We start from the raw sequence: 144179 nt of genomic DNA, 5'->3' as shown, positions 1-144179 counted from the left end.
GCATCTCCATTCCGTGATACTAGTGATGACGTGTTTGTTTTGGAGTCCGACGCACCCATTCGATCTCGGGCCATGGGATCGACGGGTATCTCGGCGCTGGTCACGAAGGCTGCAGCTGCCTCATACTTCGCTGCCGTACGAGAGAATTGAATTTGTGGCCGCTATGATTAGCCTTCTTTTGCTCTGTGTTTGCACACCGATGTTTGTCATTAGTCTGCTTAGCATTCCCGTGATCTTTGCTGCATGCCGTATCTGGGCCCAGAAAATAAACCCGCAATCAAGTTGAATACCGATGAATTTCACCGATTTTTGAGTCACTAGCGACGTTTCGGCTAAATACATGCTGACCTCGGGTGGCATGTGACCTCGTGTCATCAGGATGACTTAGATCTTATGTTTGGCGTACTTGAGGATCATAGCCATATTTACGTCCTTATCATAACTTGGTTCAGCTTCCTCCTGGCATCCTCAGTGTCCCGGGTTGCATGACCGCCGCTATATCGAACGCGTATCCCACTAGATATACCTATATCTTCCGGCATTTCTATGCTCAAGATCTCATCGTAGCTCAGATTCTAGAAATCGAGGCCTATTTTACAAAGAAAAAATTATTTTTATTTTTGCAATGACAAAAATAAAAAAAATTACTTCCCCTGATGTAACACAGGCCACTCGCGTAACTGATTGGGCTGCTGAGGTGCGTCTGAAAAAAAAAAACTTCGGTCGATTATTCATCAGGAGATATGTCGCTATGGTGGGTAGCAGATTTACAAAAACAAAAAACAAAATAACATTTCTAAATATTTTATCTGTTTATTTGAAAAAACAAAAAAAAAGATTTTCTTTCACGTTCTCGCTCTTAAAAAAATAGAAAAATTCATTATAAAATTAGAGTTCTGCTACCCGCGAGAGCCACAAGTCTACTCAATAACATATTAAAAATTCAAATCAATCGGTTCAATACATTTTGAGAAATTACCAACGTCAACTCGGAAAAAATATTATAGTTTCGCGAAAAACACGGTTAACGCGTTTGTACCTGGGCGTCGTCCTCCAAACCGTACTCTAGAGGAATTTAACATGAAAAAAAATCCATTTTTTTTCGAAATTCTAGACCAGAAAGGTGCCGTAAGATTAACGTGAGCTGGCCTGATTTAAAAGTATGTTGATAAATTTTTTAAACGTTTTTATGTAGGCCTTTTAAGCATTAATTCTTCTATCAGTTAATTTTATCAAAACATATTTTTAAAAACTGAATTTATTTAAAAAAAAAATCGCTTTTTGAGATATTTTCAAATTGGTCGAGCATTTGTTATATGGATAAAATACACAAGAGCGCCAGGAAAAATAAATTGCCAAAAATCAACAAAATTTTTCAGACGCTTCAACGTCCATTTTTTATACCAAAATTTAATGGGCAATAAAATTGCATACCAAATATTCCACTAAAAATTCTGAAAAAATTTGGTTTTTAATACAATAACTTTGTTTAATTTGTTTTTAATATTACTTCTTGAATTTAAATGAGCTATATAACTGCATATCCGAAAATTTTCTAAAAATTCTGAAACAAATTATGAGTTTTTAATACAATTTTTTTATTTTATTTAAAAAGTTGGAGTAATATGGTTCTCGCAGAAGAATGGAATGTATGAATTTTTGTAAAATAGTTCCAAAAATTACATAATAAAATAATAAATTGTCTAAATTTGTGAATAAGTCTTAGCATTAAGTTATTTAATGCAGTGCATAATTTTTTTTTTATTGTTCACTCCATTCGGGAGCATAGGGCCTCGACAAGACTCAATCTTGCGTTGGTTTCGTTAATCTTTTTTGATTTCTGACAGGGTAGGTGATTAGCCTGCCGCTATAGTGCATAATAGACTAAATATAATAAATTTTAAAATTTATTTCATAATTTTGTTTTGTAATTTTATAACCTCTTTTTTTTTTTGACGAGCTACTCTAATGTATATATTTCAGGGAAATTTAAAATTACAAAAATATCAACGAATATTAAAAAAAACCATATAACGTTCCCTTCATAAGTTAAGTTAATTGCAATAAAATTATATTTCCCGCCGTAATGATAGTATTGGACTTAGTATGTAATGTGTGTAAGTGTGTGTGCGCTGTGAAAGGGTGCATATTGCAATTAATTTTCCATAATCCTTTGATATCCTAACAATGACAAGTACAAGCGAATGCACCCAACTGTATGGATTCCCATGTTTAAGATCAACTAATTTGTCGAATATTTTATGAAAATTATAGTGAAGGTAAAACACAATCACACATTTATATATACATATATGAATATTTCTGGTATGAATGAACTACAGCACTGGAATTGCACAAAATATGCCAACTGTTTATGCCTACATACATACGTACATGCATACACACATACACACGTGCATTACACATTCATATTTTCTATCGAATGGTCAACGAAAACCGGAATTACTATTTCAAAGCAACTCAATAATCTAGGCAAAATATGAACTTCTTTGATGCCACATAATCAAGCCACTCACACAATTCCAACCCCTGCTTACTTTCTTATGCAATACTCTTCCCTTTGAATGCTTAGCAGTTTAATAAGTATGACACGCATCGCTTAGCACACTCACTGAGCTCATTAACAATCCAAGCTTGACAACAGACGACCAAGGCGCTCAAGTTGAAGATATGTGCGTGCGTGTATTGGGGCATAAGCAGCAAGTCTACATACGCATGTATGTGTAAATCAGCGTAACTTGCATGTATTTGCCGTATGCAAAGCCCAAAGTGACAGTTGAATTATGTGCTGCACGCAAAGTATCTCTTTGATGCATTTGTTGTGTGTGTAGTCATCATTAGAATTCACTTGAAAATTCAAATTATTGCTCACATGCGTCAACAGACCATTTTCAAAGGGCAGTAAATCCAGAGCAAAGGCGTAGCATAACCGAATCAATTATTAGAGCTTCAATAAATATACTTTACGTATGCATTTGATTATAAAATAATTCGAAAATTATCATCGCAGTCAAAGTTGATGTTTCAAATATTATTTGGAGTTAACTGCGTCAGGTGTAGTGGCCTAGTGTGTTTTTGTTTTATGCTAAAGGTCAAGAGTTCGGCTTCCTAAATTGAGCTAATGTTTCTACTTTTTGTGATTTTATTGTAACTGCATGGGACGAAATCCATACTCTTATTTAAAGCAATCAATGAAGCCAACGAGTCCAGGGTGATTGATCATATTTTCAACTTTATTACTGAGGTCATTTCAGTTAAAAGCTAACTACTCAAAATATAAGAGTTTGTATCCTGAACCGGCACTATTTTTTAAACTTCGATCTTCAAGCTCTGAAAATCAATTCTTCATCTTTATTTGCATGTTCGTTTTCGAACCTAAGCGATCATACAAAATTGTATAACAAATGGACTAAAAAGTCTCGTTCCTATCATAAGGCACTAGTCTTATTGCATTCACCTCTTCTTCTTAACCTTAAAAATACGGCTGTTAAAATTTCATGATATTTTATTTATTAGTTAGTGAGTTTTTGTGCTAAGAGTGACGCTACTTTTGTTATTTTCCAAACTGTGGATCACAAAGAATTTTGTGTTTCAATTTTACACTGCTTCTTCATGGGAAAAAATACCGCTCAAACGAAGCAAAGGCTTGAAAAGAGTTATGTGCACCCCGCAACAGCAGAAACAACATTCAAACGATGATTTGGTGACTTCAGACGTGATCTTGAAGACACCGCTGATACGCAAATGAGGCGGTGACAGCAGAAAACATAAAAAAAAACCACAAAATCGTTTTGAATGATTGAAAAGTGAAGTTTAATGAGTTAGCTGGCATCGTAAAGATATCAAAAGAAGAAAGAAAAGAAAGCATGAGCATTTGATTATGAGAAAGTTCTGCTCAAAGTGGGTGCTGCATTTGATCACTGTAGATCAAAAACAAGTCAATCACAAGTCGAAATTACATGAATTGAACTTCGAAATACTCCCACATCCACCAGATTCGCCAGATTTGGCGCCCAGCGACTACTGGCTGTTCGCAGGCATAAGAAAAATGCGCGCCGGCAAGAAATTTTTCTCGAATGAAGAGGTTGTCGCTGAGACTGAAACCCATATTGAGGCAAAAGATAAATCGTTCTACAAAAGTGGTATTGAAATGTTTGAGCGGTACTGGAATGATTACGTTGTTGCTGACAGAAGTTACGTTGATGAATAAAGCTAATTTTAAACAAAAAAAGTGCGTGTAGCGTTGTACGCATAACAGAAGTGAAACTTTCAAGGCAGACAAAGAAGAGGGAGAGAGAATGAGAGAGAGAAAGAATATATATCTAAATAAATTTACATCATTTGCAGAGAATACAAATAGACAAAATTTACAAAACACGGGGAAGGCTCGACCGGTGTAGGTAAATGCCGGACACAAACCATAGCAACAACGCGCACTACTCCGAGCGCTTATCACCCGCACATAAGCAACGATTCTAGACCGCAGCAACGGCACAAATTACCGCAAGGCAAAACCAATAAATCCAACTCCGGAATGGATACCACTTTATAGTACGCACAAACACTAGCCAGGAAACGGAAATAAGCGCCAAAAAGTAGGCACCAAAAAAAACGGCAAAAAATGGGACCAAAAAACGCCCCAAACAGTAGGCACCAAGGAAATATAACGCCATAAAGTAGGCATCAAATGTATATTTCCTACAAGTTTGCACCAACAAACAAGCGCCAAAAGGTAGGCAGTGTTATTTCTCACTAGAAATTAGCAACCACAAGGAAAAACTCAGGAAAAATAGCCTAAAGTGTATCTAAGATATATATGTATAAGGTATAGCTCACTCTCTCTCTACGTTATATCGTTTTTCTCTCTCGCGGAAGGAAAATGCTCAAAACGTTGCATGGCCTTGAGATTTTACTCTTCGTTCCCACTCGTACACCGACGCCTAAGAAGTTTCACTTCAAAAAAAGAACGTGATTTCTTTGTTAGGCCTGGGACTTTTCAGGCCATGTGTTATATATTATATCCTTAAAAGTCTATTTGTTATGTATAAATGTGTGTTGTTAAAAAATATTGGTTGTAATTTGAAACCCAAATGCTTCTCTATCTATATTGCCGATTCCGGTTCAGTGCCTAATATTTCGCAGCTACGATAGCTGTTTCCTCCCAATCCCACGTCTTCCTTCCACTCTCCTTTTCAGCACAAGTTGTATTAATACCACTTTTTGTTTCGTAGAATACGCCCTAGATAACATTTCGTTTCACTGTCATAAATAGTTGAATATTTCGCTTCATTTGGTGAAGCACTTCACCGTTGTAAACTTGGTCAGTCCATGGAATTTTAAGCATACATCTGTATATCCACATTTCAAAGGTTTTTATCCCGTAAATATCTGCTGTTTTATGGGTCACTGACTTCATTGCATGCAAGAGTACTGACCGTACACAGCATTTGACGAAGCGAATTTTTAATTAATTTCATGGCTGCAGAATTTTTTTTATAGTTGCGGAATAATGACTTTCCCATTTCTATTCTTGTTTTAATTTCGCCGGTGCTGTCCCACTGCTCATTAATCTAACATGCAAGGCATCTGAATTCGAAGACTCTTCCCACGGCTTCTCCTTGCTTTGATAAAGTTAAACTTTTATGAGTATTTTTTCGGCGTACATCCATGAATTTAATTTTGGTGACATTGATCTTCAGGCGGTATTTATTGCTGTATTTGCCAATTCTATCGAAGAGGTTTTATAAATCTTCCATATTGTCTGCAAAAAGTGTCGGATCAGCAGCATATCCGATGTTATTATTAATCCCACCCTCCACTTTTATGTGCGGTACTTTAGTGTGCGGTGCAAGGTGCTTCTTGAAAAATCGCTTCTGAGTAATTATTAAAAAGCAAATACTAAATATTCATCATCGTCATCATTTGGCGCTGCAGCTTTCTACTAGTTTTGGCCTGCTGCACAAAATATCTCCTTTTGTCCCGATCCCTGGTTGATTCCTTCCAGTTGTTGAGCTTGAATTTCTTCATGTCTTCCTCTTGTTCATCAATTCATCTTAATCTTGGCCTGCCTCTTGCTCTCGTTGCAAATGTTTTAGCGCCAATTATTTTTTGTTGAGTTCTTGAAGAATCCATTCTCATGGTATGGCCTAACCTTCTTAGCCTTTGAGCTTTGATGAGCCGCCCAAAGTTGTCCCCTCTTAGAAAATGGTCCAGTTCAGCGTTCCATCTCTTAGGCCACTCACCGTTGCCTTTGACTGCAGCGAAGATTAGCCTCAACATTTTTCTCTCGAATACTTGGATTTGATTTTTGTCTTTTTCACTTATTGCCTAAGACTCCGATCAGTAGCAAAGAATTGGTCGGACTATAAATTTTTGATTTATAAATTTTGTAAGGTCTGTTCATTTAAAAAGTTGAATAAGTGAGTAAAAGTTTAATAATTAAGTAAATATTAAGTCCTTTCAATATTTCAATGTTTACCATAACTTCTGAAAATGAATAAAAAATAAAATACAAATATTTCTTCTCTAATAACTTTGTTTAATCTTTCTTCGAGTCAATTCCATCAGGAAACAAATACAATTCTATGCCAAGCTAAGCTGATTATAGACTGAAACGCCATTCAACATGAATGCTCGCAATTTACTATCTCTAGCGACAATTTTTTCTCAGGTAATTTGTGGATGCTGCGCCAAAAAAATTGGCCTTCTTTAGCCGCAAACCAATCATCGAGCCATTTTTGGCTTCTTCGTGAGAATTGAAGCGCTGCTCGGAAAGTGCATAGCCCATCAATGCAAACAAATGATAATCGGAAGGCGTCAAGTCTGGTAAGTAAGCCGTATACACCAGCGGTTCCCAATCGTACGTCCCCACCAATTCCCGTGTCGCTCTTGTTCGATGTGGCGGTGCATTGTCATCAAGAAAAAATACTTTTTGACGCCGATCGGCATATTCTGGGCGTTTTCGTTGTATAGCGCTATTTAAATCGGCTAATTTTCGTTGGTAGCGTGCACCGTCAACTGTTTCACCTGGTTTTAATAGCTCGTACCAAATCATACCACGCTGATCCCAGAAACACACAGCATTGCCTTGAGGCCGAAGCGATTAGGTTTGGCCGTTATTTTTGGCCTGTGGCCAGGCGGACCATACGATCGTTTACGCTCGGGATTGGAGAAATACACTCACTCTTCATCACCCGTAATAATTCGATGCAAAAAAGACTTCCTTTTGAACCGGGAGAGCAGCATTTCATGTGGTTTCACGATGTCCGCAAATCGTAGTTTGAACGCACGAAATTCGACATTTTTCAGAGCGACGAAAATGCATTGCTGTATGAAACGTTACAAGCAATGAACTGAATATTGTTGAGAGAAGACAGACGAAAAAAACAAGGCTTTTGGGAAGGTTTAAAAATACTCCTAGCGACATCTATGAACTAATAGCTGAAAGTATGCCCCACACACTTCTTCCTCACAGGAATAAATTGAGTGCAATAGACGATACCTCAAGAAAAAAATTATAAAAAATTAAAAAAAAAAATTGTATCATAAAAAAAATCATCAAAATTGCTTCGACTTAACTTTCTCCTTTAAGTTTGGTAGCTAGTACCCTTACAGCTGACGCGGGCATCTTTTGGTTGTGGACTAGGTAAAGAGAGTTCAATCCGTATTACCTTCCTTTTCTGTCCGAATGTGCTGCCCTGACGGTTGTTTTGCATTTGCTTCCCATCGACTTTTACGTTATTTCCATCGCTGCTCAAAATGCAATCAGGTTAAAGGAGATTGGCCTCTAGAGGTAAACTCTGAAGGGACATCATTGAATTTTTGACAGTTAACGCCGTATTTCTGTGAGCTTCGGACTGATCTCTCTATACGCAAACTGAACTGGATTTTGAAGGTCGTTCTAGGACAATTTTTCCAAGTATGAAGGATTGGAACGAGGGCCACATCTGGACCGAAACTGGCACCGCTCTCTTCACTGACGGCTCCTAGATGGGATCGGGAGTCGGAACAGGGATTTTCTCTAAATCAGTGAATTTGTATATTTCCTTAAAATTTCCGAATTCTTTTAGTGCTTAGAAAACGTAAGAGCATCTCCCTCGCTCTTTTCCGTTAGTCAAGTCGCGATTAAGGCTCTGACGATGCCTGGGTGCAGATCCAAACTAGTGAACTTCTAAAATCTCAGATTTTTATTCAGTTGAACGACACCACAAATTGCAGGAAAAGTTCGGCCCAAACACGCGGTTGCAAGCCTCACACCGTAGCACTATTTTAATATTACTTTAACATTATTACTAATTTACCATCTCCAGCATCTCCTATTCTTATATGAACATTACACCTTCCGTATTGCAGGTTAAATACTGCCGGCATTGAGGCAATCCAGCAATAATAACAATCACTGTCAATATTTGTAGCAAAGGGCAAATGTTGATTTGATATAAAAAGTTAACTAATTGCAGAAATGCCGAAAGAGGAAGGAAATATACAAAAGGCTACAATTAGTTTTGTGTATATTTTAAGCTGACCTTCAGTAGGATATGTCGGCATTGTAATGTGTGCTGCAGACATCCGAGTAGCATGCAAATGTGTAAGCTGATTAAAGGAAACCACATAGCGCTTCGTAGGAGGACATATAAGAATTCTACTACAAAATCATAAATTATATTTTTAATGAGCCAGTAATTAAATGCAGGATTCAATGGCAGTTGAACACAATTAACAGCTTACAAAATTTCGTTGCCATTTATGCCTGAACGGAAATTCTGCATATTCTCGGATGATATTTTATGTTTCTATTTCAAGACTATAAATGGCTCGTACTTGGACGAAGGAAAAACAATTAAATTAAATTTTTGGCAAAGTTTTGCACAAAATGTTACTCTTTTTGCTATTATTACACAATCTCAAAAACAGTTTACACCACTTATTACCTGGTAAAATGAGTTGGAGTGCAAAGAGCCTTAGATCAAGTAAATCTCACGACTTCTATGAAGCAGTGCATACAAGTTTAATAAGATCAAGATAAGATCCTGATTCAAACGACGTTGGAAATATTTAAAACGATTTACAAAAATATTTAGGAGTATTTAAAACAATTTACTAAAGTTTGGAGAAAAGGTGTTTACGATTTTCACTAGGCCGAGCTGATCTATGATAATGTGCTCAAATTTCCAAGGCTTCACCATATTCCCTAAATATTCTTAATAAAAATTGCTTTCTTCAAAATGATTTTTAACTGGCGAAGTATGCAGAGAAGTATAAAAAAGAGAAAAGTGTTTGAAAAATATTAAAAAACAAAAGTATAAAAAAAAGAAGTACAAAAAGGAAGTTCTAGGGAAAAATTATTTGATACTTTTCGTGCAAAATCGGTTTGCGCAAAAAAAATTATTAAAGAAGCTCTACTTCTTTATCAATGTGAAATTTCAAGTTGCTAAAGAAAGAGTATTTGATTAAAAAATTGCTTTCAAATTTTTTTTAGTTATGGGTCAATAAACTTTTTTTCAAAAAATGTATGTTAGAAACTAATTTTAAGCTATAGATAAGTTTAGTTTTAAGTTGGGTTCGGTTAGGTTATATATATATTAGGCCGGGTCGATTTGTGGGGAGGTAAAAAAATCGCCCATTGCTCTGTGAAAATCATATTCTAGGGATCAAAATATGAAACTTTGCCGAAGGAACCATACCTCTAAAACGAATTCTGATGTCCCCCAATTTGGGTCGAACTTTTTACTTTCTTTTCTCATGTAAAGGCCAAAAATGGTGATATTTTGAAATGATTGTATGGGGAACCCCCCAGGGGATTTCCAGGGGGTGTGCCACTGGCATGGGTGGATCGGCCTTCCAAAGTTAGTGAGGGTCGATCATACATTTGGACTCGATTGGAGCACTCTAAATGGGTCAAAGAGGGATTTTTCGTTCGACCCAAACGGGGGACATCAGAATTCGTTTTAGAGGTATGGTTCCTTCGGCAAAGTTTCTTATTTTGATTCCTAGAATACGATTTTCACAGAGCAATGAGCGATTTTTAAATCGACCCGCCCTAATATATATGTATATAATTGGCGCGTACACCCTTTTTGGATGTTTGGCCGAGCTCCTATAAGTGGTGTGCGTATTGATGTTGTTCCACAAATGGAGGGACCTACAGTTTCAAGCCGACTCCGAACGGCAGATATTTTTTATGAGGAGCTTTCTTCATGGCAGAAATACACTCGGAGGTTTGCCATTGCCTACCGAGGGGAGACCGTTATTAGAAAAATATTTATCTTAATTTTGGTGTTTCACCGAGATTCGAACCTACGTTCTCTCTGCAAATTCCGAATGTTAGTCACGCACCAACCCATTCGGCTACGGCGGCCGGCTTCGGTTAGGTTAGGTAAGGAAAAATAGTTGCCCATGGAGTGGGCACATTGGGGCGAAGAAATTGAATTCATCCTTTGTGACACCATTGTGAAGAAAGTAAGGTGGAGTAAGACCGATAGAATGAAAGGAGAAGGAGGAGACGAGTGGGAGGAAGGATGAGTTTTAGTATACATGAATTATGAACGATAAGTGTGTTGCGGTTGTGTTAACCTGCTGTGTTATGATGCTGATGATGAAGTTCATCAGATTTTTAATATCAAGGGCTGCTATATCAGCTGGCATAGCAAAGAAGTAAGATAAGCTATACACTTTTATATATGTTTAACATTTATTCAGGTCTAACATTAAGGCTAAAATGAGGAAACTGGTTGAAAAGTAATGAGAAAAGTATAAACGAGAAGGACTTCTTAAAGAAAAAATTGTTTTTAACTGTTTTGAAGTAAAAAAAGATTTTCAAAAGAATGTAATAAAAAATTCTTCTACTTTTTCTACTCTTTACTTCTGCTTAAAAAAATTTCTGAATTAGAAAAAGGCATAATAAACAATTCTACTGAAATTTTGTTTATTGATTCTAAACTTTAATTTTTTAGATAAACATTTATTTAGGTTTAAGATCACAGCTAAAATGAAGAAACTGGTTGAAAACTAATAATAAAATTAAATTAATATTTAAAGAAAAAAATTATTTTTAAATTTCTTGATTGAAGGATGAATATTTTTGAAAAAAAATGAAAGGACAGAAATTCTTCTACTTTATTATAAATTTGGAGTCTAAGGACCAATTATTTTTTTTTTTTAAATTTTTCAAAAATAAAAAAGTCAAAATAATTATTTTTTGCGAGAGTACTTATTATTTTGAAATGAATGGCTGTTTAACAAAAAAAAAAATAGTTTTAATGGTGTTTTTTTTTTTGAAGAATACATTTCTTTGAAAAAAATATAGAAAAGAAATTCCTCTATTCATTTTCAATATCAAATTGTAAATTTATTGGAAAAATTGTTCTAAAACTGATTCACGAACCGCAAAGGTTATAATAATTTTTGTTCTGAAAATTATTTTATATTCTGAAATGAAAAAATTAATGAAAAAAAAATATTTTTAATTTTTTTGTGAAGAAAAAGGATTTTCAAAATAAAAAATTCATGCTGAATGAACGCTTGCTTAAAACTAAAGTACTTCCCTTCACAATGGAAAGTATCAGAGATAATAATGATTCCTAAGCCCGGAAAAGATGCTAATGAATTGAGCTCGAACAGACCTATTTCATTGTTACCCATAATGGGAAAGCTTTTTGAAAAATTGTTTTTCACAAGACTAAAACATATTATATTATTAAAGGAACTTATCCCCTCACATCAGTTTGGTTTTCGTGAAAATCACTCAACCATAGATTAAGTTCATCGGATTGCATATGTTATAGAAGAAGCGTTAGAGAAGAAGAAAATCTGCGCAACCATATTCTTAGATGTCGCACAGGCGTTTGATAAAGTTTGGCATGAAGGATTAATTTACAAATTAAAGACCTTGCTTCCACCACAATATACCAAGACGATGGAGTCATATATTAAAAATCGTTACTACAGAGTTAAAATCGGTCAAGGATATTCGTCAATGAAAAAAATTTGTGCCGGAGTACCGCAAGGGAGTGTACTTGGTCCAACTTTGTACTTGTTGTATACAGCGGATATACCCATACCAGCAAACTGCACACTAGCTACATTTGCAGATGATACCTGTATTTTAGCAACTGGTGAAGACGAAACAGAATCAACCGCGAAACTGCAATTGTCGGTAAATCCAACAAATGGAGAATTAAACTTAATGTAAGCAAATCAACACAGATACATTTTACAAATAAAAACGTTAACTATACACCTCTAGAAATTTCCGGATAATTAGTACCATATGCAAACACTGCAAAATATTTGGGAATGACACTTGACACAGAGCTGAAATGGAAAGAACACATAAAAATAAAAGCAAAAGAGTTAAATATAAAATACCAAAAAATTAAACGGATTATTGGAAAACATTCCAAACTTTCAACAACAACAAACTGCTTATTTATAACCAGATGTTAAAGCCGGTTTGGACATATGGCATCCAACTTTGGGGGTGTGCAATCAAAAATCATATCGATGTAGTTCAACGCATACAAAATAAAATTTTAAGAAATATTGTTAATGCACCCTGGTATGTGAGAAATAATAATAATAAAAATAAATAACGCAATAACCATCATGGCAGCGAAACATGCAACAAGGCTGCTAAATCACCTCAACTCCGAAGCTTCTATTTTAAATGATGAAGAGCTATACACAAGACGTCTAAAAAGGAAAAAACCACATGATTTAGTAGTTAACAACATATAGTTTGAATTTCTAAATTTATCGTTAAAAAAATATTAGTTGTTAGTTTTTGAGACTAGGTGTAATGCTATGAAATGTAAATGAATAATTATTAAATACGTTTCAATAAAAAAAAAAATTCTTCCACTTTTCCTGTGAAGAAAAAAAATTTTGAAAATAGGTATAAAATTTGTACTGAAATTGTTTCACTTTTTCAACGTTTAATTTCAAGTTTAAGATAAGAAATGTTTCCAAAATGATTTTTTTTTCCTCTGAAAATTGTTTATTCGTTCTTAATGAATGGCTGTTTACGCACATATTATTGTTTTCAAATTTTTTACTGAAGAGCAAAGATTTTCGAAAAAAGAAAGAAAGCAAAGAAATTCTTTCAGTTTTTCAACGTCAAATTTCAAGTTTTTGAAAAGAAATGTTTTTGAACTTGTTCTAAAGTAATAAAAGTCAAAACGATTTTTTTTCTCAAAATTATTCATTATTTTTAAATAAAAAAAGAAATGCAGCAAAAAATTAAAAAAAAAACATTAAATATAGACAATTTTCTATTTTTTCAACGTTGAATTTCAAGTTTATGAAAAGTTTTCAAACTTTTCCAAAAACAAAAAAATTTCCACTATTTTTGTTTTAGAAAATTAAAGGGTGGTTAAATTTTAAGGGCCGGTGTTGATTTTGAATAAAATACAATTTTTTTAGGAAATTATGATAATTTCTCTTTATTATGATAATACTGGTATGCCTTAATTATGTATAAAACAAAATATTGGCCAAATGGCCGCCGCAGCCTCGGCGGCACACCTCCATCCGATGGTCCAAATTTTCGATAACGCTGAGGCATAATTGATGTTCTATGCCGTTAATGTGCCGAATTATCTCATGCTTTAGCTCTTGAATTGTTACTGGCTTATCGACGTACATCTTTTCTTTCAAATAACCCCAAAGAAAGAAATCCAACGGTGTCAAATCACATGATATTGGCGGCCAATTGACATCGCCGTGACGTGAGATTATTCGGCCATCAAACTGTTCGCGCAAAAGAGCCATTGTTTCGTTAGCTGTGTGACAAGTGGCACCGTCCTGTTGAAACCACATATTGTCCACATCCATATCTTCCAATTCGGGCCATAAAAAGTTCGTTATCATCTCACAGTAACTGCCTGACCGGCCTCATTTAGAAAAAAATACGGCTCAATGATGCCGCCGGCCCATAAACCGCACCAAACAGTCACTCTTAGTGGGTGCATTGGTTTTTCGGCAATCACTCTTGGATTATCATTCGCCCAAATGCGGCAATTCTGCTTATTGACGAATCCACTGAGGTGAAAATGTGCCTCATCACTGAAGATTCTTCGAAAATTTTCATAATAAGCCTGAATAACTTGAACGCGTTGCTCGATTGTGTATGATTCCGTGGCTCGAATTGAGTTAGTCTGAAATTAAAAAATGTCAAATGAAATGCAGAAAAAACTTGACGTTTAGGTGTGGTTCATATTCCACATCGGCTCTTGAAATTTAACCAACCTTTATTTATTAACTTGAATTTACTTTTTTAAAACAACTAATTTGTAATTTTTTAAATCGTATTAGCCACACCTCGTACAAATAAAAACAAAAAAAAAAAAACATAAACATTTTCATAAAATTAACACATACGGAAAAATTTTAAGTTGGCTCAAAATATTATATTTAAAGTTTTTGATATATTTTCCCGCATTCTATTAAATAAAGTTCCAAAATATGTAGGTATGTAATGAAGTAACTCTGCACAGCAAGCTCCGACTTGCATAAGATTTTTTTTTATTTTAACGCAAATCTGTTCTGAAAGGTTTTTTGACATACATTGCTTGAACTTACAAAACTGGTGTGGCTGTAAGGCAAAATATGTTAACAAATCACAAACTTAATGTTCAAACTGCAACAAATCAAAAACGAGTTAAGCGATTGGAGCAATTTTTTTTGCTATAAGAAGCTGAAATATTTTTTATCGCTCCGCATTAATAAAGTTTATGAATTAATTCGTATTACTATTAAAAATTTTCAAAAGAAAAGAAACATTTTTGCAATAAATTTCTGGTTGGGTGCATGTTTGCTGTGTATTAAACAGGGTTGGGTTGCATAGTGCACTAAATAAGTAGTGCAATAAATTGTAAAATAGTAGAAACACTGAAAAACTGCAGATTTAGTGTTATTGAAATATTTACCTTTAAATACAACTGCACAATGCCCAACCCTGCTAGTAAACTCCACTGAGCGAGACTAAGCGAAAAAGCAAAAAAAATGATAAAAAATGTATTTCCTTCGTTTTTTAAGGATATCTGATGATTTCTTATTGAGTTGCTCACTCGTATATATGTAAATAATTTGCCTTAGCGGTTGAGCAATGCCAGCCTAGTGTTTGTTTGTGCCGTAAATGTAAACATAAAAATCCATTTCCACAATAATTTCCTTTGAAAATAATTTCCTTGTGCTTTTTTTTAAGATTTTGGCGTATCACTCTTCTGCAGCAAGAAAAAGAATCAGTTTTCATCAGCCAGTATAAATATTTGTACTTTATAGCAAAAGCGTACAATTCTTCGTCAATAAAAAAGTAGTTCAAGTATGCGAAAAATAAAACGTGACAATATACATACATAAATAAAATTCAATCCGAAGTAAAAAAGGCATCAGTGGGCATATAAAATTGAAATTAAATTTTATAAAAATCTGCTGGCAATCAATACCCCGTGAAATATGTGCGTGTGCGTTTGTGTATGAGCTGTAACATCAACATCTTCTGTAATACGGCAAAAAGAATTTACTCACAAGTTGCATCAGATCACAAAAGCCGGAGAAGCAGGTTAGTTGTATGCGGGTGTTGCTGTAGCAAAAAAATAAAAAAGACAATTTAAAAATATTTGCATGTTCACACATACATACATACCCATGTGTAGGCACATACATATTTGTGTGCTTGTGCACATGAGAAACATGAGTTCGAAGTGAAAAACCTTTATTTGGCAGCGCTTGCCTTTGCATGTCAATAAAAGTGGTTTGTAAATGCGCACCCATAAAAATTTTACGTTGTGGTTGTGGCGCGCATCTCTGTGTGTGAAATTTCAATTTAATGCTCGTTTATTGAACTTATTGAATGCCTTGCTTAGAAGAGATTTCCACATTACAGTTTATGTGGTGGAGTAACAAAAACGGAAGAAAACTCGTTGACAAGCTGCTAAGAAATATAATATGTAAATGTGCCACCTGCCACCTGCCACATGCCAATCAACTTACATTTAGCTCACACCACTCACAACCATTTTCCCTTCCGCAAAACAAATACATACACACACACAAATACAAAAACACATACACTTAACCCGTTTTCGAAAATCGCATCTTGCAAAGGAAGCGCGCGTTTTTTGGATTGAAGAAGATTGGAAAAGCTATTTCGTTTATGTTGGAAAGGAACTTTTTAGAGTTGGAATTTACGAAACACCTACAGCAAATACAAGAAAACACTTTACGTTAAAGTTTTTTCTTTTCGAATTCCACCTCAAAAATTTAAACGAATTGTGTGCGGCTTGTTGGCAGATTTCAAGTGTTGACACATGAAGCAGTTTCAGATGCCCGGATATACAAGGTGGCGCAAAAGTAATGACTCTATCGAAAGATTTAAATTTTTTGCAAGTCGCACATTCAAAGTATTTTTTTTTGTTTTTTTTTTTTTAAGTTATATAAAGACGAAATAGTGATTAATTTTGCGCCGCCTCATTTATGTATTAGATTAGATTAGATTTGTGGGGGGTTGGACAAGTCCAAGCACTCAGTCAGTAGACCATTGTACTACACCCGGAAAGATATCAGTAGAAAGAATAGAGGAAAGATAGAAGGTGGATGGTAAAAACGGATAGATTAGTTTGAGGTCACTCTTCCACAAATCTCTTGGATTCATTGATGAATTTTAAGAGATCCGGAAGAGGAAGAGTATGAACTTTGTCCATACTCAGTGTATCGTAACTCAATATCCTAAGTCTGATTCTGGCAAATGCAGGACCGCTACAGAGAAAATACTCTGCAGTGACGTCATCCTCAAGACAGGATAGACATATCGGGCTATCGACGACCCTCATAGCAGCCATATGCTGACCACAGGCGTTGTGTCCTGTGATTACACGCACCAGTACTCTCAAGTCCTTTCTCCTGAGTTTTAGGAGAAAGGTCGCTAGATATTTTTCTGTTTGGATCTTTCACAAAGCACTTGCCGTAGCCATCTGTCCTGTAGTGTAGGAGTACTTAATTTCTTCATGCATCCAGATCCCCTACTGTCACTGGTTTTTAATCCATTGGTGTAGAAAGTGTGCTCAAATCCCATTAATAGGTTCTCTGGACTTAAACTTCGATCTCTATTTCGGATCAAAACATCATACTTCCTACCGAAGCTAACGACAGGCACCCGATTTCCCACAGGCATCGAGAACAGTGTGTACCGCTCCGACAACTGGTGGTATATCTGACAGTGCTTACTTCATTTCCCCAGACTCCGTTTAACTTGAGCCTGTACGCCACCTTCATTGCTTCCTTTCGAATTTGAAGATCTAGAGGTTGCAAGTTCAGAATGGCATTAAGGGGATCACCAGATGTTGTGCTCATGGCACCTTTGATACCCAAGCACACACTTCTCTGTAGCCTGTTTAGAGGTTTTACTCTGGAATTAACCATTGTGGCTTTCCAGTATACTACAGAGGCGTATGTAATAATGGGTATAATCAGTGTGATGTACAGCCAGTGTACTATCGCCGGTCTTAGACCCCATGTCTTGCCAGAAGGTTATCTTACACTGCCAGAAGACTTTTAGTGTTCGAGAGAGCTTCTGCTCGACGTGCTTCTTCCAGGTAAGTTTACTATCTAGGATTACTCGTAGATATTTAACCTCAGAAGACCGTTGCAGTGTTACCCCTTTCAATGTGGGTAGTAACAGGCCTTCCATATTGCGATTCCTAGTTGTTGGAGCCAAGTTGCAATTCAACCATGTATAGTTTGTAAAAGTACGAAAAAATATCAACCTTGTTTTAACTTTTTTACTTCTTCACTACTGTGACTCAAGGCACTCCAATAAAGTTCTTTATACGAAACGGTCGTGATAGTATTTTTCCATTGCGTTTTTCCACAGAGAATTCTAACAAAGGTTATGGGCCCAGCACGCTTCCACTTGCACTAAGGTATTGTACTTTTTGTAGGATTCACCGAAAGACCATGCAATTCGCACTAATACTAAATCTTATTTAGAGCTACCTGCATTTTATTGCTGATCGTCCTGAGATTAATACGCATACATTGTCTGCGTAGACTTGGATGTGTCCAATTTCCTGCAGATCATTAAGAAGAGAGTCCACCACGAAGCACCAGAGAAGGGGAGAGAGTACACCGCCTTGTGGGCAACCCTTCTTAACCTCAACCCTGACTCCTTCATCGCTTTTTCTATCCATGGTAAGCAGTCTTTTGGATAGTATAGAATGGATCCATCTGACAATGATTTCTTCTACTCCATGACTTCTGATAGAAGAGCACATAGAGTCAAAGGTAGCATTGTCGAAAGCTCCTTCAATGTCCACAAACACGCCAAGTGTGTACTCTCTTGTTTCCAGCCCTTTTTCGATTATGCTAACTCTGCTCTGCACGAGTGAGCCGATTCGCAAGATATCCCACTTTGATAAGCATGTTGTCTGACGTTGAGAGGGTTTCGACTTAGAACCCTTGTCCTAATGTGCTTATCCACCTTACGTTCCAGACCCTTAAGCGATGTCAGGCTTATAGGTCTGAATCTTTTTGGTAAAGCGTAGCTGTCCTTGCCTGGCTTTGGGACAAATACAGCTTTCACCAAACGCCGCCTCATTTATGTATGCACTTGATACAGACAAACTCTGGTGGTTTGACCAAAAATCACCACACCTTTGCGAACTTTTTAGTGCTCCAAGATCCACCCTTTTCTTAGGGGACTTTTATTTTACGGCTTGCTAACGTAATCAAACTCATTTTAGTACAAGTTGGCTGAAAAGTATTGAGAAGGTCAACTGTTAACTAAATTTATACGCCACACTAATTTATCTGTCGCCATACGAATTTAGGCTGGTACTAACTTCCCAGCGGTGAAATGTTGCTAGCAACATGCATTTGGCTTACCGTCACATGTTGCTAGCAACATGAATTTGGCTTACCGTGACAGGTTGCTAGCAACAAGCATTTGGCTCACCGTGAAATGTTGCTAGCAACATGCATTTAGCTTACCGTGAAATGTTGCTAGCAACAGTAGTTGTCAAACGAGAATAAGCGTGAAGTTTAGGAGCACCGCCACAGAAACAATTAGCAAATTTTGGCAAGTAAAGCGTTTTTAAACAAATTAACACACATATATGTGAACACAAAAACAAATATGAAGAAAAATATTCTCTATTTACTTACATAATTGACAGTTCGATACAAAAATGTTTATGCTTTCAAATCAATGGTGTAGTTCTAAGTTCACGATTCACGTGAAATGGCTGTTAATATACAAGTATCTAGGTATGTGATCCTTTAACTCCTATTTGGAGCATAGGACATCAACCAATCCTCTTCGTCAACGAATACGGTTTTGTGGTAAAGAGCTTTGTTCGTTCACCCACAATCCTAGAGACTTCATACCAGCTACTGGTGAGCGCCGTCAGGTGGTAAATGGCCTGCCAATTCCTCTACCTGTTTGTTGAAATGGATTTTGGCGCAGCGTTTGTTTGGCTACATTGTCGTAATTTTTCCTTAGCGTATGACCAATTCATTACTATTTCCTTTTTTTGATTTCTGATGCAACGTCAACTTGGTTAGCTTGCGCCAACAACTCGACGCTGGTTATAGTCCGTCGCCAACACATGCGCAAAATCTGACGAAGGCAGCGAGTTATGAACGTTTGCAGGCGCTTCGTGACCTTCGCAGTTACTGGCTGTCAAAATCCATATAAATTGCGTTGCCGTGAAATATGCATGAAATTTCGTATGTACCTCACGGCAATGTACTACTCAGTTCATGCCGTGAAAACACCGCGCCAAATGACGCCAGCAACATTTTTCTCCACCTCTTTAACATAAAATGCACATGTCATTTAAAATTGAACGAAAATTGACAGTTCGTTGGTGAGTGACGGAGGTGTCTGAGTTCAAATGCGTTACTCCGTTAGTCATGACATATTTAAGAGAAACGTCTTCGTGTAAGTAAATATTTGTGTTCATATTCTAAGCCTTTGCGTTCAGCCTTTTACAGCTAGAGAGAGATTCGTTGTAACAGGAAATTAAATTTAAAAGTGTGCCTGCGGTATCTTAATTGCTGTATTTGATCTGTTTTGCTATATGGTGCTAAGTCTTGGAAATTGAAAATTACATCTAAGAATAAATTGGAGGCTTTTGAAATGTGGCGCTATCGAATAATGTTAAAACTATCTAGGACACAAAGGAGTAGTAACGCAGAAGTTTTATGTAAACTTAAACAAGATCCAAAACGCGCATGTTCTCAAACAAAACAGCAACAAGTCAGACTTGAGAGACCGAAGGAGTTGCTACGCTTGGCCGAAAGCGGTCAATTTCCGAACGTTGTGTTTTCTGACGAGAAAATTTTTCAAATTGAGCAATTCGTAAACTCCCAACATAATAGGAATTATTTGACCGACCGTTCATACGAGAATTTGAGTCGTCGACTGGCCACCAGAAGGGCCGCTGTAACCGCAGATGGACGCTCTCCAATCGTTTTCATCGAGCCTGGCGTCAAGGTAAATGCGAAATATTATCGGGAAAGTATTCTAGAGGTTGCTTTGAAGCCGTGGGCAGACAAATATTTCGGTGGCAGACCATAGACATTTCAACAGAACTCGACACTGTCTCACGAAGCTCGAACGAATCAATAATGGGTAAAAACAACGTTCAGAACTTCATAACGTCCAGACAACGGCTTTCAAATTCAGCAGATGCGAATCCGATGAATTATTCTCTTTGGGCCATTTTGGAGAGCAAGGTCCGAAATAAAAGTTTCACCAGACTCGAGGCGCTGAAAAAATCCATTGTCTGCGAATGGGCCAAAATACCTGCAAGACACCTTCGGGCAGCTTGCGTTTCGTTTCTTGACCGTCTCGAGGCCATAGTCAAGGCAAAAGGTGGTCATATAGAGCAAACGTAAATTGATGCTTAATTTTGTATTATTTTCACACTTTTTACTTTTTTACAAACTAAATATATGGCCTTTTTAATTGGTTACACTTCGAGTGTCGGACCCTGTTAGCAGTACCCTTTGAACGCACCTAGTGTAGTTTCCAAATAAAACATAGTAAGCAAATCCTGCACAAAATAAATAATTTACTTCACGTGGATAACACAAAAATGTATATTCCCAATTTGACGCAAGTGCAAAGTATTCTGAAAAAAGTTGAAAAAATCACGACAAATATTAGTATGGAATTTGGGATTTGAAAATGCTAACTTTTACAACTCAACTACAGACCCAGACGTAGAGCCGATGAACTAGCGAGACTCGGCACTAAATTGACTGATGAGTACATAGATAATGACAAAGGCATACCCTTACAAACATGTAAGCTACTCATCCTTGAAGAAATTGTAAAGAAAGCAAAAGAAAGATGGCGCAATGAAGCTACCTGCAAAATCGCCCGTCAACTGTGGCCGACTCTAAATGCTAAACGCACAGAATCTCTGCTGAGCTAAAATAAACCCAGTCTTATCACATTGATCCCAGTCATAACGAGGCACTACCTAATTGGTAGACACGCCCAAAGGATGGGTGTGCAAGCACATGACTTTTGTAGAAGTTTTCTAGATGAGGTCGAGGAAGAGACAATCTCGCTCCTACTGTGCCACTGTCCTGCTCTATCCAGACTCAGGTTTACTATTCTGGGTGAACAATTTTTTGATGAGTTGGAAGATCTCAGCTCTACAGAAATCAGATATATTTTAAAATTTTTGAGAAGCACACAATGGTTTTCGGAGAGATAGGAACACGCCCTCCACGCGGCATCACAATGGGCTATGAGCCTGAGTGTGTCCCACAGGACAACCGCTTCAACCTAATCTAACCTAACCTCACAGACCCAGACACTGGATGGCGAAATCCTGAGTAACATGCGGGCTGACGAAATATACAATAACTTGGTTTTGAACAAAATACGAAAATTAACCACCACCAAATAATGCATACAGAAAAAGGCTCAAACTATTACTTAAAGCCCAGTTAAACGCACTTAATCCGTTTAAAGCTATAAATACATTCGCCATACCCATTTTATCAAATTGAGTCGGAGTAATTAAATGGGCAGCTACGGATCTCGAGAAACTCCATAGATTTACAAGAACAACCCTAACAAAACATAACTACCGGCATCCGGATTCGTGCGCAGAGCGGATCACCATCAAACGGAAGGTGGAAGCAGACTTATAAAAATCACAATCAGCAAGCATAACTACACAAAACAATAGCCATAAAAATATAAATAATTAAAATTATTATAAAAATTAATGGAAATAAAAAAATAATAAATCATAATTTTAAATTCTTTCTATTCGATACTGAAACTTTTGGTTTTTCTTTAAGATCTATGTTGAAAATTGCGGTAACCTCTTCAGTAGTAGAACACTTTTCGCTCGATTCTCGATTCTTCTCAAGCACGCCTTTGCTATGAATGCAACTTAGACGTATAAGTTAACAAATAACACTTAATATATATATTATAATCAACCATCGCTAACGCGTGCTTCATAAGTTAAGAAACAGCCCTCGCAATTGCGACATTACATAAGTTGTATCAGCGCGCTATAGCTGCAATGGTCAGCGACGGTAACCGGACACTTTTGTTTTGCTGCAAGAGTTTCCGTTATCACCAAAGATTTTGCTGAGTCGGCTTGCCGACCATGACATTGTGGCGTGATGCGAGTTTTAGCTTAGCTTAAGTGAAATATTCTATGTATTAAGAAATTAGTTTGGAATACAGCGCTCTTCCAATAAGTCGCTTAAATAAATATCCACTCCGGCACTTGGCCGTTAAATAATTTGTTTTATTGTCTGAGCCCGAAGCAAGCAATAAGAGGCACAGTTCGCCTCTCAACCTAATCTTCACCCTCAACAGGACTGGAGAATATTAATTTATAAATCCCGTTCGTCGATTTCAAACAAGCCTTTGATAATATCCCCCGTGACACAATCCCAGAAGCGCTCTCCAACATGGGTATCAGCGTCAAACTTATTCAGGTGATCATGGCAACACTAACTAACACCACTGCAAAAGTAGTTGTACAACAAGCAGTGTCAAAGCCCTTCGAAATCTCCAGTGACGTAAAACAAGGCGACGCGCTTTCCACATCTTTATTTAATCTCCTTCTTCACTATGCGATAAAAAACGAAGTGAAGTTTGGAAACCTTTTTGTCGCTCAGGAATAACAATCGCGTACGCGGATGATATCGCAATAGTGGCAAGGAACAAAAGGTATCTCATTGAAACCTTCTGTAGTATTGAATTTCGTGCAAAATCAGTAGGCCTTAGAATAAATGAAGGCAAAACTAAATCTCTGAAGGTCTCCCGCAGCGAAGAAAGACAAAGTCCTGAAAACATCCAAATCGGGACATTAACCTTTGAAGGTGTTCAACACTTCAAATATTTGGGAGTGTTAATAAAAAATGACAACAGTAGTTACGACACAATACAAGACAGAATAATGGCAGCAAACAGAGCATATTACGCCCACACAAAATTGCTGAAGTCCAAACTGCTCACACGTGAATGTAAACTCTGCCTTTACGAGTCAATAATAACAGGTGGCGCTAAAGTAATCCTCCTATCAGAAAATGCTATAAATTTTGCGATTGGCCCCTAATGTCAGTTTTGTTTTGACATTTGTGTAGTAAACACATGCGAAATACACGTTAATAAACAATGTTACGCTACACTGCTCCAGAACGCGGAATATTGCTGACTATTTATTTGACCAATAATCGGTCGGTGACTTTGGCACAACGTGAACTTCGTCGCAGATTTCCTCGCCGTCCAACGCCTACTGGTAAAACACTGCGACGTTTAGCCGCTCGCCTCGAAGAGACTGGCACAACACGAGATGCTGACCCCGGAGTAGCCGTTCTGCAGAGAATATTGCTGCTGTAGCCGAGGATGTCATGGAAGCGCCGTCGACATCGACCAGACGACGTGCCACGCAAATGGGTATCAATCGACGGTCTTCACAGCGAGTTTTGGTACAAGATTTGAAAATGTTTCGGTACAAAGTCCAGAAGGTGCATCAGCTGTTAGCTGCTGACCGCCAATCGCGTCTAACATACGCTCAAGCCATCCTTAATCACCACCAAGAGGAAGATGATTTTTCATAAAAAATAATCATGAGTGACGAGGACCATTTCCATCTTAGCGGGTACGTAAATAATCAAAATTTACGCTTCTGGGGCACTGAGAATCTGCGTGTAACCCACGAAGAGCCATTACACCCGCTCAAAGTCACTGTATGGTGTGCTGTTTTCGCTGGAGGAGTCATCGGATCTTTTTTCTTCGAAGACGTCGCAGGCCAAACGGTTACTGTGAATGGTGAGCGCTACAGAGCAATGATCAACGAGTTTTTTTTGCCGCAACTTGATGAATTGGAATTGGAAAACATGTGGTTCCAACAGGACGGTGCAACGGCACACACTGCACGTGCCACAACCGATATGCTGAAGGATGCATTTCCCGGGCGCCTAATCTCCCGTTTTGGCGATTTGCACTGGCCAGCAAGATCGCCTGATTTGACCGCTCCAGACTTCTTTTTGTGGGGCTTTTTGAAGTCGCGGGTTTATGTCAACAAGCCTCAGACTCTTGCAGCTCTTAAAGACAATATCCGTCAAGAATGTGAGGACCTATCGCCGGAAGTTTTGGCCAAAGTGATGGAAAATGCCATAAAAAGGGCTCAAATGGCAATCAACTGTGGCGGCGGCCATTTACATGACATCATATTCTAGACATTGACAAGCAAAGACGAAAGTAGCTTAAGAGTTTTCGAACGAAAAGTACTCCGAAGGGTGTTTGGCCCCATTCGCTGCAACGATGGAACGTACCGAATACGCTACAACGATGAGTTGCTAAACTTATGCCAGGGAGAAGACGTCGTGAAATACATTAAATCCCAAAGGCTTCTATGGTTAGGGCACACTGTGCGCATGGAAAACAGCCGCCCCCAAAAATCTTTTTTATCAACGAATTGTTCAATGACCCGAGCCCGAGGACGTCCAAGGTTAACCTGGCTTGACCAAGCCATAGCCGACCTGAAAAAGCTACGAGTTAGGAGCTGGAGATCTGTTGCTATGAACCGTGCAGATTGAAAGAGGATTGTGGATGAAGCTAAAGTTCACCCTGAGCTATAATCACTGCTTGATGATGATGATGATATATTTGTTGTTTGTTTGTATGTACAAGTAAATAAAAATAATTTAATTTCTTCAGGCTTTTCTGTAGAAAAAAATTTTAAATTAAAAAATTAACAATTTCTGATGCTTAAGAGTGATTTAGACTCTTGAGAAATTAACTAATTAAATAAATAAAAAAAATAAAAATAAAAACCAAATACATTTCCCTCCTGTTCAAATTTATTAACAAACTTTTTATACCACCCAATATCGAACTTTGCTTCAAAACTGTTAATTAAAATCTGCCCTAAGCTCCGCTTCTGCACATTCAAGGGTGAATGCAAAAATAAAATACAAAAAAGCAAGCAATAGAGAAAAGAAATATTTTACTTCTCAGCTCAGTGCGACGCTTTGTTTGCCGGATCATCTAAAAAATATGCACACAAAGCGTGTTGCACGTACATATGTATGCTTGCCACCAACAAGTGCTGAATAGTTGATTATGTAAATATGTAATCATTGGGTGTGTGTGAATGCATGTGAAAAGTGAAGTGCAGCGAAGTGAAGTATTGCACGCTGCTTTGCGCTTTTAATGAACTTGATGAGATTTGTTCTTTCTTTCACTTTGAATACTAACACATACAAGCACCGCAAGTGTATCAATGTTATATTATATGCATACATACACATATGTACTTCACTTGTGTCCATGTAGTTACACGTACATATTTACGCGCGATAAGAGTCGCGTTTTTTGCTTCCGAAGCATATTTAAAGTTTCTTCTGAACAACTTCTTTGTACTTTCCACTCAACCAGCCTGAAAATCACTACTTACTCATATTCACTTTTTTCAATAAACACGTCGTTGTTGTTGCTGATGTTGCTGTTGTGCTGTTGACAGCTGAAGGTTGCCTGTTACGAGTTGCCGCAATTATGAGGCAACAGCATGCGAAAACTGTTTGTTGTGTACATATTTGTGTGAGCGTGTAAATGTGTGCATGCACACATTTATAACCGTTGAGTATGCAGAACACATACATAAGCATATTTGCATTTGCACTTATGCAGATGCGGGAATGAATTCAAGAAAGTATCAACGTCGGCAAAGAAATCCACGAAGGATGCTAAAAAATGTCACGTAACTTCAACATGAGGTTTTTGTTGCTTCACTTATGCTGCGATTTTTATTGCACTTCAGCGTTCAAGATATTGCAACTCTTGCTGTTCATCTTTTGTCACTTCCTTTCTTGCTTGTTGGCTCTTTTTTTTCTGTACTTTTGCTGCATCATTCCACGCGTTCAGTGCTTTTTATGGCGAAAAACTCATTGCTTGCTGACTGTTGTTGCGGTGATGTGGAAACTGCAAGGCTTTCATTATTATTATCACTTTTTCGCAACACATTACATTACTACCGGAGTGTATGCCTGCGCTCGTGTGTCACACACATACCAACAACACAGCAACGGTATGCATCATAGATTGGATGCATATGTGCGCTTCGGCGTTGCATATTTTTCGGCGTAATTCATATTGTCACTTTGCTTGGAGTTGCCTTATATGCAGCGTAAATATGCACATACCTGTATGCGTTTGTGCCTGGAGGCCAGCGTAGTGGGAGCAGAGATGGGCTATTATTTCTGGAAAAAAAATTCATATCGCCTTGAAAAAATGTTCACGTTGCAGTATTGCATTGATTAAAGTATTGAATGCAATAAGAAATTGGAGCGATTCCATGTGAACGAGACAGGTATTTTGGGTTTTGCCTTAATACTTATCATTTTTTTTATTTATAGGCGTGAGTATAAATAGAATTAAACTGAAAAAGTTATGAAAATATACAAATTTTCAGACTCATTCAATGTTGAAAATTGTAGTATGAAGTATTTTAAAGTGGAATATCCTTCGTTTTTTTAACATTTTTGCAAAAAGAATCTATTAAAAGTGGTGTTGGTAAATCAGCTTATTTTTTTTTTTTCGGTGAGTAGCTTGTGTCTCTTTTATTATTTAATTCCTGTGCGTAGTTTGTAGATGATTGATTTTTGTATTCTTTAATTTTATGGCTGAGATCTTTCGCTGCTTTGTTCAAAGCTGCTTTATCAACAGGTGATCTTGTTTGATGCCACCTACGCCGCATTTTTCGCTTCTTTAGCACCATTTCTTTTATATCTTTTATGTATTTGTGGCCAGCGGAAATTTTCATTAAAGGAGGTGTGCTCGACCAAGCAGAGTGTTGTATTTCACTCGTCAGTTTTAAAACTTCGTCATCTATCTTTGTTGTTGATTCCATTGGAAACGTATTGTCTCCAGATTCTTCTAAAATTTTGCGGAAATAGTCTCAGTCGATAAATTGACTATTTAGTTTGAGAACTAGATCGCGTATCACTACCGTTTCGCTGAGAGTTAGATTGATTGGCGAGTAATCTGAATTCATGTCTAGCCCATTTTCAATATCAAGATATGCACTGGAGACTTTTCTGGTGATAAAGAAATCGATAAGTTCCGGATTTTTTTGTGGATCAGATGGCCAATACGTTGGCATCCATGAGGATGCAGTGTTACAGTTTGTTTTTTCAAGCTCTTTGAAGAGCTCCCTTCCTTTAGTGGTTGTTAGCCTAGATTCCCAATGGATATGTTTAGCATTATAATCGCCGCCCATAATGAATTTTGTTTTATGACGCTCAATAAGATGGACATATTGATCGTATTTGATTTGGTGCCTTGGAGGACTATAAACAGCTGTCAATGCTCCAGCATTAATTGTGATGGTGGTGGCTTGGAATTCATGGGTGCTGAATTTTTCTTGTTCGTAGTGTTTAATATTGCTTCAAATAATTACGGCACTTCCGCCTCATGCACCGTTGCTTGGGTGAATAGTGTGGTAAGTTTCAAAGTTTTTGATTTTGAAACAAGTTTGATTAGTGAAATGCGTCTCAAACAATATGATAGCAATAACATATTTCAATTTAAAAAAATTGTTTTTTCTGAAATTCTCAACGTTGAGTAAATCTAAAAATTATCAAATTTTGTTCAACTTTTTTTTCAGTTTACTTCTTTTCATAGTCAAGCCTGCAAGTGAAGCAAGCTTTGGAAGAATTTACTGCAACAGGCCAAAAATTTGAATTGAAATGTTTTTCAAAAATGATTAAAGAAGAAAATTTTACGAAAAATATTTAAGAAATATATAAAATTTGTTTATAAAAAATTATTTTTAAATAAATTTTACACAAACAAAAAATATGTTAAAAGTAACCTAGCGGCATTTTAGTCAAAAGAAAAATTTTCCAAAATTATCAACTTTGAATAAATTAATCAAAATTATAAATTTTTTTTTTCAAAATTTTTTCGGGCTTACTTGTTTTTATACTCGAGCCTGCAAATGAACCAATTTTTGGCACAATTGACTGCAAACAGGCCTAATATACGAGTTCGTATGTGTTTAATGTCACTTAATCAGAAAAATAAAAAAGAATTTGAATGAGAAAGCTTTGCAAAAATTTAAAAAAAAGAACATTTTTCGCAAAAATGTTTAAGAATTTTTTTTATAAAACAATTTTTTTTTTTGTTTTTTATAAATTTTGTACCAAAAAAATATGTTGTCAAACGATATTTCAACATAAAAAATTCCAAAATTTTCAACATTGAATAAATCTTAAAATTATCAAATTTTTTTCAATTTATTTCTTCTTATACTCAAGCCTGCAAATTAACCACTTTTTGACTGCAATATCGAAAATATGTGTATCACTTTATATAACGCAAAGGCTATTGACCCCTAGTGAGCCTGTGTGTGTGTATGCCTATGGCTGATTCGTGCACTCAGCTAAGAAATAATTCACAAAGCAATGTTGAAAAGAGATGAAATTTTCTCTCTTTTAAAACAGCAAACCTAATAACAATAATAAAACCATTATTTCCAGCATGTCATCGCTATAACAAATGCACTGCTATGATCTGATCTCAGATACAAAAGTTACACACACAAGTACGCCACAATCATGCACTCGCCGATAGCTGCAGCTGCAAATAGTTACGTTTCTATGTATGGGTATGTGCTTGAATGTCGCCAGCTGAAACTTCTTCTGCATTTCCGCTCACGCTGACGCACATACTCGCATTTCAAACAACTGCACTTTGTGAAATGTTTTACAGAAATATGTAAATGAATGTGCAACATCAGCGACGCAGTCGTTGAACGAGTGAAAAATGCATGTACTTGCGGTCATAACAAGTACTTGTGGGTATTTCACATACACGCGAAGAAGCAGCGCATCTTCAAGGTCTACCATCGCTACGCAACACTCGTCTCACTCAATGCTCCACACTTCCTCGCCGTTTACGCAACTTCCAGCAACTGGAAATTGTGCTGACAACTCCACTTAGGCGAGCACACAGTTGTACCGCATTCCAGCACTGCATACACACACACAAGTGCATATTTATATGTGTTTGCATTCACTTTGCATTTTGACTTTATGGACTTTATGCTGCATCTTCGTTAACTTCATTTTGCTTCACTTGCGCACCTGTGCCCCACCCACGGCTTGAATTAATAGCAGTGCTGGCAGTTTAAGTACATACATACAGGCATTTCCGTAAGTAGCAACAGAGACTATATGTAGTGGAAAAATAATAACAACACCAACAGGCAGCAGCAGCTTCCTTTCATCTGCCTGCCAGCGGCGTGGCGTGTAATCATTATGAAACATAAATGAACGCTGCATGCAGCAGCACGTGTAAAATTGCAGCAGCTGGTTGGCGTGCCAGCAGTCAGCATCGTGTGTCTAGTCGCCAAGTGATAGCGCAGCAGCCTTTTGTGCAGCTCCACATAAGCACACACGAATTTATGTCTTACTTTGTATCAACTCAAACGGCAACATTGCCCGCCTGCACCGTCTCAAGTGCAGTGTTGTTTTCTGTTTTCCCCCCTCTTTTTTTGTGGAAGTAAGTAAAATTTTATTGCACCGCCATATATTTGCGATATTACTCAAACAGCAGCAAATGGGTATGTTGCATGCACAAATATGTTGCATGGTGCAATCTTTTTGCATATTTCATAAAATTAACAATAGGTAAAGAACAGTTAAGTAATTTTAGTTCGCAGGTAACGGCGCCTTTTTTTATACCCAATGCACTTATTTGTTGTTTTTTTTTGTAGAGCAACATTGCGCAGGTTCAGTATACACGTGGGCCTATCAGAATATACAAACGGAATTTACTGAGTGAGGTTAAGGCGCTTTAAAAGATAGGCTATAAACTACCGTGGTACACCAAACGTTTAAAGTACCTAAAGAATTTGAAAAAAACATTTTGCAATTTGTATAAAAAATCTGGTGACTCCACGCAACTTCTTAAATTGCGATACTTTCTAAAAGAGTTTAACAGTTGAAACAAATATCTGTACCGAAATCATTGGATTGGGGAATAAGTTCATATCGTTTTATATTTTCTTGTATTTTGCAACGATTTGCTGGGGGTTTGGCTGAGAGTAAGTATTGATTCTATGCAACTCTTTCTACCCTACAAAACTATGTAAATTGTATTTTTGTATTATTTAACTTTTTATTAGTTTTGGGGCTTAGAAATGTAGTACCCGGGAGGCAAAAATCAACATATTCGCCACTTGCTCTTTTTTGCTTTTCATCGGGGTCAAAAAGCTGCCGAAGCTGCCCGAGACGTTTGTGACGTGTATGGAGAAGTTGTCATAGGCGAGTCCACAGCACGGATATGGTTTGCAAAGTTCAAATATGGCGACTTTGACGTTGATGATACGTCCCGCAGCGGAAGGCTTTCTGAATTCGATGAAGAATGGCTCAACTCACTTATGAAGGCGAACGGTCGCCAAACCAGTCGTGAATTGGCGGGAAAAATGAACTGCGATCGATAAACGATTCCCATTCACCTTCATTCAATGAGATTTAAGGAAAAATTGGGAGCCTGGGTGCCTCACGATCTCAACGAGAAAAAGCAAAGCGAGTTGCCTTCAAAGCAGCATTTCATCCGCCATCGAGCAACACGCGATCATGAACAGTGCTTTTTGTACCGAATCATCATGGGAGATATACATCAATATGAAGCAAAGAAAGGAGTGGTTGGCTCCAGGAGATACGACAAAGCCGAGAGACCAGCCGGGCCTTCATCTAAAGAAGATCATGATATATGTTTGATGGGGCTGGGGGTCATGGTGCACTGGGAAATGCTAAAAAAGATTGCCAAGGGCAACAAGGAGCTCTACATAGCCCAGCTACACCGTGTAAATGAGGCTAATCAGCTGAAAAGACCTGATCGACATGGTCAAACCATACTCCTTCACGACAATGCCATGCTCCATGTTGAAAAAGTCGTCAAAGCCGCACTTCAAGAGCTCGAATAGGAGATTTTTCAGTATCCGCCGTATTCTCCGGACCTTGCACCGACCGATTACCATCTTTTCCGCTCACTGCCAAACCATATGAAGGGGGTTACCTTCGATAACAAAGAGGTCCTTAAAAACTGACTCAACAACTTCTTGGACACCAGACTCAGCGATTTTTGGCAGGTGGGAAGAGGTTGTATTGATATATTATAATTTTTTTTTGTTTAAATAAAAATCTTTGGTAAAAACGCTACGATCTTATTTTTCAACCCAATATATTTTAAGCTTCAAAGCCAATAATCTACCGAATCTGAAATATTTCCGGCGTTTCATTGACTTCAGAAAGTTTTGCTTTGCTCAATTCCAAATAATATTTTCCACAGTAGTCATTCCTCGAATTCTACCTCTAACTTAGCACACCTTTTTCCCGAGTTTTTCTGCGCCAATTTTGTCAACTACCTGGATTGCAATTTAGAGGGTTCTGTTTCCACTAGTTAATCTGCGCTAAGCTTTGGGCCTTTAACCATTTCAGCTGAGGATGCAATTAAAGGTATTGGTGATATTAGCCCGTCGTCTCAAACCGAGTACTGAAATGATAGAAGTGACGAGCTGTAAAGCCAGCAGCACTGTTAAGAATATTTTTAAAACGTACTTGAGAATTTGTTCGTCTTTTTATTTAATTTCAATACTTTTTATAAAAATATAGTTCATTCTCTCATAAATAAATACATAAATCTAAGTTTCAAACTTTGTAAAAACTCATAAAATTGTATCAAATTGTCATCAAAATTTCACACTTTTTAATCATATTTTTTTAGAAAAATGTCGGGCATGCAATTCCGCTGCTAATGTTTTCTAAGAAGAAATCTAAGCGATCCTGCAGGCGTGCAAAATGCTTAGGGAACGCGGGAGCGAGGGAGATATTACCATTTTCTCCAATAGTCAAGCCGCGACTGAGGCTCTGATGATGCCATGATATAGAGAGAGATTACAGCTCTTCGGTGTTCAGGTAACATTTCTCTCATCTGGGTTCTTGAACATAAGAACATAGAGGGAAATGAAATTGCTGATTCGCTTACCAGGAGTTCAGTCCCCGAATCGGCCTCAGAGACCTCCTACCCGGTCATCGGCATCCCCCTGACAGTTGTTAAAGGGGAACTGCACAAATTATTTCTCAGGAAAACGCAGAAAATATGGAGCTCCATTTCTTCATGTGCTATTTCGAAAACCCTTTGTCCCCAATACCATATACGAAGGACTCAAAGAGCCCTTTGGACTCCTCGCCATTTAATTTCCGAACTCGTAGCTGTGTTTACCGCTCACTAGACAATCAGCACATATGCGGAAAAGCTAGGGTTACCATTTAACCCCCATTGCAGAAGCTATGGGGACCTTTCAGAGAAGAAGACGATTGAGCACTTTCTCTGTAAATGTCCGGGCTTGGCAGCTAGACGATTAAGGCCACTGTATGCTCCTTTCTTCGACAGCCTGGGGCAATGCGCCAACCTAAGTCCCATCAATCTTCTCCATCTGGCTAGCTGTAGATATCGGTCGGTTGGAGGTCTGAAAATGGTAATAGGACTATGTTTAAGTTCGTGCGGTTTTACAACAGATGGCGTAACTTGATTATTATTCCATCGATCCACATTTCCAAACATTCATTGGAGAGCTACTGTCGTAAGGCACAAACGTCAGTATAAGTTTTTTATTTGAAGCGTAAACAACAATATTTTTACCACACTTGAAAATGTCGAATTTCGTGCCAAATAATGTGTTTTTGCGGGGAATTCTTCTTCATTATTTTAATATGAAGAAAAAAGCAGCCGAAAGTCATCGTATCTTGGTGGAAGTTTATGGTGAGCATGCTCTAGCTGAGCGAACGTGCCAGAAGTGGTTTGCACGCTTTAAAAGTGGGGATTTTGGCTTGGAAGACGAAGAACGCGAGGGTGCGCCGCCAAAGTTCATGGATACCGAATTGGAGGAATTGCTCGATCAAGATCCGGCTCAAACGCAAGAAGAGGTTGCAAAAACTTTGGGAGTTGATCAATCTACCATTTCCAAACGTTTAAAAGCCATGGGAATGATCCGAAAGGTAGGCCATTGGGTGCCGTATGAATTGAAGCCAAGAGACGTTGAACGCCGTTTTATGGCATGCGAACAACTGCTTCAACGGCACAAAAGAAAGGGTTTTTTGCATCGAATTGTGACTGGCGATGAAAAGTGGGTCCATTGCGACAATCCAAAACGTCGGGCAACGTATGGATACCCTGGCCATGCTTCAACATCGACGTCGGCGCAGAATATTCATGGCCTGAAGGTTATGCTGTGTATCTGGTGGGACCAGCTGGGTGTTGTGTATTATGAGCTACTGAAACCGAATGAAACGATTACGGGGGATGTCTACCGACGACAATTGATGCGTTTGAGCCGAGCACTGCGAGAAAAACGGCCGCAATACGCCGATAGACACGACAAAGTTATTTTGCAACATGACAATGCTCGGCCACATGTTGCACAAGTGGTCAAAACATACTTAGAAACGCTCAAATGGGATGTCCTACCCCACCCGCCGTATAGTCCAGACCTTGCGCCATCCGATTACTATCTCTTCCGATCGATGCAACATGGCCTGGCTGACCAGCACTTCCGTAATTACGATGAAGTCAAAAAATGGATCGATTCGTGGATTGCGGCAAAACCGACCGAACTTTTCACAAAGGGAATCCGTGAATTGCCAGAAAGCTGGGAAAAAGTAGTAGTAAGCGATGGACAATACTTTGAATATTAAATTTGTAACCATTTTAAATAAAGTTTCAATAAAGTTTCAAATTTCGAAAAAAAACCGCACGAACTTAAACATAGTCCATTATCAAAACGGCGCTTCAGTGCTACTTGAGGAGTGCCAGACTGGCACTTCCGCCATTGCATCTACCTACATACATAATTTCATAGCACATCCCATTTTAGAACCTATGAAATTTTGAAATTTTAAAAGTCCAAGTTTAGAGTGAGTAAAAAATTGTGCTGATATTTATAAAAAAAATTTGTTTTGCTTCAAGCTGCAAATTCATCAGGTGGTTACTATCTAGGCCTGCTATATCAGCATACATAACAAAGAAGTGGGAACCAAGATGCTTTAATCCCAGCCCCGCGAGATCAGGACAGCTAATGATAAGGTGCTGAGATGATTCCGCCTCATCTACATCTCATATACAACCAAAGCAAAAAGGACTAGTAGCAATGCCGAACCTCACAACATGCATACCTAGCTGATATTGTCGCATAAGAAAACGTTAAACTTAAAATCTGCATCGAGCGGCTTCCATCCACCCATAGTCAGAGGAAAATCACAACCTTACAAGTTTGTTTACTTGCGCGGCGCTCGTCGAGTTAACTCAAAGCTCAACTTTCTAATATCAAACCACAGATAGTTAAAGAGATCTCTCATTTCACGCGGAAACTACTTCAAAGGTTCTCTGCCCAGTTAACTCATCCATCCAGCAATTTCATGAAATGTCCCTGTGCACAGTTATTCAGATGAGTATATTATTAAAGAATTCCTATGCGATCTAAAGATAAGCCAAACTTTTACCGACCAGTTACACACCATCACCGAGCTCATGACCTTAAATGCTACTTGGCTATCGAAGTAGATATTTACTTCCCTTGAAGGGGTCACAAAATCAGCTGCTGCCTTCATTGCGGCTACCTTCGCCTGGAACACTCTGCAGTGGTCCGGTAGCTTGAATTTTAGATATATGGAAATCTCCTCGCAGAGTACTACTCCTGCTTCTCTTCCATAAAGTTACTAACGCCCATTGCCTTAGTTGCTGTGTTACTGTTGCAGTAGACACTTACTTCTCTTACAGTAATTACAAAAGTATACAGCCGATCAACCGCTTCTTTGATGGCTACCTCCTCTTTGATAGATTCGGTAACCTGAAAGTAATATCTTGGGGAGCTCCTCGCAGAATACTGCTCCAGCTTCAATCCATCCCTGAACCGATTCCCCGGACCCTATCTCCAAATGCTGGACCTCACCCGCCCTTCCCTTGACGAAATGTGAGTGGAGAATGTTCCGCGCGAGCCAAGCGGGGTGTGTATTTGTCTATAACCAGTGCAATGAACACAACTTTCTGAGGATACTAACAAATACCTGCTTACGCCTTTTGTAAGCTACGAACAGCTTTTTTAAAAAAACCATTTGGAGCGGGAAAAAGGTATTTCGTCAATTTGTGTGACAGCAAAAAATTCCTATTTACCAAATTTCGACAATCGTAAATATTTAACAGTTAATTTTTATTATATACGAGTACTAGCAAACCCGGCCCCCTTCGCTGGGCACACTAAAATAGAATAGATATGGTTTAGAACAGAAAATATATGGTTTTCATATTATTTATTTCTTTATTCTTTATTCAAGCGCTTTGGCATAAACAATATTTTTTGTTTTTCTATTTGTTTTTGAGTAAATATAAAATATAAATTGAAAATCAGGAAAAAAGAAGATTGTTTTTAAATTTCAAATCAACGCATATGAATAAACAATCGTCTTTTTTCCTGATCATCCATGAATTTTTCGTTTCAATTTATATGTTTTATTAAGCATTGGAGCTTTTTTAACCATTATCCATTTATATTTTTCAAAAAAAAAAAAAAAACGAAAAAAATTGTTTTTTCCACGAACACATAATTTCATTCGGATTTCACTTACTTCACATTAAATTCTAAAATTTCGTAAGAAATTATTCACTGTTCCAAAATCCACTCCAAAAAAATTCACAAACAATTTTTACATGTTGCACTTACGTTTTTTCCTTATGGCATCCAAATCAGAAAGAAATATTGACACATTGTAACTCACACTGTCAATTTGACAGTTCAGTTCCGCCCCAAGCGTTAAAAAAGTAAGCGACATTATGGCTGGCTCAAAAGAACGCTGTACCCGTTGCCAGTGCTCCGAATTACAACCAAACTTTACGAAACCCATTTTCAATACTTACTTAACAGTGTGCGTAAGTTTGGTTTAATTCGGTGCAAAGACACGGCGGGTCCACGTTTTGGCATATATTTCGAGACCCTAGTCATCAATAGGTATGAAAATTACCCCGTATTAAAGCACTTATCAACAGCTTTCATTTGATACCCATATTGTACATACACAACCAAAGGTTACCCGGGTCAACGTTTTGACCTATATCCCGAGACCCCAGTCACGTAGCGGCATGAAAAATACTTTGTACTAAAGTAGTCACCAACAGCTTTCATTTGATACCCATATTGTACATACACATCCGAAGGTTACCCGGGTCCACGTTTTGACCTATATCTCGAGCCCTATCCACCAATAGGTATCCAAACTATACGGAAACCATCTTCAATACCTTCTTAACAATGTGGGTAAGTTTGGTTTAATTCGGTGCAGACATAGCCGGTTAGCGAACACACACAAAAAGTTGACTTTATTTTATATATAAGATTTTTTTCAGTTTGCGTCCGAAAAATCCAAATATCTTGTGGAACCCTATTTTTTTCCAAAATAAAATGTAATCTATGTTACTCGTGGATAATGTAGTTTTCGAATGGTGAAAGAATTTTTAAAATCGTTCCAGTAGTTTTTGAGCCTATTCGTTACAAACAAACAAACAAACAAACAAAGTTTTCCTCTTTATAATATTAGTATAGATAACGTCCCTAGTCATTTGCGTATTGGGCATAAAACAAACACAATTTTCTATCTGCGGTATTTGTCAGGCAACACCACTCCGAAAGGAGAGAAATACTCGTACTCGAACGAGCACAGCGAAAGAGGAAGTAAGCACACAAAAAATGAATGAAAGAAATTATTTGCTGAAAATGAAAAGCGTGGAAAATTAAATGAAGAAATGAAGAATGTATTCATTAAATTCTTTTGAAATTCATTTGGGAAATATTGCTTTGCTCGCTGCAGCCCAGCCTGCACTATTCACAATATTCCATATCCATATTTCGCTTTTGGCCAAACTAGAATGCGCCGATGCTCCACCAATACTTAAGAAAAAATTTAACTACCATTTTTTTTTTTTTAATATATTTCTATTATTTTTCCCGTCATAAACTTTTTGCATGTGCAGCTGTCAATTTTATTTTTTCACCAAAAGCGATTTTATCGAATGTCCTCTCCACATAGATTTCCACTGCGATTGTTAATCAGCGTCCGTTTTTTTGTGTCTTTATTTTTACTTTATTTTTTTCTTTTTGCGCTTGTGATTTGATATCGAATGAATTAATGCAATTCGCCTGCAGCATTTCGTCACAATCAAGCGCTTCACTCTGTTGTTGTGGTTAGCCGCCGCTCTGCATTATTATCCTTGAATGATTTCTCTTTTACACATCAGTTTTAATTTTTTATTTCGCGTTTACTTTTTCAATTAAAATAGATTTCCAATTATCGCTCGCCGATAATCAGCAATTTTCTTTGCGATTAGGCAATAATTTCTATCTGTGTGTTCGTAAATGCTGATAAAATTTCATCGGAAAAATGGTAATCAGGTGAGAGAGAAAAGAATAAATAACGTCCCTGGTATTTTCTGCTGTTTCTGATGATAATTCCATTGTAGTCGCACGCAATTTAATTTAAATTGTGAATTAAAACAATTTTGTGTTTTTTTATTAAATGAAAAAAGAAGATGAAGAAGCAGGCACTGCTGTAGAAGAAGTCGGTATGCGCTAAATGCCAGCGGTCGTCAGATCTTTACCGTGAAGCCTTGTCTTGCGAATTCAGTACCTTTTGCTTTGCTTTATATAAAGGGTGGTTAAATTTCAAGGGCCGATGTTGAATGTGAACCACACCTAAACGTCAACGACACCGTTGGACTTCTTTCTATGGGGTTATTTGAAAGAAAAGGTGTACGTCGATAAGCCAGCAACAATTCAAGAGCAAAGGATGAGATAATTCGGCACATTAACGGCATAGAACCTCAATTATGCCTCAGCGTCATCGAAAATTTGGACCATCGAATGGAGGTGTGCCGCCGAGGATGCGGCAGCCATTTGGATATTTTGCCGATATTTTGTTTCATACGTAATTGAGCCATACTAATATTATCATAATAAAGAGAAATGACAATAATTTCTTAAAAAAGTTGTATTTTAATCAAAATCAACACCAGCCATTGAAACTTAACCATCCTCTACATAAATCAGTGTAGGCATAGCTTTCATTAGTAAACCATTTATTTTTCTGATTTCTCTGATTGAAAGTTAAGCGCAACAATGGAGCAAGACAAGGCGCCAGCTCATTTCGCATTATTCGTCAAAACGTTTTCAGCCGAGTACCGCGCCCCGGTTGTAAATCATGCGCATTGCTGGATCTTGCGCTGTGCAACTTCTATCAACTTTCTAAGATGGCATCTGTCTTAAAATGAATGAAGTTAGGATTAAATGGAATAAAAGCTCAGTTCGTTGGAATTATGAAAGATAAAATGGTCTGCATCCCGCGCAAGCCAACTGAAGATGATTTTCGGAACTGTCTTGACCAAAGAAATATTGGTATGAAGCTTTGCTAGGAAAAAGGAGGGGTGTTTTTGCAGACGATAAAAGATACACCAAACTCTTTTTTACACGACTAGAAATATGTGGTAAATTTTAGGATATAGTCGACCATATAAATAAATCGAAAATGAAAAAACTGTAAACATTTTCCCAAACAACCATGCAAAAGAAGTAATATTGAAATTCATAGTACATTTGTGAAATTATTGCACTAATATCTACATATATTATTTTTATTTTGATTCAATTGATTTTTATTAAAAAAAAAAATTAAAATTAGTCAACAATGAAAATTCAATCCCTAAGTGCAGAACATTTAAAAATTCAAATTGGAATTAAAAAAAAATCAATTTTGCAACTATTCATCGCTGCTGGACCAAAAATGCTATCATCAGTAACATATGTCCACTAGTCAAGACAACAATGCAATGCATTACGAGGGGCTGCAACGCATCTATGCATAAAATAGATAAGAACAAAAAAGAAATGCTGTATACGTATGTGCATTAGGCCGGGTCGATTTGTGGGGAGTCAAAAAAATCGCCCATTGCTCTGTGAAAGTCATATTCTAGGGATCAAAATAAGAAACTTTGCCGAAGGAATCATACCTCTAAAACGAATTCTGTTGTCCCCCAATTTGGGTCGAACTTTTTAGTTTCTTTTCTCATATAAAGGCCAAAAATGGTGATATTTTGAAATGATTGTATGGGGAACCCCCCAGGGGAGTTCCAAGGTGTGTGCCACTGGCATGGGTGGATCGGCCGTCCAAAGTTAGTGTGGGTCGGTCATACATTTGGACTCGATTGGACCACTCTAAATGGGTCAAAGTGCGATTTTTCGTTCGACCCAAATTGGGGGACATTAGAATTCGTTTTAGAGGTATAGTTCCTTCGGCAAAGTTTCTTATTTTGGTCCCTAGAATACGATTTTCACAGAGCAATGAGCGATTTTTAAATCGACCCGCCCTAATGTGCATCCATAAGCGTAGAAAGAATACTAGAGCTAGAAGATTGGGCCCGGCAATAACGGAATCCGAAGAATACAAAAAGAGCAAAAAAGAATTGAGGAAAGCTATAAACCAAAGCAAAAAAGACAAATGGGAAGAACTACAATAACCCATGGGGGTCGAGCTACAAAATCGTTATGAAAAAGCTAGGAGCCAAATCGCCTGCTGCTGATATAGAAACCGAAGTGGTAAGCAAAATAGCCGACACACTCTTCCCAACACACTGTGCTGAGAGGGAAGAACTCGAGTGTGAAGCAACGGAACCTGTCCCATTCACAGAAGAAGAACTTATGGGATATATTGAAACTAAGTATTAGCAATCGAACGCCCTTTTTTGCTGCTAAACATGTACAACGCATGCCTAAATTAAGGAATTTTTCCAGAAATATGGAAAAAACAAAAACTAGTACTAATCAGTAAGGGAAAGGGAGACCCAACATTAGCGTCCGTTTATAGACCGTTATGTATGTTGGATAGCGCAGGAGAACTCTTTGAGAAGCTGATAAAGCATAGGCTTAGCGAAGCTTTAGAGAACAGCGGCCTCTCTGACAAGCAACATGGGTCTAGAAGTGGCAGATCTACCTTAGGAGCCATCCAAGGTGTAATAGCTAGCGTAGAACTTGCCCAGGCAGGTAATCGATACTCCAAGCGCTTAGTATTACTAGCCACACTGGATATTAGAAATGCTTTCAACAGTTTAAGTTGGGACGACGTGATTGAAGCCTTAAAGGTAAAATTCAAGATTCCGAATAATCTATTGAAGATTATTCGTAGCTATCTAAGCAATCGCGTGCTATTATACGAAACGCGAGAAGGGTGTAAGACTAAACAAATAACTGCAGGTCTGGCCCAAGGATTAATACTCGGACCTTAACTTTGGAATATAAGCTACAATGAAATCCTTCGAACAGAGATGAATGAGGATGTGCATTTAGTGGTATATGCAGATGACATTGGAGCTGTAATAATCGCCCGAAATACTGAGGAAGCCAAAAGGAAGTTAAATCAGGCGATGATCCGAAATGGCTAGAAGACCATGGATTAAAGCTGGCCACAAAGAAAACAGAGCTAATCTTTCTAACGAACAGACGTATCCTATTAGAAGTAGACATACAAGTACTCGATGCCACTTTATCGACTAAAAGGTGGTCAAGTACCTAGAAGTGCATTTAGACACAAGGCGCCCAGTAAGCACATAAACCATGCTGCCACATGAGCTGCCAAGGTAAGCGGCATGTTAAGTAAGCTCATGGCAAACCTTGAGGTCCAACGCAGAACAAGCGAAAACTTTTAATGGACACGGCAACCTTTCATTCTCTTATACGGATGCGAAATATGGACAGTTTCGCTAAGGGTGCAATGCCGGCGGAAAACTCTGCAATCTGTGCAACGCTCCGGCGCCCTCAGAGTGGCTTCATCATATAGAACAGTATCTGAAGCAGCGGTGTTAGTTATCAGCGGAACCATCTCTATAGATATTCTAGCACAGAAGCGCAAACGGAGATGGGAGGCAAAAAACACAGGAATTGGAGTACCACGCTTCTCCGATATTAGAGTTCAAACGCTCACACTTTGGAAGACAAGATGGAACCGTGAACGATAGGTGGTAGATGGACAGCGAGACGAATACCCGATCTTAAAAAGTGGGTAGAAAGAAATCACGGTGAGGTTAACTATTACCTCACACAGTTTATGTCCGGACATGAGTCCTTTCGCAAGTATTTGTGGCGAATGGGAAAAGTGAGCCAACCAAACTGCATATATGGAGATACTGAGCACACCTTCTTTAAATGCGAGAGGTGGAACGTATAGAGAACAGGTCTGCAACAAGCCTGAAGAAATTATCGAGAAAATGATGATAGACGATGAAAAATGGAATGCCGTCGCAAATTTTATGGAGGATATTATCCAAAAAAAGAAGCGCGAAATGGAGAGTTATGCTGAAGACCATTGAGCATAGGTTTCTCAAAATAGACGGACCCTGGACGCAGGGTGAGTAAGTAAGTGTCCTTCTTAGGACGCCGTCTTGGCCTTCTACCTCGAGCAATGCGGAAGCAGTCCCGGGGAGGAGGGAAAAATCCAAGAGAAGAGGAAAAAAAACTAAGCATTGAGACTAACTTCAGATATATATTTGAGTGCGTAAAGAAACACACAGATGTAGCTCCATGCACTTGTCATGCCGAAAAAGGAATGGGAACGCAGTAAAGAAAGAAGATAAGCCATTAATGAAGAGTAGACAAAGAAAGAAACAAATATGAAGATCCATACTGGCCCAGCGATGCAATGCTTAAACGGTGGTACCGCAGGGCACACTAAAGCCATAGAGGTTAGGTTTAGTACAGAGTTAGGGTTTAGTACGTAGGATAAAAAACAACTTGTCATGCCAAAGTATGCTTATACTTAACTTTCAAATTCATATTACGCGAAAGTTTCTATTCAAAATGCCGTAGAAGCTGGATTTATGTAAATCTGTCGCCAATCTGTTTGGACAACTCAGTACAAGTGAAATTCTGAAGGTGTTTGAGGATAAACGAATCTCCCGTGCGACTATTTTTCTCGTTTTGAAAGATTGCTGGAATGGAAAAGAACTGAAAAGTAAGGTTATACCGGATCGCCCACCAAAAGTAAGTGCCACAACACCGAAAAAATTGCTGTCAAGTGCTAAAAATAAGGTTGGTCAATTAACACGCAAATTAGGACGAAAATTTGGCATTTCCAAGTCTGACGTACACAAGATTTTGAAGAAAAACAATGCAATTTATCGTAAACGTAAGCGAGTACCAAAATATACAGTGAAACAACTCGAGAAAATACCAATTTGCTGCCGTACTCTTCGTCGTGAACACTTTGCGAATGAAAAATTCATAATTTTGGATGATGAATCGTACTTCACATTTTCTCATCAGGTTTTTACACTGACAGCATCGAAACAACGCCAAACGATATTAAATATGTCAGCAACTCAAAATTTGAGTTGAAGGTGCTAGCGTGGGTGGCCATTTCTTCGAAGGATGCTTCAGAACCGTTGATTCGCAAAAGCAACGCCAAAGCGATCAATGCTGACGTATATATCGGTCATTGCTTGCCAAAACTGAAGAAATTCGTCGACAAATATCACAATAGTGACGTAATCATGTTTTGGCCAGACCTTGCAAGCTGTCATTATGCAAAAAAAAAACATTGGATTGGTTAACTGAGCAAAAAATACCAGCTATGCCAAAAAAGGACAATCCTCCAAACGTGCCACAGGCACGTCCAATACAAAATTTCTGGGCAGCTCTCAAACGGATGGTATACGAAAAGGGCTGAGAGGCACGAAACGAGCAACAGTTGATCAATCGAATCGAGCGAAAGTTGAAAGAAATCGATATACTAATTATAAGCACCGTTCAAAACTTAAATCGAGACATTCGCTCTACTCTACGAAAAACCGAAGACATTGGTCCAATGAGTGTAATCTAAACGTTTTTTCCATATGTAACCAATCGGCTGTAGTACCAAATACAAATAATTTTTAATTCAATTGTTTGTTTTCAAATGGCGTATGCCAAAATTTAGTCTCAATGTTTAGCGCAGATACTTATGTTAGATCCCAAATGTCAGATTCTACAGGCAATATGAAGTGTTACCTATTCAAGACACTATAACTTTTTTGTGTAAAATTAGTTTTTATTGATTTCAAAGACGAAATTGTTCAAAACCTATTACAATTTTAACATATAATACATATATTCACTTTAGCTCGATATGACCACCTTTTGCCTTGACTATAGCCTTTAAACGGTCAAAAAATGAGTTGCATGCTGCACGAATGTGATCTTGAGGTATTTTGGCCCATTCTCGTATAATCGCTTTTTTCAGCACATCCATACTGGCATATTTTTTAGTCCTCACCTTGCTCTCTAAAATGGACCAGATGGAACAGTCCATCGGATTTGCGTCTGGCGAATTCGAAAGCTATTGTGTGGACGCAATGAAGTGTGGAACATGATTTTTTAACCATTTTTGGTTCACACGAGCTTTATGAGACGGTGTCGAGTCCTGTTGGAACGTCCATGGTCTACGACCGAAATGTTTGCGTATCCACGGCTTTAAAGCAGTTCCTAAAACATTTCCCCGATAATAAGTCGCATTCACTTTGACACCATTATCTACTTGCGATGGGAAATTGCTTTGAGTGGCCATACGTAGGCTCAAATTCTCGCATGCGCGTTTGGTCAAGTAAACACGATCGTTTTGAGTGTTATGAACTGCTTAATTGGGAAATTTCTTTCATCAGAAAACACAATGTTGGGAAGTTCGCCACGTTCGTGCAAGCGCAACAACTCCTTTTCTCTTTCGCACCGAACTTTTTTGTGCTGGGGTGAAAGATCGTGCGCTTTTTGAAACTTGTAAGCCTTGACCTTGAGCTCATTTTTCAATATGCGTCGAATGCTGCCTTGCGATATTTTCAGTTCTTTGGCCATTTTTCTTCCACTTCGCCGTGGATTTCGTTCAAGTCGAGCCTTCACTTTTCGTTCACCCTGTAGGTTAGATAGGTATGTCCAGCCCATCTGACGGGTTTTATTAAAATTATTAATGGCTTCTGCTGATTTTTCATTGTTGTAACAAAGTCTATTATTTGCGACTGTTTTTTACTTTATCGAGCTTTTTTATACAAGGTGGCGCAAAATTAATCACCCTATCGGAAAATTTATAATTTTTGAAAATAGCTTTCTGCGTCAGTCACATTTGACACTTGTACGCTAGACTGCTGTATACAAACAGACAAGCAATGGAGTGCGTAAAAATCAAATAAAGATTTCCTTTACCCAAAATTGCTATTTTTTACAATAAAAAATTATTCGAAAACTTAATTAATTAATTAATTTTGCGCCACCTTGTACACAGTTATCATCATCAACGAATTTCAGGCCTAGAACTCAGCATATGAATAATCAAATAACCAGCGTATTAGCTTTGTAAAGGCTGGTTAAATTTTAAGGGCCGATATTGACTGTAAACCACACCTAATCGTGAAGTTTTTTTTAGATTTCATTTGACATTGCGTCTATTCACTAAAGACGGTCGATTTTTGTTAAATGGCTCATTCAGGTTTGATAGCTGATAGGAATAATAATCAGCAGTTATCGTCTGGTTTGGTTCCAGAAGTTCATAATAAACAATACCGGCCATATCCCACCAAATAGACAGGAGAATCTTCTTGGGGTGAAGGCCATCTCTAGCGGTCGGTTCTGGTATTTCATCTTTATCTAACCATTGGCGCTTGCGAACAGGATTATTGTAAAAGTCCCATTTTTCATCACCAGTAACGATACGGTTCAAAAAACTTTCATTTTCAAGCCGTTGCAACAGCTGAGAACACACATTCACTCTCTGCTGAAGATTGGTGACGGAGAGTCTATGCGGAACCCATTTTCCCAGCTTTGAAACCTTTCCCAACTGAACCAGCTGCCTGTGAACTGTTCCATACGATGAATCTAACCTCTGAGCTATCATATCGACTGTGAAATTTGGCTCAGCTTCCACGAGTTCGCGCAAGGCGTCGGAGTTAAAGACTTCAGGACGACCAGTGCGCGGGGCATCCTCCACGACGCAGTTACCACTTCGGAATTTTGAAAACCACTTTTGCGCAGTGCTTACATTCACGGTATCCTCTCCGTCAAAAGTGTTTATTTCTGCAGCAGCAGTTGTTGCATTTTTACCACTTTTATAAAAAACATACAAGATATGCCTCTTATACGGGTTCGAAGATTCCATTTTATTTTTTAACAAAATGTGCTTCTATCCGCGATTAAAATCACTTGTTGAATGCAGAATACATCAAAGAAAATATAAATAGTTCAGTTATATTCCGCGAATAATTTTTTGTATGCAAAAATCGTACAAAAGTGAAAATATGGGTAAAATACGCACGAACTTATGGACTGACCTATATGTTACGTTAGTAGGACACCCGCTTCCCATTCCACTATTGGTCACTCAATTATTTACCTATTGAGAATATAAGCCTTCGATTACTGTAAACTAGAAAGCCATACTCGTTTTCGTGTTCAACACTAAATGTCTGAGGTGTAAAATAATTAAATTATGCACGAAGCATAAATCGAAAAAACGGAAGTATTTTATTATTTAAACTTCTTAGCTTACATAAACACTTACATGCATACGCGCGTATAAGCATACATGCATAAATCCACACATATGCACTTGCCTACAAACTTGCACTTAAATATTAAACGTCAAGTCAAGAAGACCGAGCCAACAAACAGGAAGTTAAAAACTTGGCAATAAAGCTTTCGGGGCAAACATAAAAACAGCTGAAACTATATGAGTGTAGACATAAAAAACCCCACACAAGCATACTAATATTTGATTTCAACGCGGCCAGCGGCTATTCATCTGCTCCACATATTCATACATGCACACACACACATATGTACATATGTGCATAGTCAACGCTGGAAACGGAGACCATCGCTTGACGGCATTAAAGTAATGTCTTCTTTATTGCATGAAATTTATCACTGGATAATAATGTTGCCCCACACACTTATATACTTCGCTGCGGGCAACTCTGGAGACGTCTACACATACACACTTGTATGTATGCATATGTATGTGTATCGTATGTGCGCTCCTTAACTCCACCTACATGAAACATCTATCTTAATATGATGTAAATCTCAAGCAAACAAATAGCCACGTTCCCACACATACACAGACACATAAATTAACATAAACATATATAAGTATCAGTTTGTATGTATGTGCATATGCGCATAAATATACGGTCACCTAAGCACAAACAGTAACCTCCAAATGGCTTGACTTGACTTGGCTTGCCTTTGCTTGGCTTGGCATGGCTGGGCTTGACTACAATTGCGCTCTAATAGCGCAAACGGATTAAGTTACTTAGTGCAGCCAACTAAAGGCGATATGATTTACATACATTTATATTGCGCTGCCACTCTGGCGCTGGGTAGAACGAACTAAAGAGCGCACCGAAGTTGCTGCCCAGCTTCACTTGCCGTGTACGATTTCGAAGCGTTGCGGTTGTGGTGAGCGAAGCTTCAGGCTAAAAGGTGAGCTCCATAACACCACTACTAGTAAATTGAGTGTGTATACGTTTGGGTGAGTGTGTGTGTGTGTGTGTGTTAGCTTGGGGCCCCAGCAAAGTGCACATTTGGGTAGCTGGTGGCAATGGATGCCAGCTTTGCAGCAAATTAAATTATTCTCTCTTACCTGGCTCTGACCTTTTGCACAGCCTTCTTTTCTCTATTTTTTAAGCTTCTTGCGCTTAAATTCAACTTTTTTTCTTTTCCTTCTGTTTTTGCATTCCTTTACGGTATACCTATGTATGTATGTAGGTAGATTCGTCGTAAACTTAATTGTTTCGTTCAATAAATTCCATGCCCTGCACCGTTGGATATAAATAAATAAGTGAAAAGGGTAAAAAAAAAAATGGAATTGGCGGTGCTCCATTGTAAAAAATATAAAATATAAGAAAAAAATTCAGCAAAAAAGCGAAAGCTCTACATAGCAGCCAAACCGTGCTTGAATTCCAAAGTCAGTGAAGCGTTCGAGATTTATAAAGCAATCGAAAATGAAGTAAAAAAAATCGCTGGAATGCTTACTGGCCCAAGAAATGGTGAATGCCAATTTCGCCGCTGAGAATTTTTTCGGTGCAAAATTTATGAATAAATATAAACGTAGTAAAATGCTGTTAGTTATGTATATTAACCCATTAATGCTCACACATAAAACGAGTTAAGAAAGGTGACTGAAATTTTCACCAAATATTTGTGTTGATGTTAAACGGCTCATTTCCATTTTTCAAAAAATTATCTCAAAAGATGTAGACGTGACAAAGCGTATGATATAAGCGTATTCGGAGAGCTAAATACTTCTATGAAAATAAAATTACAATATATACATAGGTTTTGAATTCAAATCAACATTTTATTTATAAATTGACATATTATACATCCACACATTTTTAAATTTCTTAGTTATTTGATGAGTCAGTTACATGATGTTTGTAAAAACAGTTATCTGGGTTGGTTGGTTGGTTAGAGTGGTGATTCATCCAGAATCCAACTAGCGCTTCCGCACCATTTTGTTGCCACATCCTCGTTACCAAATTGTTTAACAGTTATTTGCAGCAGGACTATATCCAGTCTGTGCGGTTTAGGAACCTTATTAGGTTGTTGACGTCTAAGCCAGACAGCTGCTCGAGACTCTCGAACAGCGGTTTGCCCAGGGTTGACATTCTGTCCTTCCATAGGGCAGGGCATTCACAGAGAAAATGGAAGATTGTTTCTTTTTTTCTCCGGTTGTTTACAACTATGACAGTATGTGTTGTGAGGGATGCCCATTTTGGCGGCTTGTTCTCCGATAGACCAGAAGCCAGTTATGACTGCCGTAAGTCTACAGGTGTCCCGTCGTTTCATGTTTATTAATGTCGACGATTGCTTGAGGTTGTAGATGGGCCATAACGTTCTGCTGATTTTGCATTTCGTCTGGTCTCTCCATCTACACTCTGCAATTCGAAGGTATTTTAGGGAAATTGCATTCTTGACCGCACCTAGTGGGGTGAGTACTGGTACTGCAAGAGCGCTATTCATGGCAGATCCCCCTCTTGCCAGTTCATCAGCTTTTTCGTTACCTTCTACGTTCCGGTGTCCCGGGACCCAAATTAAGGTTACTCTATGGTTTTCACTCAAGTTGGTGAGGCTATTCCTACTTTGCTCCACCACTTTAGAGGTTGTTATAGTCGCATCCAGCGCCTGGATTGCAGCTTGGCTATCCGAAAGAATAGCGATATTGCCCTTGAAAGAGAAATCTGCGATTAGTAACCTACAGGCTTCCCCAATTGCTAGTACTTCCGCTTGGAAGACGCTACTGGTATTAGAGAGACGTACAGATTTTTCAATTCCAAGTCTGTGAGAATATATACCAGCTCCGACACCACAATCCATTTTACTGCCATCTGTATAGACTGTGGTATCGAAGGTGTTTAGAGAGAATCCCTTGTTCCATTCTTTTTTAGATGGAAATAGTGTGGCAAAATTCCTATTGAACGTTACCATCGGGACGATGTAGTCAGTCCTCACCGAGGTTAACTGAGTTTGTCGCAATAATAGACCAGCGTGACCATAAGTTTTTTCTTTCCAGCGACCCGCTTCATTTAACCTAAATGCACTCATGGTTGCCGTCTTCTTTATATGTAGGTCTATTGGAATAACGTGTGTCAGTGCATTAAGAGCCTCTCTAGGACATGATCTGATTGCACCGACCGTTATTGCACAGGCTGATCTTTGTATTCTGCCGAGTAATTTGGTATTGTACTCTCTCTCCAGAGCTTTCCACCAAACTACCGAGCCATACGTTAAAATTGGCCGTATAACCGCCTTATACAGCCATAATGTATGCTTAGGTTGAAGACCCCATCTTCTTCCAAGCATACGTTTGCAGGCATATAAAGCAATTTCTGCTTTCCTTACCCGTTCTTCGACGTTTAACTTCCAGCTAAGTTTGGAGTCCAGAATTACTCCTAAGTACTTTGCACTGGTTGATAGTGACAGAGTTTGTCCGTTGATGTTTGGTAGGGTGAAAGTTGGTACCTTGTATCTGGTGGTGAAAAGCATAAGTTCTGTTTTACGCGGGTTTAAACTTAGCCCACATCCTGTGGCCCAAGAGTTAAGCTGAGTTATCTGGGTGCAATCCTAAATATTATTTCATGCATATAAATTTTGTACACTTGTCACAAAATTTTCATCGGCGCTGAGTTCTTGAATAATTTACGTAGTGCTTGACTCCATCGTATCTAGTTTCGCCTTCTCGTTTCCTCTTTCGTCCTGAAACTGGATGAAGTTCTATTGGTTTTGAAAGAATGCTTCTTGTAAGACGGCGAGAAGAGTTACTTTTGGATAAGCTTTTCGAAATAACATTAGACAAAATTTGAAAATGGGCCAATACCATTTCCTTGATCTAATCCGAGTTCGGTAAGCTGCCGTTTGCTGATCGAAGAGATCGACTCCACCATTCCGCAATTATACTCCTTGATGATTACTGGTTGCTTTACGTCTTGTCTACGTTTTTGTTGCTGACCATATCTTTTGCATAGTCCTGTTATGGTCGTTATGTTATCGTTTTTTCAGTTTGTTGCAATAGTGACGTTATAATTATCATTCCACTATTGAACCTGCCACTAAATGATTGTACACATCACTTTCTGTCTTCCAGTACAACCGAGAAGCTGGTACCTAAAAATGCAACTTATAAATTTATCAGCTAATCAAGTGAAATTATGGTTGAGAATAGTCACTTTGTTGTACCCACTTAGTATAAGGATGCCTAGATAAGTGTACAATTCCTCAAGATTTAGGGTGAACGCTTCATCTCCTTTGTTTACAGCGTATTTTATAGTCTGTGCTTGTATATATTTCATAAAATCATTATCAAAATTTAGTTTAAAAAGTTGTAGTGGACTTAAATCGTTATTCAAAATATCTGCCATAACATCCGGAGTGTGAACGCGTATTGCTGTGTTTGTGCCTTATCTTGTTTTTAGTTCTATTTTGGACCACTTTCGACGAATTGTGGGTTTTCCTTTGAGTGCAAGTCACTGACCGCGAGGTTTTGAATTGCTCACATCATTAAATACTGTACATTACCCACTTCTGAATTGGCCATTTTTTATCTCGCATGGCCTTTTTAGAACCCCACGGCCTAAGTCGCCCAGTGTACTTTCATCGTCCTCATCTGCATCATCGCAATCGGATAACTCTCGTTCTTCAGGTGGAAGTAAAGTCACATCGATTGAATTGGCATTTCTGATGTCGTCTATAATGTCTGCATTATCGTCCTCATTCAGATCATCGTGCCATCCAATTATCTCCTCAGTTGTTACTTGTCTATAAAAAGGTATTGTGTATGAATGCCCGTAAAGCCAAACTGGGATAGCGTTCACGTATGATAAAACATTCGCAATGATTTACAAGAAGGTAAAACATATTTCGGGGCAAATTTTTCACTGCATTTTATATGTATTCGATGCCTCATGGTTTCACCTTTGAGTAAATGCGCGTTTTTATGTATACCTTCTACTCAAATATGAACGAGACGTTATCAATAAAACGGTCCGCGGATGACATATGACAAAAATAAATTTTTTGTTTTTTGGTAGGACTGTTATAAGCTTACATGGCAAATTTCAGCGTGATATGTCACATAGTTTGTTTTCTGTGCTACTGTAAACAAGTCAAGCTCAAGTGTGTTCTTCGAATTTAACGATGGAAATTCAAGTTGAACAAAGAATTTGTTTGAAATTTTGTTATTCCAACAAAATTTCGGCTTCAGACGCCTTAAAAATGTTGCAGACAACCTATGGGGACTCTGCTCTATCGCGTGCACGTATTTTCCAGTGGTACAAATCGTTCAAAGAGGGCCGTACATCAACCCAAAAAACCACGCCAAAGTCGCTCAAAAACTAAGGTTATGCTGTTTTTTTCGATTACGAAGGTGTGATGCACTCGGAGTTCCTTCCGCAAGGCCGATCGGTTAACGCTGAATATTATTTAGACGTTTTAAAGCGTTTGCGCGAGAACATTCGTCTTAAAAGGAAGGAATTGTGGAACAACAAGTCATGGTTCTTGCATCACGATAATGCACCAGCTCATACATCACGTCTTGTTCGCGATTATTTGAATAAAAATAATGTTAATATCGTTCCGCAAGCACCGTATTCGCCTGATATGGCTCCATGTGACTTTTTCCTGTTTCCCAAGCTCAAGTTGCCGCTCCGTGGAAAACATTTTGATACAATTGAAGTCATAAAAGAGAATTCGAAGAACACACTCGAGCTTGACTTGTTTACAGTAGCACAGAAAACAAACTATGTGACATATCACGCTGAAATTTGCCATGGAAGCTTATAACAGTCCTACCAAAAAACAAAAAATTTATGTTTGCCACATGTCATCCGCGGACCGTTTTATTGATTATGTCTCGTTCATATTTGAGCAGAAGATATAATACTGTTGCTACGTTTTTCTTAAGATATAAAACTCTCCTGCTTGACATTATTTACTTTTTCGAAAAACACAACATGTATTGGCGTGAAAAATGTCAACAAAAGAGCTTTAAATGACAACTAAAAAGCTTCTTTTTTTTCAAATTACTCTTTTATCTCACTCGCCCTGTAAATATAAAAAGCTTATATGTAATAGTGGATTTTTGGTGAATTTTTGAAAAAAGCTCTTTTTGCGTATAATATATCATACTTTGTCATTAATGGGTTAAGAAGCGACTGGTTTTAAATGGAAGAGACTAAGGCCGATGGGAGAAGCATAGCCGTGGCTAAGTGAGTTTGTGATTGACTGCCATTCGCTTCGTTCTGGGTCCAATACCCACAATGGATTAGTGTGATTATCACCACCTGGCAGCTGCCGTAGCCGAATAGACTAGTGCGTGACTTCCATTCGGGAGTTTGTAGGTTCGAGTCTCCGTGCGTGAAACAGCAAAATGATAGAAAACTTTTTTTCTAATAGCTGTTTGGCCGCATAAGCAGAAAAAAACCACTCCTCTCAAAAATACATATCAAACACCGACTTGTCTTTGCAAAAGCCCACAAAGACAAATCTATTCAGTTTTGAATAAACGTACTTTGGACCGACGAAACCCAAATAAATAGGATGGGACCAGATGGGAAAACTATTGTACGTCGTCCGAAAAATTAAGCGTTAAATCTTAGGTTCACAAAAAAGACGATTAAACACGGCGGCGGAAGCATCATGGTTTGGGGAGCTTTTTCCTGGCATTGTGTTGGGCCAATTATTCGTGTGTTTGAGTTTATGCCATTAAATTGGGCATTTATGCAGGACAATAATCCAAAGCATACTGCAAAGACAGTGAAGCAATGGCTCAGAAGAGAAAAAATGGATGTACTGGATTGGCCGGCGTAGAGCCCTGATCTCAATACAATAGAAAATTTGTGGAATGACGTTAAGGGCAAAATCGCTAACAAAAATTTTAATGATTAGTGGGCCGCAGTTGAGGAGGCTTGGTACTCGATTTCAAAGGAAAGATGCCACAAGCTTGTAGAAAGCCTGAAGCGACGGCTTGAAGAAGTAATCAAAAACGGTGGATATATTACAAAATACTAATCTAGTAAACCAATATTATTACTTAACTATCTGATTTGTTTACTATTTTTGCTTTTATTTGGAATTTTTTAGGATGTGCTATTTATGTGTCCAAGACGTTTCGTGAGTTATCAACGTTCTCATAAATTAAATCAGAACTGAAATTCTTGTTGACTATTTTTTTGTTTTAAACTAGAAGCAAATTAGTTTTTATTTTTTATGTTGCTTTTTCCCAATAAAAAATAATTATTTAAAAATGTATTCAACTCCTTGCTTTCAAAGTCTAAATGTGCTATTTATATGGCCATGGATGTATGTAAATAAAAATATTAAATATATTTTATCGCCTAGAAAAACTCTTCTCTTTTCTCACAACTCACTTATGGCTTCTCCAAACTCTCCGCCCGCTCAAAAAATTACTCTCAGTAGATTTGCATATTTATTATTTTTAGCATAAGATCTATAAACTCACTTGAAGGTGTTGAACACTTTAACTACTCTAGTATGTGTGTGTGTGTGTGGGAAGCATTTGAAAATTGCCAAAGTCACGGTTATGAGCGCAAATTCGACAGCGCAGAGTTTACCACCTCAATCAGTGCAATTTTCAATAAGGAAATGGGGAAATTAGTTGGTATCCTAACGTCTGGAAGTTGTGCGTAGAAAAGTTTTTGCAATTCATTGTGGGCACAACATGTTCCCGACACGCGATTCAATAAGTTCGAAATTTCAGCAAAGTTAAGTGAAAATGAAGAAATTCGACACGCACACACACCTGCGACTATATGGATTTAGTTATGTGCGTGTGTAGAGTGGAGGAAAACAACAAATATACTTGAGCTTATAATGAGTGAAGTATCGTGGAAAAATAATTCAAATAATTCAAATAATTCGCATTAACTAATTAAAACTTCTAATTAGAGTGAAAGAGTGAAAAGTTTTCTTTTTTTGAAACCTGTGGTTTCCAGCTGTGGATTTAAAATGCAGGCAGGCTTTTATTCTATTGATAAGTTGTGGGATTTTGGTGCAGATTTACACATTTTTTGTTTTTTGGTATGCTTCATTTCAATTAGAAGTCTTTCATTTCAATACTGATCAATGTATTTATTACACTGTGCAACAAAATTATAATTTTTTTTTGCATCTTTGACTTTTCATTTTTTTTTTTTTTTTGAATTTTTAATGCTTACATTTGAATTTTTTGATGTTTAGTCACATTTATATTTTTTGCTAGGGACGACCACACTATGAGTGCCAACGGTTGGAAAGCACTTTTTAGCAGTTCGAAAGCTAAAATGTCTGACTACTGGTCATTTAACTTTGTGTGTTTCTTCTCATTCTATGGCATTTAATTTTAAAATATTCGCGTAAGAGCTCCTCTCTGGGTATTTAGAACATTTTTTTTTCACTCTTCAAGAATTTCCTACATTCCTGCCACCAAGACGCAATTTTGTATAAAAATCTATTCGCGAGTACATAAATGTCGGCGCATATGCACACACATGCATCCACTCTCTCTCTCTACGAATCAGTTGCAACGGCAGCTGCTTTTATTGCACTTAACGTCAAAGTTTTGAAATATGAGCGCAAATTCCAAATTAAGATGAATGCACTAAATTTGTGCAACAAATGCAAGCACACATAAACTTTCAACACATCTTCATGTTGATTACCGAGATAGTAATAAGCAAAAGGAAAATCCTGAATATTCGACTCGTTTCTTTATACTCTAAGTAATTATAACAGAAGTGCAGTGAGTAGTGCATTCAATGTGCGACAGAGAGTAAAAGGAACTATGTAAAAATTGGAAGAAACACTTTTTTTTAGCTGATCCGGTTACTATTAAACGAAACCGCGCAAGTTTTTCTTATCAGAAAACAAAATATCGTGAACAAAAAATTTTAACAGACACTTGAGCCAAGGTAGGTAATTGAAATTGTTGAAGTACCACTCCGGCACTCCCCAAGTAGCACTAAAGCGCCGTTTTGGTACCATTATGAGACGTCCAACAGGCAGATATCTACAGCCAGCCAGAACTGTTGATATACAGGGTTTGATAGAAAAGTAATGAGCCTTATTTTTTTTAAGCAGTTTTATTAAACCTTTTGGCTCATACAACTAATATACTTCAAAATAGGACCCTTGAGCGTCAATGCACCGCTGGTAGGGGTCCTTCCACTGCAGGAAACATTTTTTAAACTCATCCGCCGGAATCGCGTTCAATTCGGCTGTCACAGTTTTTTGGATCGCCTCGACGGAGTCCAAACGCCTCCCCTTCAGCTTTCTTTTCAAGCGCGGAAACAAGAAGAAGTCCAGAGGGGACAGGTCTGGGATGTAGGGAGGGTGGGGAAGCACCGGAACCCCCATCTTGGCCAATGCAGAGATGCAGAGGAAGGCGGTGTGCACCGGCGTATTGTCGTGATGAAGGGTCCATTGGGCGACGCGGTTTTTCAGCCGAAGGAGCACTTCATTGTAAAATGCCGCGTTTACAGTGCTTCCTGGAGGTACAAACTCCTTGTGGATGATGCCTCGAGAGTCGAAAAAGATGAGTCAGCCTGGTTTTGACCTTTGATCGCTGTTCGCCTTCGACGTCCTCCCAGCCTTTCTTGAACGACTTGTGCCACCGTTTTACCTGGGCACTGGACACAGATTGGTCCCCGTAAGCCTCCTTGAGTAGCCCAATGGTTTCGGTACTCGTTTTTTTTAGCTTTACGCAAAATTTGATCGAGTAACGTTGCTCCAACGATCGCTGCATTTTCGCCACTGCAAAATCCTAACACACTTTTTAAACAGCTTTCACGCGCGGAGCGATGTTGACTGCACCGCTGTTGCCAGCGCGAACTGGGGCCAGTTTCTAGTGGAAGGGGAAGGTCCAACGATCATTTTCCCCTGCAAGCCGATTCCGTTGATCGCTTGGCAGACGCTCCGCACGGGAAGGCTCATTATTTTTCAATCAAACCCTGTAATGGAGAAAATTGAGTTGGCGGATAGGGAGATCTGTTCGAAGTTCGGAGAAATACTATATTAACTGCCCAAGACTGCAAGCATGTCCCTTGAGAGCCTGCTTTTGAAGGACAATCTCCTTTAACCAGATTGCACGATATTCAAGATGAAAAAAACGTACAAGTCGGTGGGAAATAAGTGGAAAACGACAGCAGCACTTGGGCAGGTTCCACATGCTCCGGTGATTCATGTTCTTTAAGACATCAAGTCCTTTGCACCCTCCCAAGTGTAGTGATATTATAACGCTTCCGAAGAGCTTTCTACCAAACCAGGCAGCCATACGTTAAAATTAGCAAAACCGCTGCGTTGTACATCGACAGCACGATCTGTGGCTAGAGTCCCCATTTTTTAACGAACATGGATTTGCAGGAGTAGAAAACTAGATTGCCTTTCTAAACCCGATTTTCAAAGTGTAACTTCGAATGGAATTTGGTACACTCCAAGGTGCTTAGTTTCCGACAAAAGCACGGTTATTTAATTTGGGAATCCCAAAGTGTGGAGGTTTATATTTTCTAGTAAATAGCACCAGCTCTGCACCATAACCGAGGGAAATAGTCCCGATACCAATACGACCAAGGTATCAGCGTATGCTACTACCCAATAAAGTATGCTTTTCCTACGCAATACTCATCAGATGATATGTCCTTCTCCTTGTTAGAAGAAGCCTTTCGAAAAACTTCTAGGCCACTAAAAAATTGTTCATCGGCAAAATCATTTTTACGAAGAACTTAAAGATCCACGATGGTGAATGGGGCGCAAAGCTCAAAATTAAAAAGTAAATTTTAGTACAAAAAAAAAAGGAATTGCTACCAGCCCATATATTTTTTCGCAATTTTATAGGTGTATCGTAATTTTCGCCTTCATAGCCATATAGTTGGTGCGTGAGTACCGTTCGGTAGTATCCGTGTTGGAAAAGCTGGGCATGAGACACCAAATGATACAATAGGTTTTTTCTAATAGTGGTGCTTCATCGGATGGCAAAGGCAAGCTTCCGATTGTATTTCTGCCATGAAAAAACTCCTCGTAAAAACCCGTCTGCCATACGAAGGCAGCATTAAACTCTAGGTCCTTCCATTTGTGGAAAAACACGTCAAGGAGCACACGACTAATGGGGAAAGCAGTACAGCCACGCGCCCAACTACAAAACGTGTAAGCGCCACTTATATCAGCTGTTGTTTAGCTGCATGAAAACTATCGATATCGTTGACTATGGTTTGACAGCTGAGAATGGCAAACTGTGTAGATATTTCTGTTCAGCAAGATTTGGCTAGTCATCATGAATCCTTTTATGTCGGAACAACATTTTCAACAAGTGGAGCACTGGCGGCATCATCGATCCGTATTCTTTTCGAAATGAGGAAGGAGCTGCCGTTGAGGTGAATGGCGAGCGCTATTGAGCCATGCACACTGAATTTTTGTTTCCAAGAATTAATCAGCTAAATATCGACAACATTTGTTTCAAAAAAGACGGCGCAACTTTCCATACAATCGATTTATTGCAATATCTAAGCCACCATTGACGCTATATGGCCAGATTTATTAGAAAAAGTAGTCGAAAATTGTACTGATCGAATGAACCAGCGCGCATAGCCAATATCCAAAAATAAATTCCATGAAATTATCTACCAAATTATAATAAAAAATTTTCATTAAAATAATATTCCGGTTTGTATTATCATTTTAAGTTCTTAAGCTCTTTAAAAAAGCTCTTTCTTAGTTTTTTTTTTAAGGAGGCTTAGATGAAAATGACAGAAACATCTCAAAAGTGCAGCCCCACCAATGATGGTACACTCCCTCTAATAATGTAGCAATCCTCCCACCTCTCGGCTAAATTCTACTCTGGGACCACAAAAGTATAACATCTGAGTAGGGCCGCGTTTATGTCCGAAAACACAACAGGTTCCTCCCCTGCAGGCATATGAAGGCTATACGTCGTCCATAGTCGCATTTACTCGCTCTATGTTCATTGGTGGTTCCTAAGAAAATAAGTCATTGGAAAAGTAGCAATAGAGTTATATTAACCCACTAACGTCTTGTCTTCTGTGCGAATGCTGGTGCTGCAGCTTTAACTGTTGCTGCATCGTCTTGCATTCCCAATCAATATGGCGAAGTCGCATCATGATTACAGCGGCGAACTTTTGGGCTGCCTCCCACTTACTGCTGCCTCCCACATATCTCGTAGAAGGGCGCTGGAGGATAGTTGATGACCTAGGGCTTGTTCGATAATAGCTCGTTGCCCTCTGAAGCGGTCGCTATAAAAAATCACGTGTTCTGCGCTCTCGTCAGTATTCGGGCAGTTTGAATCGAAAGGGCTGTCTGCAAGCTTAAAACGGTGAAGTTATTGCCGAAAGGAACCATGCGACCTTTTAGGGGTTTTATGCATGTTTGGTTCCGATTACTACGCCCACTATGGGTATGACTACATGAAATAATGGAAAAATTATTTTTTAAGGGTGTCCCTAAGACACTTTCAAGTAATCATTTCATTTTAGATCAACTGTTTTGGAAGGCTATTTTTTTAATTCCATTCACTCTTCTTTTATCCGGCAGCAAACCTAATCCAAAAGATAACAGCTTAGCTGCAATTTTTCTAATAAATTTCTGAAGAATTTCTAAAGAATCTACAATTTGTCTAAGGTTTTGACCATTGGTAATTATTTATATATTATACATTTACAATTACTAAATCCTGCTTAATGCAATAAAAACAAATAACTTTTAAATAGGTTCAGTTTTCGAAGGAATACGCAGCGAAAGGTCAAGTGATTTAAATATTTTGGGCATTGTCGTAAATATTTCAGAAAATCGGTTTAGTTGTAGACTAAAAATAATAATTAATAATTTTGAGATTTATTCCAAGTTAAAACTTTGGCACAGAGTTTTAAAAGGAAAACATTTTAGGGTTTTTTGTTTTTAAAATTTTTATTGGTTTTGAATTTTTTGGAGTAAAATATACACAAAAAAAAAATTAATTTTGAGTATAATAAAAAGTAAAGTGAAAAAATTAAAAAAAAATCTATAACTTTTAGAATTATTCTAAGTAGAAAGATTTAGTATAGAGATTTTAAAGGAAAATATCTTCGGTTTTTTTAATTTTTTCTTTTAATTTTTATTGGTTTTTTATTTTTTTAGGATAAAATATACCTTTTGAAAAATAATATATTAAAAAAATATATATTTCTTTAATTATATAAAGCAGAGTTTTTAAAAGGAAAATATCTTTGCAACTTTTTAATATTTTCAAAAATTTATTTTATTTTAATTTTTAGGGTAAAATATACAATAGTTTTTCAAAAAATTATTTTTGAAAAAATTGACTTTGAAAAAAAGTATCCAAAATAGTTATATAAAAAAATTTGCTTAGCGCAAAATAATATGCAGCACAGTTCTTTAAAGAAAATATCTAACTTAAAAAAATTTGTTTTCTTCAAAATTATAATAAGCAGAAGCTTTTAAACGAAAATATCTTACATTTTTTAACATTTTTCTTGATTTTAAATTTTTTAAGATAAAATATTGTTTTTAAAAAAATTATTTTTAAAAAATAATATATTAAAAAAAAATTTGTCTTCAAAATTATATACAGCAGAGTTGTTAAAAAGAATATATCTTCCACTCTTTTTAACATTTTTATTGGTTTTCAATTTTTTAAGGTAAAATATATTTTTTGAAAAACTACTTTTGAAAAATAATAAATTAATGAAATATAGTTTAGAAAGATATATTTAAAAGAATTATTTTTGAAAGCAATTATTTTTGAAAAAAAAAAATATCTTCCATTCTTTTTAACATTTTTATTGGTTTTCAATTTTTTAAGGTAAAATATACTCTTTGAAAAATAATAAATTAATGAAATATAGTTTAGAAAGCTATTTAAAAAAAAAATTGAAAAAATTTATATAAAAAATTTTTTTAGTTCAAAATTATATACAACTGACGTTTTTAAAGGAAAATATCTTAAATTTGTATTAGTTTTCGATATTCTAGGATAAAATATACTTTTTGAAAAACTTATTTCTGAAAAATTATAATAAGCAGAGTTTTTTAAAGGAAAATGTTTTCGATTCTTATAGACCTAATAGGGTATTTGTACTTTCTGTTATAAAAACCAGATCAGCGTTCATCTGGCTATCCCCATTAGTCTACGTTCCATTTTTACTTTTACCCAGATGAATTAGTAAAGACTATGAATGGCTAAGATGTTAACCTGAAGGTCTACTCTAAAAGCATTGAAGATATTAATCAAACAAGGACTAAGTTTCTTAGAACAGCTGAAGTGTTTCTTAAAATATTTAACTATCCGATCTTTAAAGTATTTGTAAAACGCTTGCAACTAACTGGCTGATTTATTTGCCTTCTTAATGGGCTTGCATTGCATTGCATAGTAATTTTATGTGCACCCACACACTGCACTAATAATAAAAATGCCCAGAAGCGAATATGTATTTAACATATTTTCTGTCTTTCTTCCCTACACCATTCGCCGCACAAGCGATTCCCAAACGTGTGTGCCACTCTCAACTAAAAACAAATATAAGCTTTTAATTTTTCATGGAAAACCAGGAATGAAGCAAACGCTAAGTAAACCTTCCACTCCAGCTTCTAGGAATATTTGAACATCTTAGTTGCACTGAGAAGGATGCGAAATTAAAAGAGAATTTCAACTTGACAGTGGCTTGTAAATAGCTGATGGCAGCATGTAGATAATTTTTTGTAAGTAAATACAAATTGATGTGCATGTATGTGTAATCGTGTATGTGTGTATGTAAATAGAATAAATGGATGTGCAGTCCATGTATGTGCGCGTATGTGTGACACAACTGCGCTTTGGCAAAGATCCAACTATGCAGCATAAATGAACATCTGCTCATGCAACAAGGCAGCGCTGCATGATGTCCAATTAAAGTTGTTGACTTTAACTGACGAAATTTGGCATTTTCAGAAACATTTTTTGTCAACCTTTTAAATTAGCTTTATTCTGTTTTTGGGCAGCAAATATTTAATTTATGAAGGAAAATTTACCATGTAAAGGTATGCGACTTAGGGACTTGGCGTGGCTTGACTTTATACCAGGTTCACCGCTCTCTAGAATTTGAAACCTAAGAAAGGAGGCACAGAAATGTGTTTTAAAAGCGGCAGCTAATAGCAATTATCAGAGTGTGTTTTCAAAAGGAAGGATAGACATTTGTGATCCTTCATTTATGAGATGACACCAAGGTGTCCCACGCAAACTGGAGAAAAACTTGGCTACATAATTAACTAAGGTTGTTAAGCCAAATGGGTGGGAATTGAATAATATGTAATTTTTGGGTTAGAACAAACAGTCAAACTTCAACTCAGCACGAACAAAAAAGGACCCCCTAAGAAGAAAAAGTGAGGGCTGGCGGACAGTTACCTAGATGGGCAACAAAAGGAAGCTAATGGATAAGTAAGCCGAGTCAAACAAAAGGAACAAGCCGCGAACACAACACATAAAGCAAGAAGCTGCTGTGATAAAGCTCGCAGAAGGCCATAGTTATGCAGATGTGCTGAAGGCCTTGCGCGCAAAGATTACGATTGATGAGTCAGTCAAAGTAAGGTCCAACAGGAACACGGGGGCTGTACTGTTGGAGCTTGGTAGAGGAAAAAAGCTTACGTCAGAGTTCGTGCATCAGCTGAAAAACAATGTACAGCACATTGCGGAGTTAAAGCCAAGCGCCACGACAGAGATACGAGATCTCGACGCCTTGACGGTCAAGGCGAAGGTGGAAGCTGCAGTTCGGAAGCCGCTTACTAACCCAGAGAAACATATACATACAAGGATTACGATGCCAAACGCGCGCGAACAAGTACGCGTTTTCTTCATGCTATCTGAAGAGGGTGGCGTAAAGCTCTCCAAGATCGGTGATATAAAAATCGGTTGAATCCGAGCCAAGATTCGACTCAAAATGCTATCGCTGCCTTAGTATAGAACACACGCAAACCACCGGTCTGTACGTGCATCAGATGTGAGAAAACAGGGCACAAAATTATATACTGTAAAGCAGTTCCCAATTGTATTCACTGCATAGACGCGAAACGCGACCACACCGACCACCTGCCAGAGTCAACGGGATGCTCTCTAGCTAAGAAGGGATGAGAGTACTGGAGGCAAACATGCATAGAAGTTGCACAGCAGATGCTCTGCTCAAACAGATATCTGTACGGGCGGATCGCCAAGCGAACCTTGTTCGAGAACGAAATAGGAGCGGCAGCTCTCTGCTTACCAAGTAGCTGTGCACTCACCGTCACAAAGCACGGAGATGGCCGTTGCTACGTTGTTCGAAATAAACGCTTTACAATACTGAGCTACTATCTTACCCCCTGCGACAGTATTGAACAGCTTAGAACGAAGCTGGACCTTATTGAGCATAAGGTTCGTGAAATAGGTGGCCTCTTCTTCGTAGTCGGAGACTTCAACGCCAAAGTGGTACGTCCTTACTAAGAACACACGGGGAAGGCAGATCCTAGATAGGGCTGCCAGACTGCAGATTGCAGTGGCAAACACAGATAACGGGATATGTGCACACCACGTCGGATATGCACTACGAACGAGGATGACCAGACAATTTTCATAAAGGCTTCTGGTCACAGTATCACAGATAAAACAGAAGGTCAGACTACGTTATTCCTCAAGTAAACTTTGAGCTTTGGCTGGCAGAAAGGTCCAGAATCCACATATCATTCATACAATTTTTTTCAGATCGATCCAAAATGACGGAAGGAGTAAGAACGGCTGTTTTCTGCCCGTAGTTTGATCTTGAAAAGAACCTCCCACAGTGTTGCCAAAATAATGCTACGGACTTGCAACACGAATGCAACCAACTTTATTTTATGACTCCCAAGGAAGGAATGTAAAACATTGGTACATCGGTGAGTACTGACGGAACATTGTCTCGCTCCATAGCATGTAACTTATGCAAAGAAGAAAGGGGTATGTTAGAGCGCATCCTTTGCCACTGTCCTGCTCTAAGCAGAACTCGGTACAACTGGCTGGTATCGGTACACTTTTCGTTTCCGAAGGATTTTGCTGACAAAAGTTTAAACTCTTTATTAAAACTCACTAAGACAGGAATCACGAACTATGTTTAACAAGACTGCAACAACACTGGTAACACTACGGACCCTTATGGTCTATGTGAGATCTATTCAGGTCAGCCAGATATACCTAACCTCACCTAAAACGACCTATAGGTACGAGTTTTTGAAACATCTCGACACCAGCGGCCCTAACGGACCTAATTACAGCGAGAATATTTCTTCTCATGTAACCAATTTCTGTTCGGAATATTAGCCTAACCAAACCATGAATGAAATTTTTAAAATTATAACGATTCCGTTGCCACGTAGTGGCTCCAAGCAAGCTTACGAGATTTAGCTATGAAATATTGAGATTGGATCTTCTCTAAAAGCATACTAGCAGTGAGCAGCTGTTTAGCGTGGAGTCTTGTCGTCGTTGGAGTGCTCTGACTATAACTTTGTAAACAAATCAATTAAAACTACAACAAATCATCAAATCTTTCGTCTGAAAAATGCTAAGTGAGAGCAAGATAATGCGATGCCTCTCATTTTTAGTCAAGTACAGCACCCCGATGTTAGACCATTCGCATTATCCACTGGATCTTGCGCTGTGTTACTTCTATTTTTTTTCCAAGGTAAACTCTACATACAAGGGAATACCACTTTATTTTCAGCTTTTTTTTTTTAATTTGCACATTTACTTCTGGAATTAGTCAAATTTCGCGACCACTGTACCAACTCTTTTATTAATTACCCATTAGTAAAATTAATTTTACAGCCTCACTGCTGCTATTTTTGCTAAAATCCCATATTTATGTATATAATAAACTGCTTAATAGGTGAAATATGCTTAATGGAATTAAAATCATATAATTTTGTCTCACTACTGCACTTTTGCTAATTTTAATATCGCGCCATTAAAATGAATACAACTCAGTTTATTGAGATGCCTAGCAACTAATTTATTCCAATGTGAGTGTTTCCCATATGTAGCATATTTTGGTGAGCTGCAACTATTTCAGGAGTGTATTCGCTATGGATTCCGAATGCCGCTAACAAAGTTCATGTAATTAAAAAATAAAAAAAAAACAGTCTGACAAAAAATACTGCAGACGCCAAGCGTTGGCAAACCCAGCACAGAACAGACACCAACTGAACTGAAAGTAAAGAGCAATGGCTAAAAGTGGCTTAAACCGCGAAATGCTAACCACGGTGTACAATTTCATATACATGCATACATATGTACATATATACACATATAAGTATGTACATATACGTAATATCCCTGCAGTCAAAGCTGCTAGTTCTGAACTAGTTACCTTACTACCAGTACGCTGATGGAGAGCGTTTTCTATATTTTTTAATGCTAGCAACTCATATAATATATTCAACATGGCGATGCACTGCGAAATGTCAATAGTCGGGCCACGCATCAGCAATATGTAATTTAATAAAATAGTTCATAAAAGGAGGGATCAATTCGGGCGAAGTATATAACTAAAATCACCAGATTTTCCAGTTTCCAATTTTGGGTGGGTTAAAAGATCAAACACGAATTGGTGAATGAAATTTTCAAAAATAATATTTTAAATTGTATTAGTGGTCTTCAAATACTTAGTCTTCGTATTTTTTTTTTTTTTTGGTAAACTCAAGACAGGTTTAACGGTGAAATACATATTTGCTGAGTTTTTGATCTCAATTATAAGTGGCCTTAAGAAACCATTGGTCGACAAAGTAATTTAAAAAAGGTTTAATTAACCACAATTTCTTTTTTTTTTTTTTTTTTTTTTTTGAACTCTCAGCACACTTATAGTGTATGTACTCTATCATCATAAGAAATAAAGATTTTAAATTCTCTATTATGTATCGATCTCGGATGGCCCCAATTACTGTATCATGTCCCGACTTAAGCGATATTTTAGGACGTATTCCATATCATACTAGTCCTGCACATACTGAAAATGAAATGTTTTTCTACACATTTTACGCTTCCTCCACTTTTACTCAAAATTTCTAGAGCTAGCAACCCAGTGTCTTGCTAAGAGAGCTGATTTGTTAAGAAGGATCGAGAAAGCTTCTTACGGATCAAACCTTTTTTTATTGAATCATGACCTTTTTCTTCTCACTTTAGTCGGATAAATAACTCCTAAAAAAATAGTCTCTAACTCCTGTAACTCGATCTTAACTCTAAGCCTAGTCTCCTGCTCTTCTGCGCCCCTCGGCAGGCAATGGCAAACCTCCGAGTGTATTTCTGCCATGAAAAAGCTCCTCATAAAAATATCTGCCGTTCGGAGTAGGCTTCAATCAAGAATTTGACAAACTTAGTCGAAAACATATTCAACATCATTTATAGATGTTAGCTATACCTTCTGCTCAAATATGAACGAGACTGATTTAATAAAACACAAACGGTTAATTATTGCTCAATTTTTATTTTATCTCCTTCAAAGTCATCACCATTCGAGGCGATACACATATGCCAACGTTTTTTCCAATCATCATAGCATTTCTGGAAGGCCGATTTCGGTATGGATTTCAGTTCCTTCTTCGAATTCTCTTTTATGGCTTCAATTGTCTCAAAATGTTTTCCACGGAGCGGCAACTTGAGCCTGGGAAACAGGAAAAAGTCACATGGAGCCATATCAGGCTAATACGGTGCTTGCGGAACGATATTAACATTATTTTTATTCAAATACTCCCGAACAAGACGTGATGTGTGAGCTGGTGCATTATCGTGATGCAAGAACCATGACTTGTTGTCCCACAATTCCTTCCTTTTAAGGCGAATGTTTTCGCGCAAACGCTTTAAAACGTCTAAATAATATTCAGCGTTAACCGATCGGTCTTGCGGAAGGAACTCCGAGTGCACCACACCTTCGTAATCGAAAAAAACAGTCAGCATAACCTAATTTTTGAGCGACTTTGGCGTGGTTTTTTGGGTTGATGTACGGCCCTCTTTGAACGATTTGTACCACTGGAAAATACGTGCACGCGATAGAGCAGAGTCCCCATAGGTTGTCTGCAACATTTTTAAGGCGTCTGAAGGCGTGAATAACAAAAATTCAAACAAATTCTTTGTTCAACTTGAATTTCCATCGTTAAATTCGAAAAACAAACTCGAGCTTGACTTGTTTACAGTAGCACAGAAAACAAACTATGTGACATACCACGCTGAAATTTGCCATGTAAGCTTATAACAGTCCTATCATCCAACAAAAAATTTATTTTTGCCATATGTCATCCGCGGACCGTTTTTTCAAAGTGGAATTACTCGCTGTTATCTAAAATAGATGGCGGAGGCACAAATTTTCAAAAGTTTGAAGAACAGATTCTAAGAAGAATATTTGGACCTATACGACTTGAAGATGATACCTATCGAATTCGGTACGACTTATCAGAGGTTCAAATATAATCAGGTACATCAAAGCGCAAAGTATTCGATGGTACGGTCACATTCCACAGCTAAGCAACGATACAACGTGGAGTCAAAAATAAAAAAAAAACAGGCGACTTAAAAAGGTTTTGATGGCGCCATCTTTTAAATAAGTTAGTTAGTTGGAAATTATATCCCTAGCTGACTTCCAGTGAAAGCTTGGTGTTTGTTGTTTTTATGATTCCAAGGGAATTGTCCACAAGGAATTTGAAGAGTTTTGAAAGGTCTGTTGCATCGCATTTGTTGAATTCGCCCTGAATGTCGCGAAGGAGGAAGCTGGCACTTATTGCATGATAATGCACCATCTCCTCAATCCACTCTTGTGACTAATTTTTTGACTAGAAAGCGCATTGTAACCATCAATCACTCACCGTATTCACCTGATGTGGCTTCCTCTGACTTCTACCTATTCGGAAAATTTCTATGGCAATTTAGCTATTTGGCTATAAAAGAAAAGTGTTTTGCGTCCGTAGAGCCCATTGAAATGGCCTGTCCCGACATCCTGAAGGACATTCCGGTCAATGACCTGAAACACTCTTTCGAAAAGCTTTTATATCGCACAAAACAGTGTATCGAGGCCAGAGGGGACTATTTTGAATAAATAAACTCGAAGTTATCAGAACAAAGCTCTTGTCATTTCTATTTTAGCTCAGTCTTGTTTTGTTTTTTTTGTACTTAACCTTGTAGGGCTATAAAAAAGATCTTCGAAACAAATTCACAAGACGGATGCAGAAGAAGAGGCCGAACAAGAACACGATGGACAGATGGCATTAAAGACGACTTTGGAGCTTATGCACATAGCTGATATCAAATGAAAGGCTGATGATCGAGTAACCTGGAGGCGAATTGTAACGAAAGCAATATTCACCGCGGACTGTGATGCTATGATGATGATTAAATTAAAAAGAAATTATTGATATGGGAGCATGATTCTCTCACTGCTCTCAGTTTACGTCATTTACATAACTTAAGAAACCAAAGTGAACAGCTCACCAAATTTCTTAAGTCTGGAATAATTATTGACAAATGTTTCCCATTTTGCAGGTTTCTCTGAACTTTGCTAAGTGGCGTTTGAGTCTGAGTAAATACACTTTTGTTATGATTTTATTACTAAAAATTAAATATTCCAAACTTTTATTTATTCTGAAGCCAAGTGAAAGTAGGTTGGGTTAGGCTTGCTAAATTGCTTAAACCATTTTAGAAGGTAACTACTTCCTCCAGCGAGACAATTTGCAAATTTCCCAAGCCTTCAAAGAAATAATATCCAAGATATTCGGCACGGCTGCTTTGAAGTGTGGGACATTCACAGAAGAGGTGTTGTATAGACTCAATTTCTTCTTCATCTCCACAGCTCCAGCAGAAGTCATTGTGAGGTATAGCCATTCTACTGTCTAGGGTGCCAATAGTGTTGTGACCTGTTATAACACCTCTGAGGGTGCTGGCAGTTGATCTGTTGGTATTTTGTCCTTTTCGGATTCAGTTGTGGCCAAAGTGCTTTGAAGACCCTGTAGTTAGTAGTTAGATACCAAGTTCTACTGGTTTCCGCAATTACGTTCAATAAATCATAGTGTATAGTTCATTTAGAGAAAGTCTTATGTCCTCTACCACTCACTGAAGGTTAAGCTCAGAGCCTTTACTTGCACACTCATCCGCCTCTTTCATTTCAATCCACTCCAGAGTGGCCGGGGACCCAACTACATTGGGACCCAATAAAATTATCTCTCTCTCTCTCTCTCTCTCTTTCTCTCTCTCTTGGCTTCACAGTCTGTAACGGACCATAGCTTCATCAACAATCCTCCTCTAATTCAATCTTTCATCATCAAGCCATCCCTTTCTTGGTCGACCTCTCTTTCTTCCCCCAATTTGACGCAAAGTAAACTTCCTTTTTTGGATTCCTTCATTGGGCATTCTAATGATGTGGGCAATCCACCTAATCCGCTGCGTTTTAATGAAACATATTGTATAACATTTTCACCACCAATAAGGTACTCAATTTCGTTGTTGTAACGGGTGCGATACGTGCCCTCTTTTAAGCCGAATAGGACCGTAGATTTTTCTCGTTACGGTTCTTCCAAATCGCCAGAGCTGGTTTATATCACTGAAATAACTGACAAATAAACATAATAGAAGATTTTTTTCCCTTGCATTTTTGGTGGCTTATTTCGCCACTGGACCAATTTTAATCACTTTCGGACTAGTATGAACTAGTTCATAATGGGAAATAAAAGCCTGTAATTCGCGTATAAATTTATTCGACTAATCGTCATTTCGTGCAACCTTAAAAGAGCAAGCTTTATTTTTTCATTTTGCAACTAGTCCATTTCTAGTCACTTTGGAACCAGTACAACTTCTTCGACCAAACACCAGTTCATGCATCAAAAAAAGTTTACTAAGTAGTTTGGCTGTTCACTACATACATATTTATGCTTCTCGTGTATGTGTGCGTGCGTGTGTGCGCGCTTATGCATAATAAAGAGAAGTTGCATAAGCAGGCGTACGTGTTAATGAAATAAGTCCGGTATACTAATACATAAAACAATTTGTTACGGAAATTGAAATAATTAACTTTTCGGTGTCTGCGCACATACACCGACGGCTACCGGCCGCACACTTCAACCGTAAATCCCGCTGTTTATCCTTTCGGCCTATCAGTCGGTCACAACAGCCAGCGTGCACTAACAACAGCAAAATCACCACAAACAACCGAACGGCGAAACAATTGGAATGCTGGCAATGCATTTAAAAAGTTGCAAGTGAACAGCCTCAGGCTGGGAGGAATTGAATATGCGACTAAAATATGGGCGTCACCAGCAAAACAGTAGGCGGCGGCAGAGAATGGTGCGCAACTAGGAAAGTGTAACTATTTATGCATTTAGAGCGGCGGTAGCAGGATGTGGTGGTGCTAGTGCTTACAAGTTTGGCTAATTCAATTAAATTTGTGTACAAATATGCCACCAACAAGCGCTCACATGTACGCATACATACAAACATATTTAGTTGCAAATTTGTGTTTAAGCATTTGAGTGTTCGAGAAATGGTACCCATTTTCGCATACATCCAGTGCAAATTATAGCACCTCACTTTAGTTGTTGTAATTGTTGTATTGCTAATGTTTTTCGTCGGCGTACGCACACAAATAATGCTTGGGAATGTAGTTATTTTCGACTTTAGGCGTGTGCTACCGCTGGTGGCGTCTGATACCTGCTGGGTCCCGGTTGTTGGTTACGTTGCAATTGAGCTGTGGCATGCACGCTCGCTGTGTGCCAATTTTCAGCGGTGTTTGGCTGTTGCATGTGGTGAGCTGCATTCAACATCATATTGGCATTGTGGTGTAGCTTTAATTAATGCCATAGCGCTTACTGCGTGCTCAGCGCATACACACATACAAAGTGCATAGTAAGTATATAAAAAAATTAAAAGCCGAGCTGCATTACCAGGTGAGAAATAGTGGAAACTACTCAAAAACTTTAAAAAAAAAATGTATTATTTAAAAAAGAAAATATTTAGTCTTTTTTGGAAACTACTAAAAAATTATTAAAAACAAAAAATTCATTTTAAAAAGGAAAAGAAAATATTTAGTTATTTTTTTATAATATAAGCCACTCAAAAACTATTTAAAAAAACATCTTATTTAAAAAAGGAAAAGAAAATTTACAGCTCTTTTTTCAAGTGGAAAGCACTAAAAAATAAATAAATAAAAAAAAATTTATTCAAAAAAAACACAGTGAATATTTAGTTTTTATTGTATAGCGGAAACTACTAAAACTTATTTAAAAAAAAAGTATTAATTTAAAAAAGAAAAGAAAATATTCAGCTATTTTTATAGTGCAACCTACTAAAAATTTCTTTAAAGAAAATTTAATTTTTTTATTTGATTTTTTTATAGTGGGAGCTACTAAAAAATTATTTAAAAAAAAAAAATATTTCAAACAAAAAGAAAATATTCACCTATTTTTGATAGTGAAACTACTACAAAATTATTTAAAAAAATGTATTTATTTAAAAAGGAAAATAAATTCAAAAAAATGAATTTATTTAAAAAAAATACATATTTTAATTATTTTTTTATAGTGGAAACTATTAAAACTTATTTCAAAAAATGTATTTATTTAAAAAAGAAAAAAAAAATTTAGCTACTTTTAAAGGGGAACCTACTAAAAATTACTTTAAAGAAAATTTATTGTAATTTTTTTTTTTTTAAGAAAAGAAAATATTCAGATTTTTTATAGTGGGACCAACTAAAAAATTATTTAAAAAAACAAAATTATTTAAAAAAAAAGAAAATATTCAGCTATTTTTTTATAGTGAAACTACTAAAACATTATTTAACATTTTTATTTATTCAATTAGAAGAGAAAATATTTAGTTCTTTTTTAATAGTAGAAGCTACTCTAAATTTATTTAAAAAAAATTTATATTTTAAAAAAGGAAAAGAAAATTTGTTGCTCTTTTTTTCAAGTGGAAAGCACTAAAAAATAAATAAATAAAAAAAAATATTTATTCAAAAAAGAAAAGTGAATATTTTGCTTTTTTATAGTGGAAACTACTAAAAATTTTTTTAAAAGAATTTGTTTAAAAAAAAGAAAATATTCAGCTATTTTTTATAGTGAAACTACCACAAAATTATTTAAAAAAATGTATTTATTTAAAAAGGAAAATAAATTAAAAAAAATGAATTTATTTAAAACAAAAAATAAATTTTTTAGCTATTTTTTTATAGTGGAAACTACTAAAATTTATTTAAAAAAAATGTGTTTATTTAAAAGAAAAAAATATTTAGCTATTTTTAAAGGAAACCTACTAAAGAAAATATTCAACTATTTTTTATAGTCAAACTACTAAAAAATTATTTACAAAAAATGTATTTATTTAAAAAGAAAAATAAATTTGTTACCTATTTTTTTATAGTGGAAACTACTAAAAATTATTTTAAAAAAATTTATTCATTTAAAAAAGAAAGAAAAATATTCAGCTATTTTTATAGTGGAACCTACTAAAAATTTCTTTAAAGAAAATTTAATTTTTTTTAACGAAACGAAAATATTTTGATTTTTTTTATAGTGGAAGCTACTAAAAAATTATTAAAAAAAAAATTTATTAAAAAAAAGAAATAAATAATAGCTATTTTTTATAGTCCAACTAAATACTAAAAAATTATTTAAAAAAAATTTAATTATTTGAAAAAGAAACTAAATTTTTTAGCTATTTTTTATATGTGGTGGAAACTACTAAAAAATTATTTATCATTTTTTATTAATTCAAAAAGTAAGGAAAATATTTAGCTAGACCCACCCCAATGTTTAATACAATTTTAAAAATTAATATTAAAATATTGGTAATTTTCAAAGCGTTGATGTTAATGTAAATATTTGCTTGGGAAAAAAAAATATTATTTTTTGGTTTATGGTTTATGATTTAAAAATGGTTTTGGTCGATCTTCAGCTCTTGGGCGATGCTATGACTACTAACAAGACGATGAAATTCGATTAGTTCTGTAGTTTTATCGACATTTTCGACTACGGTTCTGCCTTTAACATCAAAAATGCCTTATCGGAATTGACGAAACCAAAATTGCACGTCATTAACTGCTACAGTTTCGGCACCATTAACACGATCCCCCACTTAGGCGGCCTGGCTTGCATTTTCGCTTTTATCAAAGACAGTAAAACAGTAAAGAACAGTAAAATGTACCGAATTTCCTCTTTTTTGACTTCCATTGTTAACATCCTGTAACTCACAATTGAATGCAACAAACAAAAAACAGCAAACGGTTTTTTTAGTGGAAAATGTCACCTTGACAACGAGCATAAACTTTAAACTGTTGGATCAATACCTTACGAGATATCGATCACTGCACTCATCTACCGGGAAAATAATGAATTTTGGTTTTCCCCAAAAATATCGAATTGAAAAAAGAAACAACAGTAAAAAAATGTGTATAAGATGCTTGGGCATAGGATAAGAACAATGTCACCATATTCTATTAGATCAACCGATAATTTGTTAACTTTCACTTTCCACCACATTTTGTAAAAATAATTCAAAATTGTTTGACCTATTCGCTATTTTTCTGTGTGTTTTACTCCGACATAATCGAATTACCGGCTGGAGTCCCTCAGGGATCACTACTTGGCCCCTTGTATAAACTCACTGTGTCATACTGATTTTCCAAGATTTGAAAATTGCCAATACACTATGTATGCTAACGACATTGGTATGCTGACGATATTGGTATTTTTTCTTCACATTAGTACTGCAATAACGACAAGAAAGGGAGCTGGAGAGATTTCTGTTCTTCTATCGAATCTACCAGAGATTCTGCGAGACTTAGCCGTATTTTGTCCAAAGATCACTCAATGGCGTCTTGGGTCTCTAGAACTTCTTTTAAATACTCATTTTCCGGGATGTAGCGCCCATGACAGCGGCTTTTAGAAATTCACATTAGATGTTTGCTGGAGAGTTCTAGTATATCAACTGCACAACATGCTTACCTCAAATTCAAATCGACGGAGACAGCGTTTCACTAGGTAATCCGAACAATAGAGGCGTCTCTAGTAAGCAAACAGTATATCATGGCAGCTTTTCTAGACATAGAAGGCGCATTTAATAACGTTAGCACTGATGCTATCCAAAGGCCGTTAATAGACTTACGGGTGGAAAATTGTATCAGCAATTGGATCATCTCTATGCTAGAAACCAGGATCATCAAAGCTAACATGTGTAATATCAACACAACTAAGAGAGTCCATAGGGGCACTCCACAGGGGGGAGTATTATCTCCACTTCCTTGGTTATGTGTGATTAGCAAAGTCTTAACAAAACTTAATAGAGATGGGGTAAAAGCGGTGGCGTACGCTGATGATGTGTCCTAATACGATCAGTAGGATCATTCAAAGGGCATTAGGCGAGCTTAATTCTTGGACAACAGGCTGTGACCTAAGTTTAAACCCGCGTAAAACAGAACTCATGCTCTTTACCACCAGATATAAGGTACTATCTTTACCCTACCAAATATTAACAGACAAACCCTCCCACTTTCACCCAGAGCAAAGTACTTAGGGGTAATTTTGGACTCCAACTTTAACGCCGCAAAATAGGTAAGGAAAACTGAAATTGCTTTGTATGCATGTTACCGTATGCTTGGAAGAAGATGGGGTCTTCAACCCAAGTATACATTGTGGTTGTATAAGGCGGCTATACGACCTATTTTATCGCATGGTTCGGTAGTTTGGTGGAAAGCTCTAGGGAAAGATTACAATACCAAATTAATCAGCAGAATACAAAGATCAGCCTATGCAATAATGGTCGATGCAATAAGATTATGTCCTAGGGAGGCTCTCAACGCACTGACATACGTTATTCCAATAGACCTACATATTAAGAAGACGGCAACCATGAGTGCATTTAAGTTAAACGAAGCGGGTCACTGGAAAGAAAAAACTTATGGTCATGCCAGTCTACTATTGCGAAAAACTCAGCTAACCTCGGTGAAGGCTGACTACATCATGCCGACGGTAACATTCAATAGGAATTTTGCCACTCTCTTTCCATTTAAGGAAGAATGGAATAAGGGATTCTCACTAAACAACTTCGACACTACAGTCTATACAGATGGCAGTAAAATGGGCTGCGGTGTTGGAGCTGGAATATATTCTCATAGACTTAAAATTGAAAAATCTGTGCGTCTCCCTAATACGAGCAGTGTCTTCCAGGCGGAAGTACTTGCAATTGGGGAAGCTTGTAGGTTACTAATCGCAGATTTCTCTTTTACGGGCAATATCGCTATTCTTTCGGATAGCCAAGCTGCAATCCATGCGCTGGACGCGGCTATAACAACCTCTAAAGTGGTGGAGCAAAGTAGGAATAGCCCCACCACCGTGAGTGAAAACCATAAAGTAACCTTAATTTGGGTCCCGGGATACCGGAACATAGAAGATATCGAAAAAGTAGATGAACTGGTAAGAAGGGGATCTGCCATGAATAGCGTTCTTGCACAGTACCAGTATTCACACCATTACGTGCAGTCCAGAATGCAATTTCCCTAGAATACCTTTGAATTGCAGATTGTAGATGGAGAGACCAGACGAAATGCAAAATCAGCAGAACGTTATGGCCCACCTAAAACCTCAAGGAATCGTCAATATTGTTAAACATGAAACGACGGGATGCCTGGAGACTAACGCAGTCATAACTGGCTTTTGGTCTCTCGGAGAACAAGCAGCCAAAATGGGCATTCCTCACAACTCATACTGTCACAGTTGTAAACAACCGGAGAAAAAGGAGACAATCTTCCATTTCCTCTGTGAATGCCCTGCCCTATGGAGGGACAGAATGTTAACCCTGGGCCGACCGCTGTTCGAGAATCTCGAACAACTGTCTGGCTTAGACGTCAACAACCAAGGTGGTAACGAGGATGTGGCAACAAAATGGTGCGGAAGTGCTAGTTGGATTCTGGAAGAATCACCCCAAAAACCAACCAACCAACCAACGGCAATAACATCGTCCCACTAAGCAGCATTTCACAAATGGGAAATTAAGCTTAGTTCTGGTAAAACACAAACCATATTTTTCAGTTTTTCAATCCATTATTTCTTACGATTGCCCAGCATTAGGCACCGCTGCCAAATCTAATTTAAAATAACTGCAAATATGGCAAAATAAAATTCTTAAAATTATCCCAGGGTAGCCCAAGGATTATTTCACCATAAGACTTCATAGTCATTCAAATAGTCAAAAGTTATAGCAGAGCAAATTCAAATACTGGCTGATAGGTCCGAATTTCGTTGCGCTATGTCTGACAATACATTAATCTGTAATATACACGAGTAACTACATACTTTTTGTCTTGCATCCCCGTATTTGCTTGTACGATTTATTGGAGAGGTTTTTAATATAGTAGTGTTTTGCTTTGAAATACCTTTTCAAACGTAAATCTATAAGAAAAAGTATGTTGTAGAATTGTTTTGTGGATTATCCGACAGTTAAATTTAAAATGTAATGATTTTCCACTTAATAAAACTAGCTAAACGATCATGGTGGCCTCACGCGCGAAAGTTTTTTTATCTAGAAGAAAACCACCATCAGCGTGAGCAAAAAAAATTCTCAAAATTTAACGCGATTTTTAAGCTTCGTGAGACTCCGACTTTATTTTAACGAAATTCAAAAGTGAGTACTCGAAAAATGTTTACAAATTCTGATTAAAAAGTGTGTAATTTTGATGAATATTTTTTTTTCTTTATTTTTTGAAAATGTAAAACCAGATTTTAATGGTTTATGTTGGAGAAGGGCTCATATCAAAACAAATAAAGTTATTAAAATTATATAACGCACAAATAAGTTATCGGAACTTGTCCGTTTTTTTATTTTAATTTAAAAAAAGAAGCGAGAAGTTCATGGACCCTTTACGTTATTAATATAGTATAGTATGCATGTAAGTGTCTATATAAACTCGCTGCCTATTAAAAGTAGTGATATATAATTTTTAAAAAAATTTCAAACGCGAATCTCGAAACACTCAAAACTGGACGCCGTGCAACAATTTGAGGGGCATTGCCTGGATGAGAGACATGCACACATTTAGTAAAACCCCAAAATCGTTGCGCATTCTTTGGTTGAGTTTCATTGCAATCATCATCATCTTTTGACTCTACAGCTCTTTGTGAGCTTTGGCCTGCTGCACGTGGGACCTCCATACGTCTCGAACGCTTGCGACTTTTTTCCAGTTCGTTATCCCAAGTTTCTTGATGTCGTCCTCTAGTTCGTCGGTCCATCTTGTTCTCGGCCTTCCTCTTGCTCTGGTGTTGAACGCTCTGGCTTTTACGATTTTCTTCTGCGCCCTCGTACCGTCCATTCTTGTAATGTGCCCCAGCAATCTTAACCGCTGCGCTTTGATGAAACGTATAACATTTTCGCCCTTTATCAGTTGATCTAGCTCGTCGTTCCATCTTATCCGCCACTCGCCGTGATCTATATATTAGTATGATTGCTTCGAAAATTCGTCTGAGTACTTTTTGTTCGAAGGCTTGCAGTTTTGTTTTATCTGCTTCAATTAGCGTCCACGATTCAGCTGCATAGCATAATACTGGTCTAATGATGGTTTTATACAGAGACAATTTGCATTGTCTGTTTAGTAGTTTTGATTTGAAGAGTTTCGTTAACGACGCATACGATCTGCTCGCTGCTAGAATTCTCTCATCGATGGTGAGGCTCATTGAATTGTCTTTACTCAGTTTGAAGCCTAAATAGGTAAAGGATTCAACGATTTCAAAAGAAAAATTGCCAATTTTCAGTTTGCCTGATGTTGGTTTATTTTGCCTGGGCATCATCATATGTTTCGTCTTATCTTCGTTGATTTTAAGATTGCTAGAGCAATTTCAATATCAGCGAAGGTTTTGGTTAGGGCGTGGATATTTTTGCTGACAATAGCTACGTCATCTGCGTATGCGAATAATTGGGTAGTTCTGTTTAAAATATGTCCAGTCTTTTTTGCGTCACTTACTTCATCGATGGCACAGCATAGCATAAGGTTGAAGATTGTTGATGAGAGCGTATCCCCTTGTCTTACTCCAGTTTTAATTCTGAAGGGGTCGGATTTTTTATCTTGTATCATTACTTTGAATACAGTTTCTTTCAGAGTCATCATCGCTATTCTGGTTAGTTCGTCTGGGATTTTGCATTTATGAAATATTGTGGGGATCGCCCTCCTGTTGATGCTATCGAAAGCTTGCTTGAAATCAACATGTGCGTCACCATGTGCAGCCCAATGTTATGCTCAAAACATTATTCCATGGACTGTTTGGGTGAAAAAATTTGGTCTATTGTTGACCTTCCAGGGTGAAATCCGCATTGATACTCGGGAAGTACTCTCTGCCGTTTGGAGTCGGCTTGAAACTGTAGGTCCCTCCAACATCAAGACGCACACCACAATTACGAGGAGGAGCTCGGCCAAACACCCATAAAGAGTGTACCTACGGCAATCATATTTGACACTTGTGAACTAAACAGCTGCAGCATACAAACAGACAAGCAATGGAGCACCTAAGGGTCAAAATAAAGATTTCCGTCATTCAAAATAATTTTTTTTTTTAGTAAAAAGTTGAATGGTTCATTTTGCGCCACCCGATTAATTTTGCGCCACCCTTTATATATATATAATAGGACTATGGTTAAGTTCGTGCGTTTTTTTTCGAAATTTGAAACTTTATTGACGTAAAATGGTTACAAATTTAATATTCAAAGTATTGTCCATCGCTTACTACTACTTTTTCCCATCTTTCTGGCAATTCACGGATTCCCTTTGTGAAAAATTCGGTCGGTTTTGCCGCAATCCACGAATCGATCCATTTTTTGACTTCATCGTAATTACGGAAGTGCTGGTCAGCCAGGCCATGTTGCATCGATCGGAAGAGATAGTAATCGGATGGCGCAAGGTCTGGACTATACAGCGGGTGGGGTAGGACATCCCATTTGAGCGTTTCTAAGTATGTTTTGACCACTTGTGCAACATGTGGCCGAGCATTGTCATGTTGCAAAATAACTTTGTCGTGTCTATCGGCGTATTGCGGCCGTTTTTCTCGCAGTGCTCGGCTCAAACGCATCAATTGTCGTCGGTAGACATCCCCCGTAATCGTTTCATTCGGTTTCAGTAGCTCATAATACACAACACCCAGCTGGTCCCACCAGATACACAGCATAACCTTCAGGCCATGAATATTCTGCGCCGACGTCGATGTTGAAGCATGGCCAGGGTATCCATACGTTGCCCGACGTTTTGGATTGTCGTAATGGACCCACTCTTCATCGCCAGTCACAATTCGATGCAAAAAACCCTTTCTTTTGTGCCGTTGAAGCAGTTGTTCGCATGCCATAAAACGGCGTTCAACGTCTCTTGGCTGCAATTCATACGGCACCCAATGGCCTACCTTTCGGATCATTCCCATGGCTTTTAAACGTTTGGAAATGGTTGATTGATCAACTCCCAAAGTTTTTGCAACCTCTTCTTGCGTTTGAGCCGGATCTTGATCGAGCAATTCCTCCAATTCGGTATCCATGAACTTTGGCGGCGCACCCTCGCGTTCTTCGTCTTCCAAGCCAAAATCACCACTTTTAAAGCGTGCAAACCACTTCTGGCACGTTCGCTCAGCTAGAGCATGCTCACCATAAACTTCCACCAAGATACGATGACTTTCGGCTGCTTTTTTCTTCATATTAAAATAATGAAGAAGAATTCCCCGCAAAAACACATTATTTGGCACGAAATTCGACATTTTCAAGTGTGGTAAAAATATTGTTGTTTACGCTTCAAATAAAAAACTTATACTGACGTTTGTGCCTTACGACAGTAGCTCTCCAATGAATGTTTGGAAATGTGGATCGATGGAATAATAATCAAGTTACGCCATCTGTTGTAAAACCGCACGAACTTATCGATAGACCTATTACAATATATAAAGAGTTAAAATGCTCTGAGAAATTATTTATTTCTAATTAAAATTTCTTCCCAAACAAAATCTCTGTACAATCGCGACACTTCCAAAATGGATGGCAATTTATTCGACTTTTCCACACAAAAGGGCCAAACCGTTCTTTCGTGAGAGAGCTATAGGATTAAAATGTTCTACAAAATTATTTCTCATAAATTTTTATTATATGCACTTACAAGGTGAAGTCCAAAATAAACAATACTGAGCTAAAATAGAAACGACACGAGCTTTGTCCCGATAACTTCGAGTTTATTTATTCAAAATAGTCCCCATCTGGCCTCGGTACACTGTTTTGCGCAATCTACATAAAAGCTTTTCGAAAGAGTGTTTCAAGTCATTGACCGGAATGCCCCTCAGGATGTCGCTACAAGCCTTTTGGATGGCCTCTACGGACGCAAAACGCTTTCCTATGATGACCAAATATAATTTTCTGAATAGGTAGAAGTCACAGGGAGCCATATCAGGTGAATACGGTGAGTGATTGATGGTTGAAATACAATTTCTAGTCAAAAAATTAGTCACAAGAGTGGATCGCCAGCTTCCTCCTTCGCGGTATTCAGGGCGAATTCGACGAATGCGATGCAACAAATGCTTCAAAATGGTAAGTGTAATTCGTCTGCAACCACAAATGTATGGAGCAAATTCTATATATTCTATTTTATAAATCCAAATTTCTGCCAAATGCATGCAATCTAATTAATCAAGATTTCGATTAATATCGCATCTAAATTGATGTAGCTAAGTTTGGTAAAAAAAAATTCTATTAAGTTTTTTAGCACTGCCCAAATTTGCTACAGAATCTAAAATTGTTGAGAACTTTAAATTGTTCGATGACTTTTGTTAGTGGAGTTTTCGTTATACCCCAAAATTTTCCTACTCGGCAACTTAGCACTTCAGCGCCTGAATATTTATTATACATGTTTTAATATGTTAATGCATTTATGGACTAAATTGAGTATTTCATTATTCGTAATGCACCACATCTGCTACGTTGGCACAAATGTGAATGAAAATAAAAACAGTCGCATGGGTAGTTTCAACTCACAACAGGTTATTAATTTGTAAACTTTGTTCGCATTTTTTTTATTTATTTAATTATGCAAAAGTATAACCACAACTAAATTTATTTAAAAACCAAACAAGGTATGCCAATGAGGAGATGCAACATAGCGCTACAAAAAAAGGTGTTTAACAATTTCGTGCTTGGTGAAGCTATGCAACATACATACACACTGCACATACATACAAATACATACAACTGTGTTCCAGTGTTCCAAAATAGACGTAAAAAAACGAGAGAAAATTCGATACCTTCTTCTGTGCTACTACGATGAAGGTGAAAATTTGAAACAAGTAGACACAAACTTTGCAATAGCAAAAATGTGGTGCTGAGGATTACATTTGAGTATGGTGAACCTCGAAGATGGGGCATGCTTTGTTAGATCCATCAGCGAACAAATCGAAAAGGCCATAAAATCTTGGAAGAGAGAGTTTTTTCTATTGCCTAAACATGAAAATTAGTCAATTAAGGGGGTAGGGGTAGGCAGAACTTTCAAAAATTCAGATCTTTTTTGCATTTTCTTAAAGTATGATATCTTAGAAATATTTTGTGAAAATTTGAAGTGAATCTCATAAATGATTTTCGAGTTATTCAGCAAGGGCGTTCGGGCGTTCCGGAGCTTGATAGCAAACCTTTAAATGCGTTTTTCTCAAAACTATGTCTCTTGAACAGGTGATCACTGTAACTTAAAAACCGCTTCGTAGATTTCAATAAAATTTAGACTGCTTGGGAAAAACATAAAAAACTTGAAAAACTTTTTTTCATAAATTTAATTTTTTTTTAACAATTAATTGTCGGTTTTTTTCACGAAAATCTGAAAAATATTTCCTGAAGCCGCCATATTGTTAATTTTGAAAAAAAGCCTCGATCAGGCTCAAGACGATCTATTAATAAAATTAATTTCTCTTGTCCAATTGATTTTAGATGAATCTCCAAGGACTTGTGATGATCGCCGCAAGGCACTTCTGGAAAAACGGGCTCCACACAAACAGCGGTAACTTTTAGAAGTATTAGTTTTTTTTTTTTTGTTTTTGGAAATTTTGCTCAAGTCAAGTCGAAACATGATGTATTAATGCTATGTTTTTTTTCGGAAATAAAGCAACGAACTAGCAAAAAAACAATGATTGAAAATCATCATTTTTTCGGCCCTCTGACTACCTCTAACCCCTTAAATAATATATACCATACATCAAATAATGGTAACTATAGTGAAACGAGAAAAGAATTCAAAACTTTTTATTTTACCCAAATAATATTATCTAACCTTTTGGCCTTTCATACTTAAAACATATTTCGCATATGTCCATATTTTGGATATTTTTTTATATTTTTTATTTCGCTCTAATAAATATCATCTTCAAGGAAAATCTCCAAGTGGGCGACCTTAAACAGTCGAGTGGTTAACCCAGCCAAGACCAAACTAATTCTGTTAATTAGAAAATATAAGATACCGAGTTTTCAGTTGCCGTCTATTGATGGAGTAACAGGAATCCTATCAAACGAAGCCAAGTATATTGGCGTCATTCTGGACTCAAAGCTTTTTTGAAAAAGGAACACCGAGGAAATAATGAAACAAGTTGTAATGCACTCTTTATTTCTAAGAGGAATATTGTCAAAAAATGGGGTTCTAAACCGTATATCAACCAGTGGACGTACAATAAGATCATCAGACCCATTTTGACATATAGAGCTTTTGCGCTGTGTGCGGCGATGCAGATACAGTCCTACCATAAATAATCTCATAAAAGTCCAACGATTAGCTTCTGTAGGAAAAACAGGTGCGCTCCGTTCAACGCCTCAGGCAGCTCTGGAAGTGATTCTACATATTCGACCCATTCATATGTTTGTTAAAGGTATAGCGGCCAAATCCGCTTCCAGGATAAAAGCAGCAGGCATGCGAAAAGAAAACACGCACGGTCATGCACCAGTTCTACTACCGGTGGAACACTTGCAAGACGCAACGAATACAGAGTATCTGGTTCCCAAGATAGATCTGAAATGAGAGTATAAAATACGAATACTCAGCGGCCTGTTCCTAACGAATACCCGACAGAAAGGATTAGCAGACCAGAGTCATATCAGATGATATTAGTCAAATGGCACTGGAGCTGGAGTATTGGCGGAACAATTATTCTTAAATTGCACCTTTAGACTCCCAGATCGGTGCAGCGTCTTCCAATCGCTATCTGATATCTACGCTATAGACAAAGCAGCAAAAGCGATAAGACAAATGGACTTAGCTCCGGCAAACCCTACTATTTTTGTTGATAGTCAAGCAGCGATCAAGGCTCTGTCCTCAGCGTGCATCAATTCAAGATGTATTAAAGAATGCAGGAGGTCGCTCTTGTTTATACAATAACACAACACCACACTTTATTAGGTCTCCAGCTACTCTGAAGTGGAGGGACATGAAAGAACGGCTGAGTATGCAAGAAAGTGCGCTGAGCTTAACCTTCAGCGAGTGGTAGAGGATATAAGCTTTCCTCTGAACGAACTGTACACTAGGGTTGACTTGAACGTAATCGTGGAAACCAATAGAAGTTGGTCTCTGACTACTAACGGCAGGATCTCCAATCTGGGCAAACTGAATCTTAAAAAGACAGACAGACACACATTTGCGGGCAGACATAATGAGCCAACATCCATCGATATCGGTTTCCATTAACCGTTTCGGTTTCTGTTTTCTCGGTAAAAATATGGCCCAATGATGGTTTTGCGCCAATGCCGGCCCACTCAGTCACTTTCCGGTCATGCAATGGTGTTTCATGGAATTCGTGTGAATTCTTAGTTCACCAAATGCGGCAATTTTGTTTATTCACGCTGCCAGAGAGGTTAAAATGTGCCTCGTCAGTTATTAAAAATTGCTTCCAAAATTGGGTTCAGTGTCAACCATTCGAGCAACTGTTTGGCTGTATTGCAAGCGACGTAAAAGGTCTGTCGGCAATATTCTTTATGTCAATTGCACTTCATACGGAAACAAATTTAAATTATCCTTTAAAATGCGCCGCATTGTGGTTTCACTGACGCCGAGCTCGACGACGATACGACACTGTTGGATCCTGGGCAACGCTCTCCCTCACTGCTTCAACTAGTTCATTGGAACGTCTTGGTCGTTGATGAACGGCATGTTGACGATCTTCTACTGTCCCGTGCTTAAAAAAATTCGGCACCAAGCGACGAACAGTATCGCCAGACGGTGACTGTTTGCCACGATACTTTTTGCGATATGCGCATTGAGTGAGAACAATAGAACGACTATTTTCGATGTATAGCGTCACTATTTCAGCGCGTTGTTTTGTGTAAAGCGATCCATGGTTGAAATTGTACTGAATTGACGTATCGAAAACATTTATGTTGAAGTCGATCGGTTGGTAAATGACAAAGTTATTAAGCGCTTGCATACCGACATAAAAGATGGCGCACCCTGTATAAAACTGCCTACCTGGATACCTAAAATTTTTGTGAAATCTCTGATTAAAATAAAATTTTTTTGAAAATTTTTTTGAAGTTTTTTATTCATTTTCGCAAAGTATGAAACTTCGTTTTATATACCTTTTATGGAAAAATGAACTGTGTTTTCATAAAAAAAAATATTAAAATTAAATAAGAAGCAAATAAATTGCCAACACCAGTCAATAATTCTCTTTGCTATAGTTTTTCAACGCACTTTATATATTCCATGAACTCCATTTATGCCAATACTTGCCTGCATTTGGCTGCGCTCAAAGCGATTCAGCGAACAGCGCAATGGAAACGCCACAAATTGGACATGTTGCTAAGCTTAAGTGAAGCGTTCACGATGGTAATTGTGGTTCGAAGTGGTTGGTCAATATAGGATTTTGCTTTTTGGCCAATGCGTAAAACCGCTTTACTATGCCATTGACGCTTATCGCACAAACACTGCGAGTGGCTGCATTTCACACACTCCCACCCACACATATATATATACGTATGTTTATATGAAATCCATATAATGGATTGCCTCAGCTCATGCGTTTTGCAAAATAACTCTTTGCCAGCATTTTTCATTCGTGCATTTCCACTTTTGCCGCAAACATCAGCAAAAATCTGCTAAGCTCATGCAACGTTGCCATTCACGGCCCAGTGCCTGACAGCCAGCGCGAGCTGCGCTGTTGGTGTGCGTAATGCAGCAGCTGGTAGAAGCAGAAGAGTATTTTGTTGAAATGCATCTAAAAGCATACAAGTGTCTATAGTTAGTTGTGTAGGTGTATTTGTGTGTGAATGTTGAACACGCATTAAATTAAAAGAAATCATTCGCTCTCAATAATACTACATTTTTCAGCGAAAAAGGGTAACGATAAGCTTACTTTGTTGTTGCTAGTATTAGTCGCTTTGTGGTGTGCACGCAAACATTCAGTGAATTAGTTGCTTTGAATTGTCCACAGCCACGTACGTACATACTCGTATGTGTGTGACTAAGCGTTTGTGTGTGAAGCAGTTGGGCTTGAACTGAACCTGGGTTTGAATAGCGTGCTGATGTATTTAGTACTTAGTAACATTCCAGCAACTTTGTTGCGAAACACTCGAGTGTTGCCTGCTCAAAAATATGTATCTTATCCTACGAAATGTGTCTCAAGAATCGTGCAATGCGCTAAATCAAATTTTTGTTGCACTAATTCTTTAATTCTGAAAACGAACGCACCAACAATATTACTAGTGTTGCATTTTTGCATCAATTGCAAATAGCAGAACCACAAAAAGGAGCAACCATAAAAATTGATTACGTTTACGTTGCAAGCATTTCTATGTATCAGGTATTACTTTGTGGTCGAAAAATGTTCGCAATATTAGCTCAGGCTCATAAAAGCTTATATGTATGTATGTGTAAATATATCAGAAAATTATCTACATGTTTAGATATCTCAATGGGCACTTTCGCACAAATACATTCCCACGTTCACAACCAATTACAGTCACTTTTAAAGAAGTATTCTTGCAAATACATATTCACAAGCACAAATTTAGATGCATACATACATACACACATGCATACATAGTAAATTTACTTAGTTTGCGCTCGCGGCTAGGAACAACAGTGTGAGGCATGCAACTTTGGCAGCTTTTAGGCCAAGCTGTCCTTCACGTTTTTGCTCTTCTCTTCTCCCTAATTGGCGCGCTCTATGAGCAGTCCAGTTTGTAAAGGATATAGTTTCTATATCAAGCTATTTCTTGACCGGCATGCGCTCGCAGGTTGGACATTGTTTAGTGAAAACAATTGTGCTCGCACCCACAACATTCGCACTGGCAGCCGGTAAGTCCCGCACGTGCTTGAGGCGATTATCTCGTTGTTTCCGTTAAAAGCCAAAATGTAAACGTGTGTGTGTGTATGTGTGTGTTCACATATTTCTGCTATCATGCCACCTATGTCATTCGCACATATTCAACACGTAAGCGCACATATCAACTACTACAACAACAATAACACATTCCGCCAACACCAGCTCATGCGACATCAACTCTTCCGAAAACAACCACAAAGCACAACAGCAATTGTAAATCCATATGGCAACAGGAGGACAACGACACTGATGACGCTGTGTGCCCCCAAAAAGTGTTGTTGATTGAAAATCGTTGTAAATTTTTCGAATTTTTGTTAACAATTTTATTTTTATTTATTTGGATTTTTTCTCATTCTTTGTGTGTGTTTTTTTTTCACTTTTAGTTTCATTGTGCGATACCATAAAACTTGTCACCACTGTACGTAACCAATAACAATGCAACTCATTTACGTGGTCGGTGATACTACAAATTTGGCCAAAAGGCTTCCAGGAAATTTTTGGTGCACATTTTTCTGCATTAAATTGGCCAAAGTGAATAACAATGAAAAATTGCTGAAAAGTTTAAAAAATTGTGTTGGGAATTACCGGAGGACTGTGTAAAAATTTGTAAGTTGTGAAATTCTATAGTAAATTTGTAAAGAATGCGCGCACTGTTGGCAGGTTTTAGGGTTTCAAATGAAGAGTAGTTAGCATATTTTGAATGCCATTTGCCAATCGGCAGCTTGCATGGCAGTATAAAATTAAAGGAAAAAATATATATAATTTTTTAATTGTGCCTGGGAGGTGCTACAATAATACGGAAGCTAAAAATCTCGCATCTATTTTTTCATTAACGCATCTTAAAGCATGAACAGAATAGCGTTTTGATATTAAAGGGTGGTTAAGTTTCAAGGGCCGGTGTTGATTTTGAATCAAATACAATTTTTTAAAAAATTATTGTCATTTTTCTTTATTATGATAATATTGGTACGGCTCAATTACGCATGAAATAAAATATTGGCTAAATGACCGCCGCAGCCTCGGCGGCACACCTCCATCCGACGGTCCAAATTTTCGATGACGCTGAGGCATAATTGAGGTTCTATGCCATTAATGTGCCGAATTATCTCATCCTTTAGCTCTTAAATTGTTGCTGGCTTATCGGCGTGCACCTTTTCTTTCAAATAACCCCAAAAAAACAAGTCCAACGGTTTCAAATCACATGATCTTGGCGACCAATTGACATCGCCGCGACGTGAGATTATTCGGCCATCAAATTTTTCGCGCAAAAGAGCCATTGTTTCGTTAGCTGTGCGACAAGTGCCACCGTCCTGTTGAAACCACATATCGTCCACATCCATATCTTCCAATTCGGTCATAAAAAGTTCGTTATCATCTCACGATAGCGAACATTATTCACAGTAACTGCCTGACCGGCCTCATTTTGGAAAAAATACGGCCCAATGATGCCGCAGGCCCATAAACCGCACCAAACAGTCACTCTTTGTGCGTGCATTGGTTTTTCGGCAATCACTCTTGGATTATCATTCGCCCAAATGCGGCAATTCTGCTTATTGACGAATCCACAGAGGTGAAAATGTGCCTCATCACTGAAGATGATTTTCTTCACGCAGTTCGCGATATGCATTTTGATTTGAACGCCCGTTTTCATAATAAGCCTGAATAACTTTAACGCGTTGCTCGATTGTGTATCTTTCCATGACTCAAATTCAATTTGTCTGAAATTGAAAAATGTCAAATTAAAGGCAGAAAGAAACTTGACGTTTAGGTGTGATTCACATTCAACATCGGCCTTTGAAATTTAACCACCCTTTAAAACTAATAGTACAACTAAATAAAGATTCTAACGAACAATTTTCAAATAGAAGAAAGGATAGCTAAATCTCCTCCTGTGGGCCATGGCACACTTTTTCGCCGTGTCAGTGATGAGTAGCACACCATGGAGGTCGAGGTTTCTCACATAGTGTGGAGTATTGGCCATGTTGCGCAACACTTTATTTTGGAATCGATGGATAACAGTAAGGCAATATTCGGAGAATAGTTAAACGCCAGACCGGTATAAGGATTTGGTTATATAGCAATAGTTTGTTATAAGTTGACAGAACAGTGTATCTGCCAATAAGGTAAAGAAGGTGTTTTAATTTTAATTCCAGCACTTTGATTTACTCCTTGACATGCGCCTTCCAGGGCAGGTTAGCATCAAGTGTTATTCCAAGATAATTGACCTCGTTGGCCTACGATACATTTACGCTGTTTACATATACAAAAAGTATAGGAGAGGGCCTAGTGAGAGTCAAAATGTGAATTGTTGTTATGTAACAAAGAGAAATAGATTGTTTTAGATAATGTCAGTAAAGAAAAGATCAGTTAGTATGGGAGCAAATGCTCTGTCAGTGAGGCAGCGAATTTATTTGCCGATTTCTTTTCATCAATCTTTGTGTCTGATGAAGATATTCAGGAAGTACATTTGGCAGCCATTCGCCATAATTTCTTGGGGAAGTGTCTTCTTCAGTAGACTTCGGTACACTTGTTGTATCAGATGATGATGTCATTGAGTAATTGTTAAAGATTAAAAACTCTGCTCATTCTGACGTAGATGGGCTTTCGGTAACTTTGCTTAAAAATTGTCGCTCTTTGGTACAACCTCTTAAGCTAATTTTTAACAAATCTTTGGCTGAAGGAATATTTATTGATGATTGGAAGGGGACTTCAGTCACTCCTATTTTCAAAAGCTGTAATAAAAGTGATATTGCAAATTATAGACCAATTTCTAAATTATCTGCTGTATCTAAACTTTTTGAATGCATTGTTAAAGACATGTTATATTTTAATATAGTTAAACATCTAATTAGTCCTCGACAGCATGGTTTTGTTGCTGCAAGATCTACGTTACCTAACTTATCCGTTTTTACGGATGATTGCCACACAGGCTTCCAGAATGGTTTCCAAACTGACGCGATACACACGGATTTCTCTAAAGCCTTTGATAAAATCTCCCGATTTTAGTAACTAAATTGGCTTGTCTCGGTTTTCATTCTACGTTCCTTGATTGGATGCGATCCTATTTAATAAAGAGATGCTGTACTGTAGTTATCGATGGAGTTTCTTCGAAACAGTAAACTGCCACCTCTGGGTAGTATTTTAGGACCTTTGTTATTTGTTTTGTTTATTAATGATATTTGTTCGTACTTTTCCTTCTCTAATTTTCTTCTCTATGCTGATGCGCTAAAAGTGTACGCTGAAATAAGAAATTCTAGTGATTCAGCCGCCCTACAGTCCGAGTTGAATAAATTATTTTCCTGGTGCCTTATGAATCGTTTCTTAATATTGAAAAATGTCATAAAATCTCATTCTCTAAGCTTCAAAACCCCCTCTATACCTTTTATCATATCAATTATACATATCTTGCTTCGTCTGATGTGACAAAAGATTTAGGGGCCTTCTTTGATTCTAAACTTAATTTTATCGCGCACCTAAATTATGCCATTTCCAATTCACTTGCTATGCTCGCTTTTGTTAGACGTCACTCATCGCACTTCACTGACCCATATACTCTTAAGATTTTATACTCTGCGTTTGTGCGGTCCAAATAAGATTATGCCTCTTTTATTTGGAGACCTTATCATGCAGTCCATATAAATCGAGTGGAGAGGGTGCAAAAAATTTTTGTGCGTTTGGCGCTACATTCACTCAATTTCTCAGACCCCAAATCATCATACGACTCACGCTGTCGTTTAATTAGTCTCTGTCCATTAAGTGGCAGAGGTACGTTTCAAGCAGCTTCTTTTATCTTCGATCTCGTTAATGGACAAATTGACTGCCCGTTTCGTCTAGAAAGAATACATTTTAATGTTTCTTGCAGGATTTTTCGCCGTTGCAAAATTTTTCAGGTTGGCTTTAGGAGGGCATTATATAGTGCCAATGGGCCTCTCGTTAGAACGCTGTCTGACATTAACTATCTCGCCTCCCTTTTGGATTTAGACTTTTGTAGGGCGAAGCATGTATTTAATACCCAATTAAAAAATTTCTTTCTTTGTAAGAAATCTAAATAATTACCTAGTATATATTTGTTAATTTAGTTTCCTAAGCATTAATTTTATTAATTACTTCTATATAAATACTCTTAGTTCTATGTAGTCTGTAAGAAACTTTGTATTTCTTGACTTACTAAAATGAATGAATAAATAATTAATTAATACAACACAAAAAAAAATTAATAAACGTGAAGAAGAGATGTGAGAGTATAAGTAGGAGAGGTAAGGAGAGAACAAGCAAGGAAGTATGATATATGATGTTGGTAGTGGGAGCGTGGTTATGTGACTAAAGCACAATAACGGTCGCTTCTCCGCAAACAATGGCAAGCCTCCAAATGTATTTCTGTCATGCAAAGGCTGCTGATAAAAACAAAAACAAATATGTATATCTATGTATATTATTGCTTGCATTTCTTAACAACTAGTGAGAGTGAACTAGAGAGAGTGAGAATTGATGAGTTCATTGTGAGTTTATTTCAATGGGGAAAATTAAAAAGGGGGTTTTGCGCAGCGCGTTTCTAATTATGAACTATCATATCAGCCAAATTGTTTTTTTTTTAAATTAAGTAACATTATTTTTGCACATTTTTCAGTAGCTTTTTTTTTTTTTGTTTTGTGGCAATATTTTTTAAGCGAGTAATTGTTGTTTTGACTGCGGACTAAAAACTAAACAATTTAGCTGCCGTGAGAGAGCACGCCGAACAACACCAAAAGAGAATTCGCAAAGCTAAAACAACAAAAGTATCACTGCATGAACGCGGCCTAATGAAACTTGCCTAATATCAGAAAAGAGAGTTCACAGTATTGAAAATAGTGAGTTATAGCAGGTTTATGAGGTATAACAATACTCACTAGCGGTGCATCTAGCTCGATAACTTTCTTGTTGCTTTTGCATGCAAATTTTTCGTCAAGTGAGTAAAGCCCAAATATAGCAAGTAGAGTAGTGGCGAATCGAAGGCGACTATACAATGATAAGGTCAAGCTGAGTACAAAATTTGTGTGACATAATATTCTGAGTATATTTAAAATTATACTATCTATATATATACTAGATAAAATTCTTCATTGTGAAATTATGTATTTTAAAATTCTACTAAAATTTTATATTAAAAATGCTGAGTGCCGTACGAATAATGATTGCAATAAACTTTCATCACTTTATTGCATGAAATTATTATTGATTAGAGTACCAGTATTCTATATAAAATATTAAGAAAATGCATTTATTTTGTTCTCATTTCTTTTCCTACGGTATTTTTATCGAAGAGCAAAGTGAAAAAGTCTTGCCCAATAAAAAAAAAAAAATATTTCTCTTACCTCATAAGATTTCAAATTTTTTATTTACTTCGTAAATTCTTTTTTTTATTCTTTTATAATATTTTCTTATTTTATCAAAACTAACAGCCCCAAAATGCTTTACAATCCGCACTCAAACTCTACGTAGATGTGAAGCAAAAATCGATATAGAATCGAATGCCAGAATACCAGAATATGAAAAGTGCGCGAGAAGTGCACACAGAATTTCCAATATCGCCATATTGACATGAACTCAGACGCAAGTATATAAGCATGTGCCCACACATATGAACAAACATAGCTTTTCCTTTTTGGGTCTTTCATGTCGGGAGACATGTGCGTGAATAAGAAATGGAATGTCATAGTGAAATATCTGATGCGTTGCTAATAGGTTTGGGCGACAATTTCAAGGACGTTTCCATGAGCAGCGTTGTGGTATTTGGCAGCATAGCCAACAACTACAAGGACTTTTATGATTAAATACCAGCCAGGTGCATACGAGTTAGGAAGGAAGAAGGAAGGTGCGAAGAACTTTAAGCACAGAATATTTGGTGATTTGGTGGCTTGTTGATTTCTTCTTACTTTAATTTCATTATTTCTATGTGAAACTTAGACTGTAAAATAGAAATACCCGAAAGGCAGACCAGAGTCATATCAGATGATAGTTTTCACCATATTTATACTGATGGCTGGCTCAAAGATGGACAATGGCACTCGATCGGGAGTGTTCACGGAACAATTATCCTTAAGTTGCTCTTTTAGACTCTCAGACTAGTGTAACGTCTTGCAAGCTGAGATCTACGACGTAGACAAAGCAGCAAAAACGCTAAGACAAATGGACTTACATCCGACAAACAGCGATCAAGGCTCTGGCTCCAGCGCGCATCAATTCAAGATGTGTTCAAGAGGCAGGAGGTCACTCTCGCTTGTCCAACAACACAACAATACACTTTGTTGAGGCTCCGTCTACTCTGAAGTGGAGGGAAACGAAAGAGCGGATGAGTGTGCAAGCAATGGCGCTGAGCTTGACCTTCAGCCAGTAGTGGACTACATAAACATTCCTCTGAACGAACTATACACTGCGATTCACTTAATGCGCGCAATCGCGGAAAAAAGAAAAGAAAATCGGCGCGATTCCTTAGCAACTTCAAGTTTGCACTTTGAATTTTAATAAACCATGAAACTGCAAACAAAAATCATTCTAAAAATTCCAAATAAATTTGAATGTGAAGTTCGTGAAACCTTTCAAAGTTGTATGTGAAGCCTGAAACTTGTAAATACAATGGCTTTTGTTAGAAAATTGGCTATAGTTTATCGCAGGTTGTATATTTGATCCTATCTTGACCAGGCAGAGCTGTTTGCTGCAGTGGATTTTAAGTGCGGCACGTCCAAATTCTTGAGCTCTGGATTTTACTTCAGTGTTTTATCTTCCCTTCGTTTTTTTTCTTTTTCCTTGCTTTTAAATATTCAAATCGTTTCACCATTTTAAATATGCAAATAAAAATCTATAACAGTTTCTACTAACAGACAACAGAGAAATATATCCACACAAGCGGCATAACTTTCCTAGACGACGTTATGAGCCAATGGCACAATATGCACAATAGACGCAACGCATGGAGTTTCACCAGACATCTGGAGGACCTGGACGTTGCCGATGACATCTGCCTTCTCTCTCCCACACACTCACTGGCATGCAAGCTAAGGCGAACGGACTAGTCACTCTGGCACGCACTGTCGAACTTGATCTCAATGCGAAAATAGGCAATAACAACTCTGATTTAAAGCACATCTTGGGTGTGCATAGCTATAGATCACATAACAACAACGACAGCTCGATGCTTCCTCGCAAGGAAATTCGATTTATGAATGGATCTGGACTTAACCCAGTGAAACGACTCATAACCAAAATAGACCATTCAGTGAGTCCAAAGTTGAGAGGCTCGCTACTTGATGTCGAGAGCCGACGTAGACAGCGACTACGAGTTAATTACCGGCAAAGTCAAATCAAGCTGAAATGCAGGAAGATAATCCACCTCATTAGAATCTCTTATAAGTACTCCGAACTGGCAGTTTTGCACAATGGTAATATCAGCGATCCATTCAACACCAACACAAGCGTAAGGATAGGTTATCCCCTGTCGCTCCTTCTCTACGCCAACGTCCTAGACGACGTTATCAGCCAATGGACCCTGCACAAAAGAGGACCTGGACGTCGCCGATGACATCTGCTTTCTCTCTCACACAAACTCACTGGCATGCAAGCTAAGGCGAACGGATTAGTCTCTCTGGCACGCACTATCCAACTGAATGTCAACAACGCCAAGGCGGAGGCTTGGAGTAAGAGTCAACCAGAATAAAGCAAGACATATAATGACTGACGGGTGCTCCATGGAATTTGTCAAACGCTTCTAGTACCTCGGCTGCATTATGCAGGCTAGACAAAGCAGAGGCGGCACACAGTTTGGGTGAGTTCGCCAATCTGTAGGCGCTTTCAACTGCGAATGTGTAAGGACTGTATTGCTGTACGGAAATGCAACATGGCTGATCTCTAACGCCATCACACAGAGGCTACAGTCTTTCGTCAACAAATAACCCCACATCACCGTCCTATGGCAAATCAAACGCAAAACATGGTGATGGATAGGTCAGACGCGTCGAAAACCACCAAATAGCATTCCGAGAATGACGCAGGATTGGAACCCACAGGGGAGCAGAGGTCACGGTCGGTCAAAGAATACTTTGCACTGAGCACTTTCTCTGTGAGTGTCCTGCCTTTGCTAGAGCAAGACTACGAGTTTTGGTTCCCGATGTCATGAGAATGAGTAATATTCGTTCTCTAAAACTGGAGGATATTTACAGATTTACCAAAGAATCTGGGAAAATCTCACAGGACTAACTACCTCTGTCTCTGTCTCTGTCTCTGTCTCTGTCTCTGTCTCTGTCTCTGTCTCTGTCTCCGCTCTGTCTTTGTTGTCTCTGTCTCTGTCTCTGTCTCTGTCTCTGTCTCTGTCTCTGTCTCTGTCTCTGTCTCTGTCTCTGTCTCTGTCTCTGTCTCTGTCTCTGTCTCTGTCTCTGTCTCTGTCTCTGTCTCTGTCTCTGTCTCTGTCTCTGTCTCTGTCTCTGTCTCTGTCTCTGTCTCTGTCTCTGTCTCTGTCTCTGTCTCTGTCTCTGTCTCTGTCTCTGTCTCTGTCTCTGTCTCTGTCTCTGTCTCTGTCTCTGTCTCTGTCTCTGTCTCTGTCTCTGTCTCTGTCTCTGTCTCTGTCTCTGTCTCTGTCTCTGTCTCTGTCTCCGTCTCCGTCTCTGTCTCTGTCTCTGTCTCCGTCTCTGACTCTGTCTCTGTATCCATCTCTTTCTCTGATACTTTTCTCCTTTCCTCCTTGACTATTTACCCTCTTTCCAGAGCTCTAAATGCAATGATCTTTTTAACCTGAGTGCTTTAGGAGTAACCAAATCTCTTGGTGCTCCTTGGCTCGACCAATTCAAATTTCAAATTTGATCATTTAAGGCATCTAAGGTAAATTCACTCCACTTATGTGACTTATAATTTCAAAGTTATAGCTTACCGGAAAAGTTCACTTGTTTATACGAATTATGACCCCATACCAAATTTTCATGATTCTAAACTTATGACGCACTAAAATTTTCTCGCCTAGGAGCGGTACCACGCGCCCATTTTAATGTCGAGTGAGGTACTTAAAATTTTGAGGTGCTATCATTTTGTTGTTCAAGCAGCTTCGGTAATCTAGCTTAAGTGCACTAGCCTGCTATCCCAGAGGTTGTGGGTTCGAATCCCACGTAAAGTACGGTCTTCGCACTTTTCCAAATTTACCTCTTTCCCTGTTTCTAAAACAAAAACAAAATCATTCCGCAACCCCCAAAACGTATCCTTTCCATCCTTACTCCCGCACAATAGTCAGCGCATTATTTGCATTGTGACTGCAAAACAAAAGGAAAATCAGTGCCATTCCATCAGTGGCGCCAGCAAGAGGAAGCGGGCGATCGCGGTAATAGCACAGGTACACGAAATTTAGCGAAGTCCTCAACCATCTGTACGATCCTTCTGCCAGAAAAATATAAAACACAGATGGCGCTTCAAACCGTAAGAATTGGTTGTTCCTAAGTAACGACAGGAGTGCATTCCCACTACTTAGGATTGGTAGCGGCAGATAATCATTTACTCTGTCAGAAATCAAAAACAGATTAACGAAACCAACGCAAGACTGAGCCTTGTCGAGCCCCTATGCTCCCGAGAGGAGTGAACAAGGAAAACAAAAAAAAAAGTTGTTAGATTCGAATTGCCACTTGAGCTTTGAGTCTCTTCACCGCCATCTTAGTCTCCTCAACATAACACAAAAAACGACCTTAGTCCCAAAAAAGTATTTAATTTATTTTCAATAATCTGCAGACAGCTTTGTGCTTCCTGTAAGCAAATGTATATAATTCCTTACTCAGCTCGGTGTTTGCTCACCGCTGCCGTACGGGTGTATCAAATAATTGTCTATGGGTAATTGCCTGTATGATTGTCAGAGCCATACACAAGTGCTAATGGCAGCAAAGCTTCAATTTGCTGTAATTAACTTTTCGCAGCTCTTATTTGCAAGCATACCTATGTACATATTTACAAACGAATATATAAGCAGGCATATCCGAATATGTAGCTAAGCCGAGTATGCAAAAGTTAAATAATGACAGAGAGTTCAAGCAAATAGGTAAAAGTTGAAGGTAAACACAAATGCGAAAGCTATTCTCAAAGGCAAATAGTTGGTAATGGCAGTAAAAGTAGAAATTTGTAGATTGCACTTGTGCCGGCAGAAGAAGAGTGAATATTTATTTCTTATTCCCAGGCCAAAGGGGCAAATGCACACATTCGGCTACATTCAACTACTCGCCTGGTTGTGAATTGGAAGAGACTAAAAGTACTTGCTTCTGCAGTTGGGAAATTTTAAATAATACAATAGCTGTAATTTGTGGCATAGTTGTTTTGAAAAAGTATCGGCAAATGAGTCTTGGCTAATATTTAATGTAGAGACAGCAGGAGAGTTTATTGGAAATGGAAAAGATTTATTGGAATTGTGGCAGAGTGCATATTTGAATGTGGGACAGAGAGGCTCCTTGAAATTTGAATTGAACTAATCGTATCGCATACATTTTGTAAGCTTTTCGATCTTTTGTCGAACCCAATCAGCCCCGCCGCTGACGCTATGCCTTTTTCCCCTTGTTCACTCCTCTCGGCAGCATAAAGCCTCGACAAGACTCTTCAATCGTACACGGTTCTGTGCTGTTGTTTTTGCACCGTCCAATGAGATGTCGGCATCTGATAATTCACGCAACATCGACCTTCTCCAAGTGTTTTTTGGTCGACCGCGATCTCTGCTCCCTTGCAGGTTCCTGTTCAGTGCTATTCTCGTGATGGTATCTGGTGATTTTCTCAATGTGTGAACTATCCATCGCCACCTTCTGCGTTTGATTTGCCTAAGGATGGGTTTAAATTCTCAAGGCATCTGGTAAAACTCCATACGATGCCTTTTTTGTGCAGGGTCAGTTGGCTCATAACGTCGTCTAGGATGAGAAGAGGCAACAGGGGACAACTTACCCTTACGCCTGTGTTGGCGTGGAATGGAACACTGATATCGCCTTTGTGATGCCAGTTCGGAGTTCTTGCAGAGGGCTTTGATGAGGTGGATTATCTTGGCGGGAACTCCCTTTCTACTCACATGCTTTGTTTAGGCAAATCATCAAAAAAGTTGTTACCGATAAAACTGACCCGCATTCTTCGCAGGGAGAGGCTCTCATACGTTAAGTGCTAAATCATTTCTATCTTTCCTACAACTCTACAGCTTTTACCGAACCAGTTATACTGAGCTCCGATTCTGTGCAGCCAAAAAGTGGTCAAGTGCCAGTTAGTGTTTATATGAGAAACCGTCTAAATAACTTTCATATTCTTTGTTCATTGAATGTTATCTGCGTCTGTCCTTTCCACAACCTGTAAGAATAAGAAACAGAGCTTCGATTGTATGCATGAATTCGATTCGTCAAGACCTGCTTAAGAGGTTTTTCTTACGCACCCATCTGCTTCTTCATTTTTCGAAACGCGATTATGTGTCAGTTAGTAAAGGTTATCAAAGTTGGTCATCTGTTGTGTTAGAGCTTTTCCGACTACTTCAGGTCCGGCATTAGATGCTCTGATTAGTCTGCCACCACTTGATATTTTCATCCAAGGAAGGCCATCTGCAAGCTAAAACACAATGGGAATTGGTACGGCCCCTATCCGGCGTTGGACAACAGAGTAGGCATGGACTTCGATCCAACGATCCTCGCAATGCCCCTTGACTCCATGCCTTCCAAATTCGTGCTTGTCAAAAGATACAGTGTAGTGCTGTCAGAAGCTCAGTTGTGGTCATACTCTGAAAATGAGCCCGGCAAACACTGTTTTCGCAGGCAGATCTCTATGTGTCTGCAGCGACAGCCAAGCTGCGCTCATGGCCTTAGACTGCCCTCCAACCACTTCAAGGGTAGTTGAGTCCTGTAAATCCAGGCTGAACTATGTCGGTAGATATAATAGCCTGATGCTAACATGGGTCTCGGGACACGTGGGTATTGAGGGTAACGAGATCTCTGACTCTTTAGCCAGAATGGGCTCTGGGCCACTTTCTATGCGCAAAGCACATGGAAAAGGTGGGCATCTCAGACAGTGCACCCTGTCCAGCATGTGGAGAGGAAGATGAGACGGCGGACCACTTTCTGTGCCCCGTCTGCCCCGCCTTCGCTCGAATCAGGTACTGATATGTTAAGCAGCGACCACCTTAGCTCCTTGGCACCACAAGATCTACTCAGATTTCTTTAGAGTTCGAGCAGATTTAAAGAAAATTAAAAAGTCTGTAGAGCAATCCGAAGTCATTAAAGAACTGCCATTAAATCCATTGAAAGCAACCGTTTGGTGCAGCCCATGGACTGGTCATATATCTTCGAAGACGAAGTTGACGCTTATGTGACAGTTAACGGCGAATACTATGGCGCCATAATAAACGACTTTTTGATGCCGGAAATTGAAACCCACATTATTCGGTTGCAAGAAAACGATGCTACTTGCATGAAACAATGAATTTACTTTGTCGACGTGTCGATGAGCGATTCATCTCTCGTCTCAGACCAGTGGATTGGCCACCAACAGTACCAAAGTGATTCACCACATACAGACCGACCGAAGTCTTCTAGCGAGTTGTTCGAATGACCGAATTACGGCGCAGTTGCGGCCAACATTTGAAAGAGATTGTCTTTAAAAAATAAATGTGATAAATAATAAGCCGCCGTAGACGAACGAGTTGATGCAAGACTACCATACGGAATTCAGAGAGAACGGTGAAACACCAAAATGAAGAAAAAGTTTTTTCTAATAGCGGTCGCCCCTCGGCAGGCAATGGCAAACCTCCAAGTGTATTTCTGTCATGAAAAAGTTCCTCATAAAAAAACTGCCGTCGGCATCGTTTTGAAACTGTAGGTTAATGATTTATTTCAGCAAACTGCAGAAATTATTTTCATTGGTATAAAATCAGCATGAGTAATTTAATATTCCTAACTTAAACAAATATCTACTAATTATATATTTTATCTATGTATACAATTTTAGATTTAAAAAACAATGTAATTCATTTCTTTACTGGCTTTGCATAAAACTAAAAATAGGTCAGTATAACGGTACATAAAATAATAATTAAATTCATATGCAGCTTCAAAAATTTAGCCCAGTTGATTATCAGCATCTCATTCATGAATAAAAATTTGCGCTTACCATCATCACACGCAAATCTCAGGCATCACAAATAACCAAATAAACATACGAAATTCAGTACTTGCACATTAGTACATCCCAAAACTGTTTTTACTATTCTGCACGTCCCATAAGCATTTTCGTTCATGTGGCGCCTTGCCGTATACTGCTCACAGCAGCAGCAGCAGATACCAACTAAGCGAGGTCTGGCTAAATGGCCGATTGCAGTTAATTAGTGGAGCATTCGTGGTAAGCTCAGTGTGGTGCATATCAATAGTTGTTTTGCATTTATTTTGCTCCACTTTGTTGAAAATTTTCTGCATATGTGTGTGTATATAAAATGCAGGAGATGGAACAATGTTATTCCGCTACAACTCAGTTCAAGAGCAAAGAGTAATTGAGCGCCAGTAGAGAGTCAACTTGAGAGTGCACAAATACTAACAAAACTTTTGAGGTAATGGTGAAAAACGAAGCATTTGAGAATGGTGAGCACATGAATGGTTTACAGAGAGATTTGTGGTATTTTTTAAGTCCTTATGCAGCCGAATAGGATAAGTCTAAAGCACAGATGAGTATAAGAGATTTTTGTAGTGAAAAATCTGAAGTCAGCTGTTGGTTATTTTTTAGTAGTGGGGTATTTTAACAGGGGTGGTGCTATTAACATTTTATGAGAAATTACTGTTAACACGTTGAGTGCCACCATACAACAAAAAAAATGGGGTTCGTCCGGCCACGATTTTTTTTTTTACATAATACAATAGAATATTTGAATTTTTGAATAGGCCATATGATGCCACATTGGTCTCATACCCATAGACCAAGCAGCATAAACAATGCAATGACTCTAGTATGGCGTGAATACACTACTACTAATAGCCTCTATGAAGCAGCTGCATCAGCACAAACCGAAATCTCACACATTATACCGCGAGACCAAGTGTCACCACGAGGCCTGAAAGTCTCTTCGCACTGTGAGACCAACCTGGACTCACATGGCCCTCAATGTGTTAAAGGAAGGTTTGTTTTTAAATATTAATTTGACATTCGATAGATTTCATATATTTAATAGTATTCTAAGCGAAGTTATTTTCGACTTCTTAATTTACAAAAATACAGCGATTGTAAGATTTTAAGAGGTTCAGCTTCACTCAATAGGCAGTTATTTTTGCAATAGCATAAAAATGCCTCATAAATATTTGTGGAATTCTGGTCACGTAGAACCGTATGGCGTGGAAACGAGAGGTATGGTCTGGCTCATAAACGGAAGTGCTCTACTAGTGCATTCTGCCCATTTCTATGCATTGATCAGACCAAAATGCGCAGTCGAAGGAATTACGAGTACTCTAAGCTACGAGCACTCTAGAATTGTGAGAAACCTCAAGTTTACTTTGACTTAGCAGTGTATTTCTGTGTTAGAACATAACTGATCATTTTTAAGCCACATCCGCTCCTAGGAAAGGCCAGTGAAATTGAAATAATTTTCAGGTGGAATTGGACAATATTAATGAAGCAGTCGATTGGCTGTTCACTAGGGTAAATAATATCCTAAATGTCGGCGAACGTCTTTCAATCGGTGTGAAGCCTTTGAAATGGAGTATACCGCACTTTTATAAACAAAACGCTCCTGAATGCCTTCCCGAAAAGATGGAGAGAACTTTTCACTTATTATATGGCCGAAAAAAGTTCATGTTCTTAGATTTCCTAAGAGTATTGGATGTGGCGATATTATTAAGGGGCGTCTAGGGAGAAAAATTTTTTATATCTATCGAAATGGCCGTTTAGCCAAGTACAGCACCACATTTTTAGATCGTCTGCCATTTTCACTGGATTAGAGCGCAATGATACCCTGATAAAGCAAAAACAATTTAGACAATGCTGTAGTGCGATGGTCCTGCTTGGGAATTTACTACGAAGCTGGGTTGGCCAGCATGCTATTGTGGGGTCAGCCGAGCTAGGCATTTGAGTAAGGTTTATTTATTTATTTTAATTTTTTTATTGATTTAATTTTTTTATATTTCTTTATTTGTTTATTTACTTTTTTCATTTATTTTTTTTATATTTATTTATTCTTTCATTTATTTAGTCGTTAATTAATTAATTTCTTCCTTTGTTTGTTTTGTATTTATTTATTTTTTTCATTTATATATTTTTTTGTATATATTTTCTTATTCTTTATTTAATTTAATTTTTATTTATTGATTTATTATTTATTTATTTATTGTTATTTTTGTTTGACTTTTATTCCCTATTAATTTATTTTTTATTAATTAATTTTAATTTTTTATGTATTTTTTCATTTTTCTTATAAGTTTTTTTTTATTAATTTTTTTCTTTTTTGTCTTTTTTTTTAATTTTTATTTTTTATTTATTTTTTATTTTTTGCTTATATATTTATTCTTTTTTTCTCTTTGTTTGCTTTTTTTAGGTAGTGAAAATATTTACTAATTTTTATTTATTTATTTTCATTTTATATTTATTTATTTTTTATTTAGTTATATATTTATTTTCTATTTTTTACTTGTTTTATTTATGTAGTCATTCTTGTATTTATTTCTTTACTTTTTTATATAATATATTATATATTTGTTTATTTTTCTTGTTAATAATGTATTATATTTTTAATTTATTTATTAATTAATCTTATTTATTTATTTTAATTTTTTGTCAATTTTTTATTTATTTTTTGTTTATTTTTTTTTATATATTTTTTTTATATATTTTTTATTGTATTAATTAATTTATTTATTCGTTTGTTATTTATTTATTTTAAGTTTTTCATTTATAAATATATTATATTTTTTAATAGATTTTTTTATTCTTTATTAATATTTTTTTTTATTTATTAATTTACTATCTATTTTTTTATTTATTTTATTTTTTCATTTTTATATATTTTTTTAATAACTTTTTCTATTCTTTGGTTGGTTGGTTTAAGGGTGACCCCACATCGGAGTGCCACATAGACCGCAAGTTGGGTCCGTTGTGTTGCCCTAGAGCTCATTATATTATATTATATGATTTCCCCACCTAACCGAGATTTTTATTATAGATTTTGGTCAAAGATATTAATTCGTTTCGAGAATTTGGTGAGAGATTCGATTTTCAGGTTCGAGAGTACTGAAAGATTGTCAATTGTTGGAGAGCCTAGAAGAGCGAGTCGACTTCTGGCTAGACCCGGACAACTGCACAGCAAATGCCTGCTCGATACTACATCATCTTCGTCCTCGCAGTATCTGCACAGGACGTTTTGAGGAACCCCGAGCCGACGTGCGTCAGTGCCCAAAAGGCAGTGGCCGTTGATAAGAGATATTATATGCCTTAGTTCGTGTTTCGAAAGACTTATAAGTTATAAGGGTTTTTGTCTGTTTCAGATTGTAGGATGGCCAGATTTGTCTGGTCGTAACGCAAGTAGTTTCCACTCGGGATAAACGCTAAAAAAAAACACTTTTTTCATGAATTTATTGTAGCGAAACGGTTCAAGTCAGTTTATTAAAAGTTGTTGCATATTATAAAGTAACATTTCAAGAATATTTGGTAAAATTTTCATGTAAAAATATTGCAAAATGAGCGAATGAGAGCACATTTACCTAGACGTCTTTTCAAAAATACATTTTGCAGTAGTCAGCATATCTCAGCGTAGAATCATCTGAAAACAAAAAAATTGAATAATTTAGTTAAAGTATGAGTTAAACTTCCTCCCAACGTTTATTTTGACGATTTATTTTCATTTTCAGCCATTTGGTAGTCGTTTGAAGTAAAAAGTGATTTTTGACGAAAAAATGCCGCCATTTTGTAGGTGTAAAACCACCTTAATATAAAAAAAAAATGGCGAAAAAAAAACGTTGGAGGGAGGTTTTTTATATGTAAAATATGTGTGCAAAATTTCAAAAGGATCGGTTGAGTAGTTTTCAAATACCAATGACTACGCACTTTAAAAAAAAAGGTTCGAGAAAACCGCGTTTAAAGTTTGTAACGGACTACGCGCGCAACTGCTGCGTCTCGGCCGATGTTTGAGGCGGCTCGGCTTTATGCTCTATAACTTAAAAAGTTTTGCTCGGATTGACTTAAAATTTTAACACGGTATTTTTGAAATGTTTTACTAACATGCAAAAAAAAAATCGATTTTTATCCCTGCTGCGTCTCGGCAGATGTTTGAGGCGGCTCGGCTTTATGCTCTATAACTTAAAAAGTTTTGCTCGGATTGACTTAAAATTTTAACACGGTATTTTTGAAATGTTTTACTAACATGCAAAAAAAAAATCGATTTTTATCCCTTACCCCCACCCTTCATTTCCATTTAATATTTTATGTTTTTTTTTTTATAATTTATTTACTTATTTTTATTATTATTATTAGTTTTTAATTAATTTATTATCTTATTTAATTTTTTATTCATTTTTTTATTTATTTGTTTCTTTATTTTTTTATTTAATAATTAACATATTTATTTTTTATTTTTTATTATTTTTTTATTTTCTTTTGTTCATATTTACATCATATTTACATTCATTTTATTTATTTTTAATTTTTTTATTTTTTTTTGTATTTATAATTATTTTTATTTATTTGTTTTTTAATTTATTAATTTTGTTTATTTCTTTGTTAATTTTGTTTTACTTTTTTTTAATTTTTTTTTTATTTTTTATTTATATTCATTTACTTACTATAGAAAGAGCAAAATACCAATTTTGTATTTTTTTATTCCACTTAAAAAGAAACTATTTAAAACACACCCTTTATTAGTTAGCGTCACACTTCAATCAAAATCAATTGTCCACTCTTCATGCACAAGCGAACAATTTAATGAGTTGGAGACAGTCCACTGATACGTTTGACAAAGTCACGCATAATCCATCATACACATACACACACACATCCAAGTAATTGAGAAGGGATGGGTCCACTTTTATATTCATCACATCCGCTCTGATGGCGAATTCATTAACTGCAGTAATTGCAAAACCAATAGCTTACGCACTAAAAAACAAAAAAAAAGTTCAGCAGCAACAACAAACAATAGCAAACGTAAATAGTTGGTAAATTACGCTAATGACCACAACTGTTAGTCAATGGAATATTGATTGGAATAGCGATTCAGTTACAGTTAAACAGTCATTCCGGACTCCTCCAACTCATTCCGCTCCACTTGCCGTGTTTTATATTAATCAGGCGAGAGTCTTCTCTATTTCTCTATTACAAAAGCAAAGTCATACGGATGTGTGCATTAAGTCAGCTGGTTATTAAGTATGCCGTTATTTGGTGTGTAAAAACGTTTATTGGGAACTAAAAGATATATTAACGATTTTCGATATGGCTAAATTTTTCGTGCGACATTAAGCTGTGATTTAATGGCGTGCGTGTGCGTGTTAATCACGCATGACAAGCTGATCTTAGTTAGTTAATGAAGCAATCAACTACGACGAGCACAAAATTATAGTTACTTATGAGCTCACATACACACGCACTCACATATATGCGTGTATGCTGGGTAGTTTAAATGGCATGGCTTAAAATTATTAATAATCCACCCGTAAAAATTTACGATATTTCTTCGAGCAACGGCACATGCTGCGCCTTTTTCGTGCACGTCTTCAAATGCGCATATTTCTTAGAAATTTTTACATGCCACTTTTAATGTTTAGCAACGCCTCCAAAATTAACTCGCCAAAGACAACTCAGCAACACGAACTACCAACTTCACTTAACTAGGTTTTCTTTACCTTACTCAGCTGCGGCACGCCTGCAGCCATCGCCGGATGTTTCACAGTGTCTGTGCTGCTTATGCACCGTCTAGACAAGAAATTACTGCTTCTTGGCTGCGCCTTTTCAGAGTGCCGCTCAGTAGTTCGCGATTCCAGTGTGGTCAGGTGAAACTTGACGACTACACAACTGGCGTGATTACATTCGTGTATTTGTAGGTACTTCTATGGATGTGAATGTGTGTGTATGTGGGTTGGTTACTCGTCTGTGCACAACCAGACAATAGATATACTTCATCATTTCCGTAGCTAATTTAAGATTTTCCTAAAGTCATTGCAGATGATGGATGTACTACAGGAGCGTCGTAGGACTCTCTCATTTATCATTTCGTATATTAGTAAAAGGAAATTATAGACAAAAGTAAGAAATGCTATGGGCGTAGTGATCACACTTGGGTACGCGTTCACTAGGCACTAACTATGTCAATTTCTACTCTCATCTCCACGCGGTGCCTGGTGGAAACCTAAGCAGCTCCAGTGAAGACCCTGTGGTCTCTGGTCAAGGCTAACGAGCGCGGAAGCCTTTGTCACTCCGTCCTTTTATGTTTAGGAGTCAGCGAAAGTTTATGCAGCGTCTGTTTACCAGGATGGTCGACTGCAAGTGGACGTCTGACTTGAAGCAAGGGAATCGCTATATAAATGTGTAACAAGCGAAGTGTGGAGAAAGAATCATTTCATCAAAACTAGCAATCTAATTGAAAGTTTTCGAAATGGCTCGCAGAATTACAGAAACGTCGGATACAAACTTTTAAAATCAAAAATATTGTTCGCATACCAAGAGTCGGCTGGTAAAGCTTACCTGTATATGAAATTTTTACTCCAGTTGTTACTGGATATTAGCCAGACACGATTTTCTTATTTTTTCATGCGGCTCAAGCAGCCCTCAGATACCCAACTTCAATCAGGTATTCCCTTTCTAGCAACTCACAGCTTTTGCCTTTGACCCAGTATTACCTGGTTGGCCGCCAAAGACCCGCTTACTTAAGCTTACTTACTCTAGAGTCTCTGTTGGCTAGAAGATGTGACTGCAAATGAGATGAATTGATGATTGAATAATCCGGCACTTAATCCAATCTAAATGTAATTGATTCAAGTGCCGGACCCTGTATTTATTAATTTTTTCAAAGTTTATTTAGTATATCCATACTCTTGCAAAAATACGTCCACTTTTACAAAAAACGTTAAGCTTCTTGAGTTTTGACTAAATTTATAAAACTGTAATCCGTAAACGAGTCCCGATATTTCATTCAAAAAATATTCCAAAATTTTCGAAGCCATAGACGCTGATATTGAGGATGTAGCACTCACGTTATTCAATTATCTGTGGGGGGTAGAACAATAGTTTTCGATAAGTTAGCTTACACTGGCTGCCACTCACCATGAGGTGCCCACTTCGACCGAAAGTTCATTATGAGGCCACTAGCTCCACCTTCTAATTTTAAATGTGGCGAAGCCACTTCGTCTCTCTAATAAAACATGAAATATTGATTGTACCGTAGAATTTTTCCTTCCAATTCCACTTACGAGTACTTCAGCTTCAATTAATTTTCATCACAGTTTATTTATAATCTCTACTAAGCCAAAATAAACACAGTCTTAGTACACTGATTTCGGTCATCACGGGACATTTTCTAATAGGTAGGCACGCCCAAAGGATGGGTGTGCAAGCACCTGACTTCTGTAGAAGTTGTCTTGATGAGGAAGAGGAAGAGACAATCTTACACCTTCTGTGCCATTGTTCTGCTCTATCCAGACGGAGATTTGCTATTCTAGGCAGACAATTTTTTAACGAATTGGAAGATCTCAGTTCTGCAGAAATAGGAGGTATTCTAAAATTTTTTAAAAGCACACCCTGGGTTTAGAAGAAATAGGGAAGGCTTTCCACGCGGCATCACAATGGCCTATGAGCCTGAGTGTGTCCCACAGGACAACCGCTTCAGCCTAATCTATTTATAAGTAGTATCGCAGTACCAACTGTACGTTGAAATGATTCCGCTTTTTTCGAAATGCCTACGCACTTACAGTGCCACTAAAACAATCCCTCCTCTCAGTCTGGGGAGACACTCTTTCCAGGACTACTTTCTGCATTACTTCGGGAGGGCCCAGAACGGCATCCATAAAGGACCAATTTTATTCACTCACGTCTAGATCCATCGTCTTTGCAGCCAACTTTCAAGCTAGAGGCTCGTCTTTTTGAGTTTCTACCTGCGCGGCTTCGCTTAGTTGCACTGTGTCGAGGTCTATCTTTTTTCCCGTAGTACGTACTCCTTGTATTTCTTTACCGCGTTCCATCTCTCCTCGCTTTCGAGCATTTTGCTGATTAGGTTGCTTGGCGCAATGTCGCCAATCCGCTTCCTCAAAGCGTTTCTTTCCTCGAGCCATCTGTCGCAACTAAAATATGTGGCGCTTCGCCGTATATGCCCCTGGGTTCGCTTACCTTGCCCATGTGGTATAGGTATCTCCGAAAGTATTCATGGTCCGAGAAGAACTGGGTTAAGAGGTAATTCACTTCCCCGTATTTACCCCCCAGGATCCCGAAATTCCATTTATCAAATCTGGAAATGGCGCGGTCAATAATACCTCCTGATATCGACAAATAAAATACACATACTACCATGCGGAATTCTGAGAGAACGTAGGTTCGAATCTCGGTGAAACATCAAAATCAAGAAAAACATTTTTCTAATAGCGGTCGCCCCTCGACAGGCAATGGCAAACCTCCGAGTGTATTTCTGCCATGTAAGAGCTCCTCATAAAAAAAACTGCCGTTCGGAGTCGGCTTGAAACTGTAGGTCCCTCCATTTGTGGAACAACATCAAGACGCACACCACAAATAGAGGAGGAGCTCGGCCAAATATCCAATTACTTACAAGTCAATCAGAAGTAGTTTTCGTCAGAGTTTACAAGGATGATAGATACAAGGTTTACTCATTAGGTATGGGGAAAATAATTTTTTTAGGAAAACTTTAAATTCTACGTCATTAGTTTTGTGTTTCCCAAAATTTAGCTTTAGCTTAGTGAAACACAAAACGAATGACGTCGGCATATCTGAAAAATTCGCTCAGAGCCGAATAATTGTCAGACAGTTTATTTAGTATGGTGAAATGCTTTGGCTTAAGGGGACAGATACCTGTAAACGGCCATATTTTCACATTAAGATTATTTAAAATGAAGGTGTCAATATATTTTTTTCAAAATTGGCATACAGTTTATTTATACATTAAAATAATATTTTTTTTTATTGAAACGTTATACAATTTGTATACACTTCATGGTATTACGCCTAGCTTAAGCTAACATTAAGTAAGTAACATTATTCTTTCCTTAGCATTGAAATTTAAAAACAATTATAAATATTTTACAAACAATTACATATACAGTCTTGGCGACTAAATCTCGTGGCTTAGTTCTTCGAAGTCTTCTTGTGCAGACTGTTTTGGTAAGCTCTGTAGCCTCCGGGCTTGTGTGCTCTTTCAGCCTGGTTTCATGCTCATTTGCAAGAACTGGGGTTATATCAGCGACTTTTTTCACCGACAGATCATTGTGCAGGTCGTGATTTCGCACATACCAAGGTGCATTGACCATGTCTCTGAGAATCTTATTCTGCAGGCGTTGTACAGCTTCAATGTTTGAATTAGTGGTACATCCCCATAATTGAATGCAGTTTGTCCATACCGGCCTAAGTGCTTGGTTGTATATTAATAATTTGTTCTGTATTGACAATATAGACTTTCTGCCAATTAACCAAGGTGGCGCAAAGGTAACCTTGCGATGTTTTTTGGCTGTAATTAAAAAAAAAAAAAAAAAACTTTGATTCTTCTTGTGGATTATTTTTATTTGGTCTTTTAATTTTTTTTACATCAAGTCGGGAATATGATGTCATGTAAATGGCCGCCGCCACAGTTGATTGCCATTTGAGCCCTTTTTATGGCATTTTCCATCACTTTGGCCAAAACTTCCGGCGATAGGTCCTCACATTCTTGACGGATATTGTCTTTAAGAGCTGCAAGAGTCTGAGGCTTGTTGAGATAAACCCGCGACTTCAAAAAGCCCCACAAAAAGAAGTCTGGAGCGGTCAAATCAGGCGATCTTGCTGGCCAGTGCAAATTGCCAAAACGGGAGACTAGGCGCCCGGGAAATGCATCCTTCAGCATATCGGTTGTGGCACGTGCAGTGTGTGCCGTTGCACCGTCCTGTTGGAACCACATGTTTTCCAATCCCAATTCATCAAGTTGCGGCAAAAAGAACTTGTTGATCATTGCTCTGTAGCGCTCACTATTCACAGTAACCGTTTGGCCCGCGACGTCTTCGAAGAAAAAAGATCCGATGACTCCTCCAGCGAAAACAGCACACCATACAGTGACTTTGAGCGGATGCAATGGCTCTTCGTGGGTTACAAGCGGGTTTTCAGTGCCCCAGAAGCGTAAATTTTGCTTATTTACGTACCCGCTAATATGGAAATAGGCCTCATCACTCATGATTATTTTTTATGATGTATGTTAGACGCGATTGGCGGTCAGCAGCTAACAGCTGATGCACCGTCTGGACTTTGTACGGAAACATCTTCAAATCATGTACCAAAATTCGCTGTAAAGGCCGTCGACTGATACCCATTTGCGTGGCACGTCGTCTGGTCGATGTCGACGGCGCTTCCATGACATCCTCGGCTACAGCAGCAATATTCTCTGCAGAACGGCTACTCTGGGGTCTGCCACGCCTGGCAGCATCTCGTGTTGTGCCAGTCTCTTCGAGGCGAGCGGCTAAACGTCGCAGTGTTTTACCAGTAGGCGTTGGACGGCGAGGAAATCTGCGACGAAATTGACATTGTGCCAAAGTCACCGACCGATTATTGGTCAAATAAATAGTCAGCAATATTCCGCGTTCTGGAGCAGTTTAGCGTAACATTGTTTATTAACGTGTATTTCGCATGTGTTTACTACACAAATGTCAAAACAGAACTGACATTAGGGGCCAATCGCAAAATTTATAGCATTTTCTGATAGAAGGATTACTTTAGCGCCACCTGTTACAATACTGGCTCAAGAATGCTGCCTTGTGGTACACGAGCTTCAATTTTTTTAATGTTTGAGTATGCTTGTCTTTGTTTCACTCTAAAATATCTGTCTGTGAGATATGATTCCAATAGCACAGTGTATTGATATGGGAGCATCGCTCTGAGCTTACGGATTAGACCTTCGTGCCACACTTTATCAAACGCCTGTGCGACGTCAAAGAATATTGCTGAACACAATTGATTGTTTTCTATGGCCTCTTCTATGATGTGTACTATACGATGTATCTAATCTATCGTTGAATGTTTTTTTCGAAATCCAAATTGGTGAGATGGTATTAATTGTTTATTAGAAATTATATTCTTTAATCGTTTGGAAAATAGTTTTTCAAATAGCTTTCCGATTACTGGGAGTAATGCTATTGGGCGGTAAGATGTGACTTCGTTGGGATTTTTCCCTGGCTTTGGGATCATTTTAATTTCAGAAATTTTCCAATGCATTGGTATGTATTTAAATTCAATGCATGCATTCATTATTAAAGTGAGTTTGATTAGCGCTTTGTGAGATAAGTTCTTTAGCACTTTGGCTGTGAATAAGTCAAATCCTGGACTATTCTTTTGTTTTAGTTTGGAGATTTCATTTGCTACCTCATCTATGGTGAAACTTGTAATTTCAACAGATTCTTGTACAGTATAGGGAAAAAAAGTGTTATTTATCGTTTCAAATGACTTACAAATTTTTTGCAAATAACTCAGCTTTTTCCGAATCGGTTTTTGCCCAAGCTTGGTTGCTATTTGGCTGTTTAATTGGGGGACTATGTTGAATTGGTCTTTTCATATGTGCCATAGTCCGCCAAAGAGAGTAATCAGAGGTTTTATCTACAGTGAGGTTTTGTAGCTTTATATTTAAAGTTCTGTTTTTATTTTCTTGTATAGCATATTTCACTGTTTTGGTGAGGTTGTTTAATTGTGTTTTAAGTAATGGACACCTAATCGACTGCCACTTTTTTCTGATTTTTCTTTGTTCCTTTATGAGTTCAATTATATTCGAAGGGTATCATTGGCGATTAATTTTTTGGACTCTTACATTAAAATAATATAAATATTTTTTTTATTTTAATCATTTAAAATGGTGGATGTACACTCAATTCTTCCAGGAATGTCGCAGCGGGGCTTCTCTATCGGCGGGCATTGTAGCATTGGCATCAATGACCTGAATACAAAAAACCCAAAAGTTTTTTGTTTATTAATCTCATCTTGGCTCCATGGCACCACAAGATCTACTCAGATTTCTTCGCAGATCGGGTAGATTTAAAGAAAATTAAGAGGTAATCCATGTGTAGTACAATGGACTTAATTAATGTCTGAGTGCTGCACTTGCTAGTTGTCCCGAGCAAAAAACAAAAACTAAAAAATATCACAATTTCTATGTGAATTAAAGAAACATGGAAAAAAAATTCGCGGAATAAAATGCTTAAAAAAATGGGGCGAATTTTCCTACAATTTTTGCTTCGAAAAAATTATTTTTATTTTTTATTTTAAAGAAACATGGAAAAAAAATTCGCGGAATAAAATGCTTAAAAAAATGGGGCGAATTTGGAACGAATTTTCCTACAATTTTTGCTTCGAAAAAATTATTTTTTCGAAAAATTTTCGGAAACTTCAAACACATAGAGAGTAATATTATAGAAAAGATGTGTGCAAAATTTCAGGGAGATCAGTCAAGAAATTTTCGAGTTATCGTGTACGCCAATTCGAAATATATAGTTTTGAGAATAACGCGTTTAAAGTTTGAATACAACGTTATGATCTATAATATAAGAAATACTTAAATTTACCTTCTAAAATTTTTTTCAAATATTCTTAAAGGATTAATGTTGACGTCTATGCCAGATAGTTGCTCGAGACTCTCGAACAGCGGTTTGCTCAGGGTTAGCATTCTGTCCTTCCATAGAGCAGGGCATTCACAGAGGAAATGGAAGATTGTCTCCTTTTTCTCCGCTTGTTTACAACTGTGACAATATGTGCTGTGAGGGATGCCCATTTTGGCGGCTTGTTCTCCGATAGACCAGAAGCCAGTTATGACTGCCGTTAGTCCACAGGCGTCCCGTCGTTTCATGTTTATCAATGTCGACGATTGCTTGAGGTTGTAGTTGGGCCATAACGTCCTGCTGATTTTGCATTTCGTCTGGTCTCTCCATCTACAATCTGCAATTCGAAGGTATTTTAGGGAAATTGCATTCTTGACTGCACCTAATGGTGTGAGTACCGATTTTACAAGAACGTTATTCATGGCAGATCCCCCTCTTGCCAGTTCATCGGCTTTTTCGTTACCTTTTATGTTCCGGTGTCCCAGGACCCAAATTAAGTTTACTCTATGGTTTTCACTGAAGGTGGTGACGCTATTCCTACTTTGCTCCACCACTTTAGAGGTTGTTGTAGCTGAATCCAGTGCCTGGAGTGCAGCTTGGCTATCCGAAAGAATAGCGATATTTCCCATAAAAGAGAAATCTGCGATTAGTAACCTACAAGCTTCCCCAATTGCCAGTACTTCCACCTGGAAGACACTGCTGGTATTAGAGAGACGCACAGATTTTTCAATTCCAAGTCTGTGAGAATATATACCAGCTCCAACACCACAATCCATTTTACTGCCATCCGTATAGACTGTAGTGTCGAAGTTGTTTAGAGAGAATCCCTTATTCCGTTCTCCTTAGATGGAAAGAGAGTGACAAAATTCCTATTGAAAGTTACCGTCGGGACGATGTAGTCAGTCCTCACCGAAATTAACTAAGCTTGTCGCACCAATAGCCTAGCGTGACCATAAGTTTTTTCTTTCCAGCGACCCGCTTCATTTAACCTAAATGCACTCATGGTTGCCGTCTTCTTTATATATAGGTCTATTGGAATAACGTGTGTCAGTGCATTGAGAGCCTCTCTAGGACAAGATCTTTTGCACCGACTGTTATTGCACAGGCTGATCTTTGTATTCTGCTAAATAATTTGATGTTGTATTCTCTCTAGAGCTTTCCACCAAACTACGGAGCCATACGATAGAATAGGTCGTATAACCGCCTAATACAACCACAATGTATACTTGGGTTGAAGACCCCATCTTCTTCCAAGCATACGTTAACATGCATACAAAGTAACTTCTGCTTTCCTTACCCGTTCTTCGATGTTTAATTTCCAGCTAAGCTTGGAGTCCAGAATTACCCCTAAGTACTTTGCACTGGGTGAAAGAGAAAGAGTTTTTCTGTTTGTCTCATCCTGCTCTTGACCCAAGAAGCCATTGAATGGTCTTTGGAAAGAACACGGCTGAGCCTAGCAGAATCGCTGGTGGATTCGATTGACAAACAAAATTCCCTCCAGCTCTCTTTTTTGGCGGCCCTGATTGCTTTCTTGTACTGTCTCCGACTTTCTCTGTACAATTCCCAATTTCCCGTCGAGTAGTTGAGGTTAAACGTTGATCTAGATTTTTCCCTTAGTTTTAAGAGCTCACTGCTCCACCAAGGGGAGTGAGTTTTTTTTACTGAATTTTATGGGGCAGGACGTTTTATAGGCCCTACTAAATGCCTTTTCCAGTGTTATGACCCTACTCTCAAGGTTTTCCGGGAGAGTGATTTGAGGGATAGGAATATCTCCTATCCTCTTGTTTACTGCATTTTTGAACCTCTTCCAGTTGGTGGATCTGCCTTAAGATCCAAATCGTAGAGGATCCAACTATAATCCAAAAAGGACCTTTTATTGGATACCCTCCAATTATCTACCGTTACTGAGCTATTTTCAGACAGTAAAGTAACATCAATCACTTCCTCCCATTCTTTGAAGTACTCCGTACTAGGAAAGGTGAAAGTGTGAGTGTTACCCCTGTTACATGCCGATAAGTATAGTATTGATAATAAAGTTATAAAGTGACTCACCTCGGTTGTTTGTCTCAGAGCTTCCCCACAACGCATGCCTCGCGTTGGCGTCGCGTCCGAGTAGCAGGATTTTTTTCTGCTTCCTTCAAGCACAAGCCTACAAGCCTCCTCGGGCGGTGCTGGCCGATCATGTGCCATATAGATGGAGGCAAGTGTGATGCTGACACCGTCAGCGGCTTCCACCTCAACGACCGTCACATCCTGTGAACTTTATGATGGGATTAAAAATATGTTTAAATGTTTTTGGCTACAATACATGATCTAGGATTACCTTGTGCTCGCTTATAGTACGTATTGTAGTTTCTTCCCGAGAACCCCTTCACTTCGTTGCTCCGCACCCAGGATTCCTGGATTAAGGCTATGTCAACGTTCTCCTCCCCTAGGAGAACGGTTAGGTTGTCCGTTGCAGTCTGTGAATGCTGCAGGTTAATTTGGATAACCTTTAAAACTATTTTTATTGGTTTGTTTTCCCAGGTTCGGCGTCATTTAACTGCATGCCAGTCAGCAGTTCGCTGGTGCCGTCGACCTCATCCTGCTCCTCATCCGGATTCGCAGAACGGAATATTTTCAGCTGGGCCTTCCGAAGGCCGAACCGAGGTTTATTTTTCACTTTTTGCAGTGGTTCTAGGCTCTCTTCAGTCATTTGAAGGAGGAACGACACACTTTTTCTGCCCCTTAAAATAAAAAAAATAAAAAAAATCATTGAATTACATCGCTAGAACAAAATTCGAAATTCCGAAAAAACATGCCAAATATTCCAAATGTTCGGGATAAAAAATACCGTCTAATTTTGCCATTTCAATTACCTTTACTATCTTTTAGAACTACCATATAATTTATTATTTTACTATTCACTCTACTTTTCACTTATACTCGAACGTATTTCCACAATTAACTCATCCGCTTTTAGGTCACCACTCCACGCATATGCACCCAACAAAATTCCAATTTCAGCGTCAATCCCAATCTGCAAACAAGCATACATAATTTAATATGTCACATCGCACGATCTACGCTCAATTCCACATCCAAACAAACACCATTATTGCGCACACAATGTTTGAGTGGAACTTTTAATCAATTTCCCAAAACAAACAATTGCTGCTGATACGCTGCAATTTAAACTATTCCATTGCGGATAATTTAAAATCTTACCACACCTCACCATTACATGAGGAGCAACGCAGAAGGGAGGCGCTTAGATTTTCTAATAGCATTACTCTGTTACAAGAGAAATGATTTTTGGGCAGAAGCGTGTTTGCACAGGCACACAATCAGCGTGCGAAGCCAGCAAAGGACAACTAAACTGAAGCCAAAAGAGGGCAACTGAAACAACTGAGACAGCTAAAGTTGAATTGAAAAGGCGATCTGTGGAGTCAAACCGAAAGGGGCACTTGTGAATTTCGGAAATTTCACAACAATAGATTTTGCATGAATACGAAAATTACAAGACAGATGACAGCTGGAAGTACAATACAGTTGCTGGAACACATGAACGCATACATTTGAGCGCTGAAGAATAATGCAAGTGGGTGTGTAAACAGCAAATGTTCTTGTTCATTTATGCCAAGTGGAGGAGCAACTGAAGCGCCAAAGGAAGCTGTACGATACTGGGACATTCCGGATAGTGGCAGTAAAGTAGAACTTGCTGACGATAGTCCACAAACAACATGCACGGAGTACGAGTATATGGTAAAATTTCCACCTGCAGGCATTTCCACATAAAAGACATTTACCGCTTTAATAAACACTTTGCGTGTGTGAATGTGTGTATGTGTGTGTGGAAGTGCGGAGATGTAGGCGTTACAGTTTGGCCAATATCCCTGTTTTTAACACGCTACACCCCATATGCAAGGACTATACACTGGGAGTACAGCAGCGCTACACATATGTTAATTCCTTTGAGCTGCGGGGACGTGTGCAAAACAACACATTCGCCACGGCGTAATAACATGCAATGGCAGTCATGAAAATTGGCCATAAAGACAACACAATATGGCTGCTAGGCACGCACCAACCGCCAAGTGGGCTACCAAACTTTAAGTACCATGTAGAATGCGACTACGAAAGACTAAGAAGAATTGCAAGCGCTTGCTGTTGCACTGCATCAAACAGGAAACTCTTCTTGTGGTGCTTTCAACGCTTTGGCAAAATTTACATGTCGGAAATTTATATTGTAAAAGTTTAAGCATTCACTTCCGTCGCCGTCGCCGTTGCCGACGTGCAGTTGCGCTGCATTGTTTGCTGTCATCAAATTGGAGCCAAGAAAGTGCGCGCACTTACTCGCACAATTGCATGGTGGCAAGCATGGACGGACGGACGAACGGACGGACGGAGCCGCTAAATCGCCAAGCTGACTAGGATAGTTTGGGTGCGGCTCGCAAACTGCTGCCAGTTTGTTGCTTGATCAATTGCTTTTTTAGCAGCGGTGCAAGTTTTATTAGCCGAAAACAATGACGTGCAGCGGCGCTGGCGGCGCTCTGAGCGTGCACATACGTGATTGCGTGATTTTTATTTTGTTTCTTTTTACAAAGCGACCACAAGAGCGCAACAATGGCAACTAAGGAAATTAACAATAGAGCTGCCAAGTTAACAACCGCGAGTATGCGTGTGCATATACAGATATTTAAAATTTAAAATAAACAAGTCGTTGGTCGGTCTATACGACCCACTCACTTAGACCTTGCAGGTCGGTTGTGATACCAATATGCGACCTCACCACGGGAAACCTCATTTATTTTTCTTCGTGAAACCATTTTGTGGCTCATATGAAGCGCAGGATTAGTCCCATCCCCTCGCCAAGCAGTTCAGTAAGAGAATTCGAAAACTGTTGCTTCCTCTTCCTCATCTCCACAACTTCTACAATATGGGCATACAGGGGGAAAACTCCCGGTTATACAAGCCACGACCTGCGAGATATCCTCTCTTGAGAGGCTAATACCCATAGTTATCAAAATGGTACTTCTACCACTAAGCAGTTGAAGAGTAGTACCTTTCCTGGTGAGCCGATGATCCAGGCTCTACAATTTCTCTCAATGTCTCTGTGCCCCAAAATACTCCATAGCCAACCATATCGTCTAGCTGGAAACCATCTGTATAGAAATTCACTTAATTACCCCCTTCTCCATGAGTTTGATGTCTGCCACTCTCTTCTTCACGGTATGCTCGCCTTGAAGAGTCTGAAGAAGTCGTTATAAGAGCAAAAGCCCGTCATTTTGCCCGGTTATTGATAAAATGTTTCCCAATCTGAGATGTATACGAGAACAAAACTAAAAAAACATTAAAGAGAGTAGCTCTTGAGCTCTTGAGAGAGTCCGTTGGAATAAAAATAGGTTGTATCGAAATTCACTGAGAGTCCATCATCCTCTTTACAAACTCTCTCACTCGTCATGCCGCCATCGACAATGAGCCACGTTTGGTCAACCGGTTTTGACGAAAATAGTCACCAAAGGCCAAGTGGGTGTTTTGTATCTCCAGTCCAGTCTTTTCTATTGCTTATTTTGGATTTTATAATTGCTTTTTGTATTGCGAACACAGAACATACATTTAACAGGGGTTTCATCTTTTCCTGTGAAATGGAAACAACAGCGCCTAGTTCTACTGCCGAAGCCTGGAAACCCTCCAAATCGTACAGACCGCTCGGTATGCTGGACACCACTGGTAAAGTGCCAGAAGCAATAATCTGTAACCGACTAGAGCGGTACTCAGAAGGCCATACAGGTCTGCCAGCTCGCTAATATGGCTTGAGAAAGCATCGCAGTGCAGTAGATGCAATAATAGAAGCATGCGAAATAGCAAAAACTGCTATATCTGGTAGAATATGGCTAGGAGGAACCAAAAAATATTGCACAGTCGTGACTCTGGGCGTCAAAAACGCATGCAATACGGCCAAGTAAGACCAAATACTGGTGGCACTTCGGAGTATGAATGTGCCGAATTATCTGATAAAGCTAATTGATTCATACTTTGATAACAGAACCCTATGGTATGATACAGACGTAGGCTCCAAAAGCTATAAGGTAAGTGGAGTAGTTCCCCAATGCTCTGTACTAGGCCAGACTCTGTGGAATATTATGTATGATGGAGCAAGTATTGTCGGGTATGCAGATGATCTAGCTGTGGTAGTCGTAGGGAAAACGCTAAAAGAGGTCTCACGAAGGGCAGAGGACGCTATTAAAAAAATCAAGCAATGGTTACAATCGTCTGGGCTAAGACTAGCAGACCATAAGACCGAACTGGTTCTCATAAGTTCTACGCGAAAAGTTGAAAACATTCAAATAAAGGTTGGTGGTCACAATATAATATCAACAGATACCATAAAATATGTAGGGGTAATGATCGATAGAGGGCTCAATTTTAAAAAGCAAAAAAAATGGAATTCGCAAGCTCCAAAGCTGCAAAATCCTGCGCGGCTTTATCGCGACTGATGTCCAATATTGGTGGACCAAGTCAACAAATGAGAGCATTGTTGGCAAGCATCTGCAACTCGACCCTTTTTTACGCTGTGGAAGTGTGGGCAACATAGTGAAATATCCCAGCTATTTGAGACAGGCTAAACGGGTGTACAGATTATGCAATGGCAGAATCATTAGAGGCTATAGGACCATATCTGACGAAGCCGCAGGGGTAATAGCAGGCAGAATCCCCCTCGATATAAAAGTAAAATGCATGAAACAAAAATACCAGCACGCAAAAAACGCGTAGGTATCTGGTAAACAAAGCTTCACTGAGGGACGCCCTGGATCGATGATACCGCTCTGCAAAACTGGCAGACCAAATGGAACGATAGTGGGAAGGGAAGAACCACTTTCACTATGATCCCCGACATACGGAAATGGATCCGAAGAACATATGGAAACGTTACCTTCATGCTGACACAGTTTTTAATAGGGCATGGCTGTTTCAGGCAGTATTTGTACAAACACAAGCACACAGGCTACCCATTTTGCCTATACTGCCAAGAAAAACATGAAACGCCTGAGCATGCCCTGTTGGAGGTGCTCTAGATTTGATGGAGAACGAAGCATGTGGCGCGCAAATATCGGCCGGCGAAAGCATGACAGCTGCTAGCCTAGTACAAGATATGCTAGAATCTGAAGAAACGTGGAACTATGGTTGTAACGTAGCCTCAAAAATTATGCGAAGGCTGAGGCATGATGACAACGAACGCTGACAAATGAGTGAATAAACACATCCGGGACGAAGGAATATCTTAACAGGTAATATCGAGGGGAAAAAGCAGAACAGCGAGGCGATGGGTCGATTAGATCCGTAGGCACTACTAAGATGAATCGGCTCATACATATTTTTAGAAAATTCCACCTTCCAGGTCCGCATACCAACAAAAAAAAATAGTTTTCATCATGAAATGAAAAAAAAAAAAAATAAAAATCGCACAAAACAAATGAGCGTCCTTTAAGAAAGTTATGTTAAGGTAGCTTAGCCACCGATGAACTCTGCGTCCTTCACAGGGAGAAAGACATTGATATCTGCCTGATCCAAGAACCCTGGGTTTAACGGTGTAATATAATAGGTATCCAGAGCAAACACTACAAGCATTTTTATGTCCAGTCGAAAGGTAATTCTCGTTAAATTAAAAATAAATAATTGGCGCGTAAAAATCTGTTGGGTGTTTTGCCGAGCTCCTCCTCCTATATGTTGGATGCGTCTTCTCAACGGCAAATGGTTTTTTACTAGGAGCTCGTTACTGAAATATTATACTTTCGGAGGTTTATCACTGCTTGCCGTGGAACAGCCGCTATTATAAAAAACCTTTTGCTATTTCAGGCACAGAGATTCGAACCTATGTACTCCCGTATGGAAGTACGCACCAAAACATTCGGCTACGGCGGCCGTATGTATTCTCACTCGGAATACTAATAATGCCTTTTTGATTTCTCATTTCAGCTTACCGGACGTGGCAGTATTATGAGTAGAACCATCTGGTGGCTGTTGCTACTATTTGGTCTCGGCATATAAGGCCCACGAATATGCAACACCTGGTGGGCTCACTTATATCTAAGAAAGAGTCCATCGTCATCGGCTGTCACGCAAATGCCAAACATACCATTTGGTGAAGCAGAGAGATAAATTATCGAGGTGAGTTCCTTTTGTAGTCTCCACGTTTGTAATCTCAGCATCGGAAGCATCAATTTCTATATATATAATTTCTTTTTCAGACCACAGGTTGATCCTTTACGAAATTAGTTTCGTACGGAAAACCAAATGCCCCACGGGAATCCTATGGGGGTCTGTTCAACTGGTCTCTGTTCAATAGGGTGTTCAACAATAAATGGAAGAGGCGAGATATTTCCACTAATCCACTGATTAACAAGGCAGGTGAAACACTTAGAGCGGTCCTAACAGACCGCCTTTAAAGTGGCTTGTTCAGTATATCTTAGTAAGAACGACTTTCCTCCTGGTGGATCAACACGCTGCCTGACTTGAAAGAGAAAATTAGGAGCGTATTTAATGAAGGATTTAAAAATCTTTAGAATGCTTTATTCACGAGTCCCAGGGTCTCGATATGCACCACCACTTTGTACACTCAATTTGATGTTGCCGCCAAAAAATTTATTTTATAAAAGTACAAATGAAACGGAGTCCCAATTTGCTATTGACTTCAAACTTCGACTGGAACTACAGGAACAAAGGACAGTGGAGATTTTCCAGAAAACGTAATGTAAATTATATTAAATATAGGTTACTTTATGTTTGAATGTTTGCCCAAGAAATGGGCACACTTGAATGAAGATAAATGGGTTCGACTTTTATGGTATGGGATGAAAGGAGAGGGCGGGGAGAGGTGGCGGTGGCATGGATTGGGATGGGATGGGTTTAGAGTGTGTGGAATGTGAACGATGACTATGCCACGTTTGCGTCAACCGCTTAGTGCTGCTGATGAAATTCATCAGATTTTTAAAGAAGTAAGAGCCTAGATGCCTAGATCTTAACCCCGCCAGAGCAAGACATCTAAAGAGAAGGTGCTGCGATGATTCATCTCATCCTCCATACATCCGGCGCAAAAAGGACTCGAGGTAATTCCGAATCTCACAGCATGCATTTCTTAGTTTGCCCGAGCGCCCCCTATCCGCACGTGTCCAAAAGGATTTCGCGACCTTACAAGTTTGTGTGATCGCTGAGTTGGTGCGAGGCCCATCTTTCTAGGAGTAGACCGCAGGTAGTCAGCGGGATTCCAATTCTCTACTTTCGCGGGTAATCACCTCACAGGCGTCTTGTTTGGCCAGCTCATCCGTCTAACAGTTTTTCGCAATGTCGCTGTGACCCCAAACCCAGATGACGCTTAGGTGCAGTCCAAAGTGAGGCCAGGCATTCCCTGACCAGTTTCGAATGCACCGTCACTGACCCGAGAGCCCTTATTGCTGCTTGGCAGTCGGAGTAAATATTTGCTTTCTTGACTGTTAGTAGGCATGTGAGCAGCCAATCAGCTGCCTCCTTGATTGCGATTACCTCTGCCTGGAACACACTGCAATGGTCCAGTAACCTGAATTTCAGTCTGATGGGAAGCTCCTCACAAAAAACTCTTCCGCTAACCTTTCCTTCCAACTTCGATCCATCTGTGAACAATTTCAGCAGGTCCTGTCCCCAAGTGTAGCCCCCCGTCCACACTTCCCTTGATATATGATATATTAAATATAATTTGTATATCATTAAATTATAGAAAATGGGTAAAATCAGCTTCTCAGGCATGAAACATCAAATAATAAAATCTGAAAACAAACTTCTAAAATGAGCAGGTAACCATTTGGCGTGACACAAAGGCTGCCCGTAAAGTCCAGTGATGCTTTGAGGTTAAGTCATCAATAGTTCAAATTAGACTAGGCTAACTGGAGTTAGACTGGGCTAACTCAAAATGGTCGCGAAGTAAGACAATATTTTGTGATTTTTCAAAGGCAACTTTTCATACGCAACTTTTCTTTTAAAGGCAACTTTTCATAGATATGCCATTAAAAAACAAAATGCATATATTAGCGCTCCACTTTAATCTATTTTACATTTAATAGAACATGAAGACCCTACATCTTGAGCTGGTAACCCTACCATTGCCCAGCTGCTATCTTTACAAGCATTATACAGCCATCTAACTGACACGCACGCCAACACACGCACATACACGTTCTGCAGCACCACGCCACGTGATTGCACACAGCTGCATCGTTACATTGTTGCGGTTGTTTGTTGCATTTATAATGTTGCAAGTGCTGGCAAATTCATCACGCATTCAAATCCTGCACGCCTTCCCGACAACTCCCGCTCAACTCACCTCAATTTTCTGCCACAGCTGATGCCTTACAACTCGGTGCATACATGCAACGGCATTTTCTATATATTCGTCATTCTTCAGATATTTCAACTAATACGCGTTTTACGCCTTCCTTTCAGCAAATTAGCTGCCACTGAGTTTCTAGTACTTAGAGGTGCTATACGCCTCCGATTCGTGGCAATTCGAGGCAATTCACGCCAAACCCCAACGCAACCTTGCCAGCATGCAGCAGTGTACCGAACGATGGCAGATGTGGCAACCAAGCCTTGTCAGCGCAACACATTGTGGCAAGGGTCTGGATAGCCGACAACTGCAGACAGGATCTGTACTTGAATAAAGCGCAACAAATATAGATCTGCTTAGTAAAACTTTGGTTTATATTTGCATGTGTATGTGTGTGTGTGGGTGTGGGTGTACGAGTATATGAGAGTTTCATGGCAACTTAGCTGAGTGTGGCACCTAATAGGAAATGGATGATGTGGTAGAACTTTTAACAAAGTAACGAAGATTAAATGCGCGCATAGCAGCCACGCTAGCCACACGCAGGCACACGAGCACACACGCACACACGCCAAACAACATATCTGCAGCGAAAGTATGCATTGCACGCAAGTATGCGAATATTTGCGTGTGTGTGTTTGTGTGTGTGTATTAATAAATATAAGTACTATGTTAATGTTTCTATGCTGCCGTTTGCCTGTTTTGAAAATATTTTATGAGTGGTTTCAGTTGCGGCTGCTTTTGGTTTTGTGCAACTTGCAACCAAAGTTGATGTTGATGTTGACTTTGATGCTGTTGCTGTTGCTGCTGCTGATTTTGATTTTGATTTATTGTCGATGAACTTCACTTGATTATGTCAAAACGTGCATATGAAATTGTGTGTAATAATAGAAAGCCAATGCTTGTATTTTAATGGCACTTATTTATAAATATACGGTACTCATGCAAAAATACCGTTATTCGAGTGTGTTCTTGATATTTATTATGCAATTGTTGTCAGTATAAATACGTTGCAAATATTAATGTGCATAAATTATAAATATTTTGATGCACATACACACGCACAGTATTGTGCAAAATATCAGCAATTAAAAAAAATATTATATTAATTTTCAAAAAAAACAAGAAATCGTTCGAATATTCTTAAAACAAAAAATTACATAAAAAATATCGAAAATTATATAATATTTAGAGAAATGTATCCATATTTCAATGCAAAAAATTATTGTAATTTATGAAAAATTTAATTTTCAACAGAAAAAAATTCTTCTAATATTCTTTAATAAAATACATCGTAGAAATATCGTCGTTCGGTGCTCTTGCCAAAACCACCAACGTTGCAATTCCGTTGGAGCCTTATTATGCTCATCAAAAAAGGTCTGTGTTTTAAAATAACTTTATGAAATATTAAAATGGTTCATATTCGATGCAATACAAATAAAAAAATTGTCATTTTGTTATCTCTTATTCAGTGCTTATAGAAACGGTACACGAGATTCTCCTCGGATATTCGTCGTAACGGGATAGTATCTCTGCACCGTAATCGCAACCTTTACAATATTTATAATAGTTATCAGAAAACTCAAGTGGCACCCATGCTTCGATACAGCGAGCCTAAAATCTTTTTCAGTCTTTCTTGGTCCGTCTAACGCGCAATCAGTGTTCAAAAGCCCCCAAAGTTGTCATAAAAACACAATTAGCAGCGAAAAAGTTGTCAGTTTTGTGGCTGAGTTTTCGGAAAATTTAAACCCTGTACGAACATGACAGATGCAGAAGTAGTGCGACTTGTTGACGAGTTGGATATAGCTGAAGAACAGACTGACAGTGATGCCCAATTATTTGCGTCAAGCGATGGGGTTAATCGCAGGATACATAGCGGCAGTGAATCCAGCGAAGAAGAATCGGACGATGACGATGACGAAAGTGACATTGATGAATCTCTCACGAATTTCAAAGAAGTAGATGTGGATAACCTATAACCTGCGACTTTTATTTTTGGAAATACCCGGCCCTAAACATATGCCACCGAACATATCGAAACCAGTAGAATATTTTGGTTTTCGCACCAATTTTTGGGCATGTTGAAGATTGCAGCAAATCAGTACGCAGCACAGCAGTTTTTCAAATATGTTTAGCCCGCACTGAGCTGGAACACAACGACAATCAAAGAGTTGGGGGCATTCATAGCCGTTTTACTTGAAATGGGAATAACCCGTTGGAAATCATCTGTGCATTCCACGGCATGAGTTAACAATGAATACGACCCAATAGTAAAGTTTGAATCTGTCATTGCGCATTCAAATAGGAAATTGAAATTTCATTATTCGCCAAATGAGCACCTGAGCGTGGACGAATCATTAATAGACCAGATCACCACTGACCCAATATTTACCAAATAAGAAGTACCACAAATGGGACATAAAGCTTTGGATGCTAACCGAAGTGGTCTCAACACCATTGTCTGTCATTTTATTGCTATCGGGGAGCCAACGCGACCAGAGAGAAGTAAAAGAAAAATACCTCGCTCAAGTAGTAGTAGAAAAACTACTCAGTATGAGGAACTGCCATAGGAAAGGATACCACTGTACACAACTGTCGACAATTTTTTTACCAGCATTTCTTTATAAAGATCTCTGTTTGAGAAAAATACATTTTTCCGGAGCCACACTAATAGAAACTATATTCCTTCGCCGCTAAAACAAAAATTAAAAGTGGGTGTATATAAATACCTAAGAAATAGGGAAATACTTATATTAGCGTGCAGAAGAAAGAAGTCATAGAGGAAATGTGCTACTGTTATCAACGCATGGAATCGCCGCAAATAAAATGGATGTAATTCGAAGACGTTATCACGAAATGGAAATTCAAAAACCAGCATTCATCCACGACCATAACCAATATATGGGAGGCATTGATGTCTCAGATATGATGCTGTACTCATACTTGGACGAGAGGGGACGATAAAATATTGGAAAAAAGTGGTACATATTTATGCAGTTTTTTAGAATCAAATTGGTCAAATCACTTCTAATTTATGGCGGTCATGCTTCTATTGAAAAAAATACATCCATACTTCAAGCCAAGTGCCATTTTATGAGTCCGCTGAACTCAAAATGAAAAATGTGGTTACGAAAAAATCGCATTTAAAGCATATAAAGTCTGCAATACCGTACATATACAATAAAATAAAGCTGCGTCAAAATGTGATCATCATATGATTTCATCATATGATCACATCATGTGATCCCACCATGTGATCTCAACATATGGTCTCATCGTCTAATCTCATCATCATTTGTCTGATATATCCAATATTGAATATTTACTGATTTGATGTAGATATAAATCGATCGAAAACATTTTATTCTATAGTAAATATATTTCACGAAATCAAAGGTATATTGTTTTAATTTGTATAGGATTTCCAATGGATCACATTGGTTAAAATAAAAGCAGATGATTACTTTTTGTTTCAGTAAAGATGCTTCCAAGACATCTAAGTTATACTGTATAGCATACCATACAAAATTGCATCCTTATTTTGATCAAAACAAATGGAAAAAATTAAAAAAAAGTCGAAATTTTTATGGTAAATTTTTTTTTTGGTAAAATTTTCTTTTTTAATTTTTCCGAAAATTATGTGTTTACGCGAAAAAAATTGTAGAAAACTAATTTTATTCTCGCTTAGATCGCCAAAAAACATTTTAATAAATTATTATATTATTTTCTCTTATTAAGGGGGGAGCCTGGTTTATAAGATCAAAAAAATCAATTTTTTTTTTTTCGTTTTAAGCCATTCCTAATATTATATATTTCAGAATATTCACACAAAGTTACAGAGCCTAATTCTCAATATTTCGGTAGATACAAAGCCAAAGGTAGGCGAGCGTTAGGTAGTTACGCTGTGACCGGATAGCTATAGTACAAACTTTATCTTCTTTTCTCGACTTTTCATTTTTATGATTTCTTTGAATTGGCGTACATGAATGAAAAAAAACTAATGAACCTTTTGAAATGAATCATAGCTTGTTCCCTTCAGTATTAAATTCTCTTCTATTTGAAATAACAAAATAGATAAAAAAAAAATGTTCAAGATTTTTATACCAAGTTGAAGTGATTTTTTTTTTTTATAGAAAGGCATTTTTTTCTTTAAAACCTCCAAAAAGTTGAAATTTTAGAATTTCTCTCAGTTTTCTTAGTTCATCTAAAATAAAAATCATGATAATCCATTTGAATTTTTTGCTTTATATAATAATTACGAGCTGTGTCTTGTACGCCAGTTGGAAACTCCAGCGTTGCAGCGCTCTACTAATTTCTATGTTAAACATTTTTTTCAACTTATTTTAACCAGTACAAAAATTTTTTATACTTTTTAAATGTTCATTAAAAGATAGAAAAAACTTTGCCGTGCTAAATTAATTTTTTCCTTAAAAAAAAAATCGCAAAGAGATGCAATTTTTGGACCTCATAAAACCTTAAAAAAAATAATAATAATTGGCACGAACACTTCTAAGTGTTTGGCCAAGCTCTTCCGCATATTTGTGGCGTGCGCCTTGCTGCTGTTCCAAAAATCGAAGGACGCACAGTTTTAAGCCACCTTCGAACGGCATTTTTTTTTATGAGTAGCTTTTTCATGGCAGAAATATACTTGCAGGTTTGCCATTGCATTCCTTTCTATCTTTCTATCATTTTGGTGTTTTACGAACGGAGATTCGAACCTACGCACTCTCGAATGGTAGTCATGCACCAACCTATTCGAATACGGTGGCCGCCGGTAAAGATATATCCAAGATATCAAAATTTCATCCTTATTTTGTTCCAAAAATATGACAAAAAATGTTTAAAATTTTTTTTTTCGCAATGAAAATGGAACAAAAAATTTTTAACATTTTTTTTTTTTTATTTTTAAATTCAGAAAAATATTTCATAGAAAATATATTTCATTTTCCCTCGGAAAATATGCGAAAAATGTTAGAGAAAATTTATTTTATTCTCGCTTAGACCGCCAAAAAAATTATTCGTATCAATTAAAACCAAAGATTTTATTTTCTTTAGGTCAAATGATGCTTCTTTTTGGTTTCAGTAACGTTTTTTTGGTTTCTAAGTTATGCGGAATAGCATATCATTCAATATTTGATACTTATTTTACACCAAAAACATTGAAAAATTTTTGGGTGTTTTTTTGATTTTTTTTTTCGAAAATACGGGCAAAAGTCCCCTAGAAAATTTATTTTATTATTTATTTTTTATATTATTATTTAAAAAAAAATGGAAGAAAATTAATTGTATTATCGCTTAGACCGACAATAAACAAAAATTATTTTTTCTTAGGTCAAAAAACTATTCCTAAGTCAAAAGCTTCAGAATGCATATTTTTGGTTTCGGTAAAAAATGTTTAATTTATGCGCGACATTGTATTATCATTCGGTGTCTGTCTTTCAGTAATGTCCCGCAAATGGTGAGCAATAATTTTACACTACTATTGATTTTTACTAGAAACTTAACCATTGCATAAATGAACTTGAATACCTGACGAACGCAATTTCTAACAATTAGTAAAAACGTTTGCCCTCATACAAATCTTATGGCCACAGTGGGCAACGCGCCCATGACCAATCGTTTGGCAACCAGGCACACGACTACTCGGCAACGACAGCCGTCATGTGTTAAAATAACTAATGATCAATCAATTATCCAAGTGTAGAAGTGACACTTAATTATAGTTTCAATAATTTATAACAAAATACTTGTGTGGAGAGCACACAAAAGGGCATTTATGTATTCCGATTTCATCCTGGCAATTTACCGAACACTGAGCTTGATGGATAGCCATCATAATGACCGATGCTTGTGCAACTAACTGAAGTACTCATGATATTTTCAGCCATTTAATTTAGTGCACAAATGCATAGTTTATATTTTCAAAAGTTATGAAGCTAATAAAAATGGCTCGTATTGCTCGATTGGGTAAATTCGGTAAATATTTGCATGATTATATGTGAAAAATTTATTATTTTTGCTTCGATGAGCGCTTAATAATTAATTGCTATTAGTTTTACCACAGAGTAGAGAGCCGCCCTCATATCAGCGGGATGGCTAGTTGACCGTAAGTGGAGCTGAGTAATACATCCACTCGGAATAACTGATGTGGGTATAACTACGCTTCACACACGCATTACTTACACAACCTGCGACGCAAAAATTTAATATAAAAAATACAAAAAATCTTGTGAAATCAATTTAAGAAAATTAAAAGCTAAAAGTATAACGATATAGGTATGAGTGTATGGTCGCATTAAGAGTTAAAGCAAATACCTCATGTTTCGAATTGCCATCTGCGAATCGCTAATAAATTGTAACAAAATTGACAAATTTCTGAAGCGAATGTGGATGACCTCCGGCAAGGTTCAGTGAAAACGGTCGAGATCGACGGTTACTAAGTTAAATTATAAACATTTCTGGCAAAAGATTTTTTTCAAAAGGAACGATTCCTAACGGAAGCAAAGTACCTCTAATCGTGGAGACGGGTAAGGTAACCAAACTGTGCTTGATTTGTGTTTGGTGGAATTTTTGGAGCATCATCTACTACGAGCTGCTCCTCTATAATCAAACTCTTAAATAACACTTTACGCAAAGAGAGATTTCGTATATGGAGCAAAATGTCCAAATGTACCCGTTTGCAAAAATGATACTGAAAAATTTACTTGTGATATTTTTCTTAAGATTTTTCAAAAGAAGTAAGGTTTTGTTTTTGGGGAAAAATTTTAAGCTTTCTTTTGCGGATAAAAAAAAACAAACATTCCGAATTAAAAACAAAGCCTAAACTCAAAACAAGTTTTTAAAAGAATTTTTTACCAAAATTTTCTTTTTCTTGTTCACTCCTCTTGGGAGTATAGGGTCTCGACAAGGCTTGTCTTGCGTTAGTTTCATTAATCTATTAGATATCTGGCAGGATAGGTGATTAGCCTGCCCAAAGAATTACTCGCTTTCTTTCAAACTATAAAAAATGCAAAATGTCGAAATTTGAAAATAAACTTAAAAAAAATGTTTTTCAAAAAATTAAGATTAAAAATGATTTTCAAAATTTTTAAAAACTTTAATGATTTTTCAATTTTTTTTAAACTCTTTAACGAGTAACCAAATTACGTATAAAGTTTAAAAAATTATTTAAAAAGTGAAAACAAAAAATTTTCCACAAAACTTTATGCTTCATTTTAAACTTAATTAAACATTGTTTGCCAAAAAACGTTTACGAAGTTCTTTTATACTTTTAAAGAAGATAAATTCGGCAAAAATTATAAAAATAAATATTGAAAAGGAAGTTTCCAAAAAAATTACTCCAGAAGACTCTTCGCTTCTTTTTGGCTTGAATAACAAAATTTAAAAGCGCCGGAAGTTGGAAAAAAAATTGAAAGCATTGTGTACAAAAAACTGGTTCGATTTTTTATACATTTTAGCGAGAATAAAATACATAGGAATTTATAAAAAGATGTTTGGAAAACTGTAAAATATAAATTTTTTCCTAGAAACTCCTTGCTTTCTTTTAAGCTTATTTAAACAAATTCAAAAATGACGAAAGTTGTAAGGAAATTTAAAAAAAAAATTTTGCCAAAAATTTGTTCGAACTTTTGTATACCTTTTATCGCAAAATAGGAAAAAAATTGCATATTGTATATACATATAAAACATTAAAAGAACAAATTTTTAAGAATAAACTTTTCGCTTTCCTTAAGCTTAACTAAAGAACTTCAAAAATGTAGAATACAAACTTTTCTTATTTCACTTAGATTTCCAAATTTGCTAAAACATATTAAAGGTGACAGCAATAGACCGGCTGATTTGTTTTTTTTTTTTTTCGCCACATAGGTATGTACATTCAAATGACAAAATGAAATAAGCCCTTCCATTTCCACTATCGTCGTATGCTTCTAGGCTCAAATGAATGTCGGCTGTTCAACACAGTTCGTCCTTTTCCTTTACTTTTCTGTATTCCTCTGTCATGCCATTCCACTGTACGAAACGTTGTTGTTGGTCCAGTGCCATCAGCTTTAATAAATGCGCCTTTGAAAACACACGAAAATTCTTTAGACAAGATTGATTTCATATTTTCTTCGAACGATAGTTATTTGACTTATAAATCAAAGAAAACAAATTTGGATATAAATATTTAAAATTTTTCGGCAACCACTCAATATTTCCTCTAAATATATACTTACATAAAATACATTGAAAAAGAGATTGAAAACCAGTTATTCTTTTTAACAATTCTCTCTACATATTTTATTGGAAAATACTAGAAGAAATTCTGTTGAAAATATTTCCTTTCTCGGAAAATGAAAGGAAAGAATCCTGTACAAAACTATGCTACTGTCAACTTTGACCGTTAATTAAAAAGAATTTCAGAAATTAAGGGGTTCCGGTGGTCTAGAACTCGAAAATTTAGAGTGTTTTCAAATTTTTTTTTTTAGAATAAAAGAAAAAATCAAAAACGATATATAAATTCTTTATGCTTTTTTATTTAACTTCTTTTCCATACAAAAATGAAAAAAAACTTAATTTTAACAATTTAAAAAATGGAGCTGAAGTTGCCGTCCCGAAAAATTATACCTCGACAGTATTGTCCATTTTGGCTCTTCTATTTATCTGAAACACAAAACCCAAAAGAAATTAATAATCGGTATGACTGTAGCTATGTCCCATTCTAGAATAAAAAAAATTGACAAAATGGCGCGTTTTTGAATTTGGCACTCTAAAAATCGTTTTTTTTCAGCTTTTAATCAAAAAAATACGAAATAATTGATATAATAAAATGATTCTAGTACGGACGATAGTCATTGCTGTTCTGAATAACATGTTAAAATTTCAGATGATTCGCTTGAATAGTTTTCTGGTTTTTTTGACAACACCAGGCGGAAAAAAGTCATCTCGAGATAAATGGGTTTAAAGTTTGAAGTACAGGAGCGCGCAGACCGCTCTCTACCTAGTTAATGGGTTGTAGAAGTTATAATATTGGGAATTTCTGCATGAAAATTTCACAGTTTATTCTTATGATACTAAACTTTCGAAATGTCGAAACAACAAAAAATCGATTTTTTGAAATTTCTAGATCACAAAATTTATTTTATTTTCTCTTAGACCGTTATTCTTTTGTCTTTCACTCAAATAAAAAATACTACAATATAAAAAAATTAACACTTCTTTAATATCTGAACAATCATACACTATTTTCTCCCTTATTTTCCACACAAAAAAAGCAATTAACACAAAATTTTTAACAAATTTCAAAAAAATTACAACTTTTTTACATATTTCGTCGGAAAGTACGGGCAAAAATCCCATTAGAAATTTTTTCTTTATTTCCTATCGGAAAATGAAAGGAAAACTCTTGTCGAAAACTGATTTTGCCTTCTCGTGGACCGACAGTTAAAAACACTTAGGCGGACTTGACTTTGAACATGAATAAAAAAAATTAAAAACGAAAAATAAAAATCAGTATCTCTAAATCTCTACCTATTTCCCTACTGCACCCAAAAAAATCTATTACCAAAAAATTTAAAAAACAATTTTAACTAATGTTTTACCAAAAACAAGTTTCGAATTTTTTTACATAATTTATCGAAAAATACGGGAGAAAATCCTATGAAAAATGTATTTTATTTTCTGTCAGAAAATAGAACATAAAAACTCACAGACAACTAATTTTACTTTCGCTTGGGCTGACAATTAGAAAAAAACGTAAAAAGAAAATAAAAAACAAATAAGAAAATAGGGAAAAAAATCTTATACAAAATATATATTTATTCTCTCATTTACGGACATTCAAAAAAAAAAAAACAATTGGAAAGAAATTTCAAAAAAATTAAAAAGAACAATAAACCAATTTGCATAAAAAGTACAAAAATACTATAAAAAACCAACACTCCTATGGTATATTTCGACAGTCATTCAATGTTTTCTGCCTTAAAATTTTTTAATAATTTATCGGAAACTACGGGCGAAAATCTTGTCAAAAATTTATTCTATTTTCTCTAGGAAAATGAAGGAAAAAATCTTGTAGAAAACTGATTTTATTTTCCTATGGGCTGAGAATTAAAAAAAACTGGGAAAAAACTAGGAAACAAAGTAATATTTTCTGCTTTAATCATTTGACTTTGAATCAATAATACTTCAAAAATACTATAAAAAATCAATAGACTTTCAACTCTACACATTTTCTTACCGCGCCAGAAAAAGACAATTACTACATATAAAATTAAAAACACAATATACGACTCATTTTTTACCAAAAAATGTTTCGAATTTGTTTACGCAATTTTTTGTAAAGTACGGGAGAAAATCCTGTGAAAAATTTATTTTATATTCTCTCGGAAAATAGGGAAAAAAGTCTTATATAAAATATATTTAAAAAAAAATTGCAAAAAAATTTCAAAAAGTTTAAAAATAACACAAAAAATTTATTACCACATTTTTTTAATTAAAAAAAAAAATTTTCCCAAGAAAATTTTTCGAAATTTTGTTCATATTTTTATTAGAAAATATGCAAAAAATTGTGTAGAAACATTTATTGTATTTTCTCTTAGACTGACAATTATTTCATTTAGAATTAATTGGCACTTATACCATTTTTGCGAGTTTGGCCGAGCTTCTCTCCTGTTTGTAGCGTTCATCTTGATATTTTTCCATAAATAGAGTGACCTAAAAAAGAATACCATGACAAAAATTAAATCTTTTTTACCTCAAAATCTCGTTACCTCAATAACCACTTAATATTTTCAGTCCTAGTTTGCACACCAAATTCCATCAAAATCGATGTAGATAAATGCTTGTGCGGGTACACTTAACGGGTACATTTTTTCCTACAAATTATCATACACTTATAAATCATCAGAATATCTTATTTTGTCTTTGAATAGCTTTACGACTAAAAAACACAATTTCTTGAGTGATAAAAATCTTTATTTCTACCTTCACGCGCTCCATTTCTTGCCTGTTTATACACTGCACTAGACAGCTATGACACAAGTATCCAATATGGCTGACGTACAGGGTAATTTGCAAAAATTATAGGCCTTCCGTTAGGGCATTACATATGCAAGACGTATTTCTGCTTTTGGTATGGTGACTCATTTATTCATCAAAATCTTTCAAGCAGACCAAAAGTTCAGCCGAAATCAAAATGAAGCGCACTTGTAATCCAACTGCATACAAAGTATATGCATATGAGTCTATCTCAAAAATTCTATCTAACTGCATAATTCGTAAAATTGCTTACACCAAGTCACGCCAACTACAGAGGATCAACTGCAACATTTTACTTTACGCCATTTAAAGTTTTATGAAAGCTGCCACTGAAGGTATACAACTTTCCACAAATTGCGCGCATACTACGTTCTATGCCTTGTTTTGTTGCGCTCAATCGCATTATTGTAAAATAAATGTAGCCCAAATATATACATTTCAACGTAGCTTGATGGCGTTTAAAGTTTCACGAACTGCATAAATTTTCTCTAATGCATTTTCCTCCTTTTTTGTTTTGTTTTAAAATTTCCCCTTTTCCTCACCATTTAAGCCGTTCAAATTTCATTGATTGTGCACTTACCGGCTAGTGGCCAAAGCTCTTACAATTGCCCAGCCACTTATTCTATCAGGCATTGCTGAATTTATCCACTCAGTCAGGCAGTCAGTTGTGCGCTCGCCCAACAAATTACACGAAAATTTCATTAGTTTATGACAGAAATGTATTTTTCATACTCAAAGTCGTACTCGAGCGGAAAATAATGCACGTCAACGTTCGAAAAATTTATTACATTTGTATGCGGGTAATTGAATGTATGTACGCCAGATATAATGGGTTGCCCAATAGGAATGATATGCTTTTAAAATGTCATGCAAATATTACATTACAAATAATGGAAAAATCAGTAGCTGTCAGTTTTGCGATTATTTATTATATTTTAAAAGGAGTTAAAAAAACACTAAGTGGACCTAACGAAATAACTCAATCATACATGAATTAAGCGAGACCATAAGCCATTATTATGAAAAAATTATTGAAATGTAGACTGGAAAGTCTATTAGGTTTGGGAAACTGTTAGGTGGTCCCCTTAGGGGTGTAATTTTATTTAATCAGCATTGAGTTTCTTTCAGTATTTTAAAAGCATAGTTTGGGTATTCACACTAGTAACGATGTATTTTTTATAGCGATTTTTGTTTCAGATAAACGCTCTTGCCACCTCACTAAAGGTCTAGGTAGGTAGATGAAATGGTTGAACTGCCAGTCTGGTACTCCTCAAGTAGCACTAAAGCGCCGTTTTGATAGCATTAGGAGACCTCTAACAGGCAGATATCTACAGCCAGCCAAATCTATTGATATAATGGAGGATATTGATGGGACTTAGGTTGGCACATTGCCCCAGGCTGTCGAAGAAGGGAGCATCCAGTGACCTTAGTCGTCTAGCTGCCAAGCCCGGACATTTACAGAGAAAATGCTCTACAGTCTCTTTCTCTGAAAAGTCCCCACAGTTTCTGCAATGGGGGTGAAATGGTAACCCTAGCTTTTCGCATGAGTGCCGATCGTCCAGTTACGGGTAAACACAGCTACGAGTTTGGAAATTGAATGGCGAGGAGTCCATAAATATTCATAAATGTATGGCTTAGGTTGTTACTTTGAAATTTTAACCATGGAAATCAACGACACACTGAAACCAGAGTTGGTAACCGCTGTGCTGCCACCTTTGACTAATCGGAGAACAGACTAACCTCCTCAGTGCCATTAAGACAATAACTGCCACCTAATTTAGAGTGGCTTAAATGCAGTTTCAATATGTCGAAGTATGTTTCCAGTTAGAACTTGCGTAACAGGGAAATATTAGAGGAGCTGCGAGCTCGTTTCCTTCTCTTTATAATTTTTGCTGTTTCTGTGGCATTCTTGCGGTCTTCATTCTTTCTTTTCTTCTGAGTGTCCCATTTTTATGCATATTTGCTATTATTCAGAATCTAAGCGTACCCATCTTATCTAACTTTGTAATCAAGTTTCGTCCGCTTCGACTGCGAGCTGCGCTTTGCTTCTATTTTCACTACTTTGTTCATTAGAAAATTTTCTGACTAGTAGCGGCATACAGCCAATGTGCTCTCTCTCTCACTCTCTTGGTCCTACTTCGAAGCGCATGTATCCCTGTCATATGGTGTCCTTCTATGTACACTGGTGAGATGGAGTTCGTTCTACTAGGCCGTATTCTGCATAGATCGACCACAACGTAGAACATCTGTAGAACTGAAAGATACAGAACCAATAGCTTCAATTGTCACTTGACAGTTACTGAAGATGAGGTTATCTTGCACAAATATAGACTAGGCTCCAACCCTCCCATAGCCTCCTATAAAAATCTGCAGTTATACGATAAACTATGTGACTTGCGAAGAGAAACCACATTCTTCATGGTAGTATGTCTAGAGCCATTCACGTAGGTGGCTACGCTACTATGTGGTATGTATTAGTTGCTTCTCAACTCTTCCCTGATTTTGGTTTCTGTGGCAAAAACGCTGGTAATCGAAGTTAGATGGCCAATGTAATACCGCTCGAGAGAAAGCTAAACATGCTTAGTATAGGCAAAAGCTCCAAGGTTCTTACACAAGTTGAAACATAGATATGTTTCTTTCAAGCACTACTCCACGCAGTTCATCCATTTGACGTTCTGTAAGGACTAGAAGCAGAAGGTGTGAATTCGCGCATATTCAAATTCAAATTCGCTTTGCTCGGTACAGTTGTAAGCGCTGCGCCGCAGTCTTCAAAATATTTGTGCCTCAGGATATGGGATGAGGTTAATGGCAATATTTTCAGAGCCACATCCATTTTTTTTTCCTTGTTCACTCCTCTCGGGAACATGGGGCCTCGACAATTCTTGTCTTGGGTTGGTTTCGTTAATCTAATTGATTTCTGCCGCTATCAGTCCTAAGTAGTGGAAATGCCCACTGTCGTTGCTTTGGAACAACGCCTTCTTACTGCTTGGGGCGCCATCTGTGTGTCACATTTTTCTAGCAGAAGGATCCCACAGATGGTTGAGGACTTCGCAAAGCAATTATCCGGCTTTTAGTATATAGAAGAATAACTAAGTAAATCAGAACACTTATCTCGATGGTGAATATATAAACATTACACCCAATATCATTAGCTATATCGATAGACCAATTCCATCATACGATAAGTGCTCTGAGCTAGCCAATGGAACTCGAAATTGTGAAACCCTAGTAGCAACTTCTCTCATTTTACTCTACCACTATTCAATGGACAAACTCTCCCAATTTCACCCAACGTAAAGTACTTAGAATAATTTTGGACACCAAACTAAGCTGGAGTCTGAACATTGCAGAACGGGTAAAAAAAACAGAAATTGTAGTTTGGTGGAAACTCTAGGGAGATATTACAACACCAAAATTCTTGGCAGAATACAAAAATCAGCCTATGCATTAACGGTCGGTGCAATTAGATCATGCGCTAGGGAAGCTCTTAATGCACTGGCACACTTCATTCCGATTGATCTGCATATCAAGAAGATGGCAATCGTGAGTGCATTTCGGTTCAAAGAAGTGGGCCGCGGTAAAGAAAAAAACGTATGGTCATGCCGGTGGCATTATTGCGACAAACTCAGTTTACTTTGGACATGACTGATTACATCGATCCACCTGCAACACAAACAAGCATCAACATTGGCCAATATGAACCGAAGGGATGCCTGCAGACTCATAGCAGAGGTAACTGGTTGCTGGTCCATAGAAGAGCAGGCAGCCAAAATGGGTATCCTTCAAAATTTATACTGTCATAGTTGTAATCAACCGGAGAAAACAGAAATTACCTCCAACTTCCTCTTAAATGGACCGCCTAAATAGTGAGGATATTAACACTTGGCAAACCGCTTTTTGAAAACCTCAAAGAGCTGATCGGCATAGAGGTAAACAACCTTATAAAGCTTCTCAATAGCACAAACTCGATAAAGACGTGAAGAAATAACCCACATAACTTGTTGGTAGCGAGGATGTGGCAACAAAATCATGCAGAAGCACTAATTGGTAAATCAACACTTCAACCAACCAAGCAACCATCTCGGGAGGAATTATAAAAAACAATATCACTTGTTCACAAAGGATCTCAACATTCACATTTTATGTTGTTATGGAAATATAACACAAAATAAAGGTTATTAAGGAAAAATTTTATGTGAGCGAAAAAAGAAATTTCATATGAGCGAAAAAAGATTGCCTGGTAATGCACGATATGACTGAAAGCAAGTTGAATGAAGTAACAACAGAACCAACTGCATTGCGTTATATTACACCGCGTGACAAAAGTCAACTTTTTTGTTATCCAAAACAAATTTCGTAAGCACGTAAGCCCATAGATTTTATCCAGTAACGCTGCATATTGAATTTTTCGTTTGCTCTTAAATAAATTTTTTTAAACGGTAAATTTCAAAAAATGGTTTTAAATACTCATGCTTACTTATTAATATTTAAATTGGTATCAAACGAAGGCGAAAATATTCAGCTATTAAAAGAAAATTGTGTTTACCTTTCGTCACGGCAACTATACAAAAATAATGTCCTTTGAAAAGGGTATCCTTAAATCCGTTATTTTTTTAAGAATTATTTAGAAAAAATATATATTTTAAAGTTTTATATGTGTAGTAATACACACTTCCACTTCACTTTAATTCCTGTTTTATAAAATCGTAAAAAAAAGCTTTTTCTCCTAAGCAGTAAAGTATACGCCATGGCTACCTCCGTGCGCGTTTTCCGTTTTGAAACTTTAAAGCGCTTTAAAAAATTAAATTGAAAAGGAAATAAAAAACTGTGTATACAGCATTATTACGTAAAATCTGTAGTTTTACGTGCATATGAATTTTTTTCTGAAAACGAAAAATTTGATTTTTGTCGCACGGTCGGCTGTATGTTTAATTCATCCAACTTGCCTTCAGTTATATCATGCATTGAGATCATATCAATGCATATCACCATTCGGTTTTCGCTATTAACCTATGTATAATGTGTGCCAAATTTCAACCGAATCAGCGAATATTTATTTTTAGACATTTAAAAAAAAAAAGCTGCAAGGATAATCGACTAAATAGTTTTTAATTTTTTTACTGCATATTTTTACATTTCAATGTTAGTTAACAATTATTGATGAGTGACTGCATCGTTTTGAAAAATGTTGAGAATTATTCTGCATAATAATTTTTAAACCCTTTTTTCTTTCTTTACAGCACACACACACACACCTGCCTCTTTTCACAAACTTTGAGCGCAACTAAAATTTGCATTTCAAAAAAACAAAAATGCAAATATCAAATTGAACATTTCAATGTTGCGTTTGCGTTTCACTGCCTGCAACAGACCAACATGCAACACGCATAGCACCAGCAAACAGCTGTTCGCAACCTTTGAAACAGTCGGCATGTAAAAATTCATACATCACTGTATTTATGTATGGGTGTAAACATCAATGCAGGTAAGTTTACATATGCATTTATGTATATATGTGTGCGTGTATAAAACACTATAAAAAACGCCATGTACGCTTTGTGCGCTTATCGAGTGTGCACTTGTATGTGCGCCTCATATTTGTACGACTGTCTGCACAAAAATTGTGTATGGATAAGTAAGCAGCCGTATCGGCACCTGTGTATGAGATGTATTTATTTGTGTATGTGTGCTATAGACACTACTTTTTTGCTATTTCACTGCATGCAGGTTTCGTTTTTTGTTTTCTTTTCTTTTTTTGCTATTTTCTTTATGCGCTCGTCGCACCATTATTATTCCACTTGTACAACATTCTCGATCATCCGGAAGCTCAGTTGTTTGGTTGGGTCAGTCCAGCTGCAGTCAGATTTATTTTTTGAATACAATTTTAATTACGTGTTTCATGGTGCCAGCTGCACTAACGAGCAAATCAATTCAGGTGTAGTTTGTGTGTGTGTGTAAGTAAGTAAGTTTGTGTGCGGACATATTTTTTCTCGTTTTATCGAATTTAAAAAGTGTACAACAATTTTTGCATATCCGTTTTTAGTCAAAAATATACTTATACTTGTACATTAGGGTGAACAGGTGAAAAGAGGATTACATAAATAAGCTAGGGGCTTAGCTGAAAAATACCATGGTTTGAAAATTGACTAAGTAAACCTACTCTTAGGGATCTGGCACTGGCTAATTTTTCCCTCCACATAAAATGTATAAGAAAATCAGGCTTTGAGTATTCAATTTTACTTCTCAAATTAAATATCACTGATTTCACTTGGCGAATGATCCACAATGCGGCCGTGACACCGCCGTTATATGAAGACAAAGACGACAGAAATACTCTTAGGACTAAGTGTCCTTAGAGTTGCCTGTGCTTTCAGGACAGTGTCGTATGAAGCAGTGTGCATCCCCCCTGAACTGGCCCCTGAACTGGGTAGAGTCTACGACAAAGCCAATAGCCTAAAGAGGTGACTAAGGGCGGAAGAGCGTAAGGAGGAAAGACAAGGGAGCATACATGAGTGACAAAATCGCCCCTAGCCCGGACCTAGCGACAAAAAAGAGGTGGACGCATAAACTCATCAGAAGCGTGCAGGCTTGGGTTGAGAAAGGACATGGTGACACAGATTACTACCTGACACAGTTGCTGACGCGACATGGATGCTATAGAGAGTACAAAGAACTGCGGAAGAAGGAATGGGAACGCAGTAAACAAAGAAGTCAATCCATTATTGAAGGGTAGACAAAGAAAAAAACAAATATGAAGAGGCATACTGGCCAGCTTGGCCCTACGTGGCAATGCTTAAACGGCGGTACCGCAGGGCAAACTAAAGCTACAGAGGTCGGAGTTAGGGTTTAGTCAGTAGGTGTACTGTTTGGCAAGCCCAGTTTAGTAGTAATACTGACTGTGATGCATCTTCAGCGATCAGCATGAATCGTGTATGCCGTCTATATTGAAGGTATCTATGTAAGATTCCACTTTCAATGAACAAAGCAAACAAAAAACAATAGACAATGAAGGTCTAGACAATGGGCAACGTATCTGCACGATACAAAAACGGTGCTTGCATTGGACGAAAGGCTTTGGAGTGGAACGCTCTCGAGAATGTTGGGAGCAAGTCTGGCAGGTCAAGGAAAACTTGAAAGCGGACAGTTGAAAAAGAAGTTGGAAGTTGAATAGAAAAGAGCTGGACCCAATTGAAGTACATTAGCAAAAATCCCACGTAGGATTAAGAGACTGAAGAATAACAAGATAATGATACCATTTAAGACCCCTCAGAATTATAATATTTATTACATAATAAGACTTCCGCCAAATTATTCCAGACAATTTTTAAGATTTATGTCAGCTGCAGCTAATTATATAGAACTTTTCAGCATAAAATTTTCTATTAAAAACTTAAAAAATATACAATAGGTATATTTGAAAACTAATTTTTTGTGAAATAAACCCTATCGTTTTCGGAGTTTACGAATTGCTCAATTTGAAGAATTTTCTCTTAAGAAAAAACAGTATTCGGAAATTAACCGCTTTCGGCCAAGCGAGGCAACTCCTTCGCTCTCTCATGTCTGACTTGTTGTTGCTTTGGTGTGAGATCATGCGCTTTTTGGATCTCGTAGGGCTTGGCTTTGAGATGATTTTTCAGTATGCGGCGGATGTTTGATTGGCACTTCGTCGGGGATTTCGCTCAAGTTGGTTTTTCTCACTTTTTAACCATTTCACGTTGCAACCTTTTGATGACCATCTCCATGACGTTTCCCGATGCTACGAGCATCATTGTAACGAGAAATGGTGCGATAAGCAAAAACTTTATTTACTTCAAGATGCTCGAGCTCACGAACAATCGCTAGTTGTGATTCTCCATCCAAATATAATGCAATCACACTATTACGTTTGAAATCCATTACTGGTTTTCTTTTTTCGCGTTTACTCTCGGCAAAAGGCTTCCGCGCTCTTGTAAACAATACTTTGGACTGTCATTTAGTCAACTAACAGACTGCTGATGCCCAGCACCAGTTGCGCGAGCGGTCTGAAGTTGGTTACACTTCGAGTGTCGGACCCTGTCGGTCTTTTGAACATAGAAGAGTTTATGTTCTCTTATGTCATTAATATGTCATATTAAGTTTATGTCATCTGGAATGATTTCTTTAAAAAATATTTTAAAATATAATATTGCTTATATTGGTTGTACAACTAATTAATTTCGTAATTTTTTGTTAAAAAAAACAATTTTTTAAGTATAAAAGTGAAAAAATATTTTATTCAAAATATTGTCCATCCGAAGCGGCCAAATCCAATTATTTAAGTACAAAAGAGAAAAAAAATTTTATTCAAAATATTGCCCATCCGAAGCGGCAACTTTTTCCTATCTTTCAGGCAATTTATGGATTCTATCCCAAAAAAACTTCTCATCTTTTGCGCCGAGAAAATCATCAAACCATGTTTTAATACCTTCGACATTGGTGAACCGTATTTCAGAAGGGTGATTCTGCATCGACCGAAACAAGTGATAATCAGAACGAGCTATGTCTGGGCTATAAGGCGGGTGAGGTAGAATTTCCCATTCGGCATTTGCCAAATAATTTTTGACCGGTACTGCAACATGTGGCCGAGCGTTGTCCTGATGGAAAATCAATTTCTCGTGTCTGGTCGCCGATTCTGGCCGTTTCGGCTATTTCTTGCTTCAAACGTATCAATTGTTGCCTGTATAGCTCTCACGTGATCGTCTGGCCCGGTTTTAATAGCTCATAATACAGCACACCCTTCTGATCCCACCAAATACAGAGCATTACCTTCAAACCATGAATATTCGGCTTTGGTGTCGATTTGGCTGGTTGGCCTGGTTTCACATATCATCTATTACCCTTTGAGTTGTCGTAATGAATCCACTTTTCATCGCCAGTGGCAATAAGATGCAAAAACGATTTCTTTTTGTGGCTTCTTCTCTCGGCTTCAATTCGTGTCGCACACAATTCCCTTGTTTGTGAATGTATCCGACTGCTCTTAAACGTTTAGAAATGGCTTGTTGAGTGACTTCCAATTTTTCCAAGTTCTTCTTGAGTTTGACATGGATCTTGATCGAGTAATGCCTCCAATTCTTCGTCTTCAAACTTTTTTGATGGGCCTGATCGCTCTTTGTCTTCTGTGTCAAAATCACCACTTTTAAATCGTCCAAACCACTGCTGACATACTACTGGAGCATATTCAGGTTAAGCTTCTGAGAGTAAACGATGTGCTTCTGTTGCACTTCTCTTTAAATTGAAGAACAAAAGTAAACCTCCCCACAAATGCTGTTTTGTCGGACCGTAATTTGGCATTTTGACTGTAATAAAAAAAAATGTGTGTGTTTACAGATATTCACTGTGACATAACAAATTTACTTGATTTTTTGGCGTGCTTTAACATAGAATAGCTGTCACTGTCAAAATATTGACTTCTTCTTCTTAATTGGCGCTATAACCGCTTACGCGATTTTGGCCGAGTTTAACAAAGCGCGCCAGTCGTTTCTTTCTCGTGCTAACCGGCGCCAGTTGGACACACCAAGTGAAGCCAAGTCCTTCTCCACCTGATCTTTCCAACGCAGTGGAGGCCGCCCTCTTCCTCTGCTACCACCAGCTGGTACCGCATCGAATACTTTCAAAGCCGGAGCGTTTGTATCCATTCGGACGACATGACCCAGCCAACGTAGCCGCTGGATCTTTATTCGCTGCGCTATGTCTATGTCGTCGTAAAGCTCATACAGCTCATCGTTCCATCGTCTGCTATATTCGCCGTTGCCAACGTGCAAAGGTCCAAAAATCTTACGCAGAATCTTTCTCTCGAACACTCCAAGCGTCGCTTCATCGGATGTTGTCATCGTCCAAGCTTCTGCGCCATACGTTAGGACGGGCATGATGAGAGTCTTGTAGAGTGTTAGTTTTGTTCGTCGAGAGAGGACTTTACTACTCAGTTGCCTACTTAGTCCAAAGTAGCACTTGTTGGCAAGAGAGATTCTACGTTGGATTTCAAGGCTGACATTGTTATCGGTGTTAATGCTGGTTCCTAAATAGACGAAGTCTTTTACAACCTCGAAATTATAACTGTCTACAGTGACGTGGGTGCCGATACGCGAGTGCGCCGACTGTTTGTTTGAAGACAGGAGGTACTTCGTTTTGTCCTCGTTCACCACCAGACCCATTCGCTTTGCCTCTTTATCCAGTTTGGAGAAGGCAGAACTAACAGCGCGGTTGTTAAGGCCGATGATGTCAATATCATCGGCATACGCCAGCAATTGTACGTTCTTATAAAATATTGTGCCCGAGCGATTAAATTCTGCGGCTCGTACGATGCTCTCCAACATCAGGTTAAAGAAGTCACACGACAGCGAGTCACCCTGTCTGAAACCTCGTTTGGTATCAAACGGCTCGGAGAGGTCCTTCCCAATTCTGACGGCGCTGCTGGTGTTGAGCAACGTCATCTTACATAGCCGTATTAGTTTTGCGGGGATACCAAATTCAGACATCGCGGCATACAGGTAACTCCTTTCCGTACTGTCGAATGCAGCTTTGAAGTCGACGAAAAGATGGTGTGTGTCGATTCTCCTTTCATGGGTCTTTTCCAAGATTTGGCGTATTGAGAATATTTGGTCGATGGTAGACTTTCCAGGTCTGAAGCCACACTGATAAGGTCCAATCAGTTGGTTGACGGTGGGCTTCAGCCTTTCACACAATACGCTCGCTAGAACCTTATAGGCGATATTTAGAAGACTAATCCCGCGGTAATTGGCACAAATTGCAGGATCGCCCTTCTTATGGATTGGGCAGAGCACACTTAAATTCCAATCGGCAGGCATGCTTTTATCCGACCATATTTTGCATAGGAGCTGATGCATGCACCTTACCAGCTCCTCGCCGCCATGTTTGAATAGCTCAGCCGGCAGTCCGTCGGCGCCCGCGGCTTTGTTGTTCTTTAGCCGCGTTATCGCTATTCTCACCTCGTCATGATCGGGTAGCGGAACGACAATTCCGTCGTCAACGATTGGGGTATCGGGATCTTCACTTTCTCGGTGACATGCGCAGCTGTCACTGTTTAATAGGTTCGAGAAGTGTTCCCTCCATAATCTAAGATTGCTCTGTACGTCAGTCACCAGTTCGCCGTCTTTGTTCTTACAGGAAAACGCCCCGGTCTTGAAACCTTCTGTAAGCCGCCGAACTTACTGGTAGAATTTTCGGGCGTTGTTCCTGTTGGCCAGCATCTCAAGCTCTTCGCACTCACGTATTTCGGCCTCTCTTTTCTTCTTTCGGATAATACGGATAATACGAGATTAATTAGTTTTAGACCCTATAAAAAAATTTATATTTGAAGGTATTTTTTGGTCACTCCAGCGCATGAAAATTTAAAATTTTTTCCGAAATATTTTGACGAATGACTTAGAATATAATAAATTTTACATATCTGGTAAAAAAAAACAACTTATTTTAGTGAGGCACCCTTATATGTAGATATCTGTATTATCCTATTCGAGCAGCACGGCATTGCAGATCTGAAGTACTACGTTACCTATGGGCAGTGTAACCACTCCTAATGCATATTTTGATTACCCGAATATCCTTCCAATTTTTTCTATACCA

The sequence above is a fragment of the Anastrepha obliqua genome, chromosome 5 (genome assembly GCF_027943255.1).
Source record: "Anastrepha obliqua isolate idAnaObli1 chromosome 5, idAnaObli1_1.0, whole genome shotgun sequence".
In the NCBI taxonomy this organism is placed as follows: Eukaryota; Metazoa; Arthropoda; class Insecta; order Diptera; family Tephritidae; genus Anastrepha; species Anastrepha obliqua.
The sequence above is the reverse complement of the archived record's forward strand: the minus strand, read 5'-3'. Positions refer to the sequence as shown.